Genomic DNA, 144,179 nt, shown 5'->3' on the forward strand with positions numbered 1-144,179 from the left:
TTCCACTTTCCCATTCAGAAATTTCTACTGCCTTCAGTGAAAGACAAGGTAAAAGATAATAAGTCAGTGCCACCAAGGTCAGCAACGAGTCGTGCCCCAAGTACCGGTCACTCGCTATCTGCTCCTCTAACACCTGCTGTCCTCGGGGGGCCCTGTACCTAAAATACTTTCTTCAAGAGATTCAACACTATTACGAACTTCTCTGGCAAAAATAACAAAACAAACTTGTATGTGTTTGAACTCTACGGTGCATATTTGCCATATTGTCATATTTGCCATATTGTCAAGCGGTGGGGACTTTTAATCTCATTTTATGCTGTCCATCCATTTATCTGATGCTGTTTTTAATCTCAGTTCATGCTGCTGGTCAATTTATCTAGGATATGGCTAAATTTGAATAATGTCATTCCGCCTGACTGTGCATTGAGCAGGTGTTGGGTCTGGGTTCTCGAGTGTAGAATGCAAATGTGAAGAGGCTGGAATTCTCCCATGTTTGTGTAATGGAAGTTGGTGTCTGGACATGGAGACCGACGCTTTTGATAAAATAAACTCGTGTACTTACCAGATCATGTGTGCTCCTTTCAGTGGCGACGATTACAGCCGGTTCCTGGTCATCCGTGTCTGCGTGGAATGCAGTCTCCGAGCCGCCCTGGTCTGTTCCGTCTGTGCCCATGCTCTGTCTGCCATTCTTGTGGCTGTGATTCCCGGCGTCTCCGCCGCAGTCTCGGTGATCGGTGGATGTGGGATCGATTGCCATTAGTCGTGCAGGTCCGTTTGTCTCCTGCTTAAGTTGCGTGGAGTGATAATTAGCTGCCATTCCCAACATTCTGTCGGAAGAAGGGAGAAAAGCACTTTTCGAATTGAAATAATATTGGAAACAATGGTCCCTTAAGGGGGAGAAGTGTAAACCTCAACTTCCTCGGAGAATAGTAAATAACCTTCAACTGATGTGTGTACTGGAAACAAGAAAAAGAAACATTCATTAGGCTTTCTTATTGAAGGCATATAAGCAGGAAATGATACTCCCAAACGACGCAACAGTACAGTGAAAGTGAGGTGAGGGAGTGCAAGGAGCAATAGTGCTATACAGTATATGAACATGAATAGTGACCAAGTAAAGGAGCAGTGGTGTTTGATATACACTATGACAGAGTGAAAGGTTCCAAAGTCAGATAAAAACAGTACACTATTATTGTGTCAACATCTAGAACCGATAGGATTATTTCTGCAGGGTCATCATCTGGACGAAGATTGGAAAGCACAGATGGAGGAGAAACCACATCAGTTAGCTTATGATACCTGATCTATAATAAATATTGTGATGGAATTTAGAGTGTGTATCAAACACCAGTGCATCCTTAATCTGGCACTATTTATGTACATATACTGTACAGCACTATCGTACTTTATACTCCTCTGACATTCACTGCGCCATGGCATCGTTTGGGAGTACCATTTTATCTTTATATGCATTAAATTTGAGGGCCTAATGAGTTTCTCTTGATGTCTGGTCTGGTGACTCAGTGAACTAATGAGTCTACTGCAGGGGCCTGTGTTCGACCTAATGGTCACAGGATCAAATCCCAGCGGATGCACTTAGCCTTTCATCCATCTGAGGTCGATAAAATGAGTACCATTGAGTTGGGTAACAACAAACCTTATTCAGCGCCAAGATACCCGTATTAGTGCACGTGCGCTTCACAAATACACCTTATTTTATATGATCTTAATGTTGAACAACTGTTGTTTCCAGTAAGATCAATCAGTTGATCGTTATTTAATGTTTTCTGAGGACGTTAACCCTTTCGATGCTGATGACGAGCTCAGCTCGTCATCACCCACGGGTGTCGTGTGCGGATGACGAGCTGAGCTCGTCATGACAACAGCAAAATGGTAATTTCCAGCACAGCGCAAAAAATCACCGCAGCAGCGATGCGGTTAAGGTTTACACTTCCCCTTAAGGGACCACTATTTTCTTTATTACTGTATTACCCATGTCCTTGTTCTTTTAATACTATTTTCCATTGAAGACATGCAGCATCAGCCTTTTTGTTTTTGTACTTTAGTTGGAAGAAGTGGAACAAGCTCTATTTGCCATCGAAAGCACGTTGCTTGCTATGTCATCGGCAGCTATTTCAATACTTTTGGGGGAATGTTGAATTGGAAGTTGAGAACAAACAGTATTTCATTGAGCGTAGCCAATTTTCCATCGAAAGCACTACATTGCTGGCAGCCATTTTGGCACTATGGCCAAAATCTTATTGATAACATACTTAATAGGCACAAGTGTGTATGTATACAGTGTTACAAACATCTCTCCAGTCTTGAATGGAACCTAGAATTATGTGCAGTCCTTGCAAGAGCAGTGACAGGCATACCCAATTCTAATTAAATATGTGCGTTCACGGTTTGCAACATCGGTGACAGGCAAAACAGAACAAAAACTGAGCACATGCAGTCTTTAGTCCAAATGAAGGTACTCCAGTAGTCTTCAAATCCATCATATCGTCTAATAGCAAATTTCACACCAGCTTTGCACCAGCCAACACGTGTTTCGTCTTCTGGTTTAGTCCCCCTACGACTTCCTCAGGGCTGTAGTATACTTATTTATTCTCTCACAAGGTAGGTCACCGACTACACTGTCAAATCCTTACCAGTTGTGAACAACATAATTAACAGTTACAGTATCTGGCCTGGGATGAGCCTGCAACATTATAAATTTGCAAAGAGCTGTCCAAACTGCAACAGAGATCGCAGTAGCGAACCAACCGGAGTATTGCAATGGCCATTTCTGTAGTTAGCATAAGGCTATCTATACGTAAATTCCAGCGTCAAATTAATTTCCTTTTAAGACTAGATTCACTTAAAAATACAGGCCCCAGCGCTCAGCTGACGCCAGAACTGTTATAAAAGATTTGCAAATCTTTATCGGCACATACAAAATTGGCATGCTACATTCTGACCAGGGTCCTGCTTTTAGCTCTCGAGCTTATAAGGAGGCAATGACCAGCATGGGCATTGCATTGCGGTACTCTTGTCCCTTCCATCCTGAGGGAAATGGGATTGTGGAAAGAAAAAACCGAGACATAAAGCAATCTATAACGGCAAAGGTATTAGGTTCGGGTGATGGGTGGATCCAACATTTAACAAGTGTCCAACGTAGTCTTAACAATCAGCCAAGAAATTCTCTAAAAGGTTTCAACCCGTACGAACTATTGTTCGGAACTAGAATGTATATTCAGGATTTAGATAGTCAGACTTCATTGGTAGAAGAGAAGAAAAAATGCTTTGACGTCAAAGATCATTTGGCTGTTTTACAGGACTTAAATGAAACAAGAAAAGCCCTGAGCAACAAAGTTAAAACAGCAGCCAACAGCCACTGAATATAAACCACCTGTCCCAGCAAGGCCTGTCTGGATTCCAAAGATTGGGGATCTGGTCAGAGAGAAGATCGCGGTGAACAAGGAATTTGGACCTTCTTACAGAAAAGCAGTACCTGTCTTAGCTGTCAGCGGAACAAGATCAGTTGTACTACCACCCCTTGCTGGTAAAAAGGAGAACCGAGTTGTATCCATCGACCTGGTAAAACCATAATCATGTGGCCAATAAGAAGTAGTAGGCCCAGTGGACTCCCAAGAAATAGCAGAATTCCAAAACCTGCTACAATCCAAGTGGTTCAAACTTGGAGACTAATCACATTTGATAAACCTGCAGTGAATAAAAAAGGACTATGCAACAATGCCATGGAACTTGTGCCTCTTGAAACCCAAATTGAAACAGTTTGTCGAGAAACACCAGTCTACAACGATGTAGCCTCAGACTATGCTATCAATCAATCAATCAATGACATTTATAGAGCGCACTACTTACCTGTAGGGTCTCAAGGCGCTTGGGGGGGGGGGGGGGCCGTTACTGCTCGAACAGCCAGGTCTTGAGCTTCTTCCTGAAGGAGAGGTGGTCTTGGGTCAGGCGCAGGTCGGCCAGGAGGGAGTTCCAGGTCTTGGCGGCCAGGTAGGAGAAGGACCTTCCTCCTGTTGTCACTCTGCGGATGCGTGGGACGGCGGCGAGGGCGTGGCTGGCTCATCGGAGGTGGCGTTTGGGAGCGTAGAAGTTGATTCGGTTGTTGAGGTAGGCCGGGCCTTCATCGTGTAGGGCTTTGTGTGCGTGGGTGAGGAGACGGAAGGTGATTCTTTTGTTGACGGGGAGCCAATGCAGGTCTCTCGGGTGTCCGGAGATGTGGCTGTTTCGTGGGATGTCGAGGATGAGTCTGGCAGAGGCGTTCTGGATCCGCTGGAGTCTCTTCTGGAGCTTGGCGGTGGTTCCGGCGTAGAGGGCGTTGCCGTAGTCCAGTCGGCTGGTGACGAGGGCCTGGGTGACGGTCCTCCTGGTCTCCGTGGGGATCCACCAGAAGATCTTCTGTAGCATGCGCAGGATGTTGAAGCACGACGAGGAGACGGCGTTGACTTGTCTTGTCATGCTAATGAAAGAAAAATTGAAAAAGCAATTCCAACAATTGACAGAACTGCATCTGGCTACTTCATCAATTTCGATAACTTTCCTGAAGATCCAAGCGAACCTGAAGAAACGCCAGCAACAAAAACTTTTGAAGACAAAGCAACAGAACTCTGTCATCAACTCAAAGAAACCTATCTGATTTCTGCATGGATTGAATTTTGGATTGTGTTAGGTGTACTTTTCCTCCTGCTTTGGCTCATCATGGTACTTTGGGAAAATTCATTGAGGGAAAATACAGTACAATGGACACAGCAAGTCAGAACATCAACTTGGTCCTAAAGCCACACAAGTCATCTCACATCGAGAAAAGAGAACTATCATCAGTGAATGTCACAGCCATTCCAATACCCGGTGGGGTAGTTTGGGACAAAACGGATTACGAAATCTATGGCCCGGTTGAACTCTTGAAATATCCACATCAATTCAAGGTTTCATTAAGTGACTTTGTAAAACTAAGTACATTCTCTGATGATTGGGACTTTGAAAGCATAAATAATATGATGTCAGATTTAGTAATGTCAGCAAAATTTACAGAACATGATTATTTACAGGGTTCATCGAACTATGAACAAATGTACTGCTATAACCACTTTGCACATCACTATTTGCATAAATCTGCTCAACCTAGAAATGTTTTTAAGTATAATCAATGGGAACATTGTGCAACTCCACCTAAAAGCAGTTTGAAAACATTTTATGAGAAATTCCCATACGTCTCAGGGTTTAACACAAGTGATGCAGAAACATTTTATTATAAACTGTTAGATAAAACAGGGATAAAAACTATGTGACAAATACTAAATTGATTTATTCGGAAACATTTTATGAATACAATTGGTTTTGATTTCTGGAAAAACAACATTGAAACAAAAACCATCTGGGGTAAAAAAGAATGGCATGTCCAAGGTTTAGAAGCATTATTTCGAGCCTGCATGATCCCAGAACAAATAATGTTCTTGAATGACACCATTCAACAGACTACTTGTCTTGGCCTAGCTAAGATTAAAGACCTAAACAAACAGTTTATTCCAAAGCCAATACCTGATAATACGACCACAGATATTGAAATAGACGTATCCCAAATTTTACACCAAAACAGATCACATTCTGATTGGAAAAAGTGGTTAATCTGGCCAACAGACACAAATAATTGTCAAGATAGATTCCCGAACAAAATACAGGGGTTCAAAATGACCAGACCAGACCCTAGATACTCCCAGAGACAACATCCAGGGATAGTAACAACATACAGTGTAGGGAAACTATGCCTTGAATGGCTACAGACATCCACACTGGAAGAAATTAAGCAACACTTGACTTTACTTAAAGACGGTGCTGACTTGCGAGATTTCATAATGGGACCACGCAAACAGCGTCAAAAACGTTTCGTAGCGGCCAGTATATACGCTGCGTACAACGAAGCTTGGAAAGTAATGCAAATTGAAACAGCAGAGAAAATACGAGAAATTGATCGTATTAATTTGGGAAAATCGCTTTCTGTTGTGGACAATGGGTTAATGACTCTGTCCTCCAGAATATATTCACTGGACAGTATTGTATCATCTGCTATCTATTTAATAGTTCAGGACTTGCTAATGTTATAACACAGTCAGTCCCAATTACGTTCTATTGTACAGCTCGGCTGGACGTTGCAAAATCTGCGTACAAGCTACGTGCTATGGCGTCTGATAAACACAACGTCATTATTCTCTATCTTTAACCTTACTGATAAAAAAATCAGTTTGGCACAAAAAGGAGCAGACTATACGATTCTGAGCATTGAAAAACTTGAGAGATTACCATTGACAATGTCAGAAAGACCTGTCATTGAATGGATAATACACGGAATAATCACAATTCCGATAACTTTCCAATTTAAAAATTGCCAAGAGTATATATCAGCAGGCCAGTATGAAAGGTTGGGTAAAGGGTACATTAAGTCATCATGGAAATTACCTTACACACACATGTTATAGTGACAAGAACCAGAATGTATTTCTTTGTGATAATAATTGTAAACGATCACTAAGCGGTATACTTCTGTGCCAAAGTATTCATTTGCATCGGGCCTGTGAGGGGACTTCAAACAACCTTTCATGCCACCAGCACGGCACACCTGCAACACAGATAGAGCCATTCTTTAGACAACTTTCTAACTGGAGTTACGTTCTAATAACGGACCACAGCTGTTGTGGCATGGTGCCAGGGAAAGCATATCTCGTAAGCGTTAGTTCCATGGTCACTTGCTGTATGCAAGTATTGTATCCAAACGGCCCTCCTGATACAGAGGCGACGATTTGACCTTCTTTGAATATCTCTTCTATACGAATTGATACTTTAAGCAGAATGAAGTCTGTTCTTTTACAGACAACTGTACCTTTAACGTCATCAAAAGAAACCTATGATCTACAAGTTGCAAGGACAACAGCAGAGATACATACACTTTTATCAACTAATTTCCCTGTGCATTTCGTAGAAATGCTAAGCCAAATTCTAAATATGTCAGATACCAGTGGCATCGCACATGTATTTGAGACAATTTTTTCAGGACTGTTAACACCCTTCGAAGCAGTTCTGGGCATCTTTCCCAATTTTGTCCATTCTGTCTTTGGCGGCCTACCCCTACTTTTGGGACTCGTAGCAGGAATTTTATTTTTGACTCTGCTGCTCCGATATGGCAACCCAAATCGCAGACAAGACTCCAGCAACAATGGAAGAAACGATCCTAGCTATACGCTATCGGGACCGCATAACTAAAGTCCTTGGATTAGCCCGGCTAAGAGATCTAAATAGGACCTAGTTTCTTTCATTCAGACCTATATGGCAAAACTGCATCTTAACTGTGCTTCGATGTATGCTATGCGGAGAAGAATGCGTGTTGGACACCTGTCTTACACTACAATCAGCAGTACCAATGGATATCAATACTTTGCTAAGTCCTGTAACGGCTCATGCATTGTGTTGTCCCCAGCGGTTACCAATCCTGATGACGGCATTCGTTGAAACTTCACCACTACGATTAGGTGGCAGTGAAGAACGAGATGAGAGCAACATCACCCAGGTACGACCCTCTGTGAGCATTGCTGATCCTGACATCGATGATAGCAATCATTCTCACGACTGCACCGTTGCAGCATTTTCAAACTTGGTCGAACTTTCACCTGAAGCTGTAGACTGCTTTTTTGCACATCTGTCTGAAATGATGTTCTCCCCTGAACAGAAAAAATTACTTTTTAAGCAAACCGGCACACAGCGTTCCCCTGAACTCTAAATTCGGCCTTCAGCTTTGATAAACAAAAGCTACTGAAAACATTTGGAACTATTTTCTCCCCTGAAAACGAAATTATTTTTTTCAAAATTTCAAAATATTTACCCTTTTTCTGGCACATGTACTCTGCTTGAAGTAGAACTATTCTTAAAGAACAGAGCTTCTATTTTTATTAATTCTAGAGACAAAATATCACCTCAGCCTCTAGCACACTTACAAGCTATTGTATTTATATGTGATGAAATAGTCTCGACCTTCTTTTCTGTATTAAGAGACATTTCATGTGTAATTTTCGCAAATCATTCAGCTAAATATATATGCATCCTTTTTTACTGAATGATTACACTGCTTGATAAACGTACAGTACCAATAATCTTTCGTGTATTTCGCATACACCATTTCAAATGCAAAAATGTATTTTGGGGTGGGTTGGAATACACATGCACCTTTAAATGTTTACTATTGCTTAGTTTTAGTAATGATGAACATTAGATCGTGGAGTGGGTATTGTGTTTTTATCTAGGAACCCGAATCAATATTGCTATTTTATGCCCTTGTACGGCTATAATCAATAATATCCCTATAATGGCATAAGAATCAAATCCATATTTAAGTAAATAGCCCTTGCAGTCCAAGGCACGGCAAAAGCTACTTCCTTGGATTCCTAGAAAGCACAACGAGTTCTTTCGACACACCAAACCACCAGCAACCTGGGAAATGCCCATTTGCTTTGTTTTGATTTGTAATAGCACTCCTGCGAGCACTGTAAGAACGGCCAGTTCTTAGTGACATCTTTATTGACGTCTTATGTCCAAACCTTACGTCAAACTCTGCACCTTTCAGGTATAAATATACCAACGTTGCCTTAAGCAAACACACGGTGGTGGTTTTGGAGCAGAGCAGCTATCTACTTGCCCGAGAGCCCAGCTGATGCGAGAGCCCACGGACGCTGCCCCTCCTCTTTGACGTGCTGAGAAAGATGCTGTCTTTTCTCCTGCCGAGAAAATCCAGCTCCGGCGTTTCCAGCCTACCCTTGCGGGTTGCTGGGATATCAAGTCCTGAGGAAAGAGATACCCAACCTCCTACATTCTATTCCCAAGGTACAGTGCTGACTAAACCCTTAAAGAGAATTCTTGAATCAGATTCTTGGCAAAACCAACTTAACTTAAACTGCTACTTACTTACTCCTTCCCACGTATTAGGCTTAGGTCAGGTACACCCGGGTAGGCGTATTTTAGAAGCACCAGTTGAACACGTTAGTCAATGTATATATGTATGTATATATTTTATCCATTTTAAAGTATCTTATGGCTAAGAAACCATATCAATGCTTTTACAGTATTATTTCATAATACTCCTTTTACTGTACGCACTTTTCATAATAACAAGTTTTGCAATTGTGGCAATTCATTTCTCTTGCATGAGAAGGAAGACTGCTCAATAAATAATACCTTTTATTGAAAACGCCCGTCTCTCTCTTCTCTGCACTCTGGTGAAACTAAGAACGCACAATTGACTGAGTGAAATAGCTGTCTATTGTTTTCACACGACTCTAGAGATTTACTCTTATTCTGAGGGAGCAAAGTTGTCATGTTATATGGTTGTCAGAAGCTAATCCCTTCTTGTCTATCCAGGGAGGTTAAACTCCTCCTCGTTTATTCGAGAAAGTTTCTAGTGACCTCTGAGCTAGCTGGCAAACATTAAGTCTAATATAGTCAGTAGAGACCTAGTCGACCTCAGTCCTATGTCTACACTGCTGAATATATTATTTCAATGCGCAGAGCCTATTGGGAATATAGGAACTACACTACATTGTTTTACATATGGTGGGAAGAGAATAGAGGTGCTGCGAAAACTAGATGCAATCTTAATGTTTGAGAAGTGTGTTTATTCTACACAAGTATATGCTGTTAAAAAAATGGTACAAACGTTATGGGGTGGAACTATCAAAGGGAACTTGAAATAATCTTAGACCCCAATCATCCCAAAATGGTTGTGTCAAGATGGCGGGCGGTTCATCGATTCAACTTTTGGTGACATTAATCAGGTGAAGGAGTACGAGTGAGTGGATGAGTTTTTGAAGGTATTTACAAGTAGTTGGGGAAATTTAAAGGGTTCTAACACTGCAACATCTTGAAAGAGGGGGCCAACCGTGCGAAAAGTCACAATATGGTTAAGTGTTAATTATTAGTTTTAAGTAGAGTGACTTCAAAAGCTTGCTTAACTAAATCTACTATTTTTTCATGTAATTTGAACATTATGCTATTGTAGTTAGCCCGCTAGGAGGGAAACGAATCCCAGAGTGCCAGACGTGCTGTGCAGTCAGAGGTGAGGGTTCACAGAACTTTGCAGCTGAAAGTATATGATGTGGTGTGCCTCACTGGGTCGTCGCCTAGAAGTAAGAGGTTCACATTGCCACAAACAGCCATGCTGTGGATCTAATGGCTTACAGTGTCAAAAAAAGATACAAATATCTCGGTTCTTAGACATTTTTCTTTCCACTGCTTTTTTCGCTAAGATTACCCAGAGAAACGAAAATCTGCAAGCAACCATCAGTTATTTGTTTCATAAAGTGCCAAGAAGCACACAGAAATGCAGTGCTACATGCTAAAACTTATATCTAGAACTTACTCCGTATGATTCTGGATTTGCTCCGGACTACGTGAGTTATGTCAACCAGTGAGAATCAGCAAGATGACCTGAAAATAACTTTTAAACCAGCCCAGCTCGGGCCCGCCGAAGGAGCCCCCCTGCGAGTCGGTCAGCAGGTTGCCGCTGCGAGTCGTAGGAGGGCCGCACCCGGGCAGGTAGACGGAGGCGGCCCCGCCAGCCCCACCACCGTTCAGCCTTCTGAAAATCACTGTTGCGGCCCGGGGGGTGAAACCAGGAAGTCAGGCATCCTTGCTCGTGCGACGCGGCCGGAAGAGGCTGGTGTGGCTCGTTGATGCGGGGCTCCCATGAGGAAGGGAGAGCCCCGTGGTACCGGTGGAAGTCCTCAGAAGTCCCGATCCCAGGAGGGGGCCCGGGTGAAGTGGAGAGGCGAGGTCTGTTTCTGCAGGGCTCCCGTATGCTGAAGGAGCCCCTGCAGGGCGTCGCATGGGAACCCCACAAACGGGGGCATTTTTTATTTTAAGCGCCAGTGTGCAGCACAGTCTTGGGCATTTGGTGTATTTGACGCCGTGAGGAAGGGGGACAACGCGTTCACATTTCCAGTCCGTCCTGCACGTGCCCATCTCCTGGTCTCCCTTGGGAGGAAAGTCAGCGACAATAGATCTTGCTGGCGACAGCGCTTCGCGCTGCGTCGCCAGGTGCAAGACCTAAAAATGAATGTTATTGGGCGTGGATCGGGTTATCCAAGCATGCAAGAGAATGGGACACTTTAAAGATAAAGTTCAGAGAAAGCAAGCAGGGATGGCACAATAAAGGAAACAAGGCAGGTAGTTAACCTTTGTAACGGTGAATATATCACTAATACTTCAGACATAGTCTCTTGAAAGGCAGCCAGGTTGCAGAACAAAAAGTGTGTGTGCCCACTTAACAAGCTTGTGTGAGCAGAATGATAGAGAAAAAGAAAGTCAGCACCGTTCACCTAGGCAAAGTAGATGCTGGATGCAAGGTTTTTAACACTGGGAAAGATGCGCATGGAGTAGCCACAGACATGGAGGGAATCAATAAACGAATAGCCCGAACCAAAACCTGGATAGGTCGAAAATATTCTCGCCTTCACAACATACAGCTTTGGAAATCAGAAAAACATTGAATAAGATATAGTCCACAAGGACAGATGCAGCTCGGCGTGTCTCTAGGCACAGGAAAATGAAGTCACCAAAGAATGATTCAAAGCTGACCATCAAGTGTCTTTTCGGAAACAGCTGGCAGAACCTACACCAAGAAAATTACATATAATACAGAGCCTGTCGAACGCTAAAACTGCGCATTAGTTTACAGGGCAAGGGTAACGGGGTGGGCACAAACTCACTGGAGCGTTGCGGATGTATTAATACCAGACGTTCTGCCAATGCCGAGACCTAACAAAAAGAAATGGGGTTTCATATCAGTTCAAAAAGCAAGTCACTGGTCAACTGCTGCTTAAGTAGTAAATGAAGAGAAAAAAAGCTCAAAGTTGGAAAGAGAATCCAGTGTTGTCATCCATAACAACGTTATCAGCAGCAGCTGTGGGCCCTCCAACGTGCTGAAGTGTTGCGCAGTGCGGCTTCTTCCATATAAGGGACTCCAAGGGGCAGGCCTGAAATATATCAGGCCTACAATGCTGAGCACGGCTTCCTTTCGAGCAGCTTGATTCAGCCGCCATATTGGGGGTGAAATAAGCCCTGATTGGGCTCAATAAAATGTGGATAATTACTGGTATTCCAACAATCTTTAAAAGGTGACGTCCTGAGAGGCCCTGTAAATTAAATGAGTTAATGAAAAAATGCCAGAGATGGCTCCAAGATGTGACTTAACACTTCAGCTAGGAGGGCGTTTTATATCAATAGAATATTCGCTTTACATGCTAATGAAAAGATGATTAAGTACTGTTGAGATAGGCCCCCCGCAACTCAAAACAAGCATTTGCAATGCAACGGTCTCTGCTTTAGTTAAGCTTAAGCAATTCTGTTTGTAATTAGGTAGCTTTTAGCTTTGCTTTTATTAGTGTTTTTTAAACGTTTATGTACATACCATGCATAGGTATGTATATGTATGGATGCATTAATATTGGTATGTATATAGATATGCAGATGTTTATGTTTATATCTGTATGTGTGTGTGTATATTATATATATATACACACATATATATATACATACACACACACTCACATACATATGCATATATATGCATGTTATGTACATGAAAGTTTTATAAACACTAGTAAAAGTAAAGCTAAAAAGCCACCTGATTACAAACAGTATTGCTTTAAGTGTGATAAAGATGAGACCTATTGCAATTTGAATGTTTTTTCACTAGTGCCTTTAGGCAAAGAGTAAAGGGCTGGAGTATGGTCACGCTATTTTTACAGTGTGAGTAGTAGAGAGTGAGTAGAGACTAGAGTAGTAGGTAGAGAGTAGTAGAGAGTGAATGGTAGAGAGTAGTAGAGAGTGAGTAGTAGAGCGTGAGTAGAATAGTAGAGAGTGAGTAAAGAGTGAATAGTAGAGAGTAGTAGAGTGAATAGAGAGTGAGTAGTAGAGAGTGAGTAGTAGAGAGTGAGTAGTAGAAGGAGTAGTAGAAGGAGTAGTAGAAGGAGTAGTAGAAGGAGTAGTAGAAGGAGTAGTAGAGTGAGTAGTAGAGTGAGTAGTAGAGTGAGTAGTAGAGTGAGTAGTAGAGTGAGTAGTAGAGTGAGTAGTAGAGTGAGTAGTAGAGTGAGTAGTAGAGTGAGTGAGTAGAGTGAGTGAGTAGAGAGTACAGTAGAAGAGAATGAAGTAGTAGGGAATAGTAGGTAGAGTAGTAGGTAGCACGTAGTATAGAGTGAGTAGTAGAGTGAGTAGAAGAGTGAGTAGTAGAGTGAGTAGTAGAGTGAGTGAGTAGAGAGTACAGTAGAAGAGAATGAAGTAGTAGGGAATAGTAGGTAGAGTAGTAGGTAGCACGTAGTATAGAGTGAGTAGTAGAGTGAGTAGAAGAGTGAGTAGTAGAGAGTAGTAGAGAGTGAGTACTAGAGAGTACTAGAGAGTGAGTAGTAGAGAGTAGTAGAGAGTGAGTAGTAGAGAGTGAGTAGTAGAGAGTGAGTAGTAGGTAGTGAGTAGTAGAGTGGGAATAGTAGAGTGGGAATAGTAGAGAGGGTAGTAGAGTGGGTAGTAGAGTGGGTAGTAGAGTGGGTAGTAGAGTGGGTAGTAGAGAGTAGTAGAGTGGGTAGTAGAGAGTAGTAGAGTGAGTAGTAGAGAGTGAGTAGTAGAGAGTGAGTAGTAGAGAGTGAGTAGTAGAGAGTGAGTAGTAGAGAGTGAGTAGAGACTAGAGCAGTAGGTAGAGAGTAGTAGAGTAGTGGGAAGAGTAGTAGAGAGTGAATGTGAGTGAGTAGAGAGTAGAGAATGAGTAACAGAGTTGTAGAGTGAGTAGTAGAGTGAGTAGCAGAGAGTGAGTAACAGAGAGTGAGTAGCAGAGAGTGAGTAGCAGAGAGTAGAGAGTGAGTACTAGATTGAGTAGCAGAGAGTGAGTAGTAGAGTAAGTAGAGTGTAGTAGAGTAGTAGAGAGTGAGTAGTAGAGTGAGTAGTAAGAGAGTGAGTAGTAAGAGAGTGAGTAGTAAGAGAGTGAGTAGTAAGAGAGTGAGTAGTAAGAGAGTAGTAGAGAGTGAGTAGTAAGAGAGTGAGTAGTAAGAGAGTTAGTAAGAGTGAGTAGTAAGAGTGAGTAGTTGAGTGAATAGTAGAGTGAGTAGTAGAGAATGAGAAGAGTAGACTAATAGAGAGTAGTAGAGAGTGAGTAGTAGAAAGTAGTAGAGAGTAGTAGAGATTGAGTAGTAAAGAGTGAGTAGTAGAGTGAGTAGTAGAGTGAGTAGTAGAGAGAGTAGTAGAGTGAGTAGTAGAGTGAGTAGTAGAGAGTAGTAAAGTTAGTAGAGAGTGAGTAGTAGAGGTTTAGTAGAGTGAGTAATAAGTGAGAAGTGAGAAGTAGAGAGTGAGTAGTACAGAGTGAGGAGTAGAGTGTGTAGTAGAGAGTGAGTAGTAGAGAGTAGTAGAGCGAGTAGTAGAGGGTTAGTAGAGTGAGTAGTAGAGTGAATAATAATTGAGAAGTAGGTGAGAAGTAGAGAGTGAGTAGTAGAGAATGAGTAGTAGAAAGTGAGTAGTAGAGAGTAGTAGAGAGTGAGTAGTAGAGAATGAGTAGTAGAGAATGAGTAGTAGAGAGTAGTAGCGAATGAGTAGAGAGTAGAGTAGTAGAGAGCGAGCAGCAGAAAGTAAGTAGAAGAGTAGAAGAGTAGTAGAGTGAGTAGCAGAGAGTAGCAGAGTGAGTACAGAATCTCTCCCACACACAGTCTCCCACACACAGTGCCTCACGCACACAGTGCCTTACGCACACAGTGTATCACACACACACACACACAGTGTCTCACACACTCGTCTCACACAGTGCCTCACACACACACACAGTGTCTCACACACCGTGTCTCAAACACAGTCTCACACACAGCGTCTCTCACACACAGTGTCACACACACACACACAGCATCACACACACACGGTGTCTCACACAGTGTCGCTGACAGTGTCTCACACACACACACAGCATCGCACACACACAGTCTCACACAGTGTCTCACACAGTGTCTCTCACACAGTGTCTCATACACAGTGTCTCATACACAGTGTCTCATACACAGTGTCTCATACACAGTGTCTCATACACAGTGTCTCATACACAGTGTCTCATACACAGTGTCTCATACACAGTGTCGCACACACAGCCTCACACACAGTGTCTCACACACACACAGTGTCTCAAACACACATAGTGTCTCACACACACACAGTTTCACAAACACACAGTGTCTCACACACACACATAGTGTCTCACACCCGTCTCTCCGCTCTTGTCCCCCACCCCCCTATACCTTCTGTTCCTAGCCTGCCCCTGCCTGGTCTCCAACCTTGCCCCCTCCCCGGATCTCTTGCTGCCTGGTGCCAGCCTGCTCCGCCTTCCTTCACTGCCAGCCCTCCTCCCTCCACCGCAGCACCGCCAGGCAGCCCTCGGTGCGAGCAACGGGGGCCACAGCCCAGACATGAATATAAGCCCCCACCCAGCACCTCTCCTCCAATGCGAGACGCAAGAGTGAGGGACGGGGGGGGGGGGGGGGGGGGGGGAGGGAAATCGCACATACTAGTAAGAGAGAGGGCATTGGGGCGCTGGACATCCGCGAAGGGGGGGGAAGAGTTCTGTTGCAACCTCCGCAGTAAGGAGGCAAGGAGGTCCGTCCACCCTCCCCCCCGCCACCCCCCCGCCTAGGGCATTGCACGCAAGCAGTGTGTATTGGCCGAATGAGTAAACACCCGCAAATTTCGACTCCAACTCCACATGCGGTGGGGCGCACCCCAGTCTTGTGAGTGGTTAGGCATGTCACAGGAAGCACCATCTTTACCACCCAATCATTTATTTAGAACAAAATGCATTCTGGGAGTTCTGGTCTAGATTCATGTGACTTCAAACAGTAGGACTACATAATTGGGTACGGAAGGGTAAATAAAGTCTGACACCACACATGCCTTGTCTGCATTTAGAGAATACATAAGATGGGCAATTGTGGGCCCAAATCGTAAAAACTCACTGAACGTTTTAACATTATCCCCATACCGGGCAGGAGTTATTGCAAGGGGTAATTTTCTGTCCTTCAGCCACCTACAATGGCTATCGGAAAAAGTAGACCGAAGCCATGAACGCTGGGGCAAAGCCTTCGACTTACACTAACAGGTGACACAGGGGACCCCCCTCGGGGACGCCTCTTTTTCTGTGGGCGGCTCCCTGATGGGGTGCAGCTGCAGGCTGTCCTCCCCCGTCGCTGCCGCCCTCCGATACCCCTCTGTGGCCCTCCCTTCTTGGCTTGCCACTGGGGCGAGAGAGGCAGCATTTTGTTCAGCATCCTTGAAGACAGAGGGAGGGGTGCTTTTCTTAAGTGATGCGGAACAACCAGTCGAAAACAGAAAAGGAGGGGGCGGGGGAAAGAACGTTTCTTTTCCTTCATAATCAATTCTAAAAAATTAAAATAAAAAGTCGCCACTTCCAAAACAGCAGATGGGTGCAGAGGAGAAGGGAAGGGCCGAAAAAATGCACAGACCCTTGTTGTTAACTGCTGACATGTATTTGTCCTGACAAGTGTGTCTGGTAGGGTGGCACCAGATCCATAAGTCACGCTGCCAAGTCTGCCTCGCTAGTGTAGCGGGGAGTGGTAAGAAGAATGGACCAGGATGGGCTGAAGCCCATTTAAAAACATTGGGGTACTTAGCTAATTGTATTGGAAAACGCATTATTTATGAAGAACACAATCTTGCCATAAGTTTTTTTTCCTGCAGCCTTGCGGTATATACAAATACAAGCTTTATATCGTTTTAACGTAACAGAATCGATAATATGAAGCGGCCATTCTGACTAATAAAATAATATTCAACCCATAATTGATGTAACACAGCCTCCGTGATTCGATCATGTGTTCATTACCTAAACTGCACACTCTGTACCACCGCGCAGCTGTTTAAGGTTGAGCTGGGATTCGAACAAGTAAGGGGCATGCGAGGTGCATCTGCAGGAGGAAGGGCTATAAACCACTCTAGTTAATGCCCCATTTCGATAAAGCTTCTAAAATCTTACGTTCCCGGTTGGTGTCTCCAGAGAGAGGTCAAGTCAAGCCGCGGCACCTCGTGGGCGAAGCTCTCTCCCGCGGACACCTCCGCTTCTTGGCTCCTCTGCTGTCGGGCCTCTCCGCCGCCCAAAAACATCCGCCCCTCGGTCCTCCTTGACCCCGGTTCCTTGAGAGGGGCTCAGACAGGCGCATGCACGGGGGGACGCAGGCGGGTGCCGCGATTATATTAAAATAAAAGAAATACAAGAAAACACAGTACCCGAGTCCAGGAGCCTGCAGCGAATGCACGTCACAGACCTCAATAAATACCCATCGGGTTGCCTTGTACATTTTTCAGGCTAACTTCAAAGGCTTCACGTTACCAGCGTATGCGGCGGATGAAGAAAAGAAGCCTGCATGAAAGGGCAGCCATGTGTGTGTTATCAGCGCCGCGCGCTGGTATGCAGACTCCCCTTGCATACCAGCAGGCACGCGTCGCGATCCGGGCTACATTCGCATGCTCTGGATACAAGACCTGGCCGCGCGCACAACGTTATCCTATGGGGAAACACTGCGCGCGGCCAGGTCTTGTCTCCCTTCGGCGTCTCAGACTGCTGAGACGCCGACAATAGTTCTCTGGCGAGAACGTGCTGTTCAAGCGCGTTATAGCCGAGACCTAAAAAAGGCACCCAAAGGAAGATATCCTTTGTGAAATATAATGGGGGAGAGAGCTATACAATCCTCACCTGTATAAAAGTAAATCTCCTAAACAGCTTTCAGCTTCAGCCCTGGGGATAGACAGCGACCTGCCGGGGACTCTGTGGCATGTGTGCTGGAGGCAGCATGTCGGAGAGTTACGGTAACCCGGGGAGCTGTGCAAAGCGGCAGCCTCTTTCTGGTAGATGTGCTAAAGAGTCCTATAGTTAAAACCCCCTGTCCACCTTCTTGAGAACAGGTACCATCACCGGCGACAACAGCACGGAGGGGAGCCAGGAACGGACATGGTAGAGAGAGGGCAGTGTTTGGTGGGCAGCATGAGAACAGACAACGCAGGAAACCCTTGCAGCTATAGAACAAATGCCCTGAGGCAGGAGATGAGCGCAGGAGCCCTTGCTAACCCACAGCCGCAGGCTTATGATTAGCAGATTCCTTCATCCGCATAGCAGGTCCTGCGTCAAAGCCGGAGCAGGAGTCTTGTTTGTCAGAGACTTCATGCTCTGGAATCGAGCTGCAGTGTCCTTCCAGCCGCGAACAGGAGCTGCTGCGATTTTTCAGTTGCACCACAGTGATGCATTGGTTTTTCAACCATACAGTAAGCTTGTGGCAGGACAAAAACTGCGCTAGAAGGGCGATGCATTGATTTTCAGTTTGTGAAGCACCAAACTACCTTCAAGGGTGCAGAACTGGAATTGCCACCACTTACCGGGTTCTTTTGCTCACCATGTCATCCCAGTTTAGACCCAGGCATATGCAAATCGGTCTTGACCCTGTGCCTCATGGGAACAGTCCAGACCGAACTGCCAAGCCAGGTCCTCCCTAGACCAGAAACAAGCATCCTGGGACCGGTTTCGGGGCATCACCCCTCTTCAGCCAAGCTAGCTTGAATCCAGTGGCACAGTGCGCCCGGGACCCACGTCTGGGCATACCCGTGCACTTAAGAAGAAAAAGAAAAAGACAAAAAGGTGATTGACGGAATGCACAGCAAACCAAACATTCACCCCCAGTCAATAGATCCGGGTTAAATCCATCGTTCTTTTGCTCACCTTGCCACCCCAGTTTAGACCCAGCAAAAGAGACAGAGATGATAGAAGCTATCCTGGCTGACGAGTGGTGAAACACCGAAACTGGTTTGTGGGAGGGCAGGTCGGATATATAGACGTGGAGGCTTGATGTATTGTTTGGCAGTGGTTGGTTTATTATCAGGAAGCAGGGGAGGATAAATTGGGAAAATAGGTGTCCTCTTCTTCTGACTCCTCAGGTGTTGATGTAGGGGTCTTGACGTCTCCCAGTACGGGGCTAGGGGCCGTGGCTTGGGACTTCTCCTTCTCCGTGATGGTGTCCGGACCCAGAGGCTCGTCTAGGAGAAAGAAGAAATGAGGGTAAGACGTTTTACGCTACCGTCACCATCACCCGGTGGTTGAAACACTGCTGGAGAAATGAACAGAGTGGAAAGGGTGCTCAGGAGTGGGATTTGTGGGCTGAATTAAAGGGGGGGGAGGGAGGGGAAGTGCAGAGTTTTGAGGGTGTGTGTCAAGGTTCCCGTTTACTAAAGGTGTCTACATACAACACGCTCGCCTCTACCCAACAGTCTCTACCCTACCTCCACCCTCCCCAATAGCCTGTCAAGCGGTGTGACTCGCCGACCCTGCCGCAAATCTCTGGAGTTGCGGCCGCTACTCAGCCTCCTCCGGTGGACGCCACCAATCCTCGGTCCAGTGGTCGTCTTCTCCGTCTTTCGCTTGCGGCGGCGTCCTCGCGTTCCCGGTCTTCTAGTTCGCCAGGCACTTCAGTGTTTGGCTCCGCCTCCCGTGTTCGGCTCCGCCTCTCGGGTTCCGCTTCCGCAGGATAACGCGCCCTCGTCTTGCTGGATCCTGCCTTTCAAGGAAGGCGGGTTATTGTTTCCAGGGTTAGCTCCTCCCTGCATGGCTTCCTTACGGCTCTGTGAAGGAAGACGAGAGGTGGGTGGAATTTCCTCCTGTTTTCCAAATGATTGGTGACTCTCCCGTTTACATGGAGCCTCGGTCCTGGAGGATTCTGGGATTTGTAGTGTTCTCGTGGTATCGGGGTCCATCCTCTCACAAGGTCCTAGGATGCTTGTTTCAAGTCTAGGGAGGACCTGACCTGGGCTGGCAGTTCGGGCTGGACTGACATTGTTCTGCATTGTGTTCATCGATTGTTCTTTTTGCATTTGTCACCCAGAGTAGGACAGTTAAGCCCAGAAGTGGGACCTGTGCTCTCCATGCCACTGGAGACAAACTATCCTGGCTGATGAGGGGTGTAACCCCAAAACCGGTCCTAGGATTCTTGTTTCCAGTCCAGGGAGGACCTGGCCTGGCAGTTCGGACTGGACTGTTCCTATTGAGCGCAGGGTCAAGACTGATTTGCATATGGCTGGGTTCAAACTAGAATGGGATGGGGAGCAAAAAAAAATGATGGATTTAGGCCCAGATCTCTGTACTGGGTGAATGCATGACATTGTTCTGTCCATCAATTGTTCTTTTTACTTTCTAAAAGTGGAATTTTCAAACACAATTTAAAAACCAACTCCACTAAAAGATGCATTTTTAAATTCTGAGCTTAGGGAGCCCAAACTCTTAATCCCCATCCCTTCCCAATTGCAAGTTACACTTGTAAGATTTTACAAGTTACTACCTTAAGGGTGCCTTACATGTAGAAAACCGGAAGGTTTGGGCATGGCAAGTGGCTAAACAGCTCAAACACTTGTAATTCATATGCCGGAGAGAATTGAATCAAAGATTGCATGCATCTACAATGATTCAATATCATAAACACAAAAGAATTCACTGCGGCTTACGGCTAGCCATTAAATCTATGCCGTTCTGGTTTCACTTCAACAAATCATTCATGGATCGTTGGCATACTGTGCTTAATAAATGTTCATTAGACCTGATCCTATTAATCGTGGAGGAACTCTCCAAAACTATCAAAGAATTGGGAGAGTAGATATATACTGTTGGACAAGATCTATCTAATTGTATGGCTGCAGAAGATTGGTCCAACACCCTGGAACAAATTAATATTAAATTGGACAACTATGGGAAAGAATTACAAGAACGCAAACTACACAAATTCAAGAGGGACACTATAGATTACTGCTTAAACAAATTATACACATGGGCAGAAATGTACTCATAACGGAGACCCAACAAAACTCCCCATTAATCTTCAGAAGAAAGTGTAGACTCTTATCGTGACATTCAACCAACCAGACCACCTTTAAATGTTGAAGCTTCCAGAGGAGCAGTCACAACCACCAGTTTCACAGAAACTGCGATCAGTGATGTTCGATCTCTCAGTTCTACAGAATCCTTTTTATCCACAGGGCACCAATTGAGTCAGCCTCCAGATCTAACAACATCCAAAACCGGTGTAGCATCTTCAAAACCGCCGAGTAAAAAGAAAAAACAAAGGAGAAAGGGCGACAAAACTTGCGGAGCCGGGCTGCACACCTTTGACCTGTATTTCTACAACACTTCATCTATATTTGCAATGCAAGGAACATGGATTTATTGTTTGAACATGAATAGTGTACTATAATTGTAATCATTGTACTATGCATTGGTAATTGCATGGAATCATTATCTTTTCTTTAATCAAAGATGTCATTTGTTTGAAATCAATTGCGGTAGGAGTATTTTATTGCAAACATTATTGGTTTCATTTTGAAAAAAGTGAATATATATTGTGTTTAGCTATAATTTGTAGTTCACGCAGTGCTTCAAGCAAATTCTGTGCGTGAGTTTTTTCACAAGTGGCTAAACTTGCCAGGTTGACATGGCAGTTTAAAACTGCCTTTGCAGACAGTGCAGTGGCTGGCCCAAGACAAGTTTACAGGGCTATTAATGAGTGTGGCACAATCAGTGCTGCAGGCCCAGTCTCCTTTCTGGTAAAGAATTGGCTTGGTAGTTTAGTCTGCCCTGTTCCCATGATGCACTGTGCCAGGGACAGACTGATTTGCATATAGCCAGGTTCTGAGCTGGGATGGGGCAGTGAGATAAATAACGGTGATGGATCAAGCCCTGATCTTTGGACTGGGTAAGAGTGGTCTGCTCAATTCAGACACTCTGTTCATCACCACCCCCTTTTGTAAATCGATTTTGGCCACTATAGGTGTGGCAGGGTTTACTCAGACATGAGTCCCTTTCTCACTGCTCCATCAGGATTCAAGCAAGCCGGGCCGAAGAGGCTGAAATGCCAGAAACCGGTCCCCGGTAGCTGGTCTCCTTTCTGGTAAAGAATTGGCTTGGTAGTTTAGTCTGCCCTGTTCCCATGATCCACTGGGCCAGGGACAGACTGATTTGCATATAGCCAGGTTCTGAGCTGGGATGGGGCAGTGAGATAAATAACGGTGATGGATCAAGCCCTGATCTTTGGACTGGGTAAGAGTGGTCTGCTCAATTCAGACACTCTGTTCATCACCACCCCCTTTTGTAAATCGATTTTGGCCACTATAGGTGTGGCAGGGTATACTCAGACATGAGTCCCTTTCTCACTGCTCCATCAGGATTCAAGCAAGCCGGGCCGAAGAGGCTGAAATGCCAGAAACCGGTCCCCGGTAGCTTGTCTCCTTTCTGGTAAAGAATTGGCTTGGTAGTTTAGTCTGCCTGTTCCCATGATGCACTGGGCCAGGGACAGACTGATTTGCATATAGCCAGGTTCTGAGCTGGGATGGGGCAGTGAGATAAATAACGGTGATGGATCAAGCCCTGATCTTTGGACTGGGTAAGAGTGGTCTGCTCAATTCCGACACTCTGTTCATCACCACCCCCTTTTGTAAATCGATTTTGGCCACTATAGGTGTGGCAGGGTATACTCAGACATGAGTCCCTTTCTCACTGCTCCATCAGGATTCAAGCAAGCCGGGCCGAAGAGGCTGAAATGCCAGAAACCGGTCCCCGGTAGCTTGTCTCCTTTCTGGTAAAGAATTGGCTTGGTAGTTTAGTCTGCCCTGTTCCCATGATGCACTGGGCCAGGGACAGACTGATTTGCATATAGCCAGGTTCTGAGCTGGGATGGGGCAGTGAGATAAATAACGGTGATGGATCAAGCCCTGATCTTTGGACTGGGTAAGAGTGGTCTGCTCAATTCAGACACTCTGTTCATCGCCACCCCCTTTTGTAAATCGATTGCAGGCCCAGTAGTAGCATTTGATTTACAGGCCCTGGGCGCGCACACAGTGCACATTACTAGGGACTTACCAGTAAATCAAATATGCCAAATCTGAGATAATTAATCATACATCACAATTTATACAGGGAGTAATTGCACTTTAGCACTGTTAAGCAGTGGTAAAGTGCCCAGAGTACACAAACCAGCAAAAGCGATGGCCAGCATACATTACAAAAATACAAGAGTGGAAGCATTAAAACAGGGGAAACCATGCTAAGAATGTCAGGTCTAAGAGATCCAAAAGCCAGACTCCATTTTGAGCATGATAAGTTAGCCCATAGGCAGCACGTCCTTATCTTTCGCCGAACTTGCATAAGTGTCAATTAACCAAACAATGATTTTGACACCTAAAGCGCCACAGGTCTGCAACAAGTTTCCTGATATCTAAATTTCAAGGTTTGACAATGAATTTGCAAAATAAACATGTGGTCTGAATTTACATTTTTGTCATGCTAGGTCATACCGTTTTTTTTCTCGGACTAAGTGGAAAGTCCCACAATGTAGGGTAAAAGTCAGTAATAAACACTATACAAAACCCTTGAATTGATCACTGAGGTAGAGAGGTCTTTAACCCAGGTTATTGCAAGAAGTCCTGCCAAACTAGCATCTAGTCCTATGCGGAGATCCGAAACAGGGAGGAAAGTAGCCGAGCCCCACTGATGTGCATTTTCAGTGTTTTTTTTTTAAATAATTATTTTTATTAAAGAACTGAAGTCAGCACATTAGCAATAATAGGCTGACATTGTACACATGAGAGCAAGCATCAAGTAGACATAATATTCAGCATGGTATGAGTTAAGCAAAGTACAGCAACACAGTGAACTTTACAGTTAGGGAGACGACATGCCAGTAGTAAGTGGAGCATATGGCGGGGTGTAGATCTCACCTCGGAAGGAATTCCTATCCCCCCATATCAGTGGCCATTTCTTTGGACAGCTCCAGGCGAGACACTGTCTTTTCACGAAACATGCACCAATCCATGTGTTTTTCCCAGTCCACAACTGTTGGTGGGATCGTGGCTCCCCATAGCTGGGCTATGTTCTGTTTTGCCACCATAAGGCCAAGGGTGACCCACATCTTACCCATTCTGCTCAAGACTGTGGGCTCCCACACATTTAGGAGGCACCTCTTCGCCTCCAATCGGATATCCATTTCAAGCACCTCACTAAGAACAGTGTGTCTCCCTCTCCAATATGATTGAATGTGTGCACACTCCCATATGATGTGCATGAAAGTACCTTGCTACCGCACTGTCTTCTACATTCTCCTCTCTGTGCCCTCCCCATACGAACTAGACAAGGCCAGTGAGATATATCCTGTGTAGTATCTCCAACTGAACAAGCCTCAGCCTTGCCGATATAGCTACCGCTCTCGGGTAAGAGGGGGCCTCCTGCCATTCTTCATCGTCCAATTCGAGGCCATCTCTCTCCCGTTTCTCTCCGACTGCCTGGAGGGAGTATTTTCAGTGTTATGTTATAAAAAAGCCTGACATCTTACAGTCTTTTATTAAACATAGTTTGCACAGTTCAGTTATCGCACAGTTCACTTTACAAACATTTCTAACTAAAGTTACAGAAAGAATAAATGTAAAAAGATCAGCTGACTTTTGACCTCTGTCAAATGTGACAAAATAACAAGATTTAATGGCATTTTTATTGCTCTTACACTTTGTGAGCAATAAAGAGGACTATAAATAGTGTTATCTGGTCACATTTGCTCTGCTTTCAGAGGTCAAAAGTTAGTTGATCTTCCCTGAAGTTAGAGGATTTTCAACTCGCCAGGAAGGGAGAGTAGTCCCTAAAAATAGCTCGTCCTGAATAAACCTTGCTCGATAATGCGAGTGGATTTTTCAAGCCTTGCAGTTAGTATTAAGGTACTAAGCAACAGGATTGGACTGTTGAATGACCCGCTGGACAAAACACTTATGCACCCGAGTCCACCCCAGGCCAAGTCCACTGACCCCCTCCCCCCTCCCCCACCCCTGAGTTCTGCCGAACTGGTCCCCACAGTTCCTGCTTGCAGCCTCTTTCTTAAAGGTACTATCTCTCACTGACTACAGTGTGTAGTATTCAAGGCTACCACCGCTGACCGCACCACTGCACCCAGACACCCCAGGGCAGATAAAACTCTTGGTGCTTTCTTGGACCATGGCCCCCTACTCATCCTAAATCCAGGAGAACAGTCCTGTAAGTCATTTGCAAGTCACCCTAGGGAAGAAAGTTACTCCCATAGGATAATATTTATGCCTCAAATCTAAAAGCTGGCATTTTCTACTGGCCAAGAATTGATAACGTCAATAATACTTACCCAAATACGAAGTTCTTGGTAAAAAAAATTAAAATTAAAATTTGTTATTTTTCTAAATTGATCTCAAGTTTCTTCTTGAGTGTCTCTCTCATTTATTGACTCTGTGTGTACATCAAATGCTCAACGCTAACCTCTGATACGCCTAAACTGCACGCCCATACTACCTCAAAAGACCGCATTTGGGAATGTGAATTTAACCCCTGTAATGTACGCCAATAAGGGTTGTCAGACTTTCTACATTTTGGTACACTGCCTAAAAAGCCAGCTTTCTCCACCCCTTCACGGTGGAGAATGTCAATGTCTCCCTTACTCTGAATTTGACAATACAGGTTCAGACCTGGAGGGTCTCCTACGCTGCCCTGGGGAAGACGCTTCAGGAGTTGGGGTTGCCCTATGCCCTAATGTTCCAGGCATGCCTGTGAGTGCAGGCAGAGGGCAAGACTCATTTATTTATGGACCCTGTGGCGACGTGGGACTGGCTGGAACTCTGATGTGGCAACCAAGCAGCCAACCTTGCATCAGCAACCTGCGCCACAGCAACTAAGGAGTCAGCAGTCCCGCAGGCGTCTTTGGGATCCAGAGAGAGCTTGCACACCCTGGGTCGAGGTCATGCAGGGGATCATCCTTGAGCTCAGCGAACTCTGTGATACCGGGTTTAGAGAACACTTTGCTGAGAGCAAGTACGAGCACAGGAGACAAAACTCATTGGACTGTCTCTTGAACAGCTGGTTCACATTTCGTGATCTGGAGCATTATGGGGGATTGTATACATGGAACTGTTTATCTTAGTAATAGTTTGTTCTTCTGGTCGGGTAGGGTAGGAGCCGGGTGTGGGGCCTGAACTGTATTGGGGCCTGCGCTGTGTTGGGACTTCCGTTGGACACTCCTGTGGTGGATATTGTTTAACTGGAGAGACTCCAATGCAAACTCTTCGGTTAAGGAACTGGATAGCCCTCTGCAAAGGGCTTTAATTTGTGGGCAGCTGCCTACTTAGCTTGGACAGGATGTGTTTATGTCACAGTCCAGGGACGGGGGTACTTAGTTGTGATTTTTTTTTGTGTTCTTTTGATTGTTGGTGTACATGCAGCGGATAAGGTTATGCGATATCACAGGCTGGCGGCGTTTCAGCTGAGTGATTGCCTTCCGGGAGGAGGGGGGTTTGCGGGGTCATCTGTGTTCTGACCCACACACATTAGTATGAATATGGCAGATCACATTCATTGGATTACTTGGATTGTGCGGGAACTGAACACACCATCCATGCCCTGTTATATCCTTCTATACATGAGGGGGCACGTATTGCGTTTTTACAAGAGACACAGTTGGCGGATTCTGAGGGTGGGGCACTCCAAATGAGATGGAGAAGGCAACCACACTGCTCACTTTGCATTCACAAGGGGGTTCTTGATCAGGGCTGGGGTGCCTTTCCAATTGCATATTGTGATGGTAGACTATAAGACCCTGAGAGGGGCTAGGTCTTGGTGCTCGGTTGACTGAACAGCAGGGATGTGGCACTGCTTAATCTGTACACCCTGAACTCTGACCTGGGTAGACCGACCCCCCTATTGACTACTGCACTGTATTATTCATAGAGAATAGGCGGGGATTTGAACAGTGTTATGGACCCCCACTTAGACAGGTCCTATCCTCCCATTGCCAGCTTCCCATGAACAATAATTGGTTGGGCTTTGACGCACATGGATAGGGCAATGGCAGTGCATAGATAATTGGCGGCGCGCAATCCAGGGACCCGTGCCTACTCCTTTAACTCTTGCTTACCTGGACTGGATGTTCGTTTGGATGCAATGTTTTGCTGTGATGAGATGTATTAAAGAGTGATGGATGCAGAATACTTAGCACGGAAGTACTCGGACCATAACCCTTTGCTCTGTACTTGTCGTTGGTCACCCCATAAGTCTAGTGTCCTGTACTGGCTATTGAATCCCGCTCTCCAAGAGGACCTGGTGTTTCGGCATAGCTTGGAGAGGTGATTCATAACTATTGGAGGGAGAATACAGGAACAGCGTTGTCGCTTGGGATTGAATGGAAGGCCTCAAGATAGTAGTGCAGGCGCATTGTTTTTCAAATCAGCTGTGCGTACGCACCCAACTGCATTCTGACATCAAGGAGTTTTGCTTTCATCACAAGGGAATCTGAATCCCTTAGCCTGCCTCAGACTGCGTAAAGGAGACCTCTAGTCCCACAGGACACCACACCTTGCAGGCAGCAAGGCTGGTGGAAAAAGAGTAAGGGCAACCAGAACACCCATGCTACAAAGCGCCGAGAGGGCTCCAGTGGTGCGAGACAACTGGGGGCCGCACCCGGGCAAAGCCCAGGCTCATCCTGCGCCCGTCATTGCCCAGAGAAGGATGGGCTGGGCCATCCCCCTTGGCTGTAGGACTAGACAGTGCCGGCGAGTTTCTTAGTTTTATCTTTTACCTGCTAAATCGGGTTACCCTGGAAGGGAAAATGGGCAAAAGAAAGTTAACTTGGGACAAATTTAGTGTCGCCCCAACAAAATCACAGAATGGTACTATGCTTAACACTTTAATGGCCCGCGATGTCGGCGTATTTTCAGAGGAAACCAACATGGTAGAAAGGGACTTAGCTTTAGTTCTTGGAGAGGTGATTAACAGTCATTTAAGGAGTCTGGCAGCTTCCCTTTCTGGTGTTCAATGGGGGCCCTTCCAATTGCTGTTGCCTGTTCTCCATTGGAGATATCGAACAAGCCCCACCACCCGCTATCCTCAATTAGTCTGCAGAGCGACCCTGTGAATACAAGTGCTTGTAGCCCCCCTGCTAAGAAGAGAAAAATTTAGCAAGTGATCACCTATTGCCCAGCTACTATACACAGGTCCGCAGTTCATCCCACAGTCAGATCTTATGAATCTGCTGTGTCTATTTCATTACAGGTTGTTGCGGGCGGCGGTTGTGGTCCGAGCAGGTTCACAGGCGGGGAGTCGCATCGGAGCAAATGGACCGAGCGTGAAGGTTTCCTCCCACCGTCAGCCCATGATGTCCCACAACGGACTTTTTAATACTTTTTGTCTCCCTTCTTGAGGCGAGACTTTTGGGAGATTCATCCACTATAGGAAGTCTACACTAATCAGGTTGTATTAGTTTCCAGAAGAATTTTTCTTCTCTACACCTTAGGCATGGACACCCTAGTGAGTGCCCACCAAGGAGTATGAATGAGTGTTTTGGTCCTGACGAATGCTGAGCCGACCTTGGGCTTCTTAGCAGAAACATGTTGACCATCTTTGTTTTCTTGTCACTTCAGTGAGGACTTATTGGTTCAAACTAACTCAACCAATCACCAGTCCATTGTTTTTCACTGTTTTTACTAGAGTTAGAGCTACCTTCTTAGTAAAATTATTATTTGATGAGTAGCCCACACTCTTTTTAAGGCACTTTCCTATCACCATTTCCGTTCTTTTTCAACCTTTGTGGACCCAATGAAGATAACTGGCTACCGACCTTCACAGTTGGTGCCTGAGGGTCCTTTTTCTACACTGAGCACGTGCACCCTATCTCTTTACTATATCTCAGTACTCTTAGACGGTGGTAATTCCTATTCTGTCTATTGACACAAACTGGTTTTGTGTTTCATCCTCTGTTATTTAATTCTTATTTTTATTTTTGACACTCTTATGTTGATTGCAATACATTTAGTTGGAAGGGGTAAAAGAGTGGTCCTAACAAAACCCTTTCTCTCTTGTTGTTTCATATATTATATATATATATATATATATATATATTTCATTACAGTCTGAGATGATTCTATTGCTATTGGGGGGCGCGGGAGGGGTACCGTGAGGCACCTAATTTTGACTGGGAATGTGCCCCGAAGAAGTTCAAATCTATTGTGGCAGCACGTGTTGCTCTATTGGTGAACAGGATCCATAGCCAAGAAGACTATTTTGCAAATACTTGCCAAGCACAAAGACCTGTTGGCGCAGCGGGTCCTCACTGAGCCACTCACTGCCAGCCTGACCAGGCCCAGAGATACAAGTCATGCCCTGACTCAAGATCCTTACCGCCCAATGGAGTACCTTCTACTATCAACAGCCGGCCCTTTTTTTCACAGGGTGAGGGAGCCCAGAGTTGTGGGCCAAGTAGTGATGGCCGGCAATGGCAAGGCGATTTTACTAGTATTGTGAATAGCTTGCATATAGAAGAATTTAATTTACAGCCCTGTCTCGCCAGCAACCGGCCTCGTTTGAGCCTTCCCCATGATTGCTGACCTTATGTGGGAATCCTGACTGGAGTACCTGCTTTTTGCTCTTCTGTGAAGGAATCCTTTTTTATAAGGACTATTCATGAGGATGGTTGGTCCTTCAGCCAAGTATATAGGAGGGGACTGAGTAGTTTTCAATTGTAAACATCCGGAACGGGCCCATCGCCTAGTCCATCCTGGTACCAAGGATAATTAGTGAGGAGCCGCCATCAATATTATTCTTCTAAGCAATTATAAAAAAAAATGTTTTACAAACCTGTTTCTCCTAGACTGATGGGTGGCTGCAGGCTTTCCTCTACTTGGATTAACAAACTCGAGGATTTTTCTATTTCCACCTTGAATAGATACCTTTCCCAGTCTGGTTTGGACAGCATCGATGGACGCCCATCCTCCCAGGATATAAATAGGGTTCCTGTCGCAGAAGGGGCTACAAAAGTGGGTACCCACTTTAATCCTATGTTACACCCTAGAGTTGCTGGTCCCACCTCCTCACTGTGTGTAGCACCAAGATTAACACCTATTAACAATTCTACAACCCACTACTACTCCCCCCCCACAAAGGTAGCCTTCTGGGATCTTGCTGGCATTGTGTCCAAATTATCCTGCCCATACTGGTGCGAGTTTATTGACAAATTTGACATTTTCCTTTTCAGGAGACCTGGGCCATGTCACCACAGTTCCATTCTGGGTTTGTTAATTTTGATCAGCCTGCAACTTCTTCATGGAAAGATCAACCGTCTTGGGGGCTTGCAAATTAGATTAAAAACTACTTTGCTGATGGAGGAGCTTCGCCGGCAAGCAAGATGGCCGCGTAAGCTCAGAGCTCCGCAGACCCTCCGACCCTTCGCACATATCCTGGAAGAAATCCTGATCCACGGCGGTGGATTCCAATTGGCGAATGGTCACAGACATGGGATCCGCTTTCCGTTTCTAAATCCGACATTTCTTGGCAAAGTTATGTCGTGCTGAACTTTGTGCCAGGGATGCGACATTGTCCCTGAGAGGGCCGATGATCGAGACGACGCGGTGCATGATTGATATGCGGAGTGAGCGTCTTCTTGTCCTGCTGGCGGAGTGCGCGTAGCCGCGGAGTTGCTTATTGCTGATTTGGCCCTCGTGGACGCTGAGCTTCGTGCCTACTCGAGTGCCCACAGTGTCCTCGCCGTATCGCCCTTTGTTCTCTCCAGACCCAACATGGCTGGCAGGGGTAATCCCGACAGGACGGCGAACCGGGCTAGCAGGAAGACGATCCAACCCCAGACAAATAAGATCGATCGGTACGCCCAACAAAGGACCTCGCCCTCTGTAGTCGCCCAGTCTAAGGACTCCTTACGCATGAGCTCACTTTACGCGACATCATGGGGGCTATCCCAAGCATCAGGACTGAGATACATAAGCAGCACGAGGTCCTGGCACATAAGGTGGACACCTTGGCTATCGATCTCAACTTGATCAGGGCTGACCTGGGCAAAACTAATGATCGAGTGAAATCTCTCGATATCAAGACCTCCAGCCTCACGACCGATGTCTCGGACCTGCAAGCGGAGGTCCGTACTTTGCGGTCAGTCAATGACCTGTTCTCGAGGCGGCTGGAGGATTTCGAAGGACGTGCCCGGCGGCAAAACGTGCGCATCATTGGTGTGCCGGAGGGTGCAGAGGAAGCGGCCGTCGACCTTTTTGTGGAGGACTTGGTAAAGACCCATCTAGCTCCAGCAGGTCTCAGCCACTTTTTCTCGGTGGAGCGGGCCCACAGAATACCTGGCGGCCCTCCGAAGACGGGTGTCGCACCGAGACCCATCATCGCCCGTTCATTCAATTTCAGGGATCGGGATGTGATTCTCCAGGCCTCGAGGCGACATGGGCCTCTCAAGTTTCAGAACGCTGATGTGAATTTCTACCCGGACTTCACCAGGGCTGTTCAGAGACAACGCCAAAGCTTTGCCGGGGTAAAGCGGCACCTCAGGGATTTGGGGCCGAAGTACTCTATGCTGTTCCCCGCTAAGCTGCGTGTTGAACGTGATGGCAGAGCCCTGTTCTTGGATATGCCTGAGACTGTGAGTGACTGGCTGGATACTTTGCCGCACCATCGAGAAGAACAGGAGGAACACTCCGAAGGAGCCTCTGGTGGCCCTGATCTTCAGGAATAGTGCTTCCCGCACTGCCTTAGCGGTTGGTGTGCCCGTTGACTGTGACTGATAATGCCAAGCTGTTGCACTTTACTTAGAAAATCCTATTCGCACATGGAGGGTGGCAGGGGGGGAATGCGGGGGTTCCTTACTCCTCTAGGGTCTTTTTTGTAGCTTAGTTTATGGGGCGACAGGCACACTGCTGGTTGGGGGGGCTTTTTAGTCTGCTGCAGGGGTGCAGGGTGGGGGGCGGTGTTGGGAATGGTTTTGTGCGTTTTCTTTGCTTCCTTCTTTCCCTTAGGCAATGGTTCATATGCTCTGTCTTGTTTCATTTGTCGTTGAGGCTTTTGGGGGTTGGTGAGGACTTGGGACACGACGATGGGGGGTAGGAAATTGCAAGTTCTTTGTTGGAACGTCAATGGCTTGGGTGATCGTATTAAAAGAGGGGTAGTATTGCAACTGCTTAAAAGATTTATGCCTGATATTGTTCTCTTGCAGGAGACACACTTGATGGGGAATACATGTAGAGCGCTCAACAGGAAGGGTTTCAAAATGGTGGCTCATTCGGGGTTCTCTTCGGGGTCCCGGGGGGTGGGTGTTATGGTGCGTACGTCCCTCCCTTTTGGGATTGACTCCACTATTGTTGACGAGAGGGGGCGGTACGCAGCCGTTGCAGGGCGCTGGGAGGGGCGTGCCTTGACATTGGTTTCGGTTTATGTTCCTCCGGGTTTGCAAAATAACACTTTCCAGGACCTTGGTAGCGCCATTTTGAATCTGCCAGCAGGGTTGCTCATTTTGGGGGGTGACTTTATTTCTGTTTGTTCCGGTTCCTTGGACAGACATCCGCCTAGAGACCTCCGAAGCTCACAAATGTGGCTGCCCACTTTTCTTGACACTATGGGGTTGGTCGACTGCTGGAGACTTCTACATCCTACACAGAGCCAATATTCATTTCATTCTGGTGCTCACGGTAGTCTCTCCAGGATCGACTACGTCCTTGCCTTGGCAGCTCATGCACCGGCGATCTCTGAAGCCCGTTTTTTGGCGAGGGGCATTTCGGACCATTTCCCGCTGTGGGTCTCATTCGATTTTAATATTGTCGTATCGGAGCGACCGGTGGTGGTCAATCCGTGGTACTTCCGAAACCCCAAGACTCGTGGTCTCCTGGCCAAGGCTATCGAACTCTACTTCGCCGAGAATGTGGGGTCGGTTACATCGGCTGCCACTTCGTGGGAGGCTTTTAAAACGGTCTTGCGGAGTGAGGCCTTTACTCTCATAGCGGAAGCCCGTAGGAACAGAGACGCCGACATGGTGCGTATCGAGGCGGAGATCATGGAGTTAGACTCCCGATTGGAGGCGGGCCCTGAGCCCGACATGTTACATAACCTCTCCATTAAACAATCGGAGTATCGTGACCTTGCCACCGACGCTGCGCTCGTCCTGGGCAGGAAACAGCAGTGTCGGATCTACGACAAGGCGGGAAAGTTGCTGGCCTGGCTCGATAAGAAAGAGGGCCAGCCGAGTCGTCCCTGAGATACTGGGAGAGAATGGAGTGTTAGTCACTGATCCGATCGCCATCGCGGAGTCCTTTTCAGATTATTTTCAGGGCGTTTATGCCTCTGTCTCGGACCGGTCGGAGGCCGATTCGGGTGCTTTCCTGTCGGATATCGATCTCCCGTGCCTGTCGGACGCAGATCGAGATGACCTAGACAAGGATATATCCGTGGACGAGGTTGCACTTGCAATTCGTTCCTTGAGATCTGGCAAGGCGCCTGGCCCTAACGGCATTCCGGTAGAGCTATATAAGATCAAACCGGATGTAGTTTCCCCGCATTTGCGGAATATGTTCCTGGAGGCGCGGGAGGCTGGCCTACTTCCCCCTGACCAGAGGTTGGCCACCATCGTGGTTATCCATAAGGAAGGGAAGCCAAGAGACTTGTGCCGATCGTATCGCCCCATCTCTCTTTTGAACGCGGAGCCTAAGATTCTAGCCAAAATGCTCGCCAACCGTCTGATTGGCGTCATCGGTGACTTAGTGCACCCGGACCAGTCGGGCTTTATTCCACACCGCAACACTGCTCTTAATCTGCGTCTACTTCACGGTGCCCTGGCCAGGGCCCATACGCTTGAGGAGCCGGCTGTCCTGGCGTCGTTGGATGCCACGATGGCTTTCGACTCCCTTGAGTGGAGTTACCTGTGGGCAGTGTTGGCGAAGCTCGGTTTTGGCCCGGAATTTGTGGGGTGGGTCAAACTTCTGTACGCCGGACCGTTGGCTAACGTAGCTGTCAACGGTCGAGTTTCCGCACCCTTTGTTCTTCAGAGAGGCACCAGGCAGGGCTGTCCTTTGTCGCCCCTCCTGTTTGCACTCGCACTTGAACCGCTGGCGGCCTGGTTACGTAGCCACCCCGACCTACATGGTATCAGATGGGCCCCTGATTTCGAGGATCGAGTGTCACTGTACGCAGATGATATTCTTTTGTATCTCACCTCCCCCTGTAGATCCCTTATTGTGGCCTGTGACGTATTGCGACTTTTCGGTCGGTACTCCGGCCTAGTTATTAACTGGTCTAAGTCCTACCTGTACGTCCTGAAGGGGGGGGGGGGGAACGCCTCGCCTTCCGAGGGGTTGTGGTATACAGGTGGCGAGTCAGGGCTTTAAGTATTTGGGGATCTACATCTCCACTAACTCTAAGGCGCGCTATAAGCACAATTTGCTTCCCCCTCTTCTCCGCCTCCGGCGTGATGTGGAGGGATGGCGCAAACTCCCGCTCTCCCTGCTTGGGCGCGCGGCGTTGTTTAAAATGATGTCCTTGCCCAGGTTTCTCTATGCCCTACAAAATACCTAGGACCCGGTCCCAGCTCGATACTTCGGTGAGATCGAAAGCCTGCAACACGCCCTACTTTGGGATGGCCGCCCTCGCATCGCTATCACGAAGCTCACGCTACCGTGGTACGATGGAGGGATAGCACTGCCTGATGTGCGGAGGTATTACTGGGCCTCCCAGTTAGCGGCTATTAATCACGGTTTATACGGTCCGGCGGACAACCCGGGGTATGCCATGGATCGATGGCTGCTGGGTGGCGGGAAGTATCACAGAGCGCTCTACTCGAGGTCTCTCGACAGGCGGATGTCTGGTCCAACAAAAACCGCGGTCCATATTTGGAGGGCGATTACTAAGGCGCAGGGATGGAAGGATAGACTACAAAGGCGACCCCATTGTGCGACATCCTGGGCAAACTATGGCATACCAAGGGCTTCGATAAGTGGGACCTAATTGGCATCTCTAGGGTGGAGGACATGTTGCTGCGTGGAGAGTTTAAAACTTTCGCCCAGTTAAAAGCAGAATTTCAGCTGGGTGAAACGGAATTCTTCCGGTATGCTCAGCTGAGACATGCATTGCTGTCCGCCAAACCGGAGGGGGAGGTGATCCCCGAAAGTTCTCCTTTGGAAGATAGGGTGCTGGACGGCCATATGCCAGACAGTGCCATTTCATTGACATACAAGAAACTCATCAACGTCCGTACAGACCTACTCCTGGGTGTGAGGGACCAGTGGGTGCGAGATGGGATAGAGATTGATGACGAAGATTGGCAGAGTGCGGTGTCCTCCCCCAGGGAGGTTGCTATCTCCTCCCGTCTTCGGCTGGTGCAGCTCAAAATCTTGCACAGAGTTTATGTCACTGGTCCCAGACTTGTGCACATGGGCTACTCTGTCGACGGCCTTCGTAGGCGAGGATGTGGCGCCCTTGCCACCTTCATGCACATTCTATGGGAATGTCCTGCAATAACTTCCTACTGGCGACGTGTGCACTCGATTATGAGCGAGGTGACTGGGGTGGCAGTGCATGCGGAAGCCAGGAGGTGCCTTCTGAACATCTGGGGTCCGACAGATCACAACGTGGCCCAGACCCAAAGGGTGACCCTTGGTAATATGGTAGCTAAAAGGGACATTGCACAGAAATGGGGAGCTACAACGGCTCCGATGGTTGTACAGTGGAAGGCCAATATGGATTGGTGTATGTTCCGGGAAAAGACTGTGTATGTTGCCAGGGGTAAACCTAAAAAGTGGCAGAAAATGTGGGGGGCTTGGAATGAATACAGAGGGGACATTTGCGTACCTCCAGACCCCGCTCCACAGGAGGAACACATCACCGTAGCCTGTGACTCCAACTGTAGATTTTTATGCTGTTATCCTGTGTTTTCCTCCCTCCCCATTCCTAATGTTATACTCCGCTGGACATATCTGTGTTCACTGTGCCTTCTTGACCCCCTCATTACGCCTCACTGTACTCTACATTCCATTGCCTCTCTCTTGCTCCAGTTCCGGCGCTTTCTTTCTTTTTCTCCCTCTCTTTTACATTGCTTACAAAAAACTTTAAAATCAACCTTCGTTTGTTCTGATGTACTGATTTTTGCACTTTGGTTCCTTTGTTTCGCTCTGCTGCCTCGCCTCCGGGATGTAAGGCTGAATAGCTGTGTGCATTGTTTTGAAATAAAGGTTTTAAAAAATTTAAAAAAAAAAACTACTACTTTGCTGTGTTCGATTCGGACATCAAGTGGCAGGAGTGGGTTCTGAATGGTTTCTTCCCAGATCTGGGTGGAACAGCTGAAGGTAGGGTACAGCTGTTAGAAGAATGGCAGAAATTGGTTGCATAGGTGAAACGTTTCACACGGTAGGGCTAAAAAAGGTCTACATTGCACCGGCTCATGAGGAGAGAGAAATAACGTCGCAGAGCATGCTGACTTGGCTTCTCCATAAGAAGACCAGGGGACTTACGATACCGCAGCAGCGGGGGAGGACCTTCTGCAGAATGTTGCAGATTCCTCGCTTCCTGTTTAGGATCCGAAAACGATGATGAGGATCAGTGCCAATATCACTGTTCATGAGGTGAAGGGTGCAATCAAAGAGCTGGCACAGGGTAAGACCATGGGATCAGACTGGTTACCTATTGAGTTCTATGACACCTATGCTGCTGTCCTGGCCGATAAACAAGTGGACATCTTCAATGGGGTGTTAGCACGGGGCGTGCTCCTGCCCTCTATGAGGGATGCTGTGATCATGTCCTTGCTTAGGAAGCACAAGGATCTAGGCATGGTGGATTTCTATCACTTCCTCTCTATGCTTAACGGAGACTACAAGATACTGAGCAAGATTGAAGCGAACCACATCTTACCTCTTGTTGGTGAGCTAAAAGCACCCAGATTAGGCAGGGCGTGCTCACACCCGGAGAACCATGCCCAACACACGTCATCTCACTCATGTTCTGGACATCCATTGTTTTCCCTAGTGCTGTTGGTAAACATCAGGAAGGCGTTCGACTCCATCCACTGGAAATTCTTATACAATACCATGCTTGGGAAGGGGCTCACACTATGTTATGTTATGAATGAATGAATGAATGAATGAATGAATGAATGAAAAGTGATTTGTAACAGCGCAACTTAGCCCAGTGGGGGTCAAGGCGCCTTATGTTAATTTATTTTTCTAATGCGCACAGCTACCCAACAAGGGTTTCCCAGCGCAGGCCATAAAAAGAGACTCTGGAAATTTGAAATTAGAATTGTCGAGTAAAAAGCCAAGTTTTTAATTGCTTGCAAAAATTGGGGTACAGCTTCTCCTTCCGCAGCACATCAGGTAGGGAATTCCACAAAGTTGGTCCAAGAAGAGAAAAGGAGCGCCCTCCCATTCTCATTAATTTGTTCCTGGGAATTTCGAATTTCTCTTCTGAGGAGGAGCCAAGCAGGCGAGAAGGAAGGTAAGGGCGTACCAGATCTTGTAGGTATTTAGGAGCTGAGCCAATCTTAATTCTGAACATATAGCACAGGGCCTTAAATTTTGTGCGCTGTTCCACTATGAGCCAATGTAATTCTCTCAGGGCATTAGCCGTGCTGGACATTCTCGGAAGTCCATAGAGCAATCTGGCCGCAGAGTTCTGCACCACCTGAAGCTTATGCAGCACATCCCTGTTTGAACCCAGAAAAAGGACGTTACCATAGTCCAGGCGAGATGTTACGAGTGCCTGGACTACCAATCTTTGGGAGTCAACAGGGAGCATCCAAATGATTTTTTTTAACCATTTTAGGATGGTAAAACAGGTGGCTGCAGTTTGTACTGCCGGTTGTTTCATTGACAATTGTGTTGTCAATAATAAAGCCTAGATTGCGGACCTGAGAGGAAGGCTTGGGCAAGGGCCACACTTCCGCTGACCAATGTTGAGGGCCCCAATGTTCAGAGTTTTTTCCAAAAATAAGCACTTCTGTCTTTTCTCCATTGAGCTTAAGCAAATTCAATTGCATCCACGATGCAATGTTGCATAAGCCCAATTGCAGAACAGAAGGACCCAGTCTCTTATCAGCCGATAAAGAAAAGATGATAGGAGTATCATCGGCGTATGAAAAAAGTGCCAACCCTGCTTCCTCAGCAATCACTGCCAAGGGTTGCACATAGATGTTAAAGAAGAGTGTACTCAAAATTGAGCCCTATGGCACCCCATACCGTGATGTGTAAGACTTTGAGGTGGCCCTAGTGGAAAAGACCTGGAATGTTTGTGCCGATAAAAAGGAAGGCAGCCAGCCAAGCTCCGATCCAGAGATGCCCAATGCCTGTAAAGACTTTATTAATACGGTGTGAGAAACCGTATCCAACGCGGCGCTAAAGTCTAGTAGTATAAGTGCCACTGTATCACGTAGACACTGGCAAAGCATCTCTGTTATGCCCAGCAGTGTAGTCTGTTAAGAACCCTGCTCTAAAGCCCGATTGTGAAGTGTGCATAAAATTAGAGGATTCCACAAACATAGATAGCTGGGCGTTTACATGTTTCTCCAAGACTTTGGAAAGCATCAGGAGCAGGGAAATCGGCCTAAAATTCGTTGGCATAGCAGGGTCCGCATTGGACTTCTTCAGCAAAGGTAGGACCATTGCATGTTTCCAGACGGCAGGCATCTCAGCCTCACTAATAGAGGCATTCAGTAGCTCCTAAAAAGGGCAGCTTCGCAATCCGCCAAAAGGAGGTCTTCCAGTTTACAAGAATAACTTTTCATAAAAATATTCGCGATCCCTCCACCTTTGAGTATTCTATCTCGCCTTATTATAGTATAGTTCTCAGGCAGGTCGCACGCCACATCCGGCCATGAACTATCATTCAACCAAGTTTCTGTCAAAAAAATAGCATCAACTTCTTCGCGATTTAAAAAATTAAAAATGTCCTCCTTATGTTTTGGAAGGGAGCGGCAATTAATACTCCAAAAATTATAAATGTTATTATTACTAGGGGATTTTCATAACAATTCCTGCTCACTTAACTGTTCAACCATAGGACCAGTATCCACATTTGAACTAAGATTATTAAAGCCAGAATTACAGCTGTTACATAGAAAGTTTGCCTCTAAAGGACATAGTAAACTACAGTTTGAGCCACTCCTGCCTCACAAACTGATTGGACGAAAATTGCGTAATAGGTTTCATGAGGGGAGGATTTTGGGCATAGGTCTTGGTCCCAGGTCCCAGTCGGTCTCAGACGGTCTTGTCTTTGTCGCACCTTTGTCGCGACATTGGCGCGACCGCTGCGCGTCAAGACCATGATTCTAAAATAGCAGCAATGGGCGGTCGGCGTGCAAGGACTGGTGCACTTGCCTCCGTCAGCTCGCGGCAATTTAAAGATGGCCACCAGGGACAGAGCGTGTCCCGAAAATATGTTTTATTTTCAAAGATTCAGTCCCCAAATGTAGTGCCGCACATAGGTGGTAGAAATTAGCCTCCAAAGTTTACAGTGAGTTATTTTAAAAACGATTCCTCAAAATTAAGTAAAAACGAACAATGCCAATCAATGCACAATATAATTGTTAACAGAGTTCCCACATTCCCCCAGCAAACGCGAGTTCTCAATTCCGCTGCGTTTCTACAATTCTAGTTAAACAAGCATTTGCAATGCAATGGTCTCTGCATCATTAAAGGTAGAGCTATTGGCATTGCTCATGACATTTTTTTTCTTTAAATCAAAAATAAAACTCTGCCCTCACCACCACTCTGCACTCTGCACTCACCACTAGGTAGAGATAATACTAGCACCCTAGCCCGCTCACTGCCTTTTGTATCTGAAACCTGCAGGGACTTTTGTACAGGCTGCATGCAAAGCTTGACATACATACATCTTGGAGCACCTTGGAAGTGTTGCAGCAGAAAGAGCAGTCGTTTTAATTTAAGTAGACTTAGGTCATTTAATATTTTGAAAATGGTTGTACGTCCTGAAGTAGAAGCAAAGATGCTTTTCATTTGCATCAGTTAATGTAGTAGATTCTGCCTGTGCAATGTACCAGCGTGTTTGTGATTGGGTTATTTGCAGTTGTGGGTCTCCAATCACGCTCCTACATAGTTTCTGAAAAAGCTTTCTTAGTATCGCGGCAGCAGCAAGCACTGAACGGAGGTCTCTCACTCACAGGACAGCACGGGCACCCCGCACCCCCTCTCAAGAGCAGGCACCGCGCGCCGGGGGAGACATGGAACATCAGCTGCTGTGCTGCGAGGTGGAAACCATCCGAAGGGCTTACCTGGATGCTGGAGGTTTGTGAAGAGCAGAAATGTGAAGAGGAGGTGTTCCCATTAGCCATGAATTACTTGGACAGATTTTTGTCGGTGGAACCGCTGAAGAAAAACAGATTGCAGCTGCTGGGGGCTATCTGCATGTTCGTGGCCTCAAAAATGAAAGAAACCATTCCTCTAACGGCGGAAAAACTTTGCATTTATACTGATAACTCCATCGGACCCGACGAATTAGTGCAAATGGAGCTGTTGACGCTGAACAAACTCAAGTGGGACTTGGCCTCTGTCACCCCTCACGATTTCATTGAACTCGCGGCCGCCCCGGAAGTCAGGCACGGTCGCCTGTGACGGGGGCGGGGCCACGTTCACACCGGAAGAGGAGGCAGGCGGAGTCGTAGCGTCTCGCGGCCCGGGGCTCCTGTGAGCGGTGTAGAGCCCCGGGGCCGCGCCAGCAGGAGGTTGGGCGCCGCGTGCTGAGGTAAGGTAAGTTCCAAAAGGCTGGAGCGCGATTGGTGCACTTGTGTGTGTGTATGCTCGTGTGTGTGTGTGTATGTATGTATGTATGTATGTATGTATGTATGTATGTGTGCGACGATGACGGCGGGGGAGGGGGGGCCTCGGTGCACTTGTGTGTGTGCGCGTGTGTGTGTGTGTATGAGTCAGGCGTGGTGTCTCTGTATGTATGTATGTGCGTGCGTGCATGGGCGCGTGTGTATGTGTATGCGCATGCGTGTGTGGTGCTTGCGCTTCCCAGGAGACAGCGCCTGGCCACAGCGCGCGTTCCAGTTACAAATCGCCTGGAAGGATGCGCGTGGCCAGGACTGTCTCCTGGGAATGATAGTCGCTGACAAAAGATCTCGGCGGAGACGCGCTTCCGCGCGTTGACGCCGAGACCTAAAAAACGGAGCCTCTATAGTTTGTTGAATGGACCCGAATATTGTATGCAACACAAAAAGATGGACGGAATTTGAACACTGTCAAACATTCACCCCATGTCACAGATCTGGGTTTATTACATTGTTATTTTGCTCACCACACTATTCCAGTTTGGACCTAGACATGTGTAAATCAGCCTTGACACTGGCCCCAATGGGAACAGTCCACTCCGAACTGCCAGGCCAGGTCCTCCCTGGACCAGAAAACAAACATCCTGGGACAGGTTTTGGGGCATCACCCCTCAGCCAGGCTAGCTTGAAACCAGTGGTGCAGCGAGCACGGGACCCACATCTGGGCATACCCTTTCCACTTAGAGTGAAAATGCAACACAAAATAGTGGGGGGGGGAGGGGGTTTGAGGGGAGTGTCTGAAAAAGTTTCAGCGCTCCGTCCATCATCTCCTTGTGTTTGCTTTGTTCACCCTAAGTTGGCAGGGTATGCCCAGATGTGGGTCCCTTGCTCACTTTGCCACTGAATTCAAGCTATCCTTGCTGATAAGGGGTGTTACCCCTGAAACCGGTATCAGGATGCATGTTTGCGGTCCAGGAAGACATGGCTTGGCTGTTTGGGCTGGACTGTTCTCATCAGAACAGGGTCAAGACGGATTTGCACATGGTGGTGTCTGAACTGGGGTGGTGAAGTGAGCTAAAGAACGATGATAGATTCAACCCAGATTTATGACTGGGGCGAGTTTCAGCTCTCAGTCCATCTCCTTGTCCGAATAATATATATCATGACAGTAGTGAGGATCAGGATGTGATCGGCGATATCAGATTCCTCCCCGGTGGATCAGGGCATCAGGCAGGGCTGCCCACTATTCCTGCTATTGTTCGCCTTGGCAATAGAGCTCTTTTCACTGACTGTGCAGCAGGGGAGGCACTACAGAGGACTGCAGATAGAGGCGGATAGTCTGTATATTTCGCTATATGTGGATGATATGCTTTTACATAGGCGGGGGGGGCCACCTGACCTAGATGGGGTGCTTACCGCCCTTTCCGTATTCAGGGAGATATCAGGCCTCGAAATCAATTAGCAGAAATCTAGTGCCTATCCGCTACACCAAAACATTGAGGGGCCTCTAACCCAGGGCTCGAAAAATCCACAAAATTGTACTAGTCCTGCAGGACTAGTATCTTAAAAAATGTCCTCCACCTAACTGCAACCTACTTGACCCCGTCTCTGAAAGCGGATCAAATGTGACAAGATAACAAGATTTAAAGGCATCTTTATTGCTCATTAACTTTGTGAGGAATAAAAATGTCTTTAAATCTTGTTATCTTGTCACATTTGCTCTGTTTTCACAGACAGAGGACAAAAGTTGGTTTGTTTTCCTACACGCCAGAAAGGGCGAGTAGGACCTAAAAACAGCCTAACCTCGTTAAATTTAGCTTGACAATGCGAGCGGTCGAGTGGAATTTTCGAGCCCTGCTCTAACCGCTAGGACTGCACTGGCACTGCTGTGGGAGCAATCTACCTCCTGGTACCTGGGAGTAGTGATATATAGATCAGCGGAGCAGCAAGTTGAGGGCAACTATGGTTGTACTCTATCGGCGTAGAAACAATCGGTTGCCTTTTGGAGCAGTCTCCCTCTCTGTGAGCAGCCGGATATTGGTATGTCGATACTACCATGGATTCTTTATATTTGCTGCTCTGCCGGCAGAACACTCAAGGAGTTTTTTTTCAGGAATTGGTTAGCAGCCTTTTGATTTTGTACTGGGGCTCTTCCAGACAGCAAGTGGCACTGCAGAAGCCACGCCTCCCCATGGATGAGGGGAGAATGGCAACGCCGGACCTTAAACTTTATTATTTGGCAGCACAGCTACAGTGGGTGGCATTCTCGTCTAAGGGATGATCTGGGCCACGGAGAGCATGGCTTGCCTCAGCAGGTCTTTTGATCCAGCTCATGCTGAAACCAACCCCAGTGTTGATAGTTCGAGGTGAGAATATACTGATCAGGACGGCAAGACTTGTTTGGGCCAGGGCGCAGCAGAGGACTCGTACAAGGGTCTCATATTCTTCGGAGGCCCTCCAAAGATGATGGCACAATCATAGCCCTCCATGGGAAACTGGGGGTGTCTGCACATATGGGTCGAGGCTGGATCCTACTGTAATGGGAGATCTGTTCTCCACAGGAGGTGTAGTCACCCCCCCTCCCCACCCCACCCCACCCCCTCTCAGTCTTGCAAGAGATCTACGACCTTCCGGACAGGCATTTTCTTTTATACAGGGCCTTGGCGGGCAGGGTGCTTGGCTGGTGGTACTGCAGAGATTCCAGAACATGACTGCCTCAGTTATCTCTTCGTTATAACAGGGGAAGACAATGGCTATCAAACTCCTTTATCAGCTCCTCTTAAAGAGTGCCCGGACGGGTCTGGCTCCAGTTAAACAGCGATGGGGATCAAGAGGGCGTGGCCAACTAACATGGCCGATCGGACGTGATTACGATAGTCTCAGGCCCCACATAAATCAATTAAATAAGGTGTACCTGCGGATCCCCAGAGCCGTGTTGGAGCACCCCTGAAGGGGGGAGTGAGGAGGATCACCACGGCTTTGCTGTAGGGCGCCTGCACGAGCGGCATTGTTCGCTGGCTGACTTGACAGTGCTCATCGCGCGGAGGGGAAAGAAACTGGCGTCATGAAACACATCGCACCCCAGGCTGCGAACCATCTGAGCACCAGTCACCCCAATTGCTGACTTCGGGGGGCCTGGTAGAAGGGGCCCGCAGGTAGGGCTCCCGGCTGCGTAACTCAGACACCCGAAGTTGTCTGATGTGCGGAATGGTCAGCAAGAGAAGCTCCGGCTACGGTGGCAGAGTGCGCACAAAATGGTGGGCCCGATGCGCTGACCAGGGAATACTTGTCCACGTCTCGGTTCCCGGTGGTGTGGCGGCATGGTTTCCCTAACTCCAGACTGGGAGAACCCCTGCCAGGGCAACCGCAATTTGGAGGCCACAGATAGCAGGAAGCAGCGGAAACCTGCGCACAAGCTCAATAGCGCCAGAATCACTGCAAGTGACGGGGACAACGCTCCACTTCCTCAGATAAGGCAAGTGCAACCAGAGAACTGTGGGGCGGCAGGTCAGTCACCAGGTCCAAGCAATACCCACAGAGAGGGTCAGCTGGGGGCCCCCACACCGCAGAAGCTCCTGATGCCGGACCTTAACATGGGAACCAAGCTGGATCAGGCACACTGCTAAAAGCTCCCCAGCAGCGCTTTGTTGTGGGCCGGGGAAGGGTTGGTGAGAGGGTGCAGGGGGGGGAGGGTCGATAGCACAGGCGCTGGCCAATACAGTGGACAGGTCACGAGCAGGGCCTGGGGCCAGAGAGGACCCCCTGCATGAGAGGATAAGAGGCCTGGGGTCTACCAGCGACCTCAATCACTCGACTGTCGCTCTGAGAAACAGGAGAGGTGGTCAGACGCGGACCAGGAAGCGGCCCCTCCTTATGCCACCCAAAAAGACCCCCAACAATAAGGTCTACAATTACTTTGCAACAGCAGGTCTAGTGTGGCAGGCGAGGAGGCAACGTCGTCATTGGGGACCATGGCACTAACTAGAGAGGACCTCCTGTCCTCCCTGCGGGATTTAAAAAAGGAACTAAGGGCAGACATCAAGGCTGATATGGACGCTTCCTTTGAATCTTTTTGGGCCGAAATGAGAGAGAAAATGGTGACCCTACAATCAGATGTGGTCTCAGTGGGTACTAGAACCCAAAATCTCGAAGCAAAATACCAGGAGCTGGCTGACAGTCTCACGTCCTTGGAAGAAAACGCGGCGGACCCAAGTGGACAACTGCGTGCCTCCCTGCTTAAATGCGAAGACTTAGAAAATCGCTCACAACGCGACAGCCTCCGAGCGAGAGGCCTAGATGAAGATTGTGAGGGCCCAGACTTGGAGGCGTTCACAGTGGGCCTCTTCTCCTCAGTGTTGAGGGAGGAGGGGCCTGAGGTTCAGCTGGAAAGAGTCCACGGAATTGGTCCACGCCTGGCGGGAGAGAATCGAAAGCCCTGTGATGTGCTGGTGATGTTTAGCTCATTTAAAAGGCAAAGCATTGGTCCTCCAAAAAGCAAGAGCCACCGATCAGGATACCTTCCAAAACGCCTCATGCTCACTCTTTCAAGATGTGGCACAGGCCACATTCCTGCGACGCCAACAACTCAGTCCGTTAAAGGACTTCCTGAGAGAAAAAAAGACCAGATATCGATGGACTTACCCCTTTGGCATCGCCTTCCAATGGGAAAACAAACATCACCATTGCACGGAGCTCAGGGAGGCTGCAGATCTGCTGGGGATCGAGATCCACACCACCCATGACATGACCCCTCCTCCAGATACAGAGGGTGAGCAGCTGCGTAGAGGGCAGGGTGGAAATCAGTGGCGGACAATGGGCTCCACAGGGTGAAGATATGTCCTGGGATACCTTGTATAGCACAACAAGTGGCAACTAGGAGACAGAAATACCCGAACTGTTTTGCTGACATTAAGAGTACGGGATAGATCTACCTATGAACACTTTCCTTGACTGAGTTAGGTTCGTGCCTGGCCTGTACCCTTGGAGACGGCCTAAAGTTGCTATGGTGGGATGCATGGTGCGGAGGACTTGCAAGCCAATTATCAGTGAAGGGCCCAGAGGTCTCGTCGCTACTCGAAAGCCTGGGACTTAGAACTTGTCGTCTGGGCCTTGGGGAGCTCGAGTCCTGCTGCGAGAGATTAAGGGAACTGTTCTATCAGCGGTAAGGGGTATCTGTCTGGAGGGTGGTGAACTTGCATCATCCTGGTGATCTCCGAGAATCTCTATTAAGTATATTTGTTGCATGCCATCTCGGTTAATTGTTATTCTGTTAAGTCGCTGCACAGTGTCACAAAGCCTATGCCTTGAATTTTGCTGCTTTTGGGGCTGGGGGAACGGAAATAGTAATGTTCCTCGAGTGCATCTTGGTTAGGGGATTCCTCTCTGGGAGGGGGTTCCATCACACAGGTTTGCTTTGGTTAGTTAATTAAGTTCGATGTCATGGTGCCCCCTTTTTTTTTTTTGTATTCATGGGCTGAAAGGGGAGGGGGCTGAGGAGCACCACCTGGGCTTAGACTTTAGCAGGGAGGGTAAACTGCCAGCCACGTAACAATGGTGGTCAGGACTATATCCTGGAATGCACAGGGTTTCAATTCCCCTAAGAAGCGACAACGCTTCTGGAAATACCTGTCGGATCACAATGTCCAGGTGGCAGCTCTTAAAGAGACGCACCTTTAAAAAAAAAAAATCCAGAGGAACACCGATAACATCATATAGCTTATCCCCTTCTATTTAGATCTTCACACTCCTCCAAGAAAAACAGAGTGGCGTTGATCTTTCACACTGGGATCCGGTTCCAAGCACAAGACACCAAAACAGACAAAAAAATGGGAGGTTCATTATGGTGCGGGGGACCTTAGGGGTCGACAATACACATTTGCTGTCAGTTATGCGCCAAATGCACGCCAGCAGGATTTTATTCTCTCCTTCCTTATGACTTTGGAAAATTATGCACAGGGGGATATACTACTTTTGGGAGATTTGAATCTAGATTGGGATCAGGGGATGGACTCAACACACTCACAGAGGGCATCAGGGGGTTTCAGTTCGGTTCTCAGGTCCTAGCTCCAGCTTTTGGGATCAGTAGACGTGTGGAGAAATGCCAACCACACAGTCCGTGATTATTCATTTTGTTCCCATTCTCACAGGAACTACTCCTGCACTGACCACACTTTCATGAGCCAATCCCTTCTCCACTCAATAATGCAAACACACTTCCACCCGATTTGCCTGTCAGACCACGCCCCCCTAGAGATATGATGCTCACATGGCCGAACCGACGTCCAAAACATGCACACTGTTATTTCCCCAACTTCCTTTGCAGGGAGAGACTTCACCGTGATGACCTCCGGAAAACTATTAAGGAGTACTTTGAACGAACAACCCGGAGGCTACATCCCATGCAGTCATCTAGGACGCCCTCAAAGCAGTGGTCAGAGGTAAATGCATCGAATTAGCCACTACCCTGAGATCACAGCAAGGCGCGAAGTGTATTAAGTTAGAAGGGGACTTAGTGGAAGCAGAGAAGGCCCGTAAGACCAGCCCCTCCATCCAGGAACTGCAGAAAGTCACGGCCCTTAAGGGGAAACTTCAGGCTATTTATACTAATAGAGCGGGGAAAAAACATCCTGCGCCTGCAGACCAGGTGATATGAGGGAGGGAATAAAGTAGGGTGTTTACTGGCTCGCCAACTACGGGCTAAGCAGGAAAACTAATATAGCAAACTCATAACAGATGGGGAAGGAGTCTCTCCTAAATCAGAGGAGGGGAAGACAAAGGCCTTTGTCGAATGCTACTGGAATCTATACACCTCAGAATCCCCACGTTCGCAGGACCAGTTGGGGTACTTCGATTCTTTGGACCTCCCCCAAGTCGCGGCTAGTTCCAATAAAAACCTAGCGAAACCCATAACCACTGAAGAAGTACAGAAGGCGATCGACTCACTCAAACATCAGAAAGCACCAGGGCCGGACAGGTTTTCTGCACATTTTTTCACACCTTCGCGCCGGAGTTGGTTGCCGTCTTAACTCTTCTATTCAACGTAATTGCCTCTACACAGCAAGTCACCCCCTCCAAGAGCGAGGCGATTGTGGCAGTGCTCCCTAAGCCAGGCAAGAGCCCCACGGCCTGTTCTTCTTACCGCCCGATAGCTCTGCTGAACCTAGATGCTAAGATCTACTCCAAAATATTGGCCACCTGTCTCGAGTCAATACTCCCCGGTCTCATAGACCTGGACCAACCAGGATTCATTAAGGCCGCCAGACCCATGAGAACCTGCGTTGCATCATCCACCTAAATGAAAAGGTTCAGAAGAAGGACATCCCAGCTGCACTTCTCTCGCTGGATACGGAGAAAGCATTTGACTGCGTGGAATGGTCCTTCTTGTTTAGAGAGCTTCAGCACTTTGGCTTCAAAAAGACTTTTATCTGGATGATTCCCGCCAACTATCACTCTCCTAACTCTCGGGTCTTGGTCAATGGAGTTTCTTCCCGTCCTTTTGCTCTGGCTCGCGGGACAAGACAGGGTTGCCCTTTGTCCCCTCTCCTTTTCGCTCTGAGCATAGAACCCTTGGCTCACAGGATCATAGGAAACCAGGACATACAGGGGATACGCTTCAGCACAGACAATCATAAGATTTTGCTTTTTGCCGATTACAAACTCCTCCCAGTCACGGAACCTCTAATCTCTCTACCGGCTATCTAGATTGAACATGCACGGTTCGAACAGGTTGCGGGTTTTAAGATTAATCTGTCTAAATCTTTCTTATTGAATATAAATCTCCCCAAAGAAGAATGGCGGCAGGTGGAGGATGTGCCCCCCTTTTTCTGTACCACTAAAAAAAAAATCACCTACCTAGGAGTCAAACTCACCCCCACATATGAGAGCTTTATAAAGCAAAAATTCCTCCCCACCCAACCCCCTTCTCCGCCAACTAAAAACTGATCTAGGGAAATGGAGCGTGGCATATATCACCTGGCTGGGCAGGATTAATGCCATTAAAATTAATGTTCTCCTGCGCTTACTTTACCTCTTTCAAGACAGCCTATTCCAGTGGAGGAAGGTCTCTTTCGGGAATTGCGACACATGATTACCAAATTTATATGGCAGGGGAGAGTGCGCGCTGCCCTATGGCCTGCGCGCAAGACCGCTAAAAGGTGGGTGGTCTGGCGCTCCCGGACTTCTAAGCATATTACCGAGCGACTCAATTGTGGGTGATCACGGAATAGGTTTGGAACATTCTCACCAAGAAGCTCCAGCTTACGACCTTTCCTTCCTCCTACACACCTATACACTTTAATGCTGCGTTCCCCCATGCACAACTGGAAGGTCCCTTTGAAGCCTGGAGAGTGGGAGGGCGCCATATGATCTCATCTATATGATGATGGGGAGCTCCTCACATTTCAAGCATGCAAAACACAATTCGCACTGACTGCCAAAGAAGAATTGCACTCTTTGCAGCTGAAACATTGGGTACAGCAGCCCCTGGTGCGGCTGGCCGCCACCAGGGCATTACTCCCAGTTTAGTAATTTGCTCAATCTGGGTCTACCTCTAAGGGATGCATCTCCTTCCTATACGCCCAGCTACAAGCCCTAAGCCCCAGACCGACCCCGTGTTTTAAATGCTTCAGGGATGGCATATTGGAATCTCCCATGGAAGATAAACAATGGGAACAAGTCAATAGGAATATAGCGAAATACAACTGCTCCATGTTCTTCCAGGCCTTCGTAATCTGTTTAGGCAGATCTACGCAGATGCTACATAGATAATCATGAATCAGAGTTAGACGACTACTAGACATTTGTCATTACTGGGCTTTCCTGATCACATGGTCAAAAAATAAAAAAATGTTCTATGCTTTTCCACTAAATTCCTACGATTCAATTAGTGTTGATCAAACTATTCAGAACAAAGATGATTTTAATAACGCCACAATGTTCGAGACTGTGGTTGCTTTCATAAGTACTTCATCCCTCTGGGAACCCCCCCCCCCGCCCCCCCCCCACAAGACCTGGAATGCAAACAGAACCTATTATCGAGAATGAAAGGCAAAATTATCAATTCTCATCATAAGTCACTGAATTTGGGAACATAGCTCTTAAAGTCATACACTATGCACATCTATAACTTGCCACCAGAATGTATGAAGAGTCTTAAAGAGGTAAAACATCTATTTACCAGAACCTCTTGTGCATTCAAATAGAAGAGATTTGTAATACAGTGCTTGAACAACAAACATGACCCTATTACTTGTCTTGAGAATGCAATCATTCCTTACCTGCTCCACATAGCACAATCAAGACTTCCACACCATTCCATTGATGCCCATCTTGCTGCAATTACAGTACACTGAAAAGGACCCTCGAAATAATAGCTGTGATGAAATATTTTCTAGAAGGTTTCAGAGAATCAGGCATCCTGCATGGCAGCTGAATCGGATTCTAACCAAATTAATGGCTGCCCGTGTGAACCCACGCACATCCTTATTGTAGAACCTTTCTTGGGAGCAATTTATCAATTATGAACTTTAAGTTAAGCATTTCCACCTGCAGGCACATTGGTTAGCAGAAGACGAGGGCCGTCTGCAAGGAAGAAAACATTTCTTGCCTTCAATAAAAATATTTCTTATGGATTTCTAATCTTACCACATATTCCTCACCTAAAATCCCTCCAGTTGCCAGGCTTTTTCCCAGAAATAATTCTCGAGCACCAGTAGGCGGCACCATGCTGCTTTGGCCAGATGCAACAACTGAGTTGTTCTTCACTCCGAATGCCCAATCACCATCAAAGGACAGATCCATGAGAGTTGGCCTAACATGTCCCGAGCAGTCAATGAAACACATGAAAGCTTGGTGGTGCAGTCTGATGCTGTGTCCATGGACCAAGCCACAGTGTCTGCAGAATCCAGCCTCCACCAAGGATCTGTCTGGTGGCATTCCAAACATCACTGGCCAAATCTCGAAAAAAGTTATGTATGATACGTAACTAACTTTTTGGTGGATACTCTACCTACAGATGCCTCACTTTTTGAGCATCCCAGGTGCTAAACTGTTCTTGAAACTTTTCCAGCAGAGCTGGCAACACATTACCACCAGAAGCAATGCCATTGCGATGTCACTGGAGCCATGAAGCACCCAGCTTTGCATCAGACGTCAGTTTCCCATAAATCTTTCCAGCACCAAGAAGGTGGAAGGACTAGAACAGCAGATGCGATGCAAGCAAATGATATGGAACCTTTAAAACCTGGCATAAGACCATCCAAGAATATGCAGGCATAGTTTTCTTCAGAAAGATAGTTACTGAAGGTAATTAACTTTCTGACAGCTACATCAACTTGCAGATTCCTCGCCATTTGAATACATTACCAAGCAGTACACAACCAGGAGGAGGGGCTTAAAGGTATGGTCTGACAAGTCAGTCCTGAAGGACAGAAAAAGCAAGATTGCTTTCCAATCACTCTTCCAAATCTAAGCACTAGAGCTTACGAAAAAAATATGAAGGTATGCCCATATTATCGCTCTGCAGATTCAGACACAGGAACGCCTGGCTAATGAGGACGTGGACGACTTTGCCATCGTAGAATGAGCCCTAATGGCCTCAGGTGGTTCTTTAGGTGCCAGAGTACAGCACATTTTAATGCAGAAGTAGTTTCACCTCAACAAGATTCTCTCTTGAACAGCTTTTCACTTCCCGTTACCTGCGTACCCTATACAGTTTTGGTCATCAAAGCAGAGATCCTTGGTGTCAATACACTAACCACCACTTTTGAATGTATCCTTCCCACCTTGGTGTGATGTGGAGTCGGGTGAAGGATGGAATGATGATGGATTGAACCAGATGGAATAGGGCACTACCTTGGGAAGGAAAACAACTCTGGTTTGAAAGACCAATTTGTCACGATCAGTGCTTGCAACTTGCAGACACTTCTTACCCAGGTAATGGCAACTAGAAAAAACTAAAATGTTTAAAGGCAAGGATGAAGTGGCTCAAATGGAGACCCTGTCCAAAAAAAACAGTCCTTTATTTATGAGACTATATGAAGAGCCATGGAAATAGCATTTAGGTTCTGATTTTAAGGGAAGCTTGGGTCTCAGACTTTCTGGTGAAGAGAGCAACGACAGAAAGTGTGACTTACCAATGGAAAGACTGTTGCATGGTTAGTTACCCATAGACTGCTGGGCCCAATAAGGGCTTTTCCCAAGCAGCCAGAAGAGGTGCCAGAGGAGCCCCATAAAAGTAGACCAAGTCCTTCGTAACGGAGGAAGATGGTTGTAAGATTAGTTAAAATATTAGATTTTGCCTTGAAGGAGGGCAGGGTCAAAGTCAAAGCTCTTGCTGCTTTTCATAGCATCATAGTAAAGAAAGAATTAGACTGAAGAGTCAGAAGGGTAAGGGATATACTTTTATGGTTAAGTACAGCAGCACCTTTTGCAAATCAATATAAAAAAACAGTATCAGTATTATAAGAGGGAAGGGGGTCATTAGCCTCCGTGTCATCGTCTCTGTGCAGATATCGAAGCCACACCGGGCTTGGCAAAGGCCTTGAAGTCAACAAATCTGAACCCATCCAGGCAAATCTTTGTACCATGTGGAGGTGCTCTGTCAAGGGTATATGTCAAAACATACTTTAATCTTTTCTTTCATCACAGAAATTATTTCAGAAGACTTCAGAGAGCAACACCGGAGTCAGTTTCAAGGGCAGCGCCTGCGTCACTTCAAAGGTGGCAGTGGATGAACAGGTGACTGTGTATTGGCAGGCTTCAACTTCTTGAGTGCCATAGCTTTGCTGTGAGGGAGTCAAATGGTGCCTCTGATGAAGACACCATAGTCGCCAAGCCCAAAGGATCAAACACAATCTTTGGGAGTGGCTTGAGGGCTCAAGAACAATCCTAAACAAATCCAGCATTGCTAGTCAGAAGATGCTGACCGGTGTTGGAAACTCCAGCTTCACCTTTTTCAATATCATGTTTGGACCCGCACTAATGAGGAGTGGAAAAATAGGAGCTGAGGGCAGCACAGTGTCTGGCCCATAGTATATTATTAATAAGTCACAGAATCAGATGCAGCATGGAGACACCTGCCGGTACCAGAGAACAGGCAACTGGAGGAATATTTGTATTTAATTTATTTATAGAGCGCTAACAATCATCCTGAGTAGGATATCACGGCGCTGAGGTTGGATGCTGAGAGAGGAAAGCGAGGAAACTGCTGAAGATGTATCCATTAAAAGTGCACTTTTTATAATCCGTGACAATTTTGGCATATGATACAGCAGCCGCCGTTAACAGCCCTTTTTGGACCAGTACCGTATATGCAGGCAACAAGCAACAGCCAATGCAGCAAAATGTCCATTCACTTCAACGCATGCAGGCACCGTTCATAAGGGAGGGATGTATACCATCATCTTTAAATGTCAACCTCGCAATTAAATGCTCATGATTAACACCATCAGCTTCCTAAATTACTAGAAACATGTTTGATAAAAAAAATCAACTAAATTAATAGCTGGGTAGCCTCAAACGTACAAATAGGACTTACCATTGTTCTGCTTGGTCACTGCTGGAGCGTGGGGTCGGTCTAATCCCTCACGTACCTGTAAAAGAGCATCACATCAGTAAAGGGAATCGCTCTATCTTGTTCAGCTCAATTACTACCGAGACTCACTACAAATTATAGTATGTCCAAACAAATAGTATCAGTAAAGTTAAGGTACTTAATATAGTATCGCCAGTGATCCCGGTCCATTAAAGCCTTCTTACGACTAATTCTAACAAGTACTGGCAAAGCCAATAGGCAAGGTAAGCTGGTGCAATGTATTATTTTATGGTTATTGGCAAAGATTTGCTGAAAAATGAAGAAAAAAAAGTTGCTGCCTAAAAGTGGGAGCCATACGCTTGAGATAAGTTTAATTTAAACTGAATTAGCTGTTACATACAGTAATAATAGAACAGTGCAGGTGCTTCCAGGCAGTTAGATGTACTCAAAAGTTAATGAAACCCTTTTTAGTTTTAACTGCTAGAGAGGTGAGAATCTATTTACAGCACTCCAAAACATATTTTTTAAGTATTTCAGTTTTTATGTACGTATTGTACAGATAGAGAAACATTTGTCCATTGTCACCAGTGAGATTCATGGAATATCATAACAAGCACACAGTATAGGGATAAACAGTGGTCCAGTGTGGAATCAAGAAAGAGGTCCTCTTCACGGCTCGAAATTTTGATTATTCTACTTTATTCAAAATTCATTAAAAACAAGTTTTTCCAGCATACAAACCACCACAAATCGCCAACACGTGTTTCGTCTCCCACAGAGACTTTATCAAGGCATGGATAGTAGTAGGAAGGTGTCTAGTAATCCATTCATATAGTGAGGACTCAACGTTATGTATTTTGATAATGGAATACCATGGAATAAATAAAATAAGGAGTGAAATAAACACGTAACTGGATTCACTCCAACAGGAAAATCAATATAATTGTCTCAATAGTAGTAACATCATTATTAATGTGCAGAAGTATCACGAGCGAGAGAAAATACACGAATAAAGGCTGTCAGCATCCACAATTAGGCTCGCAGCAAAGGTCACCCTATATATAAATTTTGATCAGACTCCCCGGGAAGTTAGAGGGGTCAGAGTTCGCAACCCTGATAAGTTGCAGTCAGGTATCAGCAAGTCTAGCCTCCCGCCTCGTAGCCTGCAGTGAAGTGGGAGCCATACGCTTCAGATAAGTTTGATTTAAACTGAATTAGCCGTTACATACAGTAATATTAGAAAAGTGCAGGTGCTTTCAGGCAGTTAGATGTACTCAAAGGTTACTGAAACCCTTTTTAGTTTTAATTCAGATCACAGATAATAGGATACTTACTGGTGCAAATGAAATGTACCAGTGACTTTGAATTACTGTAAATTGAAGGCAAACGTATGGATGTCTAAAAAATAAAAAGGTGTAAACAGGATAAAGAATGGAAAGGAAATAAAGGAGATTGCAAATTAAAGTAACAGCATAAGTCTTGGCCCTAAAGTCCACTTGTTACGTGGATACTCACTCGTGAGCAAACATGATGCCATCACTCTCTAGCCAAGAAAGCCAATGGATGAAAGGGGCATACCCCAATCCCTCTACGTAAGCAGTATTTATTAATTTTCTGTTATAACATGAATCCAGTGAGACAGCTAATGCCTACAGCTATAAATAGTCTAGACAAACATGAAGGTTAGCAGTGTATAACCAAAACTATAATATAGCTTTTTGAAACAAGTGACTCTATGCACAGACCTTCCACATGGGCCTGACTACACTGCTCTAGATCGCCATCAGTCGGTCTTAAAGATAGCCTTGCACTAATAAGTGGAGAATGGAACTATTTTCATCTTTCTACTTTGACTTCTCTCTCTGCAGCAGTGCATACAAACTCCTAGGACTAAAAAGAAGCAACTAAATATGAGTATCAAGTAACTGGGACACCTCAGTCATCAATCGTCTTAAATGTGCCTCCAAATCTGCAGCTATTTGATGTCCAAAAACCCCAAAATATCCTAACCAGCTGGCCCCCAAACGAGTGAAAAACACGATTTTAATGCTACACCTCACTTGTAATTAAGTAAATGCTTTACAGATTAATTAAAATCATTTCAATTTAGTAAAACATCTGAAACACATAATTTAGTTAAAAGCGACCAGCTATTAAAACTGTACGAGTCAAAGTGTATTGTACATATTAAATTACGAGTCGAATATTTCATTTAAGACTGCTCCGACATTTGTCTCATATCAATTAAGCATTGGAACTGCATAGCTGAGTTCCTGATTAAATTAGTTGAAGTGCTATTGTACTCGGACAAACTCTAAGAGTATTTAACATGTAGATTTTAAAGCGGGATTTTCTAGTGGCCCTAATGCCAAGTGATTGCCGAGCAATTTTTACTCCTGGCACATACATGTATTCTAATACGCCAGGGCGATAGAGTCCCCGCTCAGCCAACAAATTACAGCTTGCCTGCAGGTGGACACCAAAAAAATAATTTACTAATCCACCTCCAATCCACGATTATTTGTGGAAAGAGTTTTTGTGGGCCTGGTTTGTCAGTTTCTATGCTAGTGCTACTCTTCCGACACACCTACAGTTGCTTATTACGTTAGAAACGGTCTTTGGGTCCCCGAAAAGTATTAACTAATCAAATAAGTTACATTTGGTAACACCTTCTCAAGTAAACACTACCTAACCACGGATTCCTCACCTTAAAATATTCTCCAGTCATTTAGAGTAGATCTTAAAAATTCAAAGTAGTACCCCTGTGAGACTGCAGGTGGCGCCAGTGGCTTCGCACCATATGTGATGTGTGCAGATGCACTGACATCAGTTAATTCTGGACTAATCTGTGCCTGCACACACAAAGCCAAAATCAGAATGGTTGTACCCACTGTGCAGATTACTAAATGGGGTCTTTTGGGTGAAAAAGAGTCCAGTTCACAGAATGGCAAAAAACGGTAATACTGGTAAATAATGTGTTCCTCCGATAAAGACTTGTAGCGAGAGATTTCTCAGAATAGAAACCAAAGCAAAACCTTCCAGTAGGTCGGTCAGTGAACTTGCTTAAACCAAACAGCCGTTTCGGATAAGTAACGGGGGCACTGGGTCAATGTCCGAGGGGCCTGGGTCCGATTTCCAGCTGTGAGCTGCTTTTGGGCAGCCTGGGGGCCGATTTGGGTAGGGTCTCTGTTGTTCGAATACCGCCAGCAGCCCAGTGGGTGTCTGATTGCAAGACACTGGAAGACAGTGGGGGTTAATCAGTAAGACAAAATCTAAAGAAGAGCAAATCTGTGGTCCCTGAATCTAGGTGGTTTGACCATTCTTGCACCAGAGCCCATCAAAATCTGCTTATTGGCAAAAAAAAAAAATCCATGCAACAGAAAGGAAGTGGTACTATGCAGAAAAACTTACAAGACTGCAGTGGCCACTAGAAAACGAACGACCTGTGAGGAGGCATGGGCCCAACTTCTTCAGGTCAACGTCTGTAAGAATAGTGAAACGTTTTGGGAGATAGTAAAGTACCCTTTCTTCGCACGGGACGTTAATGGCAGGTAGTAGTGCTAGATTTCCCCTGAAGCCTGGGTGGTGCATTTTCAGGGGATTTATGGGTATGATTTTGCTGAAGTAGAGTCCAACATGATGGCAGTGGTGGGTAAATCAAACGTAATTTTTATGGAAGGGGGACGTAAGGCAGCTATCGATGGTATATCGAAAAATAAAGCCCCTAGGCCCGAATGGGGTTCAAGACGATCTTTTTAAAACTGATCCAATGAAATGGGCCAAAATTTTGACAAAAGTTCTGAATGCTGAAGTGACAGATGACCCCTCATTCATGGTTCAGGTCTATTATTCCTACCTATTTTTAACAAGTATTGGCATAGCCATAGGTCTCGCCTTTGGGGCCTTATAAGTATTTAGCCATGCAATAGTTGATGTTGTTGCACCAAAGATATTGTGCTGCATAACTAAATACTTATAAGGTCCCAAAAGCGAGACCTATTGGCTATGCCAATATCTACTTGCTCATTGCATATGCACTTCATATTTAAACACAAGGTGGGAAAGAGGTACCACAAGCTCAACGCGGCTCCTCTCGTCCAAAGTCAAAGGAAGATAGAAGTGGGGTTTTCGACGTACAAAAATAAATTTATCCCAGAAACTTTCTCATCAGAAATGCAGAGTTATACATGTTCATAAAAACACGGATACTTTAAAATAGTAATCTTAAGTCATCGACTAAAGCAATTTGGTGAGCAAGCAATCAAAATGTAGATATTTGACGTTCAAATAAAGCCTACATTTCAGAAGTCACAAGACTATGATTCGGTATGGCTTGGAGCTTAAATTGAACCGAAAAAAGGGGAAATTACAAACTCTTTTGAATGGTATCCCATGCATCTATGCTACATCTTTGACTACTGAGGGTGAGATAAAAATAAAATGCAACACTTGGGCATAAAATAATGTCTTCCAAATGGGTCGGGGCTTAATCAGCCCTATGTGAAATATTGCACAGAAATATGTTTTCCCCTCCGTGTTGTGCCCCATAGGAGGTGTGGATACAGGATCTCTAATTATCTAATTTATGGGGCAAAGGCCTAAGTGACCCACTCGCAAGAAGCGTTCACAACCTACTGCCATGTGCTTGAAACAGGAGGAGCTCTGTGCGCCCACACGTGCAGCTGGTGAACTGACAGGTGCTGGTTGTGATGGCTTTGTAAATGATGTAACTGGTTTTGAACATTATTCGGGCTGGCCAAGGGAATTCCATCAGGGTGGGAATGATGTGATCATATTTACTCAGGCCTTGAGTGAGACGTACAGTTTGTAGGATGTTGATGCAATTGTTACATTGATCTGTGCGGTTAATCTACTGCTTACAAGTTTAAATAATCATAAAACATCTCAGCTGGTTTACATACATGCTGCAAAACATGGCATTTAATCTGTTGAAACATTTTTGAATCCGATAAATGGCACAGTGGCATAAAGCTCTGAGGTGGGCAAAAAATAAGCAAACTGGTACCAGGAAAGAAAAAAAGAGGGATCAAGACTGAGAAAGTACGGTGGAAAAGCAAGGATTATCAAACCTTTCACTTTTTTGATAGGGCAGACAGTGAATTAGCGCTTAGCCTCTGTTTGATGCGATGCTTCATGGCAGGCAGAATTGCCGGTGAGATGTGGTTAGTGAGTGCATGGGTGAGCGGCTATGGGCTCTGCTTTCTACTGGGCACTGGTGGTGCCTGAGAGGATGGGGCGAAGCCGGACAGTAAGTTTAACATTTTATTTTAAATCACACCATTAGTCTCCCTAGGGACAGACTCCGAGGCACGTTTACTTGTGTTCAGTGAAACAAAAGCCTAATTCCTCCCGATTCTTACACCGCGCGAGTGCACAGAGGGAGTGCTGCACCCTTACGGTAGATTATCGTGAAGGATTTTGTCATGAAGATACCGCGGATATTCGGAAATACGGGCACTAATGGAGAGAATGCCACCGGTCTGAAACGCAGAGGAGTGGAAGCAGGGTGAGAACGAGCAGCGAAGGCGAGGGAAATGGCGTGAGGTGCAAGGGACCCCTAGGAGGCTTCGCACAAAGGTGGTATCTTATTCCATACACATGATTATGCTCCACTTTCACGGAGGAGTTCCACATATAAAGGATAAGATCTTGGCATGACTCCTTAAGAAGCATTTGCATTCCTTGGTTTAGGTTTATTGTATGAAAAGTGCGGCTGAATTGTCTTCTTGCGTGTATTGCATGAACGCATTATGTTTTGCATTTAACATAAAATGCTTTGCAGTATGGTTGAGGACCATGCCAGCGTGTTTCACATACGAAAACAAAAATCTTAGCTACAACTGCAAATGAGGTTTCTGGAAAAGAGAGGTGGTCCAAAGAAGAATCCAAGGCTATATCAGTCTTCACGTAGTTTTGTATAAGAAGGCCACACTCAAAAAAACTCTGGACCTCTTGAGTTTTAAACAATAAAGTCTTTTGCGGGATAGTGAGTGTGTTTTACAGCAGTTCTTTATATCATCAGGCTGAATCCTTACTCATATAGATTTGAGTCAAAGTCCATTTTTATGTAGAAAAAGGATCTTTATTGATTCTAGTAAAAACATGAACAGCCAACACGTGTTTCGCCCCCTATGGCGATTCGCGTGAGGGCTTTTTCAAGGCTATTTACATATCAGTCTGCTCATTGCAGTTCTTCATCATTATTGTACTGTTTCCCAACAAACATCCGGTCTTTAAAAATATGAATTTGTAAGGGGAAATCCCAAGTTTCAAAGTCGTGAGCCTGTAGTTCGTTTCTCCCGCAAACGCGAAAGCATAAAAATGGACTTTGACTCAAATCTATATGAGTAAGGATTCAGCCTGATGATATAAAGAACTGCTGTAAAACACACTCACTATCCCCCTAAAGACAACTGCAAATGAGGGCCTGAAAGTTTTGTAAGGGCAGGGTGGCTGGCGCTACGCAAAATGAAGAGCTGGGTTGTTTCCTCACAGTCCTCTAAAAGGCAAACCTGGGCTGCCATGTTTGTGTATGGTTCCCATCTTCAAATAAGCCAGTCCGCTGTGCAGTGTGGGGAGTTAGCAGGGGGGAGGTGAGGGAGAGAGGGGGAAAGCAGTTTAAGGAGCGGACTCTAGAGAAGTGTGAAAAGCCTGCACCAATGGGCAGTGAAATGCCTGAACTGAAGGGAAGTATGAGATGATGTCACTGGATAGCAGCGGTCAGAGCCGGCAGTGGGATAGGGTGAGAGCAATTACCACTGGCGTAGACTAAGAAGCATCCAGAGTGGGAAGGGGTAGGGGCAAGTGCACTCACAGCCTGAGAGGATACGGCTGTGTGTGTAGGGAAATAATATGAAATTAGCACCATAGACTGTGTGAGTTACGGACACGGCCAGTGGAGGATTGGGAAGAAACTGCAAAGATTTGTGGTGGCAGTGCAGTACTATATTGTATAGTTTGTCGTTTTTAATACGCAGGGAAAGAAGCACAAGCGTTAAACAAAACTCAGTTTAAAATACACAAAAGTTGCACAATATGGATGAGCCCTAGGGGCCACCTAAAACATATACTAAGAAAGTGGTATAAGAGATATCAATCGAAAAGGAAACCGGCCTAGGGCCTTGGGAATCGCTGGAGCTGATCGGGACTAGCAGTGACTAAGTCGGGAAAGGCCCGCGGAACTCGGGTGAAGTGTTTAAAGTGCACGCACTCACCAATGCAATGTCTATGGTGCGTAAAAGTTGTAAAGTTAGTTAGTTAGGAACCTTCCGAGTGACCTAGAAAGCTGAAACTTAAGACACAGGCCCTAGAGGTGTGTACCAGTGTGGGAACACCAGCGTTGCTGAGTTACCTCACCCACAGGAAGCGGGTGCATAGGGTCGAAGTAGTGTCGGGTTTCGTCACGCTGGTCGATGGTGCTTGGAGCTGAAGATGCTGCAGGTGGCTCGATGTGAAGAGTTCCAGTGGATCCAAGGGTGGATCTGAAGTTGTGAAGACCTGAAAGCAGAGGGGACAATGTTCAAAGTCACTAGCCAGTGACTACCGTGGAACCAGATTGGAACCAGGCGATGTCGGGTGCAAACAGGCAATGAGGTGTAGCTTCTCTCTGCAGCCACGTGGACACCGGGGGTCGAGGACGTCCAGGAGTCGATCACGAGCTGTCCCATGTAGGCTTCTCGCTGTTGGCGGTGTCGGCAACTTGATTGAAGCAAACAGGCCTTGGCTAATGCAAGCCACGCAGGAATCGAAAAAGGCTTATCACTCGGACCAGCGAGGTCAGAGCGGGTGCTCCCTTTTACAGGAGCGAGGGCAAGTCTGGAGCAACCAGACCCGCAGTGTAGTTCTTCGGTTTCGTCGCCAAGATGGCCGCTGACCGCGTGGCTAGTGGCCGGGATGGCGCGTCGAGTGGCACAATGCAAAAGGGCCCCACGCAGATCGTGGAGATGCTGGGGGGCTGATCTTCGGTGCAAGGGCTGCTCGGTGGTGGGGGTTCTCAGTACCCAAAGCACAACGTCGAGGGTGCCTCTGATGCAACGCAGTCAGCTTTTCGGGTGTCTTCCAAGAGGTCCAGTCCCACGTCTCTCGGTGCCTCCACGGGTCCCTTCTTTGCAGGGACTGTGGATCGGGCTCCGGTGGGAGGTGGCGGCAAAGCAGACGTCGAGTTGCTGGTTGGTACCTGTGTTCACAGGGTGGCCACTCCTAGGCCACAAGGGAGCTGTGCAGCAGAATGTCGAAGTCCAGTCGTCTTCTTCGTTTAAAGTTGATTCAGGATGATCTCAGGTGCTCTGGCACTGCTCCCACTCTTATTCCCAATCTGAGGGGTGGATCACCTGCTAGGTCCCTCCTCTGGGTGGGACCAGGAAGGGGGGCGGTTACACCCCCTTTCCTTTGTCCAGCTCCTCGCCAGGCCTGGGTCTGGAAAGTCCCAGGACCGGTTTGGACTGGCTTATGCACGGGGACACCTTGTGTGCCCCGGGCATGTCTCAATCTATTCAGCCCTGTCCTACCCAATACACAAAATCCTGTCTGGGGTGGTGCTCGCACCTCCCAAGGCAGGAAACCCTTTGTCCAAGCCTCCCTCGCTGGAAGGACTCCCAGCAGCAGGAGGTCAGACTTGTGTCTGTGGTGGCAGCGTCCATTTTGTGACGCTGAGGCTCTGGTTAACTTTAACCGGGGTTAAGGCTACACACATGTCGTGTCCCTCTAGAAGGGTGGAATACTATCCCTGTCGACAGAACTGTCGAGGGGATAGTATTCCAAATCGTATGACACCTTACTCGACACCTTACTCGACATGTGTTGATAAAGCCAAACCAAAGTTAGCATATAACCGTGAGGATTATAATGCACTTAAGAGTATATGGTATGGCAATATCCTGGAACAGCTAAGGGAGTGGTTCGACAGCTGCAGACAGGCTCAGCTCATGCTAGAGCACCATCTCACATATTTCCAAGCACTCTGCCTCCAGGATTGATGAAGCCTTCCATAGGAGTGGCTGATAGGAACATATGTGTCCAGTTAAGGTTAGATATAGGGATACTACATCTAAGTAAGAGGGGATTACACAAACTTACCCCAGCTGAGTGATCAGCCAGTTGTGTCAAATATGGAGGCCAGGCCAGGGGTGGCACAATACATGCTGCAGCCCCTGGTAGGCCTTGGAAACACCTATGCCCTGGGTACCTATAGTACACTGTTACAGGGGCCAATAAGGTGAACCAGTTCCAATTGTAATGCACCTAGGGTGCATTGGCACTAATTTAGAGAGAGAACAGCAGGCTGTGGGTCTGATTAGCAGGCCCACAGCCACATTAAGTCATAAACCAGTGAAGCAAAAAGCAAAAATTTGGGGTGACCATAGGATAGCAGACCCTACTATCCTACACTTACCACCGTATCATGTAAACCTGCTATCCCAATCCTCTGGTCCGATCATTTTTTGGTTGAATTTCAAATTAAACATGAGCTAAATCTCAAGTACCCCTTATACTCCTCAGGGCCTAGAAACGGCAGAAATTGGAAAGATTTAGATACAAACAAATTCAACCTCTTTCTAAACACTATGCCGGTTACCTCCATTAGTAATCTGGATGATGACGCGTTCATTCTTCAATGGCTTACCACTTCTATTGACGCTTGTCTACCCCCGACCAAAACAATATATATATAATCACCACCACCCACCAGCCCCGTGGTTTTCTGAAAAACCTCAAGCAAGAAAAAACTAAATGCAAAAACTTAGAAAGACTTTGGCGAAAAATCTTCAATCCAAGAACAAAATTATACAAAATCAGGCCTAAGCAATTATCATTCATTGTGTAATATGACTCGGGCAGAGCACGTCAATCTAACGGTCTTACGTGCACAAAACTGCCCCACAGTACTTTTCAAAGTTGTCAAGAAGCTTTTGGGTGCCACCGGTCAGCCTAAATCCCCATGCCTGGATTCTAAGCAATGCGATGTTTTAGCAGAATTCTTTGTTGATAAAATTGATAACATTTAAGCCGATTTTGAAAAACAGAGACCCACTTTAACTAATTCGCAATCTTGATAATCTCTTAAAGCAAAGCTTCTCTCAGGAACCCTTTCAAGCCAACAGCGACACCGGTTTAGATAAATGGACTCTACTTGACATCTCCTCATTCCGTGATATTCTTATCAGAATTAAATCGGAGCCCCCTAAGGATCCATTTCCTCCCTCAGTCCTTCAAAAACTTGACCCTCCCATACTTAAGTTAATCATGGAACTACTCAATATTTCTCTATGTGAAGCAAGGGTCCCTGCAGCTTGGAAACATGCCATGATCATGCCTCAGCTGAAACAAGCTAATTCAGATCCAGAGGTACCATCAAACTTCCGACCCATCTCCCTTCTTCCAGTTTTTTCTAAGATTCTGGAAAAACATATCAATTCCCAACTCACTAACTTCGTGGAGACACAAAGTATCCTTCATTCATCTCTGTCTGGTTTCAGGGCAGGCTGCTCTACGGAATCAACACTGTTGGGTTTCACTGATAACATTCGCCAGCAGGTCGACAAAGGAGAAACCGTGGCACTTATCTTATTGGATTTAAGTGCGGAGTTCGACACAGTTTCTCATACTGCTCTCCTAAATACTCTCCAATCACATGGTATCACTGGCCTAGCACTCAAATGGTTATCCAGCTTAGTATCCAACAGGAACTTGCAAGTCTTCTCCCCTACTGCTTATTCCAAAACTCATGTATCACCGTATGGAGATCCCCCAAGGCTCCATACTGAGCCCTTTGCTCTTTAATATATACGTTAGCCCTTTGGCTACGATAGCTTAGCAAGCTGGGCTAACTATTTACTCCTACGCAGATGACACTCCGCTCATCTTTTCACTTTCATCAAAAGACACCTCCAATTTATCGGCACTCCGGTCTGGACTAATAAACATTGCTGACTGGATGCATGTCAATAAATTAAAACTTAACGGTGGAAAAACCGAACTCCTTTTTGATTAAAAACAAAAACCCTATGGGGCCCCCACCATTGGCCTGCACAAATGGGTTCTCCTCCTCTCCCATCCCAATCAGCCCGCAGTCTAGGGGTCCTTATTGATGACCAATTGACGATAAAGCAACAAGTGGTCAAGGTGGCCTCCACCTGCTTTGCCATTCTTAAATGGCTTAGAAAATTATTTGGATGCTCCCTTTGTCCACCCAAAAAACTGTCATCCAAGCCCTTATACCATCCAGATTGGATTATGGTAACGTTCTTTACTTAGGGGCAAGCAAGGAAGTTCTGCGCAAGATGCAGGCAGTACAGAACTCTGCTGCCAGATTACTCTTTAAACTTCCAAATAGGACCTCCACCTCAGCCTCACTACATGACCTCCATTGGTTGCGAATTGACAGTCGAGCCAAATTTAAAGCCTTATGCTACATGCATGAAATGAACTCCGGCACAGCCCCCCATTACCTAAAGGCCTTAGTGCACCACTATCATCCCCCACGCCTTCTTCGACCCTCGAATCAACATAAATTCCAAGTCCCTAGGACCAAACGAGTTAGAATGGGAGGCCGATCCTTTGCCTATCTAGCCCCTTCCCTCTGGAACTCTCTTCCTACTCACCAATGTACTGAACAACACTATCTTAAATTGCGCAAGGACTTAAAAACCTGGCTTTTTAATCAGTAGTCCCCCTTCTCTTTTGTGCTCAGCCTTTCATCCTGACCTTCTGTGTTCTTTAGCGCCAGGAAACCTCCGGGTAGCTGCGCGCTTTATAAATGTTAAAAAATAAATAAATATGTCCGGTTTTAGAGCCGGAAGAAGCACTCTGGACCAAGGTTTAAATCTTTAGTTGATCATAGCTGAATTCACGATCGCGAAGAAGGGCCAATTACACTAGAATTTTATGGACCTCATGTCAGCCTTCGACAAGGTCAACAGAAGCAATCTATGGTCTATACTGGTAAATATGGGTCTGGGCAAAGATATTGTCTATTTACTGTATGATTTGCATAAGAACCTGGGGTGGTTATAAGATATAATCATGATGGAAATACCACTGTACATTTTTAAGTTCTCCGTGGTGTCAGAAAGGTTTGTATACTGGCTCAACTTTTATTTACCCTTTATATAAATGACTTGGGGGAGACACTACGATCAGCCTGTTTAGATATGCCACGCTGGTTTATTCTGTATTCCCGCTCTACAGTATGCCGACACGGTCCTTTATTTAGGACTGCGGTCAGACTCCAATAAATGCTTAACACATGTCAGTTAATGACTAAGCTGATCTTCTGTACCAATTTTAGCAAATCCCATAACATGGTGGTGGGGAGAGATGGTAAGGTATGGAGAGACAATTCTCTGTTGGGGCGAAACCTGTAGGGTTCTTGGGCACCTCTCCTTACGCCTAAAGGCAACAATGGCCAGGGCAGTGGCTTCAGTGTTTGATTTTGCTAGTCAGCAGAGGGCTAAACCCATCAAAGCATGGATTCAGATTTAACCGTCGAAATGCATTGCTATGGCCTCATAGGACAGTGAATGTTGGGGTTATAAAGTGGCCCCTGATATCTAGGTAATCAAGAACTAGTTCCTGAGATGCCTACTTGTGGTGCCCCAATCTGTAGCCCTTTTGTTTCATGAGGAATTAGGCGTGGGTTATATTTCAGATTTGTAAAATATATATATATATATATATATATATATATATATATATATTTTTTTTTTTTTTTTTTTTTTTTTTTAAATACACTTAAAAAAAAAAAAAGAAGAAGAAGAGTTGAAATGTCTGAATTGATTATCACCTACTCCAAATGACTAATGAACAGCAGGTATTTGAAATTGATTTATGAACTGTGGAGGATGATAAAATATATATAATTTATTGCTGGCTACACAAACAAATGATGTTACAACTCTGGACTGTGTCCTTTTATAGTATTTTTGGAAGGATTGCATAACTGCATCTCACAAAACAACGATAAGAATGCAGTAAATTAACATGCAGTATGTACTGAATATATAAAAAGGTCAGTTTGCTCAACAGGTGTTTGGATGTAGCATTCTTTATAAACTCATCACAAGTAGTGTGAACTGCTTGAATTAGGTGAAAACAGTAGAAATGTAAACATTTAGAGAGTTGTGTGAATTGATAAGCATTCCAACCATGTCAATGATTAAACCCTATAAAGAATTTTGGGTGAGGAGCCACCTCCATTTCAGAACAAGAGCCATCACAGCAAGTGCTGAACTGCAATTAGGGGAAACAACTTCTGATTAAATGCAATCTCATTAATTAAAGAAATTTTAAAGAATTAAATGAGTATATACATGAATGTGAACCCCCGGTCTGTAAAATGTTGTCCCATAGAAAGTATGTACATTTTGTAATATAAACTGGAAATTTTATGACATCACTGTGTGTTATGTACATATGAATTGTATATTATGTAAATAATTATATATATTTCTGTACTCTTGATTTTAACATGTGATTGAATAGCATACTTTGATGATTTTAAATAATCGAATAAAGTGGATTTGAAGTGCTGAACTAGGAAGGTGCCTTTGTCAATGGAAAACTACAGTAAAACGTTGCAGGTTTCTCCAATTCCAAAAAGAAAGAAGTTTACCAGAGGTACAGCAGGAGAAAGAGCACACAAAACCTTTTTTAAGTGAACTATAGGTTCCCTGTGTTTTGTGTTTGGGGGAGGAGCACAAGAAAAAAATTTGTGTGTTCTCTGAGTCGGAGAACATGGCGGCCGCAGGCTAGTGCGGTGCGCGCGTCAGACGCAGATCTCCAGCACCGCGGAGTCGCTCTCCCTTGTTCTGCCTCTTCCGAAGGCACTATGCGGGAGCATAGCTCTCTGCCGTAGCAGGTATTGAGACTTTGAAGCATATGAATCGCGAAAACAGGGGCTACGAGGCAGGACCTGTACCGCGTTCCCTTATCACCCGGATTCCTGTCTTCACTCGGGGATCTGCGAGGTCGGCGTCTCTCGCGGATGTGTCTCTGCGACGCCTTGCTACTTCCCCCCGGCAGCCCTCCGCCTCTCCAGGGTCCGTGGCAGAGAGCAGCCGTGGAGCTCCGTCGAGGCTGCTCGGCGCGGGGGCAGCTGAGAGGTAGGCTCGGTCGTGCTGGGGGAGTGGAGGTTCAACTGCTGCAGCAACGGGTCGCTGAATCTAACCCTATTGACCAAATCAGACCTGAACAGGGGGAACAGGGGGGCACGTCTGAAGGGGCTTGTAACACCGCCATTGAGAAGGGGAATCAGGTAGAAGCTGCTGAGGGCATTGTGAGCAAGAGGAGTGAGGAGGGGGCCCCTGAAGCCTTAGAGACCTCAGAACCAATTAATCCTATAGTCAAGGATAAGGATAAAGATACTTCCCTAGGGGAAACGAATCCCAACAATTTCAAATGCGTGATTGAGAAGTTGGGAAAGATACAGAGGGTGAGCAAGAAGAAACTACAACTCCCAGAATCCCCTTTTCTAGAGAAAGTGGTGACAATTGAGCCCTCTACTTCTACCTCCACAGACTCAACAAAAGGAAAGCTAAATCAGAAGCCTAAATATAAGGGGAAAAGAAGTAAAAAGAATAGCAAAAGTGGTCTCCAAGAGGGGGTCAAAGGTTTCAAACTTGACTTGCAGTTCTGGGAGAATAACTCCCTCTCTGCGCTCATTTTTTAAGGTCTTGCCTCAGGTATTAGATTTGATACCAGCTAACAACCCGGACAAGAGTGACAATACAAGCAATCCCTCTGTTTGCCTATCCACTAACAGACTTGGGCACTCACAATACTAACAGAGTCCCTGAAATCCCTACCCCAGTAATCGATATGGCGGAACCTCTGTCTCCCCCACTGAATGTAGTAGCAAGCATCCCGGAAAGTGAAGGCGATCCGCAAGCTTTAATTTCCACAGGAAATACACATAACTCAGCAGAGGGAGACGAAGAAGAAGGAGATCGCAATAAGAGCTCCACTAATACTGAGTCCACATTGGAAGCTCTGGTAGCCTCAATAGCCTCAATGAGAGAAGAGATTCGAAATGACTTCTTGATCACTGAGGCAAATCAGAATGATATTCGGACGTCCTGTGAAGTTCTGGAGAGGAAGGGAAAGAACAGAAGTATTGGAGAATTCGGTCGGAGCGATGAAAGCCAATCTAGAGGCAGCAGAGTCCAAAATCCAAAGTTTACGAGGGAAGGGGATGCTATGAAAGAAAGAGTGGAATCTTTAGAGAACTATTCACGTCGAAATAACTTGCGTCTCCTGAAGATACCGGAGGGAAAGGAAGGCGGAGACCTTAAGACCTATACAATAAAACTACTGAAGGAATCCCTAAACCTCGAGGAGTCAGCAGAGGAGCTCGATAAAGACATACAGAGAATTCATCACGACCCCTTCCGATTAAACCCCGGTAGAACCAAACCTAGGAAAATCTTGATAAACTTCCTGACATATGCCTTGAAAGAAAAAATCCTTAATGTTGCGCTTAAATTAAAATCTACAAAAGGTCCTGACTTCCCCTTTGAAATTCGCTCTGATCTCTCCAAGACCACGCTGGATAGGCAGTGGCAGCTGGGCCAGAGGATGGACAAATTTAGAGCGACTGGTGCAACAGTTCAGATGAGGTTCCCGGAATTTCTGCGCATTATGTACAATAATAAAATGCACAATGTCAGATCACCTTTCGAGGCTGATGAACTTCTGGAATCCATCTGTAATCACTACCAGTTCCTCTTCCTCTACCATACCACTCTTGTTCTTATACCCCCTGCTCACTTTTTCCGAATGATACATATTGAGAACGGAGTCTATGCAATCATATTTCCCTGTAACACTCTATGCAATGCCTCATATTCTACCTCAGGCTCAGGGATTTATAGCTAGTTTTCTAGCATGTTAGGCATGGCATGGTAAGCCTGAAGCTATAACAAGATACAAAGTTCTCTCCAAAAAAAAAATATATATATATAAAAAAAAAAAAAAGAGAGAAGGCGGGGGAGTTACAGGGACTCATAAGATTTATAGGATGATATAGGAAAAGGAAAATAGGATAAGGAAAAGAAAAGGAAAAATAAGAAAAATATAAGGTGAAAAGGTATAATAAAAGGGGGGTGAAAATATGTAAAGTTTCTGCACAGGTTTATGCACAGGTTTTTGTTTCAGTTGAGGCAAGGGGAGCACTTCGTGGTGTGAGAGGAGAAGGCGTGTAAGACGCGAATCCGGCCCTACATCTGGTCGGATTAAGTATGGGAGGGTTCTCCAAGGGAGGGGGTGGAGGGGGGAGGGGGGAGGGGGGAGAAGCATTAAAATAAAAAAAATCCTCAGGAGTCAGGTCTTTCAATACAAGTTCTTTCACTAAACAGACCAAATTGCCATTATTGGGTTAACAAGACAATAGTGGGAGGTAGGGAAGTGCAAATAGGGGTGGATGCTGGAAGACGACCTCTGTTCAGTTCCTATCTTGGAATGTCAATGGTCTGCGCGTGCGAGGGAGAAGAGAACGTATTTTACAATACTTACGAGACTCTCCAGCACAGATCATTGTCATCCAAGAATCACATCTTTTAAAAAGTGAGGCCAACATAATACTAAAAAAGCAGAGATGGATAGACAAATTCATCAGTACTGACCATAACGCCAACATAAGGGGAATTCTCCTAATTTGCAAAAAATCAGCAAAAGGTTCAGATTCTTCATTACAATGAAGACCAAAGTGGAAGATGGCTTTTAGTCAAGATGTCGATCAACGGTTGGGCGTGTAATTTAGTTGGATATTATGGTCCCAACATAGACGACCCGTCCTTTTTGGAAACAATCAGGAAAAACTTAACGATCTCCTCAGACCCAATAATATGGACAGGGGACTTTAATGTTATACTAGATCCAAAACTAGATAAATTCAACCACCACAGCGGATATAGAGGCCAAGCTCCTTCAAAATCTAGACAATCCCTTAAGGGGATAATGGAACAAATAGGCCTGGCAGATCTATGGAGAGAAAAAGCGGGCAATAAACAAGGGATATCCTATAGAAATTTAAAATACAAACACACCTCAAGAATTGATTTTTCTTTATTTAGTTATTGCCTCCAAAACTCTATAACCAGTATTAAGTATATCCCCTCTCATCTATCGGATCATTCGGCTCTTATTTATTCTAAAACTATCAGCTCAAATCAAACATCCTTCTCGGTCATTTGATCGCACCATTTTATAAGATTTAAAGGAAGTGACATATTTGAAGAGTGAAACAAGTATGTTTTTGGATATAAATTTGTGCTCAGCTTCCCTTGGTACGGTCTGGGAGGCTTTAAAAGCATACCTGAGAGGTTGTATAACAAATAGATCCTCCCACCTAGGTAAAATCTACAGATTGAAAATCCAAAAACTTGAACAAGAACTAGGAAAAATTGAGCAGAGGCTTGGAGCCTCAATTGGTTCACCTCAAGACCAAAAGAATATGTCTGATTTGAAAAACCAAATAGAAAATATTTTACAAGAGAGAGTAACGAAGAGATGGGAGGCGAGCAAAATTTCTAACTTTGAATTTGGAGAAGCAGCAGGCAAGATTTTGGCCTGGATGGTTAAGGCTGATCAAGCCAAAAACTATATAAGAGAAATCAATGTTGAGGGAGAAAGTGGGGCCAGGACATCTAATCAAGAAATTAGTATAGCCTTTAGGGAATTCTTCGAGGAGATATACAAGGAAGATATCCTCGACAACCAACATACAAGGGACCTATGGCTAAACCAGATCTCTACCCGTCCCTTTCATTCGCACAGCGTGAAGGGATCGAGATGGATATTTCCGAAGCAGAAGTGAGGAAGTTCAGTAGGTCACTAAAACATGGCAAGGCTGCGGGTCCTGATGGGCTTTCAGGTGAACTATATCGTGCCTTGATAGATGCAATTGTTCCAACTTTAACGGCCCTCTTCAATGGTATCTTGAGGGGGGGGACATGACCCCCCTCTATCTTGGAGTGAGGCCACCATAGTACTGATCCCCAAACCTGGCAAAGACCCAACTATGTGGGTCATATCGCCCAATATCACTACTAAACAGCGATTACAAGATTTTTGCGTCAATTATATCATCTAGATTGGGTTCAGTAGTGGGGGAAATTATACATCATGACCAGAAGGGATTTATCAAAGGTCGCCAGTTATCCGATCTAACGTATGATCTTGTGGGGGCAATAGATATCGCCTCATCCTTTTCCCTTCCGTTGGCAACACTCACTTTAGATGCACCTAAAGCCTTTGATAGGGTTAATTGGCCCTATCTTAGTGATGTCTTGAAGAAGTTCAACTTTGGCGAAATGTTTTGTCGCACTGTAGCACTTATGTACAAATCACCATCTGCACGGCTCTTAATAAATGGTACATTGTCTGACTCATTAAAAATCACAAGAGGCACTAGACAAGGTTGCCCGCTTTCCCCCCCTCCTCTTTAATCTGTATATTGAACCGTTTGCAGAAGTTCTAAGACGGGATGCACTTATTCCATCTTTCAAATTTGGGGAGTGGGAAAGGCTGGTAGCCCTCTATGCAGACGATATCTTAAATTTAACCTCAGATCCGGTGACTACATTCCCAGAGGTAATAAAGAGAGCCGAAGAGTTTGGTCGCATCTCGGGATATGAGATCAACCCAAATAAAACTGATATCATGGCATGGAATATCCCCGATCTACAACTCGATGTAACCAACTCAATGCGATACCTGGGCATCCGAGTAGTACAAGATGTCGGCAAAATTGCCCAAGTTAATCTTGAGAGAGTGTTTAACGAGAGTAGGAAACTGCTAAAATCTTGGTCCAATCTTCCACTGACTATCCTCGGTAGAATAAGTCTGATGAAGATGTCTATCCTCCCTAAATTCACTTTTATTTTTAATACCATCCCTCTCGCATCCGACAATGCAATCTTGGAGAAGTGTCAGAGAGAGTTTAATTCCTTTGTCTGGAACTATAAATAGGCGAGAGTGGCATGGAAGAAATTGAGGAGGAGGAGGAGGGAAAAGGGGGGACTGTCTTTGCCTGACTTGCAGTATTATGCCTGGGCCTTTCAGCTGTCCCACTCCAGAATGCTTATTTATTTATTTATTTATTTTTTACACTTATAGTGCGCGCAGATACCCACAAAGGGTTTCCCGGCGCCATGGCTACGAGAAAAAGATACTGAAAAGCAAAGTACTGTCACAGATCAACAAACCACTAGTAAACACAATCATTTATTAAACAGCCAAGTTTTAACTTTTTTCTTGAAACTGGCAAAATTTCCCTCTTTGCGCAAAGCTAAAGGGAGAGAGTTCCAAAGAGCTGGTCCCAGGTGGGAGAAAGATTTACCTCCCATTCGGGCCAGTTTGAATCTGGGAACCACGAAAGTTGCTCCATTTAAGGAACGAAGATTCCGTACAGGAACATGGGGCCTGACCAGATTCTGCAGGTACCGTGGTGCGGTTCCTGCCCTGATCTTGAACATAATGGTCAAGGCCTTAAACCGGACCCGATTTTCAACTTTCAACCAGTGTAGGTCTCTAAGGTGCTTCGAAATCCTTGCTGTCCTAGGGATCTTACATAACAGCCTGGCTGCGGAGTTCTGGACCAATTGAAGTCGTCTGACTACGGCTAAATTGGAGCCCAGATAGAGAATGTTACCGTAGTCAAGCCTAGATGTTATTAGCGCGTTGACTACGGTCTTCTGGGTATCCACAGGAAGCATCCAGATGATCTTCCGCAGCCATTTAATGATGGTAAAACAAGTGCCAGCCACTTTGTTGGCCTGCTGCTTCATGGACAGAGAATCATCGATACACACCCCAAGATTTCTAACCTGGGTAGCCGGACTAGGGAAAACACCCATAGATGGCGGCCAATGTCTATCTTGCCATAACTCACGGTTTTTCCCCAGGAGAAGAATCTCTGTCTTCTCCCCATTAAGCTTCAGCTGGTTAGCTGACATCCAGCTGAAGACCTCCTGGAGACCAAGTTTTAGGACTGAAGGGGATGAAGACTCTGAATTAGTAAGGGAAAAGATGATCTGTGAATGCTTTTAAAAGTTCCATCTGGGGGGAGGAGCCAAGCTCGACAACGAGATGGCCGCACGTTAGCTCGGCTCCGCCGACCTACCCGCCTAAATTCTAATATCCTGTCGTTCATCCTGCCCAAAACAGACAACAACTTATATGCAGAGCTTTGCAGTCACTTACAATCCATCCTGGTGGGTCCGGTGCTCGGTGGATCCACAGCGGCGTCCTCCCGGAAAGTGCGGCCTCCCCGGGGTTGAGACCGGGGCCTCGCCCTTAACGAGTTGCCGGCGATACGGTGTCGGCCTCGGGTAGAGGTTTGGGGCCGGCCGAAAAATGCCGATGTGCGAAGAGCCCGGGACGACCGTCCGGTGCTCCAGAGGTGGTGTGCGGCAAGTTGTGGGTTGGGGACGGCGAGTTTGGTGGCTCCCCCCTTTGTTGCCGTCGGCCGTACCGGGCTGCTTTGCTCGGTGGCGAAGAGGGATTTTGGCGGAGTGGTGTCGCCGGCGGGTCCCCCTCTTTTGTGGTCACCATTTCAGCGCTGGGGGTGCTGCTTGTGCGCTTGAGGGGGGGTCCCGCCGGGGTTCTGCTGTTGAGCTCACCCCTGGAGATGAGTCCGGAGAGACGGCGCAATTGTCGCAAAATGGCGGCTGTAGCCATGTCCTGTGCGGGGTCCCGGGATGCCGATTTCTTGCCCTTGTGCCCCGCTTGGGCCTATACTGGTGAGCTCGAACCCACGATTGGCGACGTCCTGCAAGCTTTGAAGACCTGGAGGTCGACCATGGTCCGGGACTCCTGTGCGCAGGGGGATGTGATGGCCGCCATTGCTCCCAGGCCCGCTCTTGACGCGGATGGGCCCGGTGAGGTCGTTGATTGTTCCCCGCTTTCTGGTTGGGGTAGCGATGATCCGATACAAGAACGGGTGGAACCGCTGGTGTTCATGGACACTGGTATAGATGGATGCTGGGAAGAGTTTCTGCATTGCCCTCGGGAGAGGGGGTTCTATTTGCTGCTTCCGTTGAAAGTCCAGCAACTTTTTCATTGCCATGTCCTATGCCCACTGGATCTATGCACATTGCGACGTTGGCGAAGAAAGGACTAGGATGAACCCGTTTCTTACTTCCGAGGACTATTAAATCGGTGAATGGAGCTGTGGACTGCCCTACATTGTGATGCTTTGTTGATTCTTTCGTATTTACGTATAACTGAACACTTGCTAGTTTCGTTTTGGGCCACGCTCATGGTGTGTGTGGGCGGGGGGCGGGGGCCGTATCATTGGCTAAATGGTTCCTCTCCCCAGGCTTTTCCTTTTTCTCTCTTCTTTTTCCGTTTTTCTTTATTATCTTTCCTATATTTCGGGTTCATAATTAGGGCGACAGGCACGCTGCTGGGGGGGTTAGGCCATAGCCTTCTGCAGGGGTGCAGGGTGGGATGGGTGGTTTAGGGTCTATTAGGTAGTTTTGTTTCTATGGCTCTTTTGTGTCCTTTTCTTGGAACTCCACGACTGTGCGTAACCCCGCAGGGTGAGTTACTGTGAGGGGAGGGATGGGTAGTTTGGGTAGTATGGTGCCCGTAGTACTTTTTCTCCTGAATTGCTCGATCCGCCCCCAACCACGTTCGCTAGTTGTACTGTTGCTCGCGATTACCACTGGGGGGCGGGTACAGTAACGTGGAGTCCCCCTACTTTCCTTTCTCTTTAGCATTTTTGTTTTCTTACTTCTTGGGTTGTGTTGGACGTGGCCCATCTGGCAGGTCCGCCCCTGAAGTTTTTATGGTATATGTAACCTGGGGATGGTGATTCCCCCTCTGAGTGAGTGTGAGGAGAGAGCGACCTACCCTTCCATAGGAATACATGGGGAATGGAGGAGTCCTCTGTAGTTCCCGGTGCGTAGGGTGTGCAGGGTCAAGTCTGGTATGTATGAACTCGTGAGATTGAATGCTGCGCAACGGTATATGAGGTATGAGTGTGTCTAGTGTAGAAGTCCCCCTTTTGGAAGTTGGCATATTTGTGGAATATGTGCCTGGCGTATGATTGGCCGGGGCTGGCTGGTGAGCCTGGCTCCCAGGATCTGGGAGGGTCTGCCCCGGTGGTGAATGGAGTGTTTAGCATACTGATGTGAGGGGAGGAGTGAGCCTGGGTCTGCTTGTGGATTGACTGTCTGGTTTGAGTGTCATGAATGAGGCTTGGTTTTCCCCAGACAATGCTGGCTCCACCCCCTGGGGTGCGGCTGATGTTCCTAGCCTGGCCAGTGTAAAGAATCCCCCCATAACCAGTTCCAGCTGGTTCTCCCCCTGCCTGCCCCTTCAGACCAAGAATGTGTGTATAAAAAGGGTGCTGTGACACTCTGGACTTGTTCTTGTTCTCAACTTGAATCTACCAGGAGCTGCTGCTGCTTGGGCTCAGGGTTGGCTTACCTCCCTGGGCCCTGCCCGACTCCTGGACTCTTGATGGTTTTCCCCCTTCTAGGAGCGGCTACGCTCCACCTGAGGTCCTAGACTCCCCATGGACTTTGCTACCTTCATCTGGCCTTTGGGGAGCGCTTTTCTTCTGATCCCTAGCGCTGGGAGCGCAGCCTCTATACCCTAGCGCTTGATTCATCGAGCCGGTGCCACCCGGCATTTGCCCTGCTCCACGGAGTTGCCAGACGCCCAGCGAGTGCCTACCTCGCCTACCCCCTTGCGTGGTATATTTACGAGGGAGCCTACTCCTCGCTACCTCCCCGAGTTCACCGCTGCAGCCCGGAGTCGGCTGTGGAGGCGCTGTGCCCGCCTCCCTATCCAGGGCCGCGCTGCCATTGGCGGCCCCGGAGAAAGCATTGCCACCCCGCCATTGGTCCTGGCCGCCGGGACTCCTTCCGCGTCATTGCAGGGCCGCGCAGGGATTGGCCCGACCTTGGAGGGCTTCCCCAGGCGCACCCGGCAGTCTATGGTTCTCCCGGAGGAGGGAGCGCCGCCATCGCCACGCCGAGGAGCTGAGGCCCCGTGGAGCCGCCGCCTCTAACAACTGGTGAGTGCGGGCGGGCTACGGGACGCTCCTCTGCCTTGGGGAGTGCTGTGGGTCCGCGAGGCTTCCCCCCCCCCCTTGGTCCCAGAGTCCGGGAAGGACTCCCACGATGCTCTACCTTTGACCCTTCATTTTCCAGAGCCCGGCGAGGCTCTACCTTGGGCCCCCCTCATCTCTCGAGCCTGCGAGGCTCCACCTTTGGCCCTTCACTTTCCAGAGCCCGGCGAGGCTCTACCTTGGGCCCCCTCATCTCTCGAGCCTGCGAGGCTCCACCTTTGACCCTTCATTTTCCCGAGCCCGGCGAGGCTCTACCTTGGGCCCCCTCATCTCTCGAGCCTGCGAGGCTCCACCTTTGACCCTTCATTTTCCCGAGCCCGGCGAGGCTCTACCTTGGGCCCCCTCATCTCTCGAGCCCGGCGAGGCTCTACCTCTGGCCCCTTCGTTCCTCGAGCCCGAGAGGCTCCACCTCTGGCCCCTTCGTACCTCGAGCCTGCGAGGCTCCACCTCTGGCCCCTTCGTTCCTCGAGCCCGAGAGGCTCCACCATTGTCCCTTGTCCTGCCGAGCCTGCGAGGCTCCAACGTGATGCCCCCAGCATCTACAGCTGCCCAGCACTTCGTGGGCCGCTGCCACGTTTAGGTTTATCGGTGGGTACCTGCAGTCCCCCCCACCCCTGACATTGAGACTATGGGCGTCCCAGCCCCCGAAGGTCGGTTGGCCTGTTGAGAGGACTAGCTAAATGTCAATTGTGCTCCTTGAGATGTATTCTATGTGTCTTTCCTACAGGTACCCCTGCAGGCTTATGTACTTTTGTCCTTTCCCCCCTGAAATGCCAGATGTCCCCTGTATGTGATTCCTGGCAGTGGTCCCTTGGCCCTGCGCTGTACCTTCTTCCCTGTAGCCCCTGCCCGTGCCCCTGGCACCTTGTACAATGTGTGTTTATATGTGTCATGCTTAATACAAAGACTATTCTCATATATACTTGGTGTGGAGTTCCTTTTGTGGGAGGCCCGGGATGTTGTTGTTGGTGGGTGCGTGCGCAAATGCTTCACATGTCCTCCGAGATAGGCCTGGCTGCCCGCGCCGCGTTACCTAGAGGGCGAGCAGGGGTCGACTTTTCATAGGAGTGGCGGTCTCTGACTGGCTGTGGCGCAAGCCCTGGCCGGCCGGGGGTCCCATTTCCTACAGGTTGGGATGTATAATGATGGCAACTTATCAGTTTCCCTGATGGTTTTTCATTACTGCGGAATCGCTGTTCAGTTTGTTTCTGGGTACATGTGGTCGGGCGTGGATACTACCACTGAGGAACTATAAGCGAACTTATGTTTTGCATGCTATGGACCTTTCTGATTATTGTTTTTTGGCTGTACTGCAATGAACCAGTTGGATTATTCCCCGCCACGTACACCATGTTGCTACCTATACAACCGATCCGTTCTTCCTTCATATATAAAAAATTAACCTCCTTTGATCCTATGTCGAGTGGTTCCAGTTAGTTAATAACATTGACTTACAGCGATAAGTAATATCATCTAACCACTCCGTACCTTTAATTGATGATGGTGCTTTCCAGTTTTGTTCCGTGGCCGGCCTCCGGGTTGTAGGCCCGTATTTGTGTGCATCCATTTCCTCAAATAAAGGTTTTCAAAAAAATTTTTGAAAAAGTTCCATCTAACACATCCATTGGTCTCATGTTTAAAGCCATGTTGACTGGTGCTGGTATACCAACTAATGGCTTCATGTTTAAATACGGGGATCAGAAATACTTTAAAAAAGTAAAGTTAAAAACTCTTTTGTCCCAGGCGAAGGTCTGGTCACAAATAAGGAAAAAACTAGGCTTGCCATATTTTTCAAACTTTGCACCCATTTGGGAATCTCCAGGATTGCCGCTCTGTCTGAAAGATAGTCCTCCATCTCTCAGCGGGAATGCCAGCCTATCAACATGGGGTGATTTGCTTGTAGGCGAATCGTTGAGGCCCTGGGAGGAGTTACGGGAACAACTGGGCTTAGAGTTTGAGGTTCAAGTTTGTACAACTAGATAGTTGGGTCAAAGCACTGGCTAGGTCAGGGGTAACACTTGGGAAGAGCAGTATCATAGAAGAAAATTTGGTAGAACGACCAGGAGGGGGTAAAGAAGTTTCGCAGTGGTACTGGAGTCTGCTAGAAGAGATTGATGGAGAATTTATCCTCCCGGAACAATTATGGGGAACAGAACTCGGGGTCCAAAGCATCAAAATCTGGCAGAAATCCTGCACCCTGTTATGAGGTGTGTTAAACCTACATGGCTTAGGCGTAACCATTTCTTTACGATACATCGAGCCTATCTTACCCCTTTAAAACTGTCTAAATTCATCCCAGGGAAGAAATGTAATAAATGTAACTATATTGCGGCTTCGGACATCCATATGTTTAAAGAATGTCCTAGTATAGTACAGTTCTGGAATGAAGTGAAAGTGACTTTGGACTCCATTCTTAACATCTCGGTTCCTATCACATTACCCCTGATTATATTCGGATGGGACAACAGTATAAAGGGTCATGCCAGGACATTTTTGTTCTATGAAATATTACTTGCAAGAAGAGAGATATGCAAGGTTTGGATAGAAAACTCGGCACCAACACATGCAAACGGGTTGTCATCCCTGTATGAAACATCTAAAACAGATATGCTGAGATCATGTGGCTCACGTAATCTGGCTTTCTGGAACTTTTTGGTTCAGTGGAGACAGTATCCGGGGTTTTTTTTTGGGGGGGGGGGGGGGGGGGGGGGGGGTTTCCCCCGGTCCAATGATTATGCCATAAAACTCCAAGAACTAGACCCCTCCTCTCGGTTCCATGGCTGGTTTAACAGGTTTTACCATCAAGTTTGGAGTCATCCCCTTTTCCTCTTCGGGTCATCTCCTGCCGATTCTCACTGATCGCGTTTTCAGGTGCAGCGATATCTTTGCACTTTGATTCAATACGCGCATGGCAGTTGGAGGCTAATTAAGAGGAGGGCCAGGCAAATGAGGATAAAAAAAAAACATTTTAAAAAAATGTGTGTCAATTGTGCAAGATCAAATGAATCCTTCAATGACAAGCATACCATAATGGAAGACGACAGAGGAAAGGCAAATCCAACAGTTACAGGCATCAAACCCAGAGTAAAACTCTGCCAAGTAGATATAAAAATTGATTGGAAGCACCAGATGACTTGCAGTTACCAGAAGATAAGTGCAACACTAGACCTACAATAAACCCAGGTGCACTGGTGAAAACAATCTATTATCTCACTGCAGAGGGAAACTAAAAGTATAAACAAGGACCGTGCTATCCAGGGGCACATCAAGGTACAAAGATATCAATACAATATGTATTTTTAAAAATAACAAGCCCAGTAGCGCACTTAGATCATAAAAAAGACCACTTTATATCTACCACAGAGCTTTAACTTAGGAAAAAATGTAATAAACATATGAACAACAGTTTGCACTCAGAGAAGCTGCAGCAAGAGGGTTGAAGAAAGCCATGGCTGAGATACTTTTGTAAGCTCTAGGGAGATTTTGGGCCTCTTTTCAAAGCTAATTGACCATATTTAGATTTACAACCTAACAGTATCGGATGCCACAGAAGGACTACCACATTGAAAGCCTGCAGCAAGAACCAGGGCAAAAGTGTGGAGGAATACTAGGTTAACAATAAAACTGACTCATTGCAGTTAGACAAGGGAAATACATTTTTTTCAAAGTCAGCCACCATGTTAGCCCACCAGTCCATGACAGGGGTGTGGAATTTAATAAAAGATCTACTTGTCCATGGGGCAGGTTGCTTCATATATCTACTTGTCCTGCAACAAAATCCATTTGTCCCTTTGATGCTATGTAGTGCGGTGACAAATTATGGCAGCAATCTCATTATAGAAGAGCTCTGATATAGCTTCTCTGATTATGCCAGGGCACATACCATAGTAGTGTTTGAATACTTGCAATCCCTTATGTTGCCACGTTTCTGCACCTCTATATACTGTGGCGGAAGGTAGTGGTAAGCAATAGTTCCAGGGTTAGAAGGCCCTTTTCAGTCTGTGCAAACTTACTAACTTGCATGTTTTATGGGTTTTCAACATCTCTTCTCTAATCTTTTCCCATTCTGAGAAATGTTGGAAATGTACTTCTGACAAAGCAGACATAAACCTTCTCCTGAGTTGGGAAACAGTGGCTGGAGGGAAAGTGAACTTACAAACAATCATATTTTCGCATGAGCAAATCTACACAAACAAAATAAACATGAAAACTTGTTACCCTTGACCTCAAACAATATGTCCTGGGCGTTGGGCTATAGGAATTCCACATCCCTGCAACGAGAGGAGTAACTTTGTGTATGGATGCTCTCGGTGTGAGAGGGCAGAATGCTTTCACTCATGCTCAAGTTAGCCAATGGCTGAAGTTGACAGACCTACTGCCCTATGCTGTAGTGAGCGGAAGAAAAATGAAACTGACAAAAATTGTATTCTTTCCATACATACCCAACTTAAACTGTACATATATTAAAGTTAGAACTTAAATTTCTCATTTACGCACCATCTTCAATTTACTATACGTCTGCACATCCTTACAAAATCTTGTCACCTTACTCACTACATTAATTATAACTCACCTCTCTACAATGCAAAGTGTTTTTAGAAATTATGTCATTTCAGATGTCATAAGTGTTGCTATCGTTTTACGTGCTATGACTCATGTAATATGCAAGGGTATAAACCATGCATAGAGAAGGCATGACTTATAGTTCATATAGTGTGATGAGGGAGGCGACAAGACTGCAAGGAAATGGGCAACTTATACATAATTGAAAGTGGTGCATAAATTATAAAATTAAGTTGCAACTACAACTTTAGAATTTTTCAAAGTTTGTATAGTTTAAGTTAGGTTTATATGGAAAGTATAGAATGTTCCTAATTATAACTTATCCTTAATCTTTGAGGGGGGATTCCCATTGACTTTCAAGGTTTTATTTTTTAATAAATATGTGTTTCAAATCATACAGTCTAGTGTAGTCCAGTAGAGTCTCATTATCTGGAGTGTGGTAGAGTGACAGACTGGATTACAGAGTTTTGCAGTGGAATAGTATACAATGGAGTAAAGTTTGGTAGAGTGGAGTAAAGAGTCGCAGAGTGGCGAGAGGCACAGAACGTCATGGCATGCAGTGAAGTACACTGCCATAGCATAGTGGAGGGGCAAACAGTAGAATGGCAGAGTGGACTGGCAGAGTGGAATAGACTAGAGTGGCATCCAATGAAATAGTGTGGAGCGGAGTACACTTAAGTGGCATGGAGTTGCATACAGTGGAGTTCCATATAGCAGAGTAGTGTAGAGTGGCCTAGCATAGAGAGGCATACAATGAAATAGAGTGGCGCGGCGTACAGTGGAATAGAATTAAGTGGATGGCTGTAGAGTAGAATAGTGTACAATGGAGTGGTGTACAGTTTAATAGTATGGAATTGAGTGGAGTGGCGTACAGTGAAATCGCGCCGAATGGCATACAGTGGAGTGTAGTAGCACACAATTGAACCACACAGACTGGAGTGGGGCAGAGCGGAATAGCATAATGTAGTGTCTTTGGGTAAAGTACCGTGGAGTGGCATATAGTGCAATAGCGTAAAGTGGAGGGCCATACAATGGAGGGGAACAGCATTCAGTGGAGTAGCGCAGAATGGAGTAACGTAGAGTGTATTGGCATTCAGGGGACTGGAGTATCAGTCGGTGGAGTGGGCTATTGTGGACTAGCATACAGTGGAGTGGTGTAGAGTTGTTGCGCACAGTGGAATAGATTAAACTGCAGTCGCATACAGTATAGAAGCATACAGAGGAGTGTTGTACACTGAAATAGTGTACAGTGGAGTGGAGTGAGGTACAGTGTAGTGGCATACAGTGGAATAGAATGGAGTAGGGTACAGTGGAGTTGCAGAGAGGCGTACACATTTTTTATGCATTTTTTTAAAGTACTGCAGTACTTCCTAGATACTACCATGGTACACCATAAAAAAATAAATGTTAAGCTGTAAATGTCTAACACTAACTTTCCCTTCCACTACACAGATTTCTAAAGTGGCTACTGTAATTACTTACATTTTATATTCAAAAAGAGGACAGTAAAACTGCTGCAATCAAGATGGCTGCCTTTTCATCGCCATGTACCACAGTAGTACATGGCTTAATATATCACAAGGTTTTTGTGCCTTACCACTGAAAATCTACTGAACCAATCCACTTGGAATACCAAAAAGTGGACACTTTCCACACCATAATCTGTTTTCCTGCCAAAGTTCATCAAAATTCTTTCTGCCGTTTTGGTGCTACATCGGTCTTAAAAGTAAAAAAAAAAAAAAGTCCACAGGAAATGCATTGTGGGGGAAACTCATTTCAGCACCAGTTCCCTGCCCCCCCCCGCCCCCCCGGCCACCTCCACTCCACTGACAAATCACTGCTTCATAGGCTTCGAAAGCCTCACGCCATTGTATCCAGTTCAATAGAGGGGAACCAGAATTTGCCACAAAAGGAGGTGGCGGAGATATTCCCTCCATGACTCTTTTATATGCACGCAAAGGGATTTGCTACAAAAATAAATACTAACTTGATAGGATAAGTCACTGACTGCACAATATATGAAAGATTCCACAAAGTCACAGAAAATTAAATTTATATGAAAAAATAAACTATGCGCACCCGCAAGAAATGCAGGTGCACTAAAAGCAAACAAGAAATACCTACGGAACAAGGATGCGCATAAGTAATGAAAAATAACCAACATACTGGTTACAGAAATGTATTAAGCTGTGCACACCATCGAAGAAACAGCGTGAAATTGCATAAAGAGCACAGGTGTAAGCTGTGCGCATCAGCTTAGAAGCCACACACGTGAAAAAAAGAAGCAACCGTTGCTAAGGTTACTTCAAACAAACTGCCGAAAATGGCTGCCCACATTGTGTTGATGCATTGTAGAAGAGCTGTGCGCATATCTGCGTGATGAGAAACAATCCTGTTGGAAACAGCTGATAACCCAGTGCAGCCAATAAGACCGGTTATTATTTAGAGTGTGCCTGTAACCGTGAAAAAAATATAGCTTCAATATGGCCGCCGCACATACTGCGCAGCATCTTGACCGCAGACGTAATCATGCGTTCCAGAATGGCTGATGTAGGAGCAAAGTGTGCACAGCATGCATCATGCATGACATAATCATCATAACGTGCTGGAGGTTTCCTGTTCCTAGCAGTACTCTCAGCCAAAGTACCATCGCTATTCCCTCTAGGAACAATATGTGGATTTCTCGAACGCGCGCGCCGCCAGCGCGCCGAAGGCGCGCCAAAGGCAAGCAAGTCTGTGCCAGTCCACGGCCGGCCAAGGTTAGGGGCCACCCCCTCCACCCTCCCCCCCCCCCCAACAACCTTTTCTTCACTCACGAGAACAAATAGGCAATACAGCAATGATACCCTGTAGTGTAGTTCCTATTTTCCCTATAGGCCCTGCGCATTGGAATAACAAACAGCAGTGCAGACATAGGACTGCGGTCTTCTAGGTCTCTACTGACTATGTTAGACTTAATTTAGGTTTGCGCCAGCTAGCTCAGAGGTCACTGGAAACTTTCTTGACTGAATAGGAAGTGATCAGCTTCCCTGGCTCAGACAAGAAGGGATTCAGCTTCTGACAACCGCATAAACATGACAACTTTGCGCCTCAGAATAAGAGTCAATCTCTAGAGTCGTGTGAAACAATAGACAGCTATTTCACTCAGTCAGTTGTGCAGATTTATTTTCACCAGGATGCAGAGAATAGAGAGACGGGGGTTTTCAATAAAAGATATTATTTATTGAGCAGTCTTCCTTCTCATGCAAGAGAAATGAATTGCCACAATTGCAAAACTTGTTATTATGAAAAGTGCGTACAGTAAAAGGAGTATTACGAAATAATACTGTAAAAGCATTGATATGGTTTCTTAGCCATAAGATGGTTAAAATGATTAAAATATATACATTAATATATATATTTGCTAACGACCTCAACTGGTGCTTCTAACTACGCCTACCCCAGTGTACCTGACCTAAGCCTAATACATGGGAGGGCGTAAGTAGCAGTTTTAGTTAAGTTGATTTTGCCAAGAGTTTGTTTCAAGAATTCTCTAAGGGTTTAGTCAGCACCGTACCTCTGTAATAGAATGCAGGAGGTCTGGTATCTCCTCTCAGGACCCGATATCCCAGTTACCCGCAAGGGTAGGCTGGAAACGCCGGAGCTGGATTTTCTCGGCAGGAGAAAAGACAGCGTCTTTCTCAGTGCGTCAAGGAGGAGGGGCAGCGTCCGTGGGCTTCTCGCATCTGCTGGGCTCTGCAAGGGACAGCTGTTCTGCTCCAGTATTCACCACCACCGTGTGCTTGCTTAAGGCAACGTTGCTATATTTATACCCGAGAGGTGCTGAGTTTGACCTAAGTTTTTGGACATGAGACGTCAATAAAGATGTCACTAAGAACTGGTCGTTCTTACAGTGCTCGCAGGAGTTCTATTACTAATCAAAACAAAGCAAGCAGGGCTTTCCCAGGTTGCTGGGGGGTTTGAGATGTCGAAAGAACTCTGTGTGTTATCTAGGAATCTAAGGAAGTGGCTTCTGCTGTGTCATGGACTGTCATGAGCTGCAAAGACGAGTTACTGAAATATGGCTCTGATCGTTTATGCCACTATAGGGATATGTATTGATTATAGCCGTATAGGGGCATGAGGTCACAATATTGATCGGGGTCCTAGATAGAACACAACACCCACTCCACAAATTTATGTCCATCAAATTACTAAAAACTAAAGCAATAAGAAGCACGTGTATTCCTACCCACCCCAAAATACATTTTGCATTTGAAATGGTGTATATGAAATACATGGAAATTAATTGGTACTGTACGTTTATCAAGCATAGTAATCATTCAAAAATATTGCATATGTAATTATTTGAACGTTTCTGCGAAGAATTACACATGAAAAGTCTCTAAATACAGAAAAGGGCGAGACTATTTCATCACATATGAATGCAACTTGCTGTAAAATGTGCTAAAGGCTAAGGTAAAATTTTGTCTCTAGATCTACTAAAAATAGAAGCTCTGTTCTTTATGAATAGTTCTACTTTAAGCAAAGGACGTGTGCCAGGAAAAAAGGTAAATATTTTGGAAAAATTAATTTCATGGTGAGCGGGGAAAAAATAGTTCAAAACGCTTTTCAGTAGCTTTTGTTTATCAAAGCTGAAGGCCGAATTCAGCCGTGTGCCGGAATGTTTTTCCAAAAAGTTATTGTTTCTGTTCAGGGGAGAACATCATTTCAGACAGGCTCGCAAAGAATTGGTCTATATATTCAGGTGACAGTTCGACCAAGTTCGATAATGCGGTAACTTGGCAGTTGTGAGAATGATTGCTAACATAGATTTCAGGATCAGCAATGCTCACAGAAGGTCGTACCTGGGTGATGCTGCTTTCATTTCTTGCTTCACTGCCACCACCTAGTCGTAGTGCAGGAGTCTCAACGAATGCCGTCATCAGGATTGGTAACCGCTTGGGACAACACTATGCGTGAGCCGTTACTGGACTTAGCAAAGTATCGACGTCCATTGGTATTGCTGATGGTAGTGCAAGACAGGTGTCCAACACGCATTCCTCTCCGCATAGCATACATCGAAGCACAGGTAAGATGCAGGTCTGCCATATAGGTCTGAATGAAAGAAACCAGGTCATATTCAGATCTCGTAGCCGAGCTATCCCAAGGACTTTAGTTATGCGTTCCCGTTAGCGTATTGCTAGGATAGTTTCTTCCATCCGTGCCGGAGTCATATCTGCGTTTTGGTTTGCCATATCGGAGCAGGAGAGTCAAAAATAAAATACCTGCTACGAGTCCCAAAAGTAGTGGTACGCCGCCAAAAATCAAATGTACAAAATTTGGAAAGATACCCAGGACCGCTTCAAATGGTGTTAACAGTCCTGAAAAAATCGTCTTAAATACATTCGAGATACCACTGGCATTCAACATATTTAGTATTTGGCTGAGCATTTCTTTGAAATGCACCGGGCAATTTGTTGATAAAAGTGCATGTATCTCTGCCGCCGTCCTTGCAACTTGGAGATCATACGTCTCTTTTGATGACGAGATGGGCACTGTTGTCTGCAAAAGTACAGACTTCATTCTGCTTAACCCCTTGCATGCTGATGACGAACCCCAGCCGTCATGCACTACGGTGCTCGTGTGCTGATGACGGCTGGGGTTCGTCAAGGCCCGCCCCTGTTCATTTGTTTACAGCACAGGGGCGGAAATGGGCCAGCAGTGAAGGGGTTAAAGTATCAATTCGTATAGAAGAGATATTTAAATTAGGCCAAATCGGAGTCGCTGAGTCTCCAGGGCCGTTTGGATACAATGCTTGCATAGAGCAAGTGACCATGGAACTCACGCTTAAGAGATATGCTTTCCCTGGCACCAAGCCACAACAGCTGTGATCCGTTATTAGAACGTAACTCCAGTTAGAAAGTTGCCTAAAGAATGGCTCTATTTGTGCTGCAGGTGTGCCATGTTGGTGGCATGAAAGGTTGTTTGAAGTACCCTCACATGCCCCATGTAAGTTAATACCTTGGCACAAAAGTATACCGCTTAGTGAATGTTTACACTCTTTACCACTAAGGAATACATTTTTGTTGTTGTTACTATAACATGTGTGTGTATAAGGTAATTTCCATGATGACTTAATGTATCCTTTACCCAACTTTTCATACTGGCCTGCCGGTATATACTCAAGGCAATTTTTAAATTGGAAAGTTGTTATCGGAATTTTGATAATCCCGTGCATTATCCATTCAATGACAGGTCTTTCTGACATTGTCAATGGCAATCTCTCAAGTTTTTCGATGCTCAGGATTGTATAGTCTACTCCTTTCTGTCCCAAACTGATTTGTTTATCAGTAAGGTTAAAGATGGAAAACAATGACGTTGTGTTGATTAAACGCCATGGCACATAGCCCGAACTGAGATTTTGCAACGTCCATCCTAGCTGTACAATAGAACGTAATTGGGACTGGCCATGTTGTAACATTAGCAAGTCCTGGTCTATTATATCAATAGCAGATGATACAATACTGTCCAGTGAATATATTCTGGGAGGACAGAGTCATTAACCCATTGTCCACAACAGAAAGTGATTTTTCCAAATTGATACGATCAATTTCTCATATTTTCTCGGCTGTTTCAATTTGAGTTTCTTTCCAAGCCTCGTTGTATGCCGCATATATGCTGGCCGCTATGAAACGTTTTTTACGCCGTTTGTGTGGTCCCATAATAAAATCGCGCAAGTCAGCACCATTTTTAAGTAAAGACAAGTGTTGCTTAATTTGTGCCAGTGTGGATGTTTGTAGCCATTTAAGGCAGAGTTTCCCTACACTGTATGTTGTTCCTATCCCTGGATGTTGTCTCTTGGAGTATCTAGGGTCTTGTCTGGACATTTTTAACCCCTGTAATTTGTTTAGGAATCTATGTTGACGGTTATTCGTGTCTGTAGGCCAGATTAACCACTTTTTCCAATCAGGATGTGTTCAGTTTTCATTTAAAATTTGGGATAAGTCTATTTCAATATCTGTGGTTGAATTATCAGGTATTGGTTTTGGAATAGACAGTTTATTAAGGACTTTAATCTTAGCTAGGCCAAGACAGGTTGTTTGTTGAATTGTGTCATTCAAGAACATTATTTGTTCTGGGATCATGCAGGCTCGAAATAATGCTTCTAGGCCTTGTACCTGCCATTCTTTTGTACCCCAGATGTTTTTTGTTTCAATGTTAGTTTTCCAGAAATCAAAACCAAATGTAATCATTTTTTCATAAAATGCTTCTGAATATATCAATTTAGTATTTGTCAGCATGGTTTTCGTCCCTGTTTTATCCAACAGTTTATAATAAAATGTTTCTGCATTACTTGTGTTAAACCCTGAGAAGTATTGGAATTTCTCATAGAATGTTTTTGAACTGCTTTTAGGTGGAGTAGCACAATGTTCCCATTAGTTATATTTAAAAACATTTCTAGGTTGAGCAGATTTATGTAAATAGTGGTCTGCGTAATGTGAAAAACAGTACATCTGTTCATAATTAGATGAACCTTGTAAATAATCATGCTCTGTAAATTTTGCTGATAGCACCAAATCTGACATCATATCATTTATACTTTTAAAGTCCCAATCATCACAGAATGTACTTGGTTTTACAAAGTCACTTAGTGAAACCTTGAACTGGTGTGGATATTTCAAGATCTCGACCGGGCTATATATTTCATAATCTTTCTTGTCCCAAACTACCCCGCCGGGTATTGGAATGGCTGTGACATTTACTGATGATAGCCCTCTTTTCTTGACGTGAGATGATCTGTGAGGTTTCAGAACTAAGTTGATGTTCTGACTTGCTGTGTCCATTGAACTGTATTTTCACTCAATTAATTTTCCCAAACAAAGGACCATGATGAGCCAAAGCAGGAGGAAAAATACACCTAGCCCAATCCAAAATTCTAACCATGGAGCGATAAGATAGGTTTCTTTGAGTTGATGAAAGAGCTCTGTTGCTTTTTCTTTAAAAGTCTTTGTTTCTGGCGTTATTTCTGGTTCGCTTTGATCTTCAGAAAAGTTGTCGAAGTTGATGAAGTAGCCAGATGCAGTTCTGTTGATTGTTGGAATTGTTTTTCCGATTTGGCTTTCATTAGCACATTCTGATGCCACATCATTGTAGACTGGTGTTTCAGGATGAACTGTTTCAATCTGTGTTTCAAGAGGCAAAAGTTCCATGGCATTTCTGCATAGTCCTTTTTTATTCACTGTAGGTTTATCAAATGTGATTAGTCTTTCAGTTTGAACCTCTTGCATACCTGCAAATATGGGTATTCTGTTACTGCTTGGGAGTCCACTGGGCCTGCTATTGATTATAGGCCACATAATTGTGGTTTTACCAGGTCGATTGATACAACTCTGTTCTCCTTTTTACCAGCAAGGGGCGGTAGTACTACTGATCTTGTTCCGTTGATTGCTAAGACAGGTACTGCTTTTCTGTACGAATGCCCAAATTCCTTCTTCACCGCTATTTTCTCTCTGACCAGATCCCCAATCTTTGGAATCCAGACAGGTCTTGCTGGGACAGGTGGTGTGTCTTCAGTGGTGGTTGGCTGTTGCTTTAACTTTATGTTGCTCAGGGCTTTTCTTGTTTCATTTAAGTCCTGTAAAACAGCCAACCGATCTTTGATATCAAAGTCTTTATTTTTATCTTCTACCACTGAAGCAAGACTATCTAAGTCCTGAACATGCATTCTAGTTCCGAACAATAGTTCGTACAGGCTGAAACCTTTTAGAGAATTTCTTGGCAGGTTAAGACTACGTTGGACACTTATTAAATGTTTGACCCACCCATCACCCGAACCCAATACCTTTGCTGTTATAGATTGCTTTATGTCTCGTTTTTTTCTTTCCACTACACTATTTCCCTCAGGATGAAATGGACAAGAGAATCGCAATCCAATGCCCATGCTGGTCATGGCCTCCTTATAAGCTCGAGAGCTAAAAGCAGGACCCTGGTCAGAATGAAGCATGGCAATTGCGTATGTGCCGATAAAGACTCGCAAATCTTTTATAACAGTTTTGGCGTCAGCCGAGCGCTGGGGCCACATTTTTAAAGTGAATGTAGTCTTTAAACAATTAATAGGACACTGGATTGCATGTGTAGATAGCTCTATGCTACCATCATACATGGCCATGGCATTACTCCGCTTGACTCGTTACTGCGGTCTCTGTCGCAGTCTGGGCAGTTCTTTACAAATTTATAATGGTGCAGGCTCATCCCCGGCCACCAGTATGCTGATTGTAATTCTGTCAGAGATTCCTTCATCTGTTTGTGCCTCGGACCCAATCCCATGTGCGAGTCTGCTATTAAAAAGATTCTCCGATTCGTGTTTGGAATTACCCTATCCCCCACTTCAGGGATTAGAGCAAAAGGAACGGGGTTTACATCAATTACGTATGCATAATTGAGTGGATAGTTCACAGGTAATGCTGCACAGTTGCCTTTTGAAGACGTTTTTACCGCCAGCATGGTTTCTCCGGAAGCCGGTTTACTTGCTTCCGCTATGGCTGTATGAGCCAATGAATTCCCTGCAACGTGAACGCCATCACGTCATTGACTCAGTGTATATCACATGAGTCTTTTGTAGTTCTTTCTGTAAAAGAACTACTTGTTTCCAAAGCATCTTATGCTTGATTGTGTCATCTTTGTAATCATTTTGAACCCAGTTCTGCAAATCATTATTGTAGGAGTGGACGCAAAAATGCGAATCGCACACGATTAGTGTCGGGAATTCACGTTCTGCATTTTCAAGCTCCATCTTTAAAGATCTGATTTCAGGTCGCTGAGCCGAACATTTTCTCAGTGATTCAGTTTGTTATTTTCGGTCTGAATTTACCGCAGAGCCAGCGACCTTTAACAATCGCGCAGGCTGCATCGTAGGATTTATCTTCTACATTGTAATGCTGTACAAATCTGTCTGTATAGATTATACAGGAGTACTGTTCTAGAGGGAGAATTTCGATTTGGCAGAAGATATTCTTTTTCATATTTTAAATCATTCAGTTTTCTCATGTGCAGGGCGAAATAGTATTTCACGTCTTCTGCAGCAAGAGAATTTTCCCACTGTATCCATTTCGGATCTAGTGACACTGTAGGCAGGTTTACTGGGCTGAATAGTGCCTCGAAGGCGGATTCTGCTGTGAGAACAGTGATCCTTTTGCCTTGTGCTAGTGCTCGTTCTTTCGCTATAGCAGTTTGCACTGCCTTTACAGTATTTTCTGTGAGACTGAATGTTTTTTCTGCTTGTGTGTACAAATGTGATTTGTAAGCTATTGGTACTGTTTCTCCCTCATTAGAGGTCAGGTACGTGAATCCGCATCCTCCTGGGATGACTCGGATTACAAGGTTGCGTGTATTGTCACGTGTTTCTAACTTTGTTTTCGCTAACATGTCTGTTTGCAGTGATCTCAAAATTTCCGTGTGTTTTTGAGTCCAGTTGATTGGTTTAAAAAAAATCAGGTTTTATTAATTCGTAGAGAGGTTTAATTCTTTCTGCGTAGTTTAGAATGTAAGTTCTTCCAAAATTCAGGAAGCCTAGAATAGATTGTAAGTTCTTCAGCGTTTTTGGTGCTTGGAGTACAGCGCATTTCTCTAAGAAGTTGTCCGCTAGGCTTTTTCCTTCACTTGATAATTCGTATCCTAAAAATAAGACTGTTAGATGGGCAATTCTTGACTTTTTAAAGTTGAATTTGTAACCATCTGCTGCGAACTCAAGTATTATGGTGTTCACTCTTTTCAAGTGAGTATCCAAGTCGTCGTCTGTGAGATAAATGTCATCGACATAAGATAATGCCTCATCATCATAGATTTGTAGTAACTCTGTTACTCTGGCTGAGAATAGTCCTGGGCTGTTCTTGAATCCCTGTGGGGGCCTACAGAAATGTTTCTGTGACCCCATTATTGAGAAAGCGGTCAAGTATCTGCTTTCTGGTTCAATATTTTGGCAAAAGAACCCATTAGATAGGTCTAATGTCGTTTTGTATTTTTTGCGAACTAGGTTATTCATTAGTGCCGCACTGTGCGAATTTTGTACCGCAAATGTTTTACAACATGAGTTAAGGTGTCTGTAGTCCAAGACTAGACGATACGAATTGTCCGGTTTGGAGACAGGAAACAAAGGATTGTTCATTTGAGAGGTGCATGTTTAACTTACCCCTTGGTATTCAAGTTGATCTAAAATCTCCCGGACCTGTTTTTTTAGCTTTTTGCTTAATTGGGTACTGCCTTTGTGCAGTTGGTTGATTTTTTAACTGGATTTTGTGAGGAGGAGAGTTCTCATCCCATCCTACATGATTTTTATATAACGCTGGTGCCTGGGCTACTGCCCATTTCCTTGCATATATATATTTAGTGTGAATTGGAATGTGATCTGAGAAGGCAGGCATAATCATTTCTTCGCCATGAGGGCACTCCAGAGGCCAATCTTTCTCGGCTAACAGGATATCATAGCCTTTCAAGAGGTTATCCCAAAATAGACCCCTTATTCTTCTAGTCTTATCTCCCTCTATACGCAGTGTTATTTCGTATATCTTATGAGGTTCGCTAACTCTGGTGTCTGCAGTTTCTACTTGAATGTATTCATTCGTGTCCACTGTATCCAGATGACTCATCAGTATCTTGCGAGCTATGGTGATTTCTGCTGCACTGTCTAGCATTGTCTGTGCCCACTCTCCGTTTTTCAGCTGTGTCCTCAGTATTCTCGGCATGTTCGATTACTCTAATACTGGCTACCTTCTTCCATGGGAATTGTAATTTTTTACTTTGAGCAGGTTCCTTGTCTTTGGACTTGGTGTGCTCTTCCCTTGGGTCTGACCGTCCTCTTCTTTCCGATTTCTGCGAAAAAGATCAAGAGGGACGTGTATCTATACTTTGATATCTATCAGGCTTTTTCAAGTTATCCCTATTTCTAAGGTTATATCTTTTCTCAGAGTGCTTCCTCTGGGGAGACTGGTGTTCTCGAGTCGGAGTTCTTTCCCTCCGTCGAGGAGACCTTCCTCTCGACTGGTAAACTTTTTCTTTGGGAGTGGATTGTTTATTTCCATCCCAGCTCTTTTTAGGAGTGTTTAGATTATTTTTAATAAAATTATTTTTCAGGATTTGAGTAGTTGGGGCTTTACAGGTTTCCCACCCAAACTATCTCTACCTAATTCTTCATAGCATTTTTCTATAATTCTGGCAAGCTCAATTGGTTGATCTGTTATATCGGTTTATTTCAATTTCTGGCGGATCGCCACAGATGCTGCTTCTCCTTTTATGTTGGCTAGTAATATAGCTGAGACATGCTTGAAGTCTTTCAGTAATTTCATACCAAGAGTTAAAGCAGGTTCTGGACCGTATTCATTCTGAATTTGTTTCAGCATATCTGGCATTACCGCCCTGGACGGAACACCATGTGTTTTTGTGTAAATGGAAGCAAAGACTGTACCCCAAATGTCACAGTCCTCCACATGTGGTGCAACCCCCATTGGAAGGCAGATAGTCAGAATTCTGTGTTTCTCAATAGGGGTAGTATTCGGGAATACTGCCTCTATTTGAGTAATTTTCTGTGCTAACCAGAAAGGAATTTGATCCCGTTTTGCGGGAGTTTTTCCAAGACATGATTGTATGTTCTGTGGTGTCATTTTATTTGTGTTCCCCTGATGAGGGGTCAGCTGTGGAACATTAACAGCTGTTTGGACTGTTGCAGTCCGCATTACATATTGGATTATTGTCTATGGATTTTAATTAATAATTTTAGCTGTGCTAAAAGTTCTTCTCTTGACATTTTTTTAATGTCTGGATGTGGTGTGTAGCTGGCTAGAACCGGCCACGTTGCTACTGGTCTACCTAGTGGACCGAGCCTGGTGATGTGATCATTATGTTTTAGGGCGCCTTTAAACCAGAGCATGTGCTCTTGGTATTTTAATGGGATTTCAATCTCCTTGAAAGGAGCGTACTCTTCCGGTGGTTCCTCTATTTTGTAATAGTGAAACTCGTGTGTTGTAGCGTTTGCCGCTGGAAAGTTTATCCAAGAATAGAATACCTCTGTCTGCCGATATTCGTGTGCCTCTATCATGAAAATGTCTGTACCACCTCATGATGTCAGTCCGTTTTCTATAAGTTTTACATTTTCTTATGTTTGCCGGGATGATGATCGCACCCGGTTCATTAATTCCTGTAACATCGAAACCCGGTTGATCCGCATCTACTGCGATTTCATTGGTTCCGTTGTTATTGCCATTTTTTGACATTGTATTAATGAAGGTTTGCAGAGCAGGTTTCCAAGGAAACAAAGATTAGTTGCACAATATTTTGGAACACTGTATCCTTCAACGTTGACTAAACCAGAAACTTTACATAGGAATCTCTTCCTACTAAGTTTCGGCGGATTTTAACCTTTCACCCACTCCAGACGTCTATTGGAGTATTTACGGGAGAAAGGGTCTGTGTGAAAAAGCACGACTGAGTTACTCTACCGTCTTGCGTTAGTTTTATCGCCTTACCAAACGTTGAGCACCATGTAGTGTAGTTCCTATTTTCCCTATAGGCCCTGCGCATTGGAATAACATAAACAGCAGTGTAGACGTAGGACTGCGGTCTTCTAGGTCTCTACTGACTATGTTAGACTTAATTTAGGTTTGCGCCAGCTAACTCAGAGGTCACTGGAAACTTTCTTCACTGAATAGGAAGTGATCAGCTTCCCTGGCTCAGACAAGAAGGGATTCAGCTTCCGACAACCGCATAAACATGACAACTTTGCTCCTCAGAATAAGAGTCAATCTCTAGAGTCGTGTGAAACAATAGGCAGCTATTTCACTCAGTCAGTTGTGCAGATTTACTTTCACCAGGATGCAGAGAATAGAGAGACGGGGGTTTTCAATTAAAGATATTATTTATTGAGCAGTCTTCCTTCTCATGCAAGAGAAATGAATTGCCACAATTGCAAAACTTGTTATTATGAAAAGTGCGTACAGTAAAAGGAGTATTACGAAATAATACTGTAAAAGCATTGATATGGTTTCTTAGCCATAAGATGGTTAAAATTAATAACATATATACATTCATATATACATTGGCTAACGACCTCAACTGGTGCTTCTAACTAAGCCTACCCCAGTGTACCCGACCTAAGCCTAATAAATGGGAGGGAGTAAGTAGCAGTTTTAGTTAAGTTGATTTTGCCAAGAGTTTGTTTCAAGAATTCTCTCTAAGGGTTTAGTCAGCACCGTACCTCTGGAATAGAATGCAGGAGGTCTGGTATCTCCTCTCAGGACCCGATATCCCAGTTACCCGCAAGGGTAGGCTGGAAACGCCGGAGCTGGATTTGCTCGGCAGGAGAAAAGACAGCGTCTTTCTCAGTGCGCATCAAGGAGGAGGGGCAGCGTCCGTGGGCTTCTCGCATCTGCTGGGCTCTGCAAGGGACAGCTGTTCTGCTCTAGTATTCACCACCACGTGTGCTTGCTTAAGGCAACGTTGGTATATTTATACCTGAAAGGTGCAGAGTTTGACGTACGTTTTTGGACATAAGACGTCAATAAAGATGTCACTAAGAACTGGTCGTTCTTACAGTGCTCGCAGGAGTTCTATTACTAATCAAAACAAAGCAAGCAGGGCTTTCCCAGGTTGCTGGGGGGTTTGAGATGTCGAAAGAACTCTGTGTGTTATCTAGGAATCTAAGGAAGTGGCTTCTGCTGTGTCATGGACTGTCATGAGCTGCAGAGATGAGTTACTGAAATATGGCTCTGATAGCTTATGCCATTATAGGGATATGTATTGATTATAGCCGTATAGGGGCATGAGGTCACAATATTGATCGGGTCCTAGATAGAACACAACAACCCTCTACCAGCTACGGCACACCAACAAAACCAAGTGCGGCCAAACTTTCCATCCCTTGGAAATCCCCCATCAGTGCCCTCACTGCAAGACAGAGCTCTCCAGCCCTCTGCAGAAGGATGAGCTGCGGGAATACCAAATGCTGCTACTAAACTGCAGATCCCTCCCCAAACACCGTCTGGAGATTTCAATGCTGTTGGATGAGCTCATGCCAGACATACTCTTCTTGACCGAAACATGGCTCACCCAGGCTTCTGAACGCGACCTGGTCCAAGCACTCACACCAGGCTACCAGATTGCACGTCGAGACCGCGCCCAGGGAAAAGGCGGGGGGCTCACCATCATCTATAAAGTCGCTTACACCTGCTGGCGCACATTAGAGCCCATCGCAGACTGTGAAAGTCTGCACTTCGCCATTAAATTCTCCCCCAACAAAAGTTTCACGGGCATCCTCATCTACCGCCCCCCCGGAGCGCTTAAACAGTTCCCCACTGCACTACCTTATACCGTGGCCGAATTAACCACCTCGTCGGCGAACTTCACAGTATTAGGCGACCTTAATATACATTTCGACAACACACAGGACAATGTCGCCAACGAACTAATAGCTAGTTTAGCGGCAATCGAACTAGAACAGCTCGTTCCCTCGCACATCCATATACAAGGCCACTTACTAGATCCCGTGTTCAGCAACTGCCCCCAACTAGCAGTTGGCACCCTTACTCGCCTCCCATGGACCGATCACTTCCTCATTCCACTCACCTGGACCACACGCAAGTGCGCTCCATCCCCCACTTCCCCCCCTAGATCAAGGAACTGGTCCAAACTCTGTCTGGATAAATGGGCTAGCAATCTCAACACAACCAAACCTGTACTCAACGGCGACCCCTCAAAAGGCAACATCGAGTACAAAAGCTGGATCACGAGCTCGGTAGACTCCATACTACCCCTTGGCACCACCAGATCAAAAAGACACCATATAACAGCCCCCTGGTACTCGGAAGAGCTCCAAGGAAAAAAACGTACCTGTAAGAGGCTAGAAAGGAAGTGGTGTTTAAATTACATGGCCACAGATAAAATTATATACAGAGTTGCCATTAGAGCCTATAAGTCAGCAATAAAACTGACTCAATCAGCCTACTATGAAGCTAAAATAATGGCAGCCAAGTGCAAGCCCAAAGAAATGTACCGAACGGTAAAAAGTCTAACTAAGCTACCCCCCCCCCCCCCTCAACCGTAAACCCCATTGAACCCCCATGATGTGACGATCTAGCGGAGTTCTTTTTTCTCAAGATAAATAACATCTACACATCCTTTCCGAACACTGGAGCAGAACCCTCTTCCAAAAGCTCTCCCTCCGCAACAGAAACAGAGGTATCTCTCCATAACACCCTAGCCTATCTCCCACAATTAGATTCAGTCACACTAGACTCGCTAATGCATCAAATAAAATCCGGCTCACCCTGTGATCCTGCGCCACCAAACACACTGATCTCGGTTGGACAGGTAATTCTCCCCACATTACTGGAACTGCTGAACTCCTCGATAACAACTAGCACAGTCCCACTAACATGGAAACATGCGAGGGTACGTGCACTCCTAAAAAAAACTAACCTCGATCCTTGCAATCTTAATAATTATCGACCCATATCACTACTCCCCAGGGCAAGCAAACTCCTCGAAAAGCATGTTAATACTTGTCCCCAGAATACTGCCTAAACAAACTTCAGCAGATCCAGAACTGCGCTGCACGCAACCTCCTCGGAATCCCTCGTAGAAACTCTATAGGGCCTGGTCTGAAGTCCCTGCACTGGCTCCCTGTTAGAGAGAGGATCAAATACAAGGCCATGTGCATTACCCACCAAGCCTTCTGGAAATCGGGGCCGCCGATCAATCATTCCTTGATCACCCCCTACCATCCCAAAAAAGAACTCCGCTCATCGAAAGCCTTTCTAACTGTTGTCCCACAGATACGAAGAGCCAGAGCAGGAGGTCGCATTTTTTCCTATAACGCATCCAAGTTATGGAACTCTCTCCCCCTCCACCTAAGATCCAACCCGAACCTGCTCACCTTTCGCAAACAACTGAAAACTTTCCTCTTCAACCACAAAAATATCTAAATAAAATCATTCACCAGCGATCCACCCCAGCAGAAGTTTCCTCTACCTACCAGCGCCTAGATGCCTCAGGGTAACTGTCCGCGCTTTACGAAACTCCTTTTCATTCATTTCAATGGTATCATTGACAAGATAACCAGAAGGCTGAGACCCACCATCCTTTAACATAGCATACTGGCAAGCACCAAACCTGTCACGCATGACAGAGGTTTTGTTTTCGGGGATAACAGAAACCATACTCTTACTTCACACTTTACCACCAGCGACCACAATCACCAACCATTCTCTTGGGAGAAGAACATTTGGAAAAATCCTTCCTCACAAAACCGTTTTTTTCCATGCAAACCCAATCACCAGGCATGACCGACAAGGTCATCCCAGGAGTTTTCACACCTGCTTTACCAGACAAAGCCTTCCCCACATCCAACACTTTTCCAAGAACATCACTGTTCACCATCTTTCGATCCTTCTAACCTCTGTTCAGATTAGTTCCAGCTACTTTTCCTCTTATCAAAGTGAAAGGGGACACTTCAGTTACACTATGTGGGGTAGTTATGTACGCCCACAACATGTCCGTCAATACTTTATTCCAATTCAGATTATTCACTAAAAGCTAAACTGCAACTGATCTTTTACCACTCGATTACATTTCTCCACCAAACCATTACTCCTGGGATGATAAAAAGACGTCGTGATGTGGCGAATGCCATTCCTTTGCAAAAATGCAGGCATTTCCACAGATACAAATTGGGTACCATTATCAGTGACCAATTCCTCAGGATGCCCTTCTCTGGCAAAAACCTCGCTAAGGAAATCCAACACAACAGAACAGAAGTGGAGATACACTCAACCATCTTTATTTCAGGCCAATTGGACAAATAATCAATAAGCACTAAAGCATATTTGGGAGGGCCACCTAACACTGCAAACGGTCCAGAAAAATCCAAAGCCAATTTTTTCCAAGGCATGGACGGTGGTTCCACAGATACAACAGCAGATGGAACGGTGACCTTCGATTTGTCACTAACGACACAAGAATTATAATCTTTGACAAAATGTTCTGCCATTCTGTCGACCCCTGGCCACCAGAATTCTGTTCTGATCCTGCGTTTTAAGCACCCGGATACCAGCTTGGCCAATATGTGCAAGGTGTTGAAATATTCTCCTGAGACCCTCTGGATAAAGCAGTAGACTACCTCTACGCAAAACACCATTACCAAAAGATAATTCATCACTCACCCTCTCAAAGGCAACAAGACTTTCATGTAAATCCTTAATTTTAGGCCATCCCTGGATTATGTACCTTTTTACACTTGGCAAAACATCATCTTTTTCCACTACATTCAGCCACTCTTTCACACAATACCCCATCCAAGACCTTATCCAAGGATTCATCACACAAACCATAATCAAAACATCATCGCAGGTGTCCATGTTACAATAGTCCGGAACAGGTAACCTTGACAAACAGTCGGCTGCAAAATGTATTTTTCCTGACACATGTTCTGACTTGTACTAAAATTCTTGCCTACAATACTGCCATTTGGCAGTACCGTGAGTATTTCTTCCACCACCAAGGGTACAAAATAAATCCACCAAAGGTTTATGGTCTGTGCAAAGAACAAATTCTCTTCCCCTCAAGCAAGTGTTGAAATACTCAGTTCCCCAACACATGGCTAGGGACTTCCTCTCAATAGTAGAGTAAGTAGCTTCAGCCCCACTTAAAGTTCGGGACTCAAAAGCTATAATCTCTACACTCCCATTCGAGCGCTTCTGTATTAGTACTGCCCTCAAACCCACACTGCTAACATCAGTCATTAAAATACTAAGATCTTCAGTGTTAAAAGACTTTAAGGGATATGCAGAAAGTAGGCATTTCTTCATTTCTTAAAAAACACACTCACATTGACTCGTCCATTTGTATCCAGCATTCATTTTTAGAAGATTACGCAACACTGCAGTCTTAGTGGCGAATTGAGTTACAAATTTGGCATGAAGCTCAGCCAAACATAAAAAGGATCGAAGTTGATCCTTATCACAGGGTGATGGTGCATTCTCAATGGCTTTCGAGATTTTCAATTTAGGTTTAACCTCATCGGCAGATACGTGGTGTCCCAAATAGTCAACACTAGACTGGGCAAATTTACACTTGTCTCTCCTCAAAGTCATGCCATTTTTCCTAAAAATTTCAAAAAACATTTTTACTCTAACATAATGCTTTTCATTATCTTTGCCATACATGAAAATATCGTCATGAAAACAGTCAACTCCTTTCATACTTGTGAACAAAATGTCCATGACCTTTTGAAACAAAGAACAGGCAGACGCCTACCCGAAGGGCATGCGGATATAGCGGAAGGCACCTTCTGGTGTGATAAACTAGGTTAAATGTCTGGAATAATGGTCATCTCCACTTGGTGGTATGCTGCTGACATGTCAAGAGACGTAAATACCGCAGCATGGTCTAAAGTGGCCAATATTTCATTAATATTCGGGAAAGGTTGGCGAGCTACTCAAATATTACGATGAAGATAGCGAAGATCCACACATAAACGCAAAGATTTGTCAGCCTTATGGGTCAAAACGATCAGGGACAACCATTCGGAACGGACAACCATTCTGAACCTTCAATTGGTTCGATGATCGACATGGCACACAATTTATCAAGCTCTTTCTCCAGCTCCTGTCAGATAAAATAGTACCTTTCTGGTGTTGTGAACCACGGGAATGGCATTACTCTTTAGGATTATGTGATGTTTGAAATTGCGCAGCTTGCCCCAACGGTCACAAAACACCTCCTCGAATTCACTGATCCATTTTGAGCCATCAACATCCTGCAACCCTCCAATAGCATTTAAACTTGGATTTATTAAACGATCTTAATACGAAGTCAGGATGGTTGGGATCCAAAATTATTTTGAGATCACCTTGGTCGTCCCAACCTAATAAATGTGATCCATTTTTATCTCAAACACACTGGTATTGATGGAATTGTCACTAAACTGTAGATCGGCCTTGAACTTGCAAACAACTGCCACTTTTTCGCCACCATAAGCAAACCTCTTAATATCAGATGACTCTAGCACATCATCATGGGATTTGGCAAATTCACTTTCACAAAGAAGAGTAACAGGAGTGTCGTGTTCATATCTAGGACCCTAATTCTATATTCCCGATTTATGCCCTGGTGAGGTTATAATCAATAATATCCTGATAAGGGCATAAGAATCAGATCCATATTCAGTAATAGCCCATGCAGTCCAAAGCACAGCACGGCTACTCCCATCGATTCGTAGAAAGCACAACGTGTTCTTTAAACAAACCAAGCCTCCAGCAGCCTGGGAAAACCCCCCCTGCTTTTGTTTTGATTTGAACAAGAACTCCTGAAGTCCAGAAAGAACTGTTAGTTCTTACTGACGTCTTATGTCCAACCTTACGTCAAACCCGGCACCTTCCAGGTATAAAATACCAACAGTTGCCTTAAGCAAACACACAGTGATTTGGAGCAGAGCGGCCATCTACTTGCCCGAGAGCCCAGCTGATGCGAGTGCCCACGGAAGCCGCCCCTCCTGTTTGACGCACTGAGAGAGACGCTGTCTTTTTCTCCAGCCGAGAAAATCCAGCTCCGGTGTTTCCAGCCTCCCCTTGCGGGTTGCTGGAATTTCGAGTCCTGAGGAAAAGAGATACCAGACCTCCCACATTCTATTACCAAGGTACGGAGCGGACTAAACCCTTGAGAGAATTCTTGATGCAGATTCTTGGCAAGATAATTTTAAACCAACTTAACTTAAACTGCTACTTACTCATCCCTTCCCACGTATTAGGCTTAGGTCAGGTACACCGGGGTAGGCTTAGTTAGAAGCACCAGTTGAGTACGTTAGTCAATGTATTTATGTATGTATATATTTTATCCATTTTAAAGTATCATATGGCTAAGAAACCATATCAATGCTCTTACAGTATTATTTCATAATACTACTTTTACTGTACGCACACTTTACTTTAAGTATTGCAACTGTGGCAATTCATTTCTCTTGCATGAGAAAGAAGACTGCTCAATAAATAACACCTTTTTATTGAAAACGCCCGTCTCTTTATTTCTCTGCACTCTGGTGAAACCAAGTATGCACTGCTGACTGAGTGAAATAGCTGTCTATTGTTTTCACATGACTCTAGAGATATACTCTTATTCAGAGGGAGCAAAGTTGTCATGTTTATGCGGTTGTCGGAAACTGAATCCCTTCTTGTCTGAGCCAGGGGAGGTTGTCCCTCCCTATTCATTCAAGAAAGTTTCCAGTGACCTCTAAGCTAGCTGGCGCAAACCTAAATTAAGTTTAACATAATCGGTAGAGACCTAGATGACCTCAGTCCTACGTCTACACTGCTGTTTATGTTATTTCAATGCGCAGAGCCTATTGGGAAAATAGGAACTACACTACAGGAGAACCAGAATCGCCATAATATTTACAATATGGCCTTTAATTAAAAAGTTACAGAACTGAGGTGCTCTTTTACCAACTTGTTTGATAACTACAAAATTCTCACCAGACTGACCAGACTCCTCTTCACTAAACATTAAGCGATAACCTTCACACACACTTCCAGTAGCAACATCAACATAATCTTCGCACACAGTACTAATAGCTTGATTCCTTAGATTACTTGCTCTACAACGGCGAGAAAAATTACCTCTACGGCCACATTTAAAGCAGGTTTCATTTAAAGCTGGACAGTGTTTGAAATTTTCTAAATGTGATCTACTACCACACCTGAAGCAAACAAAATCCTTATTGGTATTCAATGAGGACCCCCCTGTTTTTATTTTATGAACTTAAAATTCTGACTTTTAGGTTGATCATCCCCACTTTTTTGTATAACATGAACTACCTTGGATTCTGATTTAGAGTGGCTAGCAGCCAACTCTTTCATACAAATATCAGATTGTTCAAGACTTCTTGCAATTCTCCACACAAGGTTCATACCAGGACCCTCACTAGCCAATAACCACTCTTGGAGTCTCCAATTACACGTTTTTTCAATTAGTTGATCACTAATTATTTCTTCCTTCAAGTCCAGATAATTACAGTTCAAGGACAAAGTACGTAATTAAAGCTAAGACAAAATCGTCAATAGACTCCAGGAAGTTGTGCTCTTTGCAAAAACCTGTTTCTTTCCGAAGCCACATTCTTTATAGGAGAAAATCTTTTACTCAAGGTTTGGATTAACAATGCATATTCATCAACAATTGGCTCAGCATCTTCACGCCACTAGGAATAACGTATACAGTTTCAATGTGCAGCGTTTTTAAAATTGACCTGCCCTCATGACCTAAGTTGTAAACCAATAGTGCTTTCTTTTTCTTGGATGTGAAAGTATCGCTATCTATTGTGTCAAGATATGCTTCAAAAGACCCACGCCATTGTGTCCAGTTCAATGGAGGGGAACCAGGATTTCCCAGGAAAGGCGGTGGCGAACATTCCCTACATGACTCTTTATATGCATGTAAAGTGAGTTACTTCCAAAATAAATACCAACTTGATAGGGTAAGTCACTGACTGCACAATATATGAAAGACTCCACAAAGTCACAGAAAATGAAATATGTAAGGATCCTCAAGCTGTTTCCGCAGGAGTGCCAGGAACTGAAGACAAATCCAGACCCTCCCTTCTACACCAGCCGTGTCTATCAAACACTAGAACACAACGGTGATATGAAGGGAAAGGAGGGAACAAACCAAGGAAAGGCAGGGGAAAAAACAAGCCTCCACGGACTGGTATTCTCCAAGTGGAAGCAGCAGCTAGAAAGAATGGGTGCAGGTTAAATAAAGTAGAATAAACAATGATGCATAATAAATGTTGGGACGTCTGAAAATTCACCTCAATACTTATATGATATGCAACGTCTCACCCGAACTTCAGTGCGATATGTCTCTCTCTCTCAATGATATTAAAAGAAGCGTTCATTGCCTGGATGGAACAAAGACTGTTACCTCTCTTCCTTGCGATATGTGATGAAAGGTTTCTAGATAATACTGGTCTTTTACTTTATCATGCAAGGCTACAGCTGTGTAGAAGATCTTGTCTAGTTCTTGGATCTCAGGATTAGGACAACTACAACGACAGTATACCAACATAAATAGATAGTTGAAACAATCAAAGTGATAATTGGATATAGCAGTGAAAAAGCGCTTTAACCCGGTCGTTGTCTTTGGTATATTGTGATGACTGCCACTCTTTTGAAATGCCCAGGAGTACGCATAATTCGTAACAGGGGAAAATAATATAATAGGGAAATCCTCAAGCGAAATACTCAAGCAAGCTCCCCCAAATCACCCTTACACTCCGAATGATCCCCCGCCTGCTCCCAGCTAGTCCGGCCAACCGACGGAACACAAGTCCCGCCGGTGGGCAGAAACGCAAGACGCAGGCTGAGGCTCCAGAGAAACAGGGAGAGGTAAGCCAGCAAGGGGAAGGCAAGGGAACAGGGAATTCCGGGTCCGTCTTAGGGAGCAAACGGAGGCGGAAAGGAGGGATATCGCTAAAGGGAAGTAGCGAAACGGTCCCTCAACTGCAGGTACGGCACCAGATGATTCCAGGATCAGAAAACACGGACTCGCGGGTCCGACTGGCAGGATTCAGTGAGGAATAGTGACGGGCGGCAAAGCGGAAGTGACGCGACGCCAGGTTCCCGAAACACTAGAGCGCGAAGCATTAAGCAAAGAGGAAGTCAGGCTTAAGATCCTGCCTGACTCCCATGCACATGCGCAGAATGGGGCGGCCATCTTCATCGGATAGCGCAATTCGGCTGGAGAGTTGGCAGGCGTGACAATATATATATATATATATATATATATATATATATATATTTTATGAAAACAGAGCACAGTACCACAAAAAGTAACAAATGACCATTAGAAGTCAGTAATGTATTTAATTCGTAATCACATCAATCTATATGGCAAGAACATAAAAGAGTGTACAATAGTTTTTAGAAACGTTGACACTTAGTTGTTGAACAATAACAGCCGACACATGTTTTGTGGATGTACAACTTTCTCAAGGCTGTTGAAAAAGCATATGTGACAGATTGTTTGATTTCTAAGAACAATACAGGAGGAACGTCTTAATGCACCCTACCCTACTGAAAATTCATAATGCAGGAGCCTTTCCTCCTGATAGACCGATAATCTAAGGCATCGGCTCCCCCACAGAACACATTTCTGAGTATATCGATCAATTCTTACAACCATTCACCAGGAATTTGCCTTCGTTTATCATAGATATGAAGGATTTACCAACTTAGCAACTTCAACTGGACGAAGGACTGTTTTGTGACATTAGTTCCCTCTATACCTCTATTCCCATTACAATGGGGATGGAAGCGGACAAACACTATTTGGCAAAAAGAGATGCCTCCCCATGGGAACATACGTCGATGCTATTAGACATGGTCACTTTTGTCCTTAAGAACAATGTTTTCATACACAATGGTACAGACAACACCGAGGGGTAGCCATGGGATCAAAATGTTCTCCCTCTTTTGCAAATCTGTTAGTAGGTTGGATGGAGAAATTTTACATCTGGTCTAAATCTCCAGATTTGTTGATGAACAATGTAATATTTTGGGGTCGCTACATAGACGACGTGTTGCTAATATGGGCGGGTGACATCGCATCTCTACATGAGTTCTGCTCTTTTCTTAATTCTAACACGTACAATATCCAGTTCACCTACAATCTACATAAGGAAGAGATTAGTTTCCTTGATCTCAGATTTTATATCTAAGACTGTTCTGCTTTGTCTGCACTACATAGAAAACCAACTGCGTGCAATTCTGTCATGAACGCAGACACCTCACATCCTAGATCGCAAGTTAATTCCATACCATTCGGGGAATTCACACGTCTAAAGCGTAACTGTAGTGAGGGTGAGATATACAAGAAAGAACTACATGAGACGATCACTAGATTTAAAGGTAGAGGATATGATGGGAAAGTACTGGAGAAAGCTGAAAGAAAGGCACTTGGTTTGAATTGCAATCAGTTGTTGACCTACAAACCAAAGACAAAAAAAAGAATAGCAACCACAAAGAAAAAGTATCTCTGGTAACCACCTTAACTCAGACAGTATTCCAAACAAACATTGGCATGTCTTACGGCTAGATACAGAGATCAACAAGGCTATAAGCGAGAAACACAACATCATTTACAAGCGGGGACAAACTTTGAGGAACATTCTCAGTCCGAGTTTTTATAATCCCAAAAATCACAGCAGTGGCACAACATGGTTAGGTGCACCACCACTTGGATTTTATAAATGTTGACACATGCGTTGGACAGGACTAAGACTTTTAAGTACAATAAACCAACAGAGCATAGGATTAAATCCTTCATGAATTGCAACACCAAATTCATGATATATTGTCTTGTCTGTGTATGTAAGGAAAATTGTGTGCAGTACAATTAGACCGGTGAAAGAAAGGATACAGAGCACATACGGGCCATCAGAAATGGAAACACAAGTTATCCACTAGCAGTACATTTCAGTGCTGTACATGGGCCAGCTGAATTACCCAATGTGAAATTTAATGGGCTTGAGAGCATTGTTGATAATCCAAGAGGGGGAGATAAAGTTCACTGCTTACGCAAACTAGAGGCCTCTTTGATTTGTAAATTGAGAACTGTGGATCGGGTTCTCAACATTGATAGAGAAATGATTGTATGTATTCCTTATGGATTGAGCCCTATGTACAGATACCTGTATTTTCCCATAATAGTTTAACAGAATATGATTCTTGGGTAGTAAAACAAGCATTTGGAACAGTTGTTACTATTACCGGTCTCTCTGTGTTTCTAGACTAATACAATTAAAATAATCTGAGTGGTTTATTTCATATATTTAAGATCAGAGACATATAATTTGCTTTCTATGTGCCGTAATGATACCTCCATTAGTCGCTCTTTAGGAATCTAGTTGAATGTGTAAAACAACTGCATTGGCATTGTGTATGTATATAAGATCAGGGGCCCTCTAATTTGCTAACAATGTGCTGTGATGTACCCTACATATTCCATTTTTGCTTATAAGATATTATGCCTAGCTGGTTCTTGTAAGGATATTAGACCAGTGGTTTGCAATTGGTTTACACCAGTGGTTTCTAATTGGTTTATAATGTGCTTATTTGTGCCATATTTGATTGATGCTGGTCTACAAGATTCTATGTACAGGCATATATACGGTTTTACATAGACCAGTGTTTGTTTAACAATGCAACTTCAAAATATATAATCAGCACCATGTTTATACTCTTTTCTGGGATTATCGATCTCCTATATTCTTGAACACCTTTTACACGACTGTTAGTTCTCATGGAGGGTGCGGTGTAGAGTTTGTATTTAGATCCTGCCAACTGTAGCTTTATAATAGATTCATTAGACATGGTTAGGATGTGGTAGCGAGATTCGCCCCTATACTTCTTTATGTAAGAGCTTTTCACTTGTTTACATTTACCAATATTGCTTTTACCTTCGGAGCATTTTTCGCACACGTATATCTTGCTTGTGTGTCACGACCGTCCTCTTCTGGAATTTCAAATATGATTGAAGGTAGTGACATCAAGTGGTTTTTATTGCGAACGGGTGCTTTGTTTAATTTGAAAGATATTCTGGTCTGGGCATCAACTGGGCTAAACGCACTGGGTTTCCTCTCACGGTAGGGACTAGGGAGATAGCTCTCGAATTCCCCCTGCGGTGGTCGACTGATCCCGTGAAGCATTTGGGCATGTGGCTGCACAGGGACCCAGAGGTTGTGATCGCTGCAAATTACGGACGTGCGGTCTCTGCAATCACAGAACGGGCCGAGCGCTGGGCCAGAATTCCCCTTCCTCTCGCCGACCGCATTGCGGTCATAAAAAATGACCTTCTTGCCCAAGCTGCTTTACTTGTTTAACATTCTCATTCGCCTGAATGTTGCGTTATTTAATACGCTGCAGTCAATCATACTGACGTTTGTGTGGGGAGGCCAGAAGCCCCGCTGCAGCTGTAGTGTGCTGGCCCAATAGTTTGAACGTGGTGGATTTGAAGCCCCCGATTTGAGGCTATACTATTTATGCGCGCAGGCACAGTATGCTCACTTTTGGGATTTTCCTCAGGAATTTCAGCCACATACGTCTATTGAGGCGGATTTGGTACTTCCGATGTCTCTGACTGCGGCGGTCCGGTCCGGTCTTGTGGAGCAGGAGCTTCAAGCGAGATCAGCCCGGTGCACTGTACGGCATGGGCATGGAAAACTCTAGCTAAAAGGGCGAATCTGGTATATTTATATGCTCCAACGCTTCCCCTCGCTGCACATCCGGGTTTATCGGCGGCTCGGAAGGTGCTTAGTGACGTAGGGATTAGACATCTAGGAGATTTGTATGACCAGGGTCGCTTCCGCTCGCTGTCGGCCATCCAGGGAGAGCGAGATGCCGGACTGATGCTGCGTTTCACGTATGTGCAGGTGCAGGTGCTATGGACGATTCGTGCTGTATACCCGGCATATCCGGATTACACTACCAAAGTCAATGCCTTGACTTCCCTATGTTCAGGGTGATCTATGATCTCAATGTGCAAGCTCTTTAATAAACATATTTAAACAAGCATTTGCAATGCAATAGGTCTCGCATTAGGAAAGTTTGAGCTATTGGTATTGTAAATGACAATTTTTTAATTTAGGTTTTGTTTTTGAAAATAGCGAAATTAATAGCTTTGTCATTTACAATGCCAATAGTTATAACTTTCGCAAATGTGACACCTATAGCATTTGTAATGCAATATGTGTTGTATTTACGTGACTTACGTGTATTGATATTACAAATAATAATGGCTTTTAATTTTTTTTCAATAATTAATAAAAGTTATTTTAATTTATAATGGCAGGGGTGGGTGCGGGGTGTGACGGGGTGCGGGGGTGTGACGGGGTGAGGGGATGTGACGGGGTGAGGGGATGTGACGGGGTGAGGGGATGTGACGGGGTGAGGGGATGTGACGGGGTGACGGGGGTGTGACGGGGTGACGGGGGTGTGACGGGGTGACGGGGGTGTGACGGGGTGCCGGAGAGGGTGAGAGGGTCAGAAGTAAATGATGGCAGGGCAGACATCATAAGACAGAGAGATGAGACTGCGTGGTGACTGCGCTGGTGAGTTTCATAATCAGGAGGGGCAGAGTCAGCACAGTCTGCGAGGGATCAACATGTCTAGAGGCAAAGCATAGCACAACTAGAATTCCCAAAGATTACAGCAGAAAAGGGTACAGTATTAACAGCACCTATAGTAGAAACCAAACTTTTGCTCCTTACCTTGGAAATCTAGTTAATGGCAGATGTGTAAGTGACAGATTCACTTTTTTTTTTCCAACCAGATTTTGTTTTTTTCAAGACAGTCGATACACGTATATACTGCTTATTGTTCAGGTCATATTTTGCACGTATTATACATAATCATTACTCTCCGGCGTTCTTGGCTCAACATTCCCTTGTAACAAAACGTTCCCCCATGGAGTTGCGCTTGAGTGGATATTTGCAATCCCTGTGTGTTATTAGGTTCTCGTGGGTCAGGCTTCCGGTCTCCGTGTGTGTGTGCGCGCGTGTGTGCGCATGCGTGACTGTGTGTGATTGAGAGAGAATGCGAGGTAGGGGATAGTGTGCCTGTATGTGTGGCGTATGCCTGCGTGTGCATGCGCGCGCCTGTGTGTGTGTGTGTGAGCGTGCGTGCGTGCATGCAGAGGGGTGGGGGCTGCCTGTGTCTGTGTGTGAGCAAGGGCTTTGCACCGCGCATGCGCAGCTACCAGACGCTCGCTCCCGAGGTGAAATCGGACCTCGTCAAAGCGCGCGTCTGATAGCTGTCCACATTCCTAAATACGGGCCACAATAGGTCTGAAGCAGACACCTTCAATGCTCACGCATTGAGGGTAGGTCTGCTCGACCTAAAAATTATATATTTTTTATTAAATGGCCAGAAATGTTTTTAAAAATGTAAATATCTTATAGCAAACCATTTTGTTTGCTGGAGACAAGACAAAAGATAGAACCTCCTGAGCAGAATGAATATTAAATTTAATGAATGAAGGTCTTAAAAACATGCGGCTAGCCCTTTGAAGTTCCGGACACACAAATAGCATGTGATTAAGATCCTGAATTTGAAAAAAATACACAATTCAAAGATTCTCTCCCCTCTAGGAATTTTTTCCCAAATGCCAGTCACTTCTCTCAAGGGCAACAGGTTGGTTCTCAAAAGTAGAACCAACCTTCTAATCCCATGTGGGAGATTCCATGAAAAATAGGGCTGAGGCCTACTCCCCACAACACTCCGACAAACCAACTCATTGTGGGCTTTAGATTGACTAAGGCTGTGTCTCTTACCGTACTAAATCGAGCTTACAGACTTCTTTAAGAATTACTTCAATACAGGCTTTGGCATGGGTGAATCACAATTTAAACTGAGCCCAAATTAATCATTTGCGTAAGCAAATTATCTGAAGAAAGCTGATCTCTCTTTTAGTTTAACAAAGATTTCCATTCTCAAAGCGGCCCCAAGGGTGCCTGCGTACCCCACCTCAGGACCGCTGCCATGGATGAAGTATATGAAGAGACTAGATGGAATTCAGAGGGTAAAACATGTGGGGCGGCCAAAGAGTTTAAATTATAAATTTGGAGGTAAACCAGCCTTCAGCCTTATCAAAAGCGAGCCAATAGTTCCTATCCAATACTTCTGCATCGTACATTAATGAAGGGGGAATTTTAACCGTAAATACGGATATAGCAGGATTAAAATGGCGTCTCCCAGGTTTTGTAAAATCTGTTTAAAGCTCCAGCCTAGGTGGCAGCCTTACCAACACACGGTTTAATATGCTCCGAGTCTCACCAGTTTTTCGAGAAAACCTTCCCCAGATACGAGTCAACCGATTCAAGTTCTTCATGCTTTTACAACCACTTAAGCACTTCTAAAGTAGAATGGAAACCCCCTGCTAGCATGTCCCCTTTCAGAGTGCTTAGTGTGACAGGAGAAGATAAAAAAGCCATAACAATCAAAGTCTTTGCACAATCAGGTTTCTTGTAAGCATATAAAATCAGAGGATTTAAGGAAATTAAACCCAAGCCAGCCATATTCCAAGACAGAAGTATCCCCTCCTGGCGACTTCAGAGGAGAGTTTCTCTCTACCTCCGGACAGTTGGTATTTAGGGCTTTTGCTACCCATCTCCACTGGGCCAAATCATTATCTATATCCGGTGCCTAACTGGCAACTACGGGATATTTTTGGCGCTACCCAAAGGGTGCTCAAAGTCAGTGCCCATAGCATCTAACACCACAGAATTACCAGCCCTCAGAGCTTTTGGACTCTGAATTGTAAGATGCACGACAAGATATTCCTCAAAGTCTGATACAGGTATATCTAGCCCTCGTATTAAAAAGTGCTCGCAATTCAGTAGAGCCAAATCGGCCACTAACAGAGCGAAAAGTAACTCTGGAGTAGGAGAAATTCTCATGCTGACTAATATTCACATTTAAAATATCCCTGCTTTCTATCAACTTCAGCGCCTCTATTTCGGAAATAAGTTTGAGAATGAATCCTCTGTTTATCGGAGAGGATTCATGATCAAATAACCAAATGAGATCCACAATGGGTGACGAAGCCTCCCCAAAAAGTGAGCTTAAACAAAGCTCTTAATTTTCAAGATTACATACAGGTTCAATGAAGGACAATGGGAAAAGAGGAGTTCCTTCTTGCACAGACATCTCTTTGTTCTCCCCTGGGAACGAGTGAAACAGGCCTAATATCAGTCTGTTCTTCCAATTGCACAGGTATATATGGGAGGGTGTAAGTCTGTCCAATTTTATTTTTACATTTTGCACTTCGAACAACATTACAGAGATCATTTGCAGCATATGATCTGAGCTTAATACAGATTTCTCAAGTAAAGACAAAATGGAACTTAATAGTCTTTCAATACAGACAAAATATTCCAAAGGCACCCCATTCCTCTCATTATTCAGCTCCGGTTGTGAACAAGGCAGGGATACATCAGGAGCATCATAAACCGACTCCAAAAAAAGTATCGTTCAGGTGACTTGTACTACAATATAAAAGACACCTATGGGAGGAGCTTACAGTCCTTCACGGCATGATCGCGAGGGGCTCCTCGTTTGGGCTTCAATATCAATGTCTGAGAGTGTTAAGCCTTCCGTTGGATTACATTTTTCACAAACTGATGCCTTTTCCATCATCCCAGAGATATCCCTCCCGGCGTCCTCTCTGATTCCTCTGGCACACCATAGCGCACCCTCATTACTGACATCTGTAACGTAATTAAATACATTACTGAGTTCTACCAGTCAGTTGTTACTTTTTGTGGTGCTGTGCCCTGTTTTGGCATTCTTCAAATTGATGTGTATGGAGGAAGTTCTCGCTGCACTAAGTGACACTGTGGATGGCACAGTGTTGGCATTGAGAACACCAGATTATGTATGGGTATTTTCTTGTGCAAACTACAACAGAGGTTGCTTTGATTGTCACACAGTTCACTTTACAAAATCTTCTAACATCACAGACCAAGAAAGAAAAGTAAATGCAAGTAAACAAACTGGCTTTTGACCTCTGTCTCTGAATGCAGAGTAAATGTGACAGATAAACGCAAGATTTAAAGGCATCTTTATTGTACATGGACTTTGTGAATAAACAGAACACCTGTTATTTCTCAGCTCGCCAGAACAGGCAGTAGGCCCTGGAAATAGCCTGCCCTGATGAAATCTGGACTAGTAGATTTTTCAAGACCGGATATAGAAAAAGCAAAGGTCGGCAAAGTTTCATGGTGATCTGTCAAATTGGGGCAATGTTCTTAGCAATCAAAAATCTTAACTGTAGAGGAGTTACCGAGATAGATAGATATATATATATATATATATATATATATATATATACACACACACACATACATACACACACATACATACACACTACTATAATAAAGGAGAAAGTTTCAGGCGGGTAAACTCCGGAACCACTGCGCCAATTTACACACCCGATACACCGTAGAAATCGTCAGGGTGTGTATGGTTATATAGTAATCAAGGAGAATGGACACTTGATACTGCTTAACCATTGGTTAAGACGGAACACTCTCATAAACGCGGTGTTGTTCGTGCGGTGTATATCTTTCTTCCGCCCCTCACACGCGTTAAGGCATTTGTCATTGAGTGTTCCAAAGACGTGCTATATGCCAAGCCTCACCCAGAGGCAACCTCTGGTCTAAGTAGCAGTGTCCAGAGATAAAAAAGGGGAGGGGGGGGCACCCAAAGATAAAAGAATATTATAAAAAACAATACTGCACCAAAAAAAAATTTTTAATGAGAAGGTGGAGTATAGTTATTAAAAGTGGGGGGTTGCGGTATCACTGGAGGTCGAGTTAATGAATCTCCTTATACCTTGATATTTACAGCGTCAACATGTTTCTGCTCCATATCGCCCAGCCGGGTCTACGGAGCATTCGTCAGGACAATACAAAACACATAACAAAATATTACTTGCACAATTTGTGTAGTAATGTTGTTCCAAATGTAGTTTATTCGGAAATTTTCTCTTGAAGTGATAAAGTTTAGCTTCAACAGGCGGCAACAGGACTCTCTGGTCCCAGACAGCACGAGGGGAGTTCCCGCGACTTGTGCTGTCCCTGCCCCTGTATGGTTATAGGCTAATATTTTTTTTTAAAGTAGTCCCCCCGCAAAGTAGCGCCGGCCGCGAGGAGCGGCGTCAGAGGAGCTCCGCCATGGCGCGGGGGAGGAGCGGTCACGTGAAGAGCAGCACGGAGAGGCGGACATGGCGCGGGGGAGGAGCGGCGGCGGACAAGCGGTGAGGATCAGAGCGGCGAGGAGCTGTGAACTCAGGAGCAGTGGAAAAGGTAAGCAGGCCGGTGTCGGGCCAGGCGGGGAACGGCCAAAAGGCAATGTCGGGTGAGGCGGGGGTCGGGGCAGGCGGGCGACGGGGGATTGACTCAGGCCACGCGAGGGTCGGGCCAGGCGGGGGACCGGGCTGGGGCACGGGCTGCAGGCGGGGAATGGACAAAAGGCAATGTCGGGGCAGGCGGGGGTCGGGGAAGGCGGGGGACGGGGACTGACTCAGGCCATGCAAGGGTCGGGGCGGGCGGGGACACGAGCTGCTGAGCAACGTCGGGGCAGGCGGGGGAAGCCTGAAAGCTCCCGGACAAGGTCGGAGATAGATGGAGATATATATATATATATATATATATATATATATATATATAAATAAACGCTTTGCAAAGTTTTAGTCGTGGATTCTGGTTTATCCTGAGAGCACATATACGGTTGGACTTTTGCTGAATATATATCTCCACACACACATACATATATATATCCATCCACATATATACACACACACCAATATATACACACACATATATATTTGATTTTACTAAGATATATAGATATAAATATCTATATATCTTAGTCAAATCAAAAGGATTTGGCCAATGCCAGACCTAAAAAAACTTTCAAAAAGTAGCTTTTGAAATGCAAGCAGTGTAAGAACACAAGTCGTCCAATCAAAACATGATAAAGAAGAAACGAGACCAAGGAAGAACGCCTTCTACCCTACGAAGCGGTGATTAAGCCCGATAATTGCTGAGCACCACAGGCAGGTGGGAAGGCTCAAGATCACCTCGCAGGGAGACATGCACGGGGGACTGCTATCCCCGGGGAACTAGATACGCAGCAGAGGATCAGAGGGGGCAACACTTGAGGCAAATCTGCAGAAGATGGGCCCCTGACACGCACGGGGATGCCTCACTAACTCCCAGACGTTCCATCTGCCCCTGCCTGACTTTAAGATGGCGGCTGCTCACTAACCACGATGCTTTAAAGCACGCATTGCCAATGGGTCCCCGGGGTCTGTAGCTTTCAGTTGTGCTTCTATACTATACCACTGCCTATCTGCTGGCACCCTCCTGAGATAAGTGAACCTCCTGACAGGGCCTCATGCAACTGATAATGGAGACAGGTCGGGGATTCCCTACTTGGACGTCACCTACCCAGTTGGTCTTTAGCCAGACTTCCTTTCATCTCTCCTGTCGTCTCTTCCCTTATCCTCCCTCTATTTAGGTCTCTCCTCTCTCAATGTATTGAGACAAAACTATTTTGTCTGATGCCCGATGGAGCTATCTGGTTTAGCTATAGGGGAGATGGGCCGTGGACTCCCTCCTTGTTCGTCACCTACCCAGTTGGCCTTTAGACAGACTTCCTTTCATCTCTCCTTGTTGTCTCTTCCCTTATCTTCCCCTTCTCACCTTCCCTGCCCCCTCCACTACTTTTCTCTCGCCTTCCCCTCCTCATGTATTGCCTATTTTTTTTTATGTATTGTGTAACTGTTGATCTTTTTCTACATACGTTGTAAAGCGCTCTGATACCTTCGGGTCTAGCCAGCGCTATATACAACTCTTTAAATAAATAAATGTAGTGGAAACAACAGGTTTGATGACAGACAGCTATCGCTGTGTGTAACAGACCTTAAAAGATATCCAGATCATCTACTGGTCTCCCAGAAGGAAGCACCTAAAGGCACAATATTCCATTAAATGACTTAAAGGAGGAGGAATAAAAGAGAAGCTATATTTAAAAAAATTGGCTTAACAACTTTGCCTTTTGTGTTTCTTTCCTGTACCAGTCAAAGTTTGTCATCCAGTACATTTCTCAAATTTTACGTTTTGGAGACTAACAGGGTTGCATATTGGCCCCTTTCTCATTTCATTTATATATATTAATATAGTCAGGGGTGTGGAATTTAATAAAATATCTACTTGTCAATGGGGCAGGTTGCATCATAAATCTACTTGTCTTGTAACAAAATCCACTTGCCCCTTTGGTGCTGTGTAGTGCAGCAGCAAATTATGGCAGCAATTTCATTATACAAGAGCTCTGATATAGCCTCTTTGATTAATCCAGTACTCATACCATAGTAGTGTTTGAATACTTGCAATCCCCTTGTGTGGCCATGTTTCTGCAGATCTACATACTGGGGCTGAAGGTAGTGGTAAGCAATAGTTCCAGGATTAGAATGCCCTTTTGAGTCTGTGCAAACCTACTAACTTGGATGTTTTAAGGGTTTTCCACAACTCTTCTCTTATCATTTCCATACTGTAAAATGTTGGAAATTTACTCCTGACAATGGCAGACATAAACCTTCTTCCAGAGTTGGAAAAAGAAAAGTTGGAGGGAAAGTGAAAACTGAGCAAATCTACACATGCATATTTGCTCATGGTAAAACGCAGTTCACAAATATTTTCAAGGAGTACCATTGCTTGTCCTACTTGTGTAAATTCTTGGGAATTTCTGAAAGCTGAATGGCTGCACTTCATTCAAGAACATATACCATGAGTGCACTTTTGAGACTTTCTTTAATAATTGGGCCCCTAATTTGGTCTGGCATAGACCATGACCTTTTGTATTTATTAAAATTCTGTCTCTATCAGCTTACTTCACTATGAGTGACAGCATTCTGCTCTTTCACAAGGAACATATCGGAACACATCGGAACACAAATTAGTTTTCTTCAGTGTCAGTAACTACTGTGGTAGTCTGTGCTTATTGAGGGCAAAAAAAGTTTTTGCTTTTGCCAATGTTTGTTATTATAGTGAGGGCCTGGCAGCTCCCACACCAATAACGTTTTGTTGGTGGACATTTAGGCCTCTGTTCATGAATACCCTTTGGCTGGAGATAACTGGCTGCATTTTATTATCAGTTAGGCAAATCATAACTCATAAAAAACTAAACAACGTATAAGTAACATAAATCACTCATCATAAAGCCATATATCATTCTTAACCCTTTCGATGCTGATGACGAGCTCAGCTCGTCATCACCCACGGGTGTCATGTGCTGATGACGAGCTGAGCTCGTCATGCAAACAGCAAAATGGTAAATCCCAGCACAGGAGGGGGAAAACGCCTAGCAGCCAAGAGGTTAAGAACCAGAACTCAATGTCACCACTCATTGGCGGAAATTCAGTCATCACACGGTATTTGACTGTATTGCGGGTTGAGCACATGTGAAATAAAAACCTAGGTAAATTACTTTTTGCTTGTCAAGTCTAATAATCGAGAATATTTTCAAACCGAGATACCCGCTGCCATCAGCCCCTGGTCTGCGTTATCCGGATTATTATCATAAGCACTGCAATATCCCTATAATTGGAAAACTCTATGGTAGAGAGCTTAGAAGTGTCTGCATTACCTATTTTTATGCCTCAAGTACTCGATTATCCCCATATCAGGTGGATTATTTTTCGGACTTTCTAAGAAGTATTCCATTAGCGTATCTGTAAACAGACCAGGAGGCACGCAAGCCAACATCAGCACCATCAGATTCAAGTAGGTCTTGGTGAAATTGGTGAAACCGCACGAGACGCCGCTTAATAGATTTATCGAGTTCGGCGTTTGAATGCAAGATTGGTTTAGCTTTACGAAAATTTGAATCATAATTTTTCGCATATCGTGAAAGACTTCTTGAGCCAATACCAACGATTCTGAGATTTATTGAAATAAGAAGAAAGCCTTCTTTTGATCATATGGGAAGTGACAATCATGGTACTTTGTGACTATTCAGTAATACGTGGCTACTCCTGAAGAAGGCGCTGGTCGCCGAAACGCGCGTCGATAAAAATATTGTGCCACTGTGTGTTTTTTATTTGAAACAAAAGTCTTCCTTTCTTACCAAAAAAAATGTCTGTATTAATTTATGAATTTCTTTGTTGATGTATTAGCTCTTTGCCTCCGAGTTATACATCTTTTTAAATGATGTGTTTTTGTGTACAACTTTTTAATTGAATTATTAAAAAGCAACATTTCTATATATGTCATTAGTTTTTTCTGCCTCTCTATTATTAGACTTGACAAGCAAAAAGTAAATTGCCTAGGTTTTTATTTCACATGTGGTTATGTCCGCCTTGAAACCCTCTGGGTATGTAGTGCGCTATACAAATCTTATGACTTGACTTGTTGTAATCGGTCAATCAGGGGGTCCTTGTTGTTATCACTAATTGTGGGTTGAGCACAGCAGCTTCTAGGCTTCCCTTGCTACCGATGTCGGACTTAGTAGACTCTTAGGGCCATGGCCGGGCCACAAGTGCCATGTTTGCTTTGAGACTACTAGAATAAAGTGGGGCGACATGACACCCCACTCCGGATGCACAGCCATCGTTCATGCATAAAGATGCAACATTTGTTCCAATTTCATCTAAAGGATTTTTATATTCATTTGTTCATTATTTGTTTAAAGAGCATCTTTTTAGCCATTCACTCGGTGGACGCTTATGTTTGCACAATCCTTAATGCTGAAGAGATGCCGATGCTAGCTTTACTCCGCAGCATGGCGTATAACATAAGTATTCCTCATCACGTTGCCTTAAATACCCAATGCATTTTTAGGCCCTTCGTCAGGAGTTTGAGACTACCCCATTGCCTCCTCGAGCCCCATAACTGCCAAGGTGGTTTCAGAGTCCCCAAGCACATTAGGCTGCCTCCGCGGGCTGGCTGCTCCAGCAATCCATCCTCAAACAGCAGGTCAACAATGAGGGCTTTAAGTAGCAAATTTCGTGGAGCATCTTGACTTAAGCCCAATGCTGCAAAGAACTATCTGACCTACTAACATTTATAATTTGGGCATAGTTTACAGGTTGGTTTTTCAATGTATCTTAACATCTTAATCGGAGTGCTGACAACTGAAGTAATGTTACTTAACGAACCAATTTAATCCAACCACAGTAGAAATTTTAAGCATGTGTCAATACAGGACTGATTACCACATCCAGTTGCTGTAGATTTCAAGAATGCCTTATCTTAAGCACCCATTACTTTAAGCAGCAGCATTCAGCAGATGTAAGACTGAAGCGTATATGTGCTTTTAGTATATTTTAATCATTGTCATATAGTACATCTCCTACCTCTCTCACTGACACTATCCCCGTGTTCTTTTACCACCACGAACAGGTTAACGCTACCTGCCACACCTACCACTGCCAGTTTGCGCTCCTTTTTTTAGGCAACACAGGACTAGTCGCACACACCCCTCTCTTTAGGCCACACGCCCACTCACGCACGCACATCTATCCTAAAGGCCGCACACTCCACACCTTAGCGCCCCCTCAGGTCACAACAGCCTTCGTACATGCAACGACTGGCCTGTGGCACCCCGGAACGCTCCCATTAACCAACGCGCTTCCTACTACCCCAAAAGGTACACTTACCAGCGGCCGCCTCCCTCAGACGGTGACTCAGGCCCCTTCACCCGCCGCCGTTTCCGCGTGCAGAGACCCTACCTCAACCAATCCACGCCTTACCCACAAAAGAATGCACTGAGAACCACCAATGATAACCAAGGAGTATCACCACCAGCCAATGGCTGTCCCGCCAGCTGTGAAAGGTCAACTAATCGGAGGCTTCAGAATTCGCCCCGCCTTTCTACTACAACCTCTGTAAAGCGTAGCCCGTGAGCGCGCGAGATGGTGGGTGTGGCACGAGAACGTATAACAACAGATCGAGCTCCGCAACTTATGCAGGTTAGGGCGTGCAACCGCTTGATGCGTAGAAGAAGCGTACTGCAGAACAGACCAATCAGAAATCACAGCGCGTCCCTGAGGAGCCAATCCGTTTGCAGAAAGAGGCGCTAAGGTTGTGTTCGGCCGTGGTAGAAGAAACAGAAAAAGTCTCAAGGCAGCTATATTACGAAGCGCCAGACATTTTTAGACGGGAGGATTCCATCTGAGATCACCGTGTCTGCGTGAATAATTTGTCCTGGTCGTATCCTTATCTAAGATGGCGGCCACGCGAGTTCTTCTTTGACCGACGAGTGACGCTTTCAACACACTGTATTAACTGGAACTGCCGATTTAGGAACATGGGAATAAAGTTCGAGTCTTGGAGTCGGTTCTGGACAAATCGCTTTATCTCCCTAGTCTAAAACAGTAATGTGACCTTTTGTAATGTAGCTGGTGTTCATTTAAACCGCTCTATGTAAAACAGTGAATCTTCAGGGATAGTAAGAACGACATAAACGTAATCAGGGCTTTAAGTGGGATGAACATTTTTTGGGGTCTCTCAAAGGGGCGTGGCAAGTGTAATTAGGGGCGTGGCTTTAAAAAACACGCAAAAACTCTGTTTTTAGGTCTTGCCTATCCCATTCCACAAGGAACAGATAGGGGAGAATTTAGAATTTTAGGAAGCAAAATAAGTTCTCAAACCAACGGCGGATTTCAAACAGTGCATGTGTTTGTGAACGCGCTTCTCCCCGAGCCGCCTGCCTCCTATAGCTTCACTTCAAAGGGCTTCACTTCAAAGGCTCCACCCACAGCGTGTGCTGCTTCGCTTCAAAGGGCTTCACTTCAAAGGCTCTGCCCACAGCGTGCGTTCGGCCTCTGGCATTTCTCCTCACACGGCCGGCCGTACTTTCACTTTCACGGCCGCCAGGCTGTGTCTCGCATTTCTCCTCCCCCCTCCCCACAGCTCCTGTGCATTCAAGCAATGTATGTTTATGATGTAGTCTGTGCATTTGTATTTTGTCTGCGTGAGCACCTGTTTGCATACATTTGTTTGGTTTTACATGCAAAGACTAGATTGCAACATCTTGTTAAATGTACTACTTTGAACTTCCTATTATTATCAGCCCCAATGCATGCATAAAAGGGATCAGCGCGCGGCCTTGCGCCGGGTTTTCATTGGCCGGGGGGCCGGATCCGGTTTCCGTGTCGACACTCGGGCCTTTTTCTGTCCCACCCCAGATGCCGCTCATCTTTCCGGTCGGGCTCATATTATTGTCCCTGATCGATAGGCTCCCGTCGGGGGTGTCGTTTATTGACATCACGTCTTCATCCCATGCTTGTTTTTTTTTAATTATTCCTTTGCGGCCATGCCGCGCGGCCAATGCTTGTCTTCTGTTATGGCTCCCCTGGTTCGAGAACACTATTGACGGCAGAAATGAATTGCTAAGAACCACTCTTGATTTTGTTAAACAATGTTTGAGACACTGTTTAAATTGACAAAGGAGGGACGCAATAAACTCTGCAGGAGGTTGAAATCTTTATGTAGCACATAACCTGCTACAGATATATGTTGGATGAAAAGCCCCGCAAACCTGACGGCCTACTGGTTTGTTTTGTTATCCACTTCACTAGAACAAATAGCACTGCAAGAAAATGAACAGGGCTGTGGCACAAAGCTCTTCCATCAAAAGCTCACCATTCTTCCATTCTTTCCGCACGAATCCTGGGCCCCGGATACATATTTTACAGCTCAGGCTGATAAGGATGTGTTTACACGCGCTGATTAAGATATCCGGGCTGCGTTGATTTGTAATACAAGAGACGGTGCAAAAGAACAGGGCTTTTTCAACTCTCCCTGGAAGACAAATGGAACGCACCTTATGACATATTTTCTTCAGTGGGGGCTGGCATGCTATAAATTGATAACCGTGCCTCGAAATATTAATAATGTTGTAGTGAAAGATGTGCAGACATAGCCAGGAACGAAGAAAGCAATCCCCATCAAAGAACAACACTGCAGGCCCTGCACAGTTGCTGTCGCTGTCACGCTGGCCTTCATGTCCGTCCGTCCGTCCTTCCTCCCTCTCACACTCGGCGCCTGCACTTTGCCCTTCCCCCTCCGGCACCACAGAGCAGTCCTTTTACAAACGACTCCTAAATTATAATTCTGTGCTTCGGCACGTGGGCTTCCAGTGACAGTAAATAATCCTGGGGTTTACTAAGTTACTGTTGTCATAGTGGAATCCTTTTCGCGTTTGAGTTTCAAGAACATGAGCCACTGGAAACTTTGGATTTATACCAGCAATTTACGACTCGAGCTGTAAAAAACAGGCGCTAGAGTCCCACCCTTGCGCTCCCTGGAAGATTAATAAAAGCACAGAAACCTAAGGTTATTTAGAGTGCAGAAAAAATTGTTTATACCTCTTGGCTGACACTTCCTCTCCCTGTCAAAGAGGTTACTGCGTGTTTCCATGTTTGTGCTTCACTGGAAAAGAATTAGAAACGCAAAGGTGAAGAGTTAGCAATAAAACCAGACGGCGCTGTGCTGACCGGCCTGCACACTCAGGGGCTTGCACGGTTAGTGGCTCTTCCTCCTAACAAAGCGGTCTCAAAATCCTGCGTTAAATACGGCTCTAATTAAACCAGGCGTGTTCATGCAGGCCTTTGTTCTCCACACACAGCTCGTGCCCGTGCTCCGCTCATTGCATTGCAAGCTACATTGGTGAGGGGTTGTTGACCCTTAAATCTAGACTAAAAGTACACCAGTGTCACCTTCGTTTAAGGAATGTGTTGATTACTGTTTTTTCGGCTCTCTACTGGTTGAACATGAGTACTTAAAGCCTCGCCGGAAGTGTGCTCAGCTTCAGCCAATTATCCGTGAAACCGACTGTGCAGCAGCAGGCTCTGAAAATCAAAGGAAATCATTTAATCCACGTCAGCCAGTCACACTGGTGGTTCAGGCAAAGCCATTGTTCCTGTTTCCTTCAGCAGCTCTTTCCCTCTGTTCATCACCAAGGATGTCCAGCTAACACCAGTACAGGACAGGGCACCATTGAGGGTTCCGGCTTAAAATCACAGAAAAGTACATACTGGTGAGCGTGTCTGCACGTGTGTGTGCACGTGTGTGCTTGAGCGAGAGTGTATGTTGAAGTTTCAGAATGTCCAGTACTAAATCACATGCTACAAAATTACCATATATGTACTTTGACGATATGAATATTTCTAATGTACGCAGATATGAAGTGTTGTACACAATAGTTTTGTAATTGATATTTTTACTGGCAGCCTTCTGTGTATACACACACGTTTAGGGAGTCCTTTACAATCAGCAGCAGCAGTGCAGCATCTCCTCACACACACAGACCAAGTGGTACAATGCTAAAAGCAGAGAAAGTTGACCATAGCACACAAAACACATTTAGGACAAGCAGCTGTAATGTAAGCTCCTTTCACCCAGGAGGTACATTGAGCTGAGGAGTAAATTGCAAAACTTTGCACCTCTCCATTCTATCTATCTATCGCACTCCCTATATCTATCTATCGCCCTCAGTCTATCTATCGCACCAACTCAACAGCACCACAGCATCACTCAGGGGCACCGCAACATCACTATGCGCTACCACAGCATCACTGAATGCCACAGCATCGCTCGTCGCCAACACAACATCACTCGGCGCCACCACAAACTATTCAACAACTGGTTCAAATATGTTCTCTCAATGTTTCAAGCTTTATTACAAATTTAACAAAAACATGTTAATATTTCACGTCTGTTCTTGGATTTTCGTCACAATAAAATACACTGAACATAATCTTCACAAAAGTTACTTACAAAAGTTTAAACTACTGCCATTAAAAATTACAATAACTTTTATTTAAGTATTAATTATTTACAAAAATTAAGATATTGTTATTAGTAATATCAATACATATAAGTCACATAAAAAAAACATGTTGCTTTACAAATGCTATAGGTGTCACATTTCCAAAAGTTAAAAGTATAGGCATTGTAAATGACAAAACTATTAATTACTCTATTTTCAAAACAAAAACATGAATAAAAATACTGTCAATTACAAAACCAATAGCTCAAACTTTCATATTGCGAGACCTATTGCAGTGCAAATGCTTGTTAGTATAGTGTGCCGCCCCACTTGTATTTTGCTGTTTCTGTCATTGCATCCAGATATGTGATATAACAAGTAACATCATACCTACAACAAGTAAGGACTATTGGCTTTGTCAATGGTTATTATTTGTCTAAGGTAAATAAGCTGCAACTATGGCTTATTACATATAATATTGAAAAAGCTTCCAATTAACCCCTTCGCTGAGGGGGTTATTCCTCCGCTATGCTGGGGTAGAGTGGGGCGCGCACAGCGCCCGCATGCTCATGACGAGCTGAGCTCATCATGAGCGACGGCGCTCCTGTGCTCATGACGAGTTCAGCTCGTCACAGGTGCATTGGCTCTGTGGAACGTTCAGCACAGCGGGGGAATTCTCCCCGCACCTGAGCGTTCCACGGGCCATGACGAGCTGAGCTCGTCATGAGCACCGGAGCACCGTGGCTCATGACGAGCTCAGCTAGTCATGAGCACGCAAGAAGTTAAAGCCCTGGTGACCCTACCACAATGTTGCTGCTTTTGCGTTTCAGAAAGAGAAAGGAAATCCAGAAAGAAAATCTCTCTTTAAAGGAGTTTCCTTCCCCTACAACGCTCACCTGGCATGACATTCATGTCGTAACTTCTCCACTAGGAAGAAAAACGGACTGCCTGTGCCAGGGCTCAAAACAGTGCCCGAAAGAGACCCGTTTCGAGGCCCCATTAAAAAACTGCCGGAGCTCCGACCCCTTGAGACCCGGCCCAATTAAAGCCCTGAACGCAATACAAATTAACTAGGCGATACTGTTAACAATAGCTTAAGTTTTCATGAAGTACCACCTGTGCTTTCAGTTTTGGAAGTGCAAAGTGATGCTACTGATGGTAAATGGTGAACAATTTAAATTGTGAACTCGAAACAGCACAGCTTGTTAGCCAAACTGTCATCAACCCTCAAACTGCATTTGGAGTAAAGCAAAATCTGGAGGATCACGAAGAATCATTATAGATCATGGGGTAACCCAATAAGTCAAACCGGACCTGGGTACAAAACGGGACTACCAAAATAGTCCTTGACTAATTTGTAGAAATAAATTCAAATTTGAGACAATCTTGTGTTGTGTAGGATACTACAACACTGGTACTACATACCTCCTGAACAATCTAATGTGTAGCTCTAAAATGAGGAAAGTGTGTACTGTATACAAAGGGTGGCCACCCAACCGCTGACAAGGCATGTGTGAACTGTACTCATCTAGAACAGCGACTTTCCTTATTTTAGAGCTATACATTAGATCTTGTTAAATTCAGGACAAGAGTCACCCTTGACTCTCCCACGGCACTTGTATATATTGCACCTTCTTGCCAGCCATCCGGCTGACATTTCATCCCCTTTTAATTTACAGAGGAGTGATCAAGTCACATTCCGATGACGATTTATTCCGAATGGGGTTGTAACCCTTGGACGCCCCCCTTTTTAATGGAGTTTGGCGATATTGAGCCATGCTTTTCGGCAATTTGACATCACACCTGAGTAGCCAGGCTTGGCACCAGGAGTAGGTCAGTGTCCTTTAGATCTTTCACTACATTCTGACCCACACACAGCGCCTCCTCTAATTAACATTTTTACCCCTAGGTTGCCCTATCCCGTCCTGATGAAGACTCGCAGCTGAGGCCCAAACTTCCCTCCATGCATCAGTCGAGTCGAAACGTCGACATCCTCCATTTCACAAGACCTGTACTCATGGCCCACCGATTGTACACTAGAAATTGCATTTGGTGCAAGAGTAATTTACAGATTACATGTAAATAAGTATTTTACTTCCGATACTGGTTTTGATTACCAGTAATGTTTGAAAGAATCCAATTGTTCTCATCTATATCGTCATGATTTATCCTTTCACTACCCCACACTACCATTTCCCTTAAACCTTCCCTCTTTCCTGCGCGCAACCTATTGCTTATACAACTACTTGCTTTGAATTCAATAAATGTATTTCAAGTATTATTGGCTATAGTGGCGCTATTCTGTGTGGTTTTGCATTGCATGCATTTTGTAATTACAGTAGGGGTTACATACATGAGAATTGTTCAGGAGGTATTTAGTACCAGTGTTGTAGTATCTCACACAACACAAGATTGTCTCCAATTTGAATTTATTTCTACAAATTAGTCACGGATCATGAAGAATGCTTACTTGACTACTCCACACCTGCCTGCTACCTTGAACCAATATCATAGCATCCTCAAATGAGGCGTATTGTATAACTGTACTTTCCTGTGCAATAAAATCACTCATTGACGCTACCACTAGCCAAGATTAATGAACGGGTTCAGCGTGCAACCTCACGTTAAATAATCATGTCAGGATAAATTCGACAAGATTTGGGGAACCTGGATACAATGCAGGGAGACATAAAGAAGGTGTTAGGAGATACTGGAGGGAAGGTAAAGTGTTGCTCCTTCTCAAATGTATTACTGGGAATGTCACGTTACATACTGTGCAAGCGAGTTGGCTGAAGCCAACTATCGTTGCATTGAAAAATGTAAAAGCATCGTGTGAGTGGCCTACTGTGCTTGTTTTCATTCGAACGGAATTGCTGTTAATCTGAACAACTGCTTCATTAAAAGATTTATTTAAAAAAAAATTGATGTCATTAGCACTCCAAAGGGTAGGACAGGGAGCTTTGAAGTCCCAGTACGGACTTTGGTACATCCCAATTGGATGAGCTTCTAGCGCATTTAGAACAAGTTCAATATTCAGGACCAAAAGATTCTCAATAAGAATGACATACACAAGTTAAAGTTTTGTAAGTTTATAATAGAAATTAATTGACAGTATACAGGAAATATGCCCTCAAAGGTTTTAGAAGAAAAGCAATACAATTCATAAGTACAAGAACGTAGTAAAGTTCTATATAAAACCCGGCATAGATTTGCCTTCTAAAGTTTGGGAATAGGAGTTCTGGGGTACAGTGGAACATACGTCCTTTATAGGACTACGGACAATGACTTTCATGCAGTTCTACACAGAGGTACTGTTCTCAGAGTGTTCACCAATGAGGAACAAGCAAGGAGGAACATGTTACTACATTTGAGAATTCTCTCACAGTGGTATTGATTTGGGTTTTGTTCTCACAGTTTCTTTAAGCATGCTAGTAGATACATTGTACAGCGATAGCATGAGACAGTTGGTATGCCCCTGATTAGAAACAGTGTGGGTGAAATCTCAGGGAACATTCTCACTTTATTAGTGTCCCTCTCCAATCATCTGGAGTTCCGTAAGAGCTTGATAACGTGGCTCTTTCCCAAATAAAGACTCCCCCGCGACGTTTCTCCGCTCTGGTAGGTTGATGCCTTTCTTCTGCAAAGCGCCTTGAGACCTCTTTTGGTGATAAGTGCGCTCGAACGCAAAGCGGCGTTCTGGTGAATCTGTGTGCCTTAAATAGAAACCAAGGCCACCAGCGTTTAAAGGAGCACCAGGCGCCTCGATTGGGACCTCGGGCATGACAGGTATCCCGGCATGGGCAGAACACCCCTACAAATGCCAGAGTCCATTCTCCAGGCGTTGTAAGTGCATCAGTCATTACGATATATAGGGTGGCCATGCATCATTACGTGTTGGCTAACTAAACTGGCTGAAACGAAAGCTGGCATGTTTGGTATCAAACATGTTGGAATCATATCCCAACACCATAAACAGTGTTGGAGGTATGATTCCATGCACTGTGGGGCTCCTCCGGGAAGCCCTTCGAGCTCCTGGTACCAGTCTTCCAGAGTCTGACCGCAAGCTATGGGTGCTGCCGACCACAGACACAATTCGGCCCTCCTGCTGCAGAGCCAAGCTCAAGCAGGGGAAGGTAGGACAATAGATTTCCTGTCAATTCATCAATTTGACAAGCATAAATGAAGAGACACCATTGCACATTGAAATGATAAGTATGATTGTGTTAAGGTGTCAAGGAGTCGATGACGTTTCAATCCCATACACTGATTTGCAGGATCATCATCAGAACCTTAAGTTACATGCCTGAGTGAATGCAAACTGCAAGGTAGATTAGGCCTGTAGTGGACCAGTGAATGGAATTGCGAACTAGCTGTCCAGCTCATTGTTAGAACCGAGATTCCCTAGTTGGCTGAGGTAGATACCTTAGGCCAAGTAGGGACCCTCGCTTCCACGTCAGGGAAAGGAAAGACACCTTCTCAGATAACCCCTGCTCACATCTGTGGTAGCTTGGCACGAGCAACCAGGCTTATCTTCAAAGCAAATGTGTAAAGTAGTTGCAATCACGCTCCCAGTGAACAAATGGTGACACCACAAAAGGACTCCACACGAGTTGAAATATAAAAACAAGTATAAGTTTATATAAAAAGATATACGATGAGACCACACAATAAAAATCCAACATATGCGTATTTGTAATATACCTACTGGCCAGTTATTAGGTCAGCCAGCTCTTGAAAGTTCTGGCTGCATTAATGAGCAATTTTAGGTGATCCTATGCAGTCCTAATGCAAGGCTATGCAGTTCGTAATGCTAGAATCAGGCATTTAGCAATGTAATGTAAGGGACACTTTTATAGCGCGGCTGCCACCCAACGGGTATCCTGGCGCTGAGATTACCAAAAAACACTGTGTGCAACTGAGTTTAAAAAACAGGGCTGGAGATTTATCTCTGAGAAAGAGTCTAGTTTTCAATTCCTTCCTAAAGTGTGACAGAGTGTCAAATTATCTAAGCTCAGTTGGCAATGTATTCCAGAGTCAGGAACTACAAAATTAAATGATATGCCACCCATTCGAACTTTGTTAACATGTGTAATGTATATCAGGCTGGCTTAGGAGGAATGCAGGCTTCTAGCTGGAGAATACCATAGGAATTTCCTTTGTAAAAGCTTAGGCCCCATTTTATGTACTGCCCTATAAACGATACAGAGTGCATTAAACTGGACTCTCTGCGCAATGGGCAACCAGTGCAGATTTTTTAGGGCAAGCGAGGCTGAGGCTCCACGTTTTCTGTTTAACGCAAGTTTAGCTGCAATATTCTGTATCCTTTGCAATTTTTTTAACAGGGATGTTGGAGCTTCTAGGAGTAGGGCATTGCAATAATCTAATCTGCTCACAATAGTGCTCCTTACCACTTGAGGTCTGGCTGAAGCAGTTAGAAAAGGGAGTATTTTTTTAAGAACTCGGAGCAGAGATAGACAAGTGCTCACTGTTTTATTTACTTGAGAGTCCAATTGTAGATTATTGTCTAATAGTACTCCTAGATTACGAGCTGTCTTAACAGGCAGCGGAGGATTATTAGCAGAGACTGGCCAGAAATCTGCTGTTAGGGGGCGAGGGACTTTGCACAGCAAAGTACTTCTGTCTTATCACCATTAAATTGTAATGAATTATCTCTGAGCCAACGTGCTGTTTCTCGCATGCAGCTATGGAATTTCTCCAGAGGAACTGCATTGTTGCCTTCGAAAGAGAAGATTAGTTGGTTGTCGTCCGCATAGTTTATAACATCAATGCCAAAGAATTTTATAAGGAAAATGAGTCGGCACATGTAAAGATTAATAAAGGATTGGGCTGATCGCCGAGCCCTGCGGAGCTCTGTGTCTTACGGGGCTATTCTGAGAGAGAAATGGCTTCAAGGTCACTGCCTGCTGTCTGTTTAGAAGAAAGGACTGCAGCCAGACCAGTGCCTTGCCCACAATACCTATCTCGTCAAGTCTCCTGATCAAGATCTTATGGTTTACCATATCGAATGCGGCTGACATGTCCAATAGCACTAAAAGGGCTGTTTGGCCAATGTCGGCTCGCATTCTTAGGCCATCCAGGACTGTCACCAAAGCAGTTTCGGTGCCATGTCCCGCCCGAAACCCAAATTGAACTTCATCCAGAATATTGTTTTCTTCCGCGAATTTTGAAAGAGATTTACTCACTACTCTTTCTAAAACCTTAATTGGATAGGGTAACAGGGAGATGGGTCTATAGTTAGAGGGGCACAAAGGATCCAGCGTAGCTTTCTTTAATAAGGGAGAAACAACTGCTTTTTTCCAGCAGTTAGGTACTGTAACTTTAGTTAGGGACTGGCAGCAAATTTGGGAAAGATACAGAAAAAGCTCAGTATCGAAGACTTTCCACATCTTATGTGGAAGCGGGTCCAGGGGAGAGCCTGAGGAGATGCCAGCTGAGATTATATTGAACTCTTCTTGTGAAGGGACCTGGAAAAGATCCAGAGACAACGTAAGTTCCCTGGTGGATACTACATAAGGAGTTCTGCTACTAGGTAATAAATGCCATTTATTCTGCTACTAGGTAATACTGCAGTTCGTGATGAAAACTAATGCAATACGTAATGTGAGAAGGTGGCCTGATATGCAGTGCTCACTATTCTAGTGAACACTATGTATCAGTCCAGCAACCCTTATTGATGATTGGTTGTAAGTCAACCTTATAGACCAGCTATCCTAGTAGCGTGGATACGAGCAGTCTAAGGCTAAAGACTCGAGAGGGCGTGTTAAGCCAGCTGTTATACCACATATACCCCTTGAACACCAAGTGAAAGGACACCACACAAGTGTTATGAAAATAAACAGTTATTTATTAAGAATCACAACAGCCCTGTACTCTTTATGAGGACAGGGTACTAAGCACAAACCAAAACTCTTACAAAAATACTTAAGTTAGCACAGTATATACAAATGCCCGAGGGGCACGGAAAACCATATACTCTGAAAGTGGAATGCAAAATTACTAGCAGGTAAGTACAGTACTAATAGGCTTTGGAATCGCTAGGACTTGACTATAGAATCATTAGATTACTTCTAGGAGACCCAGGGGACTCGGGTGCAGTGTGTGCACTCTCACGCGAGATGCGGGACAAAGTCTATGGTAGCTAGAAATTGCAAAGTTAGTGTTCTCGGGCGAACCCGACCTGGTAGGGAGAAAACGAAAGTAGATTCTGACCCTTGGATACTGAGGCTATGCTGGGGCACAGAAATGCCGAAGTTACCTAGCCCAGGGGCTGCAGCTGCATAGGACTCAAAGGATGTCGGGAATCCTCGTTGACGGACCAGGAGCCTGGAAGAAAGAAGTTGCTGGCAGGCGACCAGTGAAGAAAGTTCGGTGGATCCAAGCCTGGATCGATGGAAGATGACACCTGAAAGCAGAGGGGACCAAGTTCGAGACTACTAGCCAGTAGTCAGTGGGCACCAGGAGGGCACCGGATGGTAGCCACCTCGACAAGGCGTGTGGGTGACGCTGGGCTCGGAGATCTCACGGACCAGGAGGCGTTGTCGGCGACCAGGAAGGAGGATCGAGCTGTCCCACGATGATAGAAGCTGTCGGCGTCGCTGGACCCAGGATTGGGCAACAAAGCCTTGGCAAATTCAAGCCCACGCGGTGGACCTAAAATGGCGTCTGGAGTGGACCAGGAGGGTCCGGAGTGCCTCTCTTAAAGCAGGAAGCAAGGGCCAGTCTGGAGCAACCAGACCAGCAGCAGTGATGTCGTCGGGCGTCGTTCAGAAGGCCACAAGCCAGCCGGCTAGTAGCCAAACAACGCGGTGCACAGCAAACAGCAGAAGGGCCCCACGCAGATCGTGGAGATGCAGGGAGGCTGATCTTGGGTGCTGGAGCTGCGCCGGGTCGGGGCTTCTCGGACCCCAAAGCACTCACCCGTGGAGGACACGGTGGGCTTGCAGTAAAGATGTCGTGCAGTCTTGGCGATCGTCGGTCCCTCGAGGTCTCGTCGCACTCACGGTTCTCAGCTTGGCTGTAGAGGTGAGTAGAGGTCAGAGGTGCCAGGGAAGCCGGGTCTCGTCGAGCTGGGTCGTCGGATTCGTGATGAAGGACTTGCAGCAGACCGCAGTGTTCTTTAGGATGGTGCCTGCGGATGCAGGGTGACTACTCCTTAGCCACAAGGGAGAATCTTGAAGAAGGAAATCTTGAAGTCCTTTCGCAGAAAGTCGTGTCTTGATTCCAAAGATGATCTAATTTGAACAGGGGGCCCGCTCCCATCTTTATACTAAAAAAGGGGGCTGACCCGGTGACTAGGTCCTGCCTATGGGTGGGACTAGGAGGGGGGTGGTTACACCCCTCTGCCATGCCGGACTTCCCCAGGCCAGGGGCTGGTGTGCCCCTGGAACTGGTTCAGACCGGCCTATGCGTAGTGAGCACCGGGGTGCCACTCAGCAGTCACCTTCCTGAAAAGCCCTGCCTACCCAGGATACACAAAACCATGTCTGGGACGGTGCTAGCACCGCCCCTGACAGGAAACCCTTTGTCCAGGCTCCCCTCGCTGGAAGGACTCCCAGCTGCAGGGGGTCAGACTCGTGTCTGTGGTGGCAGCATCCATTTTGTGGAGCTGAGGCTTTAGTTAACTTTAACCGGGGTTCACAGTTACATACATGTCGTGTCCCTCTAGAAGGGTGGAATGCTAACCCCGTCGCCAGAATTGGCGAGGGGTTAGTATTCCAATTCGTATGACACCTTACTCAACATGTTTTGATAAAGCAATACCAAAGTTAGCATTTAACCGCGAGGATTATAATGCACTTAAGAGTATATGGTATGCGATATCATGGAACAGCTATTAGGACTTGGTTCCGCAAGCTGCAGACAGGCTCAACTCATGCCAGAGCACCATCTCACACGATTCCAAGCACTCTGCCTTCAGGATTTTCAAGGCTTGCCATAGGAGTGACTGATAGGAATCTGTATGTCCATTTTAGGGTTAGGTATAGGTATACTACACCTACAGCAAAGGGTGATTACACGACTTTGCCCCAGCTGTCATGCAGCCAGTTGTGTCAAATTTAGGAGGCCAGCCAGGGGTGGCATAATACATGCTGCAGCCCCTGGCAGCCCTGGGTACACCCATGCCCTGAGTTACAGGGTCTGATAGGGTGGCCCAGTACCAATTGGAAATGTACCTAGGGTACATGGAATCCATTTTAAAGAGAGAGCAGTAGGCCTGAGGTCCTGATTGGCAGGGTCCCAGGTCGACTATGTCCAAAACCAGCTAAAACACAGGGCAAAAAGTTGGGGGCAACCATAGTCAGGATGTACCTTCCTACACGTAATACAACCATCAGGCAGTTCTTTATGCAGAAATAATGCAATGCGTAATGCAACAATTAGGTAGTTCATCCTGCAAACGAATGCAATGCATAATACAACCATCAGGCAGTTTGTTATGCAGAAATAATGCAATGCGTAATGCAACAAACAGGTAGTTCGTTCTGCAAAATAATGCAATGCGTAATACAACAATCAGGTAGTTCGTTCTGCAGAAAAAATGCAATGCGTAATACAACAATCAGGTAGTTTGTAATACAGAATTTATGCCATTCGTAATACACTCCAGCACCGATCATGGTGCTTCAGGTCTCCCTTGAGCCTCGGGTGTACACGGTGACAGGCCAATCCTCATGATGGTCTCGGGCTGCACGAAGCACACAGGCACAGCATCGCTGAGTCTCCCTTGAGCCTCGGGTGCGCACGGTCCCAGGGCAACCCTCACGAAGGTCTCAGGCTGCAAAAAGCACACACACACAGCGTCGCTGAGACACACCTAAACTTCCGGTGCCCAAGATCACAGGGCAATTCTTCTGAGGGTCTTAGGCTGCAAAAAGCACACGCATACAGCATTGCTGAGACACACTTGAAGTTCTGGTGCTCAGGATCACAGGGCGATTCTTCCTAGGATCTCATGCTGTAAAAAGCACACACACACACAGCGTCGCTGAGACACACTTGAACGTTTGGTGTGCACAGTTACAGGGAAATCCTCACAAAGGTCTCAGGCTGCACGAAGCACATGCGCACAGCGTTGCTGAGACTCACTTGGACGCTAGGTGCACACGATCATAGGACAATCCTCACAAAGGGCTCAGGCTGCAAAAAGCACACGCACACAGCATCGCTGAGACTCGATTGGACTCCAGGTGCCTACGATCACAGGGCACAGCTCACGAAGGTCTCAGGCTACAAAAAGCACACGCACACAGCGTCGCTGAGACACTTCTGGAAACTTTTGTGTTCCTGAGTTTCCACAACAGGGAGCCAGCTCAACTCGGGCCCTTGGGGTTAAGTTACTTCAGGACACATCACAGCAAAGTCCCTTCAAGCACAGGGGCACAGCACACAGCAAAGTCCCTTTAGCCTCTTCCTTGGTTAAAACAACAAACTGAAGGCCAGCCCCAGAACACACAGCAAGGGTCATTGTTTTCCTTCAGTCTCTTCAGCTGTTTATTCCTTGGCAGAGGTACCTCTTGACCACAAAGTAGTTTCAGTCCTTTTGAGTCTTGAACAATCCAATTCTTGTCCAGTCTTCATCAGTTCCATTCCAATTCCCCCGTTCAGGGGTTTCAGCTCTCTTAGTTATACCCGTAAATGTCTTTGAAGTCTTTGTGTTCAGGGGGGCACTGACCCCTATCCAAACCAGTTCTGGGTGTCTCCCTGCCAGTGACACCTTCTTCCTTTGATAGGGGTTTATGGATCCTTAATCACTCAGCAGGGGATGGAGCCATTGTTTTATGGCTGCAGCCCAGGCCTCTTTACCTCTAGGGGCTACTCCCCATTACACTCCAGATGCAGGGCAGCCTGTCGCTGTCTCACCTCCTCCCCTGGGTCAAGACTTTCCCCAGATCCTATCACTTTCAGATCCAGACAGTCAATCCACAACCAGGCAGAGACACACAGAAATGTTAGAGCATAAAACCCAGCCACTTCTAAAAGAGTGGTTTTTAAACACACAATGCAAAAACCACCTTCACAAAAAGATGTGTTGTTGAATTGTGAGTTCAGGTAAACTAAATGTCCCCTCTCCATCTTAAGCCTTTGGGAAGATAGGCTGGAAACATATTACACAGCCCCCCGTTCTATCCTATGGGCAAGATGGCCTTTCAACAGTGAAAAATGAAATTGAGATTATTTCACTTTCAGGACATGGTACACACCTCAGCACATGTCTTACCATACACTGCACCCTGCCTAGGGGTACCTTGGACCTACCATAGGGGTAGATGTGCATAGAAAGGGAAGGGTAAGGTCTGGCAAGTGGGTGCACTTGTCAGAACAACATGGCAGTTTACCAAACTGCGCGCAGGCACTGCAGTGGCAGACCTGAGTTATCTCTTTTAAGGCTACTTGTGTGGGTGGCACAATTAGTGCTGCATGCCCACTAGTAGCATTTGCATTATCAGCCCTGGCACACATAGTGCACTTTACTAGGGACTTTACTAGTAAGGCAAACATACCAATCATAGACAACCAATTACCATTACATTTTACCCAGGGGGCACTTGCACTTTGACACTGATCAGCAGAGGCAAAGTGCCCAAAACATCTATGTTGGCAACACTATGTCAGAAAAACGGTCTAGGAGGAAAGCAAAAAGTTTAGGGAACTTTAGCCAAAAAGGGCCAAGTCCAAAACTCGTCAACCGAGGTAGTAGAGGGCAACTGTATTGGTCAGGCTTCCCACCAATCAGCCCCTTCTAAGGAACATTCCAGCAATCGAGCTAAACCCTCCGCCCCTTGGTACAATGATACACTCAGGACACAAAAACAGATAAATCGCAGCAAGGAGAGAATCTGGAGGAAAGATTATGATGCTGTTAGTAAGTCTAACTATAGGGAAGCCGTTGCCCTATATAAAAATATGATAGTGCAGGCCAAAAGAGAATATTATACGGACCAAATCGAGCAAGCCAAAAATTCTAGTAAACAACTATTCTCTATTACTAAAGCTTTATCTGGCAACTCACCGGACCTCACGCCTCCCCCGTCACAATCTCTCTGTGATGCTCTGGCATCTTTTTTCTACACCAAGGTAGATGATATCTACCAAGCATTTTCTTCCAAATCACTTTCTGTCGCCACATCTCCCGTCATCTCCCCCTTGGCTAATGTTTTCCCGTGCTTTCAATCAGTCACCCAGGAACAAATAAAAAACACATTGCTGACTATTAAATCAGGCTCCCCCCTCGACCCTTGTCCCCTATCGGTACTCAGACCAGCTTTAGAAGTCATCCTGCCGGCTCTCACACATGTCTGTAATCTGATACTGCGGTCAGGCCAACACCCCAACTCACTCAAAAACACGCTACTAAAGCCTCTGTTAAAAAAACCTTCGCTCGATAAAAATGAGCTGAAAAATTATCGACCAATTGCCAGCTTACCGTTTATTGCCAAGACCATCGAAAAGATCATGAGCATCCAGATCTCTGAGTTCGTCGAGGATCACCAGCTCCTGGACGATACACAGTTCGGGTTCCGAAAATTTCACGGGACTGAGACCGCCCTGATTAAAGCCGCGGATGACATCAGGGAGATTAGGGACCAAGGTGGCACTGCCATATTGTTGCTGTTAGACCTTTCAGCGGCTTTTGACACGGTCGACCACAACATCTTGGTCGGCCGTGTCCAAGGATTTGGCATCTGTCACTCTGCCAAAAACTTAATAGCCTCTTTCCTTGCCAATAGAACGCAGGCGGTCATCCTAGGACCCTTTCAATCAGCACAACTCTCCGCCCCCTGTGGTGTCCCTCAAGGCTCATCCCTTAGTCCGACACTGTTTAACATCTATGTGTCGGACCTAGCTAAGACCATCAAAGCTCACGGGATGAGCCTTACCTCGTACGCTGATGACACCCAACTAGTGCTGGCGATCAAGGGGGACGGAGAGCAAGTAGCCGAAAAATTTAAGAAAGGGCTCCTAGATATAGGAGACTGGATGGAAACCAATTGTTTAAAGCTGAACTCAGAGAAAACTGAGGTGCTGGTCTTCGGCCCTTTGTCTCCAGCCTGGTCCACCAGATGGTGGCCAGAGACCTTTGGTACCCCCCCCACACCGACCTCGAAGGTCAGGAATCTGGGGGTTATCTTCGACGATGGTTTGAACTTTATGGATCACGCCAATAAGACAGCATCCACAGCGCACTTAAAATTAAAAATGATTCGTAAAATTCGTCCATTCCTACCCGAACCTGCGATTAAGACACTGGTCTCGGCTCTTGTCCTTTCATCTTTGGACTACTGTAATGGTTTATTTCTTAATGCGCAATCTCGAGTCATCACTAAACTTCAAACAATACAGAATGCAGCAGCCCGTCTCATCACCGGCAAAACAAAGTTTGAACCTATTGCCCAAAACATAAAAGACCTGCACTGGCTGACTGTACAAAAAAGGATCCTCTTCAAGGCTCTCTGTATAGTCTTTAAATCAGTTAACAACCAAGGACCACATTTCCTGAGAGACAAACTTCAATTTTACAAACCGACAAGAGCTTTACGCTCTGCCACTCTCAATCAATTGTCTGTTCCACGCACCAAAACAGTGTCCTGGGGAGACCGTCGCTTCCTTGTGGCTGCCCCCAGATTTTGGAACACCTTGCCTCTCAACATCAGACGGAGTGTTACGCTGTTTCAGTTTCGTAAACTCCTGAAAACCTGGCTGTTCTCTCATTAACCATGCTTAACTGTTACACTGATCATTCTTTTTTCCTGCCTACTCTTTCTTCCCTCCCTTTCAATAATGGTTTTAGCGCCTTGACGCCTAAGGGTATAAGTAGCGCTTTATAAGTGTCAAAAATAAATAAATAAATAAACTGTGAGGAAGCACACGTAGGATCCACTCTCCCACATCTCTTGATACCAAAATCTTCGTCCTCACCGCATCCTCTACACCATGGGCCTGCATCCTTGGTGAGCTGCTCAACGTCCTCTTGCGACTCCTGTGCTTCGGCCTGTGGGTCCTCCTGCGGGTCTTCTATGGTTCCTGTGGGCTCTCCTGTTTGCTCGGGGCCTACTATGACTTACCTGCACCTTGTGAGTCCCTTGGACCATGCCGGTACCGACACTGCACCTTTTTCAACTGCCACATTTTTGCCCCTGCCAAGTCTTGTTGGTGCTCCTACCAGACACCAACCACCTGGCTCTTGACATCCAACGTGGGACAGCTCGTAAATGGCTTCTGGTCTGCCACATCGTTGCCTAGTCCGCACAGCTACAGTACCATGGTCACCATCAACTCTCCTGCATCTTCCGACATCGGTGGGCATTCGTCTTCCTCAATTCACCCTTTGATTCCACCGGACTCTTTCAGCTTCTTCGCCAGCAGCATCTTTACTGAAGTCATCCATTGTGGTCTACAGCGGTTTTCAACGTCACTTTGCACCTATGCATCCAGCTTTCCTGGTGTAGTTATCCTAGTTCCCAGGTTATCCGCGGGTGGGGTGATTCCCCATCCTTCCATCTTCAACAGGGAGTCTTCAGAGTCCTCTGGGAAGGGTGCTTCTTCTTGAAAACTACAACCCCAACTTCCCCTTTGACTTGTATTGAGCACGCGGTTGTGTTTCTACTCTGCACACGACCTCTGTGGGGTTCCTGGGTACTTACCTTGGGTGGTTCCTTGGGTCTGTGGCTCTTCTAAGTCTTCTGGGTCCAGTCTCAATTTGGGTGGTATTCCACTTTATTAGTATATAGTTTTGTCTCCCACTGGAGACCACTGTGCATTTGTGCTACATACGTGTTCTATTACTGAAGTATTGCTTTTATTGTGAGTATATCTCCAGGAAGGAGATATTGCAATGTGTTAGTGAGTGTTCATATTAAATACCTATTTTTATAACTACCCTGTGTGGGTCTTTTTCACTTATCTTACACTACATGATTAGTACTGGTAAAACAAGCAGCTTCTATTGGATTAAGCCTGAAGGCTGCTCTCCACTGCTACCACTTTTAGAGCTTTCTAAGGTTGTCTAAGACCCCTGAAATCACCATGAGGGTTGTCTGAATTAGTGCAGGATGCCCCACTTACATACGAGAGTACCATATACTAAGCCAGCCTCCTACATAACTCTATACAGATTGAAAGCTACTTCTTCAGCAAGCGGATGCGCTGTTTATATTCTGAATGTAATATTGTTTTACATGTAAGCCATAGTGCAGTGTATCCATTAGAATAGGGGCAAATGTCAATACTACTACGTGATTTGTTTTTTGTTTATCTTTTGGTTCTAATATGTATTTTTCTCTGTCATACCACACTTGCTGCACAGTTTTTCTGTGTAAAAAGGTAGAAAACCCCATAATTTTGGGTACAAGTCCGATTTCTTTCCGTATTCCCTTAGAGGCCGACTTCACGTCAAAGTCTTTATCACTCTAAATGTAGAATAATTTCCAGATTCTTTTCTGCTTTCTGAGCTACCCTTAAGACGAATTTGCCTTGATTCTTATTTGCCTTGTTCGAGACCAGTGCTGGTTATTATTTAGATAAGGCAGGTTCCACTGCCAACGATATTTGCATTCATTTACATTTTGATATAATTTTACTAATGGCCTTTTTCCTTCTGTATTGATTCTTAATTTTAAAATAAATCTTCATGGTTCATACTTTGAATTCAGTCTCATGTGGATCTTTCTGAGTGCATTTTCTGTGCCCTTTTGTATTGTATTGTACCTGTAGTGCTCCATCAGCCTCACCCAATGGTTTGTCTGTGACAACACTAAGCTTCACCTATAATTCTTTGTCATATTGCAACAAAGCAACCCCCACAAAGTACACATGAGCCTTCCTTATTACGTCCATATACATAAGCATAGCAGCAGGTATGTACGAATGCTTCTGACAATAGACACAGGCATACATAAAACAAGCATTAAAAATGCAATAGGCCTCACCTTTGATTAAGTTAAAGCCATTTGCTTCGCTATACAATACTGTTAGACCTGGCACCATTGGCGTGGGTCTCCCTTCCATTTTTGCTGTTGCCTCTTATGTTTTTATAGGTTTTAGATGCTTTTGGGCACTGTGCCACTGCTGTTCAGTGCCACAGTGCAAGTGCTCCCTATGGTAAATTGATGTATGGATTAGTGACTCCATGATTGGCTTGTTTGGTTTACTTATCAGACCCTAGTACAGTGCACTGCGTGTGCCCAGGGCTTGTAAATCAAATGCTGCTGGTGGACTTGCAGCACTGATTGTGCCACCCCCCGGAGCAGCTTGTAAATGGTGTCTCAGGCAGTTTGATTATAACATTTTATAATCCTAACTGACTCAGGGAACTAGGTAGAAATTCGAGTTTAGTATGACTGAACTCAGAATGATAAAATACATCTTTTAGTGAAGTTGGATTTAACATTCTGTGTTTGAAAATACCACTTTTAGAAAGTATGTCTTTTCTTGCTTAACTGTCCAAGCCTGCCTCTGCTATGTTGTGTATTCCTTGTCTAGAGTTTGAGTGACTGGGGCTGGAGGGATTCCAGGAGACAGGGCGAGTCAGCAAATGGCTGAATAGACCCTTCTCCATGTACAGTGAGTTTAGGGGAGCACCTGAGACCTGAATATGGCTGTGCCTGCCTTCCACAATGCTGGCTCTACCTCATGTCGTGCGTCTGATGTCCCAGGCCCACACTGTCAAAGGAAAGAAGGAGTATGGTCAACAAAGTGCTCCAAAACTGCACAGGTCTAGCTTGAACTGGGTACAGGAACCTCTGACTTCAGAGGACAAAGGATTTGCTAGTTTAAATATGGGGACCCAGACCCCAGAACTTTAGATCACTTCTGGGAAACAAGACAAACCTTTGCTGAGGAGAAGAATCAGAGAACTGAAGGAGGAGACTACCCCTAGGCTGCCTGTTGTTGGGGTTGGCCTGCAGTGGTTGCTTCATTGCCAAAGAAAATAGAAAAAGGACTGAGTGTACTTTCATCAGCTTGAAGAAGATCTCCAAGGGCTTGAACTTGATCTTGCCTCCTGCCTGAAGTCTCAGGGATACAAGACTTCACCTCTTCTGCTTGCATGCATCTAAAACTGCGGTTTTAGCTGCTGCGGAAGGAACTTGCAACACCCACGCGGCGCGTGATGACGTCTCCTGCACGAAGCCATGAGCGCTGCTCTGACTTGCACGGTAGACCCAACGCCGGCCGCCGTGCTATATCGATGCCAGCGAGTGACGGCGTAACCTGCCCAAAGCTGTGAGAGCTGCTCCGACTTGTGCCATGGACCCGACGTCTGCTACTGGGCTGCATCGACTGCGAAGCTGACATTGACATCACGGAGCAGATCCTCGACGTGGGTGACCGAGAATTCATCGAGAGCACGACATTGTATTTAACTGGGGTTTCGGCGCAATCGTGACGTCACCTCCCTGACACAGTAAGAAACCGTTGTCTCACCTCCCCTGCATTGCGGTAAGGAACCGAGTCTACACCTCCCCAGGGGTTGTAAGGAACGGACGCCGCACAGCGCCAATGAAGCCGCAACTCTCCGACGCCATAAGCTGTATTTGTTTTTCATCGCTTTTCCAAGGTACTGTTCTTTGGGGGTCTGATTGACTCCAGGCCCGACGCTGCGCACCTTGCGGTCGGCGCCGTTCTTTGACATTTTCCCTGTCACGACGTTGTGATAACTCACGTTGGAGTTATCTGTTACTAGAGACTGATTTTAAGTGAACAACCTATTTTTTAAGCATATCTTGAGTACAGTATTGTGGACTTTTGTTGTTTGGCCTTGTGTTAAGTCTATATAAAAATACTTTTTTTTATAACACAACCTTGGTTGTGTTCATCTGTAGTGTTGTCACTGTATTACTGTATGTGTTAACAAAGGCTTTTCACACTGCCTCTGAAATAAGCCTGCCTGCTTGGGCCAAGCTACCAAGGGGGTGAGCGGGGGTTATTTTCGCAGTGTAGCCCCTTTTCCTGACTAGACACAAGGGTCCCTATTTGGTCAAAGGTACCTATCTCTGCCAACTAGAGACCCCCAAATCTAACAAATACCATTAGCAAATCAAATGGCTTTAACTTAATCAAATGTGAGACCTATTGCATTTTCAATGCTTGTCTTAAAAACGCAGCCTATTTATTTTATCACATCAAACTCTCTCTTTCAAGCAAATGCCCTTAGTAGTGCTCTTGAATACCGGATCCAGCTAGAGTGATGCTATAACATTTTTTATATTCAGTATTGAAGTCCCTACTTGGAACTACATAATTTACCGTTTAATTCACTAAAGTGGGTGATAACAGATTTTATCTCAAACATGCATGCTTCACTACCTCATTTAGTAACATGCGGAAACTGTGTTAACCAAAACCCCGATTTTAATTTGTGCCCACTCCATGTTAAAATGAATGGTTGAGATGTATTAGTCATAGCGTTTGGTTTGCTGTGGTTTAAGATCCCACCACACACCCTGAAACATGGTACCCGCACATGATGCAGCCCACCTGAAACCTTGTGCTATCTCTTTATAGTGGGAACTTGCATAACCAGGGCAATTCCTGCTGCCACGAGACACACAAACGATCCAATATATCATGACAAGGTCAGGAGAAAAACTGGCACACTCTATGAGGACTTTTAGAGCTCACAGCATCTTCAGCACTTGCGCATTGCCATTCTTTTACAGCCCAGGTGAGGCCATAAACTTTTGAAGACAAGTCAAATTCTATAGACTGAACGTACCGAGGGACATGTTGATTTCCTTCATGGTTGCGGACTCACCATTGCTCTGTTCCATTACCTCGCCGCACTGACGGAATAAGCTGAAGCATTTTTTTATCGCACATTCATTTTTAACAAAGGGAGATGAAATTATTTGCCCAGAATCATAAAACGTTACACCCAAGCAAAGACTAGAACCGAGTTCAGCAGTCCCAAAGGCGGCAACTGTGCCTGCAAAGCCACATTCTCACAATTTTTCACAACCTATGCACAGTATACATGCTGAAGCGCTACAGTGGCACCTATCTTCTGTAACCAAGCGGACACTAAAACACTCATTGTAATGTCCTTTGTGCAACAGCGCAGTTAGTGTACTGGCCGCACGTGCCGAACCTTCTGTTCAGAAGTGGCTTGCATTAGGGGAAAAAAAACAACACGAGGTGGGAAACAATTAAAAAAAAACAAGCTGGATAGTAGCGATGCACCGTATGCAGCTCCTTAAACTGAAATAATGGAGTGGAGAACTGGGAATGCGGACCATCTGTGTAGTGAAGAGATAGCTCGCAGCGCCGCAATGCTATTGTACAGTTTGCAACTTCGTCACGGAAAACCAAGATAGCTTTAGCCTGTTAAGATGGGCCGTCCGAAAAATGGACAGGGCAGTAACAGAGAAGCCCAATTGCCAATCAATCGCTATTGTTTAACATAAACGCTGATGCAAACCAATGGAAAAGAGGGGCGGGGCTTCAAGTCCCCTCCCGAAACTGTATTGATTACAAAAGGCCCTTGCATGACGAGAGCAGCGAATGCGCGCTGCTAACGCCAGGCGAGACCTAAAAAGTTGAGGTCAATGTCTCAATGTTTACTGGTACCCTCAGTCGTCTTGCAAATTCCAAATCCTCCTCTATAGAGAATTCTTTGGCATGTATTTCCCCTGCCCCCAGCATATGAGGTGTGCTGTAAGAAGGTAAAATTTATAACATAGGGGGTTGGGCCTATATTTACGTCCAAGCTAGGCCACAAGTACTACTAGTTACAAAAAAAGGGGATTGGACGTATTATTTTATTTTTTTTTTAAATTTTTGAAAACCTTTATTCGTGCATATAAAAAGAACAAATACGGGCCTACAACCGTCAGGCCGGCCACGACACGTTTAAGCACTGGTGCAAACATTACGCCCCCTTAGCATCAACGGCCAACAATAGCAACGATTTATGGATATTACACTGGAGAGACCCGTGACACCAGGGGATAGGAGAAATGAAGGTTAATTTTAAAGTTTTTATGTAGTTTCATCAGGAAAAAGTCAGTGAAGAATAAGAACCAAGGAGATTCGAGTCCGCACGGTATCTTCACAGCACGGGAGAGCGGCAACATTATATAACAACAATGGAAAGTAAAATCCCAGGCAGTGAGGTGGTGCAATTCAACTACAGGATAGTCACATCAGCAATTACGCACCCCTTCAGTGCCGCCCCCACTCTGTCAACCCCACACCGGGACCCAGAATCGAAGCAAGGAAAGCGCAGAAACATAAAAGAAGAAAAAGGCCCATAGAACTAATTAGAAGTAGTAAATTACCCCCCCACCCTACACCAATGCGGAGGCTACGGCCTGCCCCCCCCCCAGCATAGTGCCTGTCGCCCTTCAAAACCCGAAATATAGAAAAGAGAGGAGAGCGAGAGTAGAATAAAGAGAAGATAGAAAAACGTTTAAGAATTGTAAAGAAAAGTTTCACACTTGAGACATAGGGAGTGAGAAAAGGACAAGCTAATCTACTTCTCCCAGGAAAATCGCGGGGAGGGCCAATTCTACACGCTCCCGGTCCCACCAGCCACCCATATACCTTCCTCCTACAAAGCATCAGTACATTAGCAAATGGCAATATAAATACAGTTGGAGAAAGTCATTACACGGTGTGCGCACGAAGCATATGCAGAACTGTTCCAACCCCGTCCCCGCCAGCCCGTGAGTCGATGGCAAACAAAAGCAGCCTAGCCCTGACCCGATCGTGGAGGCACCCCTGCAAACACTCCCCTGGGGAAACCCACCCCCTCAGACATAAAGAGACAAAATGGCCGCATGAAAGAAGGAAGACCACCAGGAGCGCAAAATGGCCGTCTATAGTCACCACAAAGTCCTTTGTCCACATGGCATAGATCCACTGGGATATCTGGAGGAGATTGGTGCCACATGGAAAGAAGCGAAGGCCACGGCGAAGAAGCCTGTGAGGGGGCCAGAGGTTGCGTTGTCGGTTTCCAAGTCAAT

General features: G+C 45.3%; 1 long non-coding RNA gene across 1 annotated transcript; it reads right to left on the reverse strand.

Annotated features, from left to right (window-relative positions):
• Nucleotides 1-631: 631 nt before the first annotated feature.
• On the reverse strand, nucleotides 632-119,185 carry LOC147729764 (uncharacterized). The gene is made up of 3 exons (XR_015308347.1): nucleotides 119,084-119,185; nucleotides 53,197-53,251; nucleotides 632-827 (listed from the first exon to the last, which is right to left on the reverse strand). It is a non-coding gene; the product is annotated as an uncharacterized LOC147729764 (long non-coding RNA).
• Between the last annotated feature and the right edge of the window lie 24,994 nt (nucleotides 119,186-144,179).

Source organism: Lissotriton vulgaris, chromosome 2_1, assembly GCF_964263255.1.
Source record: "Lissotriton vulgaris chromosome 2_1, aLisVul1.2, whole genome shotgun sequence".
In the NCBI taxonomy this organism is placed as follows: domain Eukaryota; kingdom Metazoa; phylum Chordata; class Amphibia; order Caudata; family Salamandridae; genus Lissotriton; species Lissotriton vulgaris.